The sequence below is a fragment of the Erpetoichthys calabaricus genome, chromosome 1 (assembly GCF_900747795.2).
Source record: "Erpetoichthys calabaricus chromosome 1, fErpCal1.3, whole genome shotgun sequence".
In the NCBI taxonomy this organism is placed as follows: Eukaryota; Metazoa; Chordata; class Cladistia; order Polypteriformes; family Polypteridae; genus Erpetoichthys; species Erpetoichthys calabaricus.
The window spans coordinates 319,369,243-319,513,421 of record NC_041394.2 but is presented as its reverse complement, the minus strand read 5'-3'; the positions used below and the strand labels follow the sequence as shown (position 1 = coordinate 319,513,421).

Below are 144,179 nucleotides of genomic sequence, written 5' to 3'. Positions count from 1 at the left end.
TTGTATATTGGAGTGGCTTATGTAGGTGTTTTGATACTGTTGAATGTTTAGTGAATGTTTACTTGTGGTTACTGCAAACTGGACATAAATGTTATTCATGTAAGTTATTTGTAGTGTATTTACACTTATCTATAGCATCTGACAATAAAACAACTGGTTTAATACATTTCAGAGGGTGCAGTTTTTAACAATACTTTGATAATACCAATAATCATGATAATTTGGGTCATTATAATCATGATGTGAAATTTTGATATTGTTTAATCCTTAACTAGAAGTTAGATGTCTGCACTGCATGTAAGCCCTCATCTGTTCATTTCATGCGTGCTCAACTACTAAAACATTACAAGATAATAAATAAAAATAGCAGCTTTCCAGTTTGTTTTTCTTTCCTTAAAATATTTGTGTATCAGGTATGAACTGCATTACTGGCCATTTTATTTTCATATTGACTGTATTTTTGTTTAGCAGTTGAATTGAGTTTCCTAATGACTGTGACAAAGTCTGTCCTGAATGGTTAAATTATAGTGTTGTGTTATCACATCTCCTGGAATCCCTGCATTGGGGCATTTTATAAATTAAGCCCTGAAGCTAACTTTAAATCACTTGATAACCAAAGAATAAACAACATAATTAGATCAAGTTAAAATCATATCCGCCACTAGGGGTACCTATATTAGTAATTTAATTCATATAAAAACAAAAAATATATCACCAGTACAAAAAGATCCTTGCAGTTAAAACACTGTCACTAAACATTTGCTCTCTTGGAAATAAAGCTGCTTTGTTAAATGGTATTATATTAAGTACAAAATCTGACTTGTGTCCTCTCAATGATACCTACAGATAACTCACTATAGTGAGATAAAACTATAACCTTTGCTGAAGGCAGCACCAAACATTTATACATTCCTTCATAAATCAAGAGATACTGGTCAAGGAGGTGGCCTTGGGATAATTATGTGTGATGAACTGCAAATGGCATGGCACAGCACTAATCCATGGTGTAAACAACATTATAATATCCTCTGATGAAGGGAATTGCACAGCAATTATGTTGTTAGATCTATGCGCAGCATTTTAAAACATTGAACATTCTATTTTATTATACATGCTGGAAAATGACAAGGTCACCGGCACTGTTTAGGCCTAGTTTTTTTTCTTATTTATCAAATCAATTCTCATACATACAGAAATGTGCTGACAGTATTCCATCATTATACTCAGTAGTTAAATATGGTGCCCAGTCGGGCTCAGTACTGGGGCTTTTACGGTTTTAACTGTACATGCTTCCAGTGGGAACTATCATTAGAAAACATACCATTAATTTTCACTCATATGCAAGGAAACCCAATATGTTTTGAGAACATACTGAGATATATTGAATATTTGTTCAAAATAATAACAATATCAATTTAAGTCTATATCACCTATTCTTACTTAGTATGCAATATTGAATAAAATATGAGCTATATTTAATACACTGTCCACATGCAAGTTTTTACATGGGTATTCACGCAGTTCTCCTATAAAATTCATTAACTTAAAGACGATGGATGGATGGATGGATAGATAGATACTTTATTAATCCCAAGGGGAAATTCAGATACTCCAGCAGTAGCATATTGATAAAAAACAATATTAAATAAAGAGTGATAAAAATGACAGGTATAACAGACAATAACTTTGTATAATGTTATAATGAAAATCCAATAGGAAGTGGAGCAATCTGCATAGAGGCAGTGAGAGTGAGTCGGTGAATATATGAACCAAGAATTCTGGAGCTATGAAGCAGATGCACCAAAGACTGTGTAACTATGCTGACTTTCAAAGAAAAAGCTTTTTAAAGTCCGAGTTCACATAAATTAAATACAGCATACAAAAATCAAAATCTTATTTGTGCCATCATTTATGAAGCTGGATGAATAAGTAGGAAGTTTGTTGCACAAAGATATTTCTCAGTTGTGGTGGGATACTGGCTTTTCTAATGCAAGGCGAGACAGGCTGGGGGTACTAAATTATTTCAGTTGTATAAAGTCAAGAACCCTGTTTATTTGTGCATTTAAAAACAAAATAATAAAGAGACTGAACTCAAAGACACAAAGAGACTGGTTATTTCTGGGACAGTTTAAACATTTTAAAGCAGAACACCTGACCTGAACCCAACAGACCCCAACACTAGATTGTTCAGACCTGGTTGGCATGAACATACATGTGCTACATAAAGGTGCTAGGAAAATAGAAGAAAAAAAAAAGACTGAGTATGGCAGCAAGGTGGTAATTGTGGGTAGCACAGCATCCTCACAGATCTAGCATTCTGGATTTGATTTGAACTCCACGATGGTCTTTGTCCGTGTGGATCTTTTCTATGTTCACCCCATGCCTGTAGGAGTTTTCTTTCCACATCCTCAAAAATGTTCTGGTTACTTTAACTGGCAATTCCCTACCAGTTCACTGTGAGTATGCTCGGGCATTGTGATGGCCTGGTTCCCTGTCCAAGGCTGTTTTTTGCCTTGACCCAGTATTATATGAGGATAGGCTCACGCTCCTTGAAAATCTGATTTGGATTAAGTGGGTTTTACAATATTTTGCTATGATTGTGGTGAAATAACTGTGACAAGACTGCCTCCATTATTCCAGTGTCAAGTGACAAACCAGTGCAAAAGTGTAACTTGAATTCAGCACTGAGAGAAATTCAATCAAAAAAGGACTTGGATAAGGGCACTTTATCTGGGATTAGTCCTTGCACTGGATACTGTTGGGTAAACTATTACTTTTAATTAACCTGTACTAAATTAAATGGTTTCACACAATGAAAGGATCAATGTTTTCTCAGCTCTGCACAGGATCGTTTCTTTGGATCCCCAGAATAAGTGCAATGCCTAGGGAAGACATTCGCACCCTTAGGAAAGCTTGACCTGAGACCATTCCCAGCTGAATCAGGAACAGAAACCAACCCTGGAGATTACATTACTCGTGAGAACACTTACTCATAATAATAAGGCATTTTACAGCTGTCAGTTGAAACTGAGAGAACTAACTGAATTAAACACAAACTAATATGTTACTTTTGTAGAAATTAAAAATATACACGACTGCATTTGTTCAGAGTTCTAAACGGAAAGTTTGTGTTTTAATAGTAGTGTTCCATTTGTATTGACACTGACAAAAGATAAATAATTGCTCTATAACGATTTCCTCCCCAAATTTCTAAATGTATGACATTAAATACAAACATCTTTTCTCCAATGCCATAGCTGAACACAAACTCGAGAAAACAAGCGTCAGCAGTAACGGTACGAGTCATAGCATAAAGCCCACAAACGAACACACGGCACCCGTGGGCAGTACCAGCTCCGCTTCATGCGATCGGTACGGACACTGACAGACAACACCAGGACTAACATAAGCGGCTTTTACAAATGCAAAGTAAAAATGAGGTGCAGTGACGGGGGGTCAGTAAGCAGCGTGGACACGCGGGCCCACGGAAGCATCAACTCGCAACCGCAGTCCATCCTGGACCACTGGACGAAAGGCCGATAAAGCATGTTCATCTGTCAGTCCTGCTTATGTTAAACGCAAGAAAATGCTCCCTATAAAAACAAATCCAGAAAACCTTTATTAAAATGCGAAAACCCTAATGTCTGTTTAATAAAGAGCTCTGATCGTAAACACTCACCTCTCCTTCTTTTCGGATTTCTGTTCTCTTTCAGTCGAGACACACAATTCCGACTTCAGCAGTAGCTGTCACCCAGCTTGAGTTAAACGTTCGTGTCCGAGGTGCCAGGTACACCACTTTTTCCGTTTTTGTTGCTCATAACATCGACATTTCGCTTTCTTCTCCAGTGCGTAAACGACAGATTAGGTGCTTTACCGCCATCTGCTGGATTGGGGTTTAAATAAATCTTTAAAAAGTGACAAAATTATTATGTGAACGTATTGTTTCTTTTACAACCGCTGTACTGTATTGAGAGATTACGTGCTGCACCATAGGTCCAAGTGCCCTTTTAGATTGCAGAAAAGTCAGCTCAATCACGAAATGTCTTCTCTTTGCCACTAAACGATTCCTTCTCCCTAAATATACTCAGCATCTCTCTTCTGCACATATCCAAACCAACGCAATCTCGCCTCTCTGACTTTGTCTCCCAACCGTCGAACCTGAGCTGACCCTCTAATGTACTCATTTCTAATCCTTATTTATGCACCTAAAATCTGGAATAGCCTGCCAGTAGGAATTCGCCAGGCTAATACAGTGGAGCACTTTAAAAAACTACTGAAAACACACTACTTTAACATGGCCTTCTCATAACTTCACTGTAATTTAATCCTGACACTCTGTATATCCAATTCATTATAATAACTATTCATTCAAAATTTGTACTAACCCCTACTCTCTCTTCTGTTTCCTTTTCCGGTGTCCTATTGGTGGTGGCTTGTGCCACCACCATCTACCCAAAGCACCATGATGTTCCAACAATGATGGATGGATTAAAAGCCAGAAGTCTGTATAACCATCAGCATCAAGTGACTCCGTGAGAACCCTAACTACAAAGAGGACTATTTCATTTATGTTAGGTAGAATGCCCAAAGGGGACTGGGCGGTCTCGTGGCCTGGAACCCCTACAGATTTTATTTTTTTCTCCAGCCTTCTGGAGTTTTTTTTTGTTTTTTCTGTCCACCCTGGCCATCGGACCTTACTCCTTTTTATGTTAACTAAGGTTGTCTTATTTTAATTTCTTATTTGTCTTTTATTCTTCTTTTCTTCATTATGTAAAGCACTTTGAGCTACTTTTTGTATGAAAATGTGCTATATAAATAAATGTTGTTGTTGTTGTTGTTGTTGTAATCCTATCCATCCTCGTAACACCCAGTGCAAATCTTAGCACCTTTAACTCTTCCACCTCCAGCTCTGTCTCCTGCTTTCTGGTCAGTGCCACCGTCTCCAACCCATAGCTGGTCTCACTACCATCCTGTAGACCTTCCCTTTCACTCCTGCTGATAAACGTCTGTCACAAATTACTCCTGACACTCTTCTCCACCCTGCCTGCACTCTCTTCTTCACCTTTCTTCCACAATCTCTGTTACTCTGTACGGTTTAACCTAAGTATTTAATCTCATCCACATTCACCAACTCTACTCCCTGCATCCTCATCATTCCACTTTCCTTCCTCTCATTTACACACATGTATTCCGTTTTGTTCCTACTGACCTTCATTCCTCTCCTCTCTAGAGCATATCTCCACCTCTCCAGGGTCTCCTCAACTTGTTCCCTACTCTCGCTACAGATCACAATATCATCAGCAAATATCCTCTCCAATCTCACCTGTCAATCTGTCCATCACCATTGAAAATAAGAAAGGGCTCAGAGCCAATCTGTAATGTAATCCCACCTTCACGTTGAATGCATCCGTCACTCCTACCACAGACCTTACCACTGTCACGCTTCCCTCGTACATATCCTGTACAACTCTTACGTACTTCTCTGCCACTCCCGACTTCCTCATACAATACCACAACTCCTCTCGAGGCACCCTGTCATATGCTTTCTCCAGGAAAACAAAGACGCAATGCAACTCCTTCTGGCCTTCTCTATACTTCTCCATCAACACCCTCGGAGCAAACATTGCATCTGTGGTGTTCTTTCTTGGCATGAAACCATACTGCTGCTCACTAATCATCACCTCCCTTCTTAACCTAGCTTCCACTACTCTTTCCCATAACTTCATGCTGTGGCTCATCAATTTTATTCCCCTGTAGTTACTGCAGTCCTGCACATCCCCCTTATTCTTAAACATCAGCACCAGTACACTTCTTCTCCACTCCTCAGGCATCCTCTCTGATTCCATTAAACAATCTGGTTAAAAACTCCACTGCCATCTCTCCTAAACACCTCTATGCTAATTTATTTGTTTTTTTTCTCTTCAGTTGTTAGCTACTCATAAAGAAGTGAAAGTACAGCATGTATGTGCACACAAATAATTTTTGTCTAAAAAGTGCAGTATTGAATTATTTAGGTGACACAATGCTGATAGCTATTGAGCAAAACTTCCAAATCTGTTTCCGTTTCACTTTTTTTGTGACCAAATTTGTGTATTTTGACTAGAAAAATTGAACAGTCAAAAAATAATACAAGTGTGACAAAATCTAATCCCATTCAATAACTACTGTACACGTAATTCCTGGGCCCGGACAACCACTTCCTCCTGTATTGGCGAGGTTTAAAAAAATGACAACAATGATCTTCAGTAATAAATTTATAATCCTAAAGCACTTTGAAAAGTAAGCCCCACTTTTATCCACCACTTTCCTAATTCCCTGCTACATTTTTCACAAATCGGAAACTTACTAAAGCATGAACACAAGAAATTTCACAATAACCTCCAGTGTTAGGCAATACTGTATCCATGTGTTTAAATAACGTCTGTTTAAAATATCTTGAATTTTATTTGAGTCAAACTGGTGTACATAGTCAATTTCCATTAAAAAAAATCTTCCTGTCAAGTAATTTGAATATTCCTCCACTTGATATTACATCTCTGCCCTGTGAATGGAATTCCGTACACCTCATTCATTTTCTAAGTCGCTGCATTCAATCTATGGAGGCGGAGCCAGCCCTGTCAATACCAGCGCCAAGACATAAAAACTGTCCTGGCTGGGACGCAAGTACCTGCGGGGTACTCTCTCAACCGGACCAAATTTATCATCTCCAATTATCCAGTCATTCATGTCTGTAGGAGGACAGGTGAAAGAGTGTCAAAGCCCGACTTCGAGCCCAGCCCCATATACCTGTGAGGCAGTTGCTTTATACACCATGGGTTACGCATCAGTACCCATCTCAGCAAACGCAAGTCCCTTCTATTTGATACTTATTTCATCCAGGAGGGTTTGCACAGACAGCTGGTCTAGAAGTACACTCCCAAAAGTAAATTAATTCCACCTTTATCACGACTTCTTTCTTGATTTCTTACTTGTTTATAATATGTTTATAATATCCGTCGGACTGTCATCAAACTCGTAAACATTTGCTGAACTGGAAAAAAGCTAAAACTTTACAACTTACCCAATAAATATCTTTCCTGCTCTCTTGATTCCTTGTAATATTCAATTACAACTTACCCAATAAATATCTTTCCTGCTCTCTTGATTCCTTGTAATATTCAATTAGCCACACTATCAGCCTTTTTGGGGGTGGGTCACTCAAGCCCTCAGAGACACCCGGAGAGCCGCTTTCTCCTTACATAAAGCCTGCTTTTGTTTTCGCGGCTTCAGCGCAAACCCGTCTACGGTGGCCTAACGCGTTCTAACTAGGCGAACGCAAAGACTTGAGAAAGCTTTCGGATGCCTTTTACGTTCAGTATTCACTCTTTTGTTCCTAATTTGTCACCTCATGGCTGGTTTACAACATTTTACTTTTAAAGGGTTTCACAGCTCGTAGTGTCACAACAAATTCAAAATCCTGTTTTAAAAATTTTGATCATCAAAAGAAGAAGAAAAAAAATCTGCTGCCAGAGTTCAAAGAAAAAGCAATCACAATGAATATCAAAGTATGTTATCACTCTGAATAAGTGCCTAGAATATTTGAGAAACATATTGCCAGTCAGAAGCCAATATCAAAACACAACTTTTGGACATAAAAATAATCTGAAGGAGTAGAAAGCTAATAGATAGTGTGTGCCCGGCTGGGATGCCTAAATACAGGAAAGAGTTGGGGAGAGAATCTGCACAGTGCAAGATGGCAGCACTCCCTGCACCATAGCCCCCCATTGCCCGGTTGCCTTAGCTCCCACCAGTTCCCACAGGGCTCCAAAGGATTTGGAGTTTGGTACAGCCCTTTTAGCCACTGGGGGTACTGCATGGACCGCCTCACCTGGAAGTATTTCTGTACCATGCTAATGGGCCACCGGAATAGCTCCCAGGTGTGGGATAAAAGGAGACAGCTGCCACTGTTCCTGGAGCCAGAGTCAGGAAGAAGAGGGATGAAGCTTGCTGGAAGAAGAGTGGAGGTGGAAGGAGAGAATGAAAGAAAAAGAAAGAATTGCTGTGTGATTTATTTCATTGTGCTTGTGTACTGTTTAGGTGGAAAACATTTCAGAAGGGTTTCCCACAGCTAAATAAAAGTCGTGTGGTCTGCTAAACTTGTGTTTGCGTATGTCTGTGTCAGGTATGGGGGATCTGAGAACGAGATAGATTTATTAATCCTGAAGGAAATTGCAGAATTATAACAGTAGACCAAAAAGACACAAATACACCTATAACAAGGGTAATAATAATCTTAAGTATGCTAACAAGGTACAAATACACATATATTAAGAATTCTTTATAAGTAAATTAACAAAGTGTGGGTATTTACTAAATGTAAAATGCATAGAATTGCACATACTTTTAAGTTACAATTTACAGTACTGGATTTAAGTTACAATTTCACAGTACAGGACATTAGTCATTTGCACAGTTCACTGGGTCCATTAAGAAGTATGCTAGACCAGCTCCGTATCATTCAGCAGGCAGAAAACAAGATCACCTTGGCTCAGGGGTGACTCATTATAGACCCTGAGGTCTGAGAGTAGAAACACATAGTGCTCTTTGGAGCAACACAGTTTGTTTAGTGGGATTTAAAAATTAATGCAGTATAATACATTTCAAGTTTGGGATAGCATGGTGGTGCAGTGGCCTCATTGATCCCGCATCATGCTTTTGAATTCCAGCTAGGCAGTCTTTCTGTGCAGAGTTTGTTTTAATTGGTCACTCTCCAGATGCTCCAGTTCTCCTTTAAATTCTATAGTTGTGCATGTCAGGTTAATTATAAATTGTTGCCACTCTGGAATGTAATTTAGAATCCCCTGCAATGAACTACTGTTCCATCCATTATTCCTGCTTTGTGCCTGATGAAACTAAATAGGACCAAGTGGGTTTGAGAAGTTTATGTTTCCTTTTATCTAAGTGGGCATTTATTAGTTTGTAAATTAAAGTACATTCTTGAGAAACAAATTTGATTTTGCATAAAGGTGCCTGATATGTAGGTCTGTTGTCTGGCTATGCTGAGCAGAAGGACATGAAAAAAATTGTATTTCTGTTTTCCTCCAGCCACATTCTGGAGCTCCCTTGCTCTACTGTTCTTGCTTAGCATGTTGCTGATTTGACCTTTACTTTGTTTTTTTCACTGATTTTTTGCCTAGTTTGCATTTGCTTTATGATTTTGGAGAATGCCTGCCTTTATCTTTGGCACTTCCATGTATGACATTCTGCTTGAACTCTGGACTTAGTTTTTTGGGTTACAGAAATAACAAAATGTGATTTTCTTCAGGTTTTCTGCTTCTTCAAGATCTCACCCAAATCTGTATTCTTATTTTGATGTGTATGGGTAGGTGCATACTAGAGAACCACATGCAATGTATGCTATCACCTGTGTGGTGTGAGAGGTGAGTCAAAGTGTGACACGGGGAGGAGGTATAACTTGGTAATGTAACAGTGACACCAAGAGCCATAGCAGAGTACCAAGATGAGACATAGAATAGAGGAAGGTGAGTAATATAAGAACGTCAGGCGGCTGACAACCACAAGAAGTCTATTCAGTTCTTTAAGCTCATCTGGTTAGCTAATAGCTGTTGTCCTGATGTTTTATCCAAATAGTTTTTAAAAGTTGTCAAGGTTTCTGCTTCAACTATTTGACTCTATATTATTTCTCTTTGTGTGAAGAAGTGCTTCGTAGCTTCAGCCTTAAATGCACTTCCTCTGATTTCCACCATTGTCTTCCAGTGCACAATTCTCTATTTGAATGGAAAAGACTTTTGCTGAATGAACTTAATGATGCCTTTCAGGCATTTGAAGACCTGCTTTAGGTTCCCTAATAGCCTTCTGTCCTGCAGACTAAACAGATTTAACTCCAAGAGCCTGCCAGAGTAGGACATGTTCTTAAGTCTTAGCATGCACTTGGCTGCTCTTCTCTGCATTGCTTCAAGTGCTGATGTATCTTTTTTGTAGAATGGTGACCCGAACTGCACATGCAGTAGAATCAGTCTCATTAGCACATTCTGTAATAACAGTTCAGGGGATGCTTTTGGGCCCTTGAGCTAAATGCTCAGACTCCTACAACAGTTTTATTTATCCTAGAAACCATTAGAACACCAGTCTCTTGAAACTGTAATGTCTAGTTAGGCATATATGCTTTAGTAATTTCTGCTAACTAGACAGGGCAGCAGTCATTTAAATTTTAATATGAAAGATGATGCATGTTGAAATTGGCCCTAAACTTAGCTGAAAGACACTGTAAAGATTTAAGAACTGGACCTATGCAGGAGTATTTCTTATTTCAAACTTGTGGCTACATTTTGAATTTACCGGAAGCTACAAACAGAACTATCTAAGGAGCCTGTTAATATTACACTGCACTAGTTATCTGTATTAAAATTGTATGTATGAGTTACATCATCTGTATCCTCTATTCTAAAAAGACTTACATTTCCTATTTTGTTTTTCTAAAAATAGTTGCTTTCAGATAGTACTACAATTTGTTTGGTAAAAGATGGCCCAGTATCAGCTTTGGGCCAATTCAGTAAAACTAGTGTTAAGACCTTCTGAGGATCTTGTCTCTGTCTGTATCATTCCTACCATTTATAACACTTCTTTTCTATACTTAGTAGTTATCACTCATTCAGTGTTTCAATTTACAAACACAATTAATTAGTGACAAAACAGGAGAAATAACACTTAGTCTAAAGGAAAAAAATATAACTGAGTATCCTCTGCATATAAGTGACTTAGTTCATCTGAATTCTAGGAAATTCTAGAGATTAAAAACTCCTTTAGATAACATTCTCCCAGGTGACTCCTGGAAGCGATGAAGAAGTCAAGAAGTGCTGCTGGTTGCAGAATCATACAGTAATTCACAACATCCTTTCACAAGCACTATGACTGTTGTCAATAAACAATATGGATAGCCTCACCAGGTAGCTCTGCAAATAATATCCAAGTTAATGGTTGGACAGATCATACCTAGTGGAGATATTAAAGCCTTCTTACTGTTTACACTTAAAGTTTCTAGTTGGCATGATAGAAAAACTGGGAAGGAGTGGTGATGTGGAGCCACAGTGTGCTTCTCATGTTTCCATGTTACTGGTCAAACTTCCACATGACCTATGTTTCAATTTCTGCCACTTCACCCATCCACACAAAGTGTCAGTCCCAACACTCATTGATTTGTCTGACTGGCTAGAATATGACATCCAAGTTCATGGAGATAGGATTTCAAGAAGCCTCAAAAGAAAAACTACAAGCAAGATCAGATAAAGATTCAAAGATAGGGAGCAAATCCACCACTATTCTTCTGGACACTGAGAAGGTGTTACTAAGAAATTCATCATAGATTTATACAGATAAGTCATCAGTTAAGACATACTGTCCCTACTGTGATCATGATGAACACTCTCTAAATAACTGCAACAACTTTAAACAGCTCACAAAGGAGCAGAGGCAGAGTTGGGTGCAAGTTAACAAACTCTGTTGGTTGCACAGAAGATATCATCAAGCCTCTGAGTGCAGTCTTAAGATGTGTTGTAAGATATGCATTTGCCACCACTTACTGGTCTTGCATGACATTAATGAAATTGTGAAAGACAAAATGACAGAGATGCCTGGTGAAGTAGCATCAGATAACTCCTGCCTTCTTAATACTACACAGGAAGTACTCTTCACTGACAAATCCCCAAAAAACAGAAAGTCCTGGTAAATGTGAGTAAGGTTAATCTAAGGAATGGAGACAAGTCCACAGAAGCATATGCCATCCCTGACGACAAGTGTGAGAGGGCCATTCTATTTCACAGTGCAGTCCAAAAGGCTGGAACTGGAGGAACAGCCTGAAGACCTTCCACTACATACGATCCGGCAGGAGTTACAGAGTGCTTCACAGGGCAGTAGTTTCATTCGCCATTTCACCAGTCTCCCACCCAGATAAGGAGTACCAAATTCAGAGGGCATGTACAGCCAAACAACCAGGCTTAGCGGAGTACATGCATCCAGTCAAAGCCTCCAAAATAAAAGTACCATCACCTTAGAGGCCTTCCCTCACTACACCTAGAGGCAGCTCATCCTGTCCTTCTAATTGGATCAGACTACCCTCATTTAATTACACCAGTGACTGGGCCCCGCCTTGGGTGGACATTGCAGGGTCCAGCACACAATCTTTTACAGGGATGTACTGACAAGCATTGTTTGTTCACCTCAATTTGTAACTCAGTATCTGACTTGTACAAACATATTGAAACGCCAATGTTGCATTGTATATTAAGGTCAATTTTATTGTATAAAGATCCATTACATGCGAAAGCTGCATGGGTGCTGATGCTATGATGGAGTGTCACAAAAACGAGACATACTCAGCAAAGTCGTTTTTTTAACAAATAAACAGCACTGATGTGGATACAACGGAGTCCAAAACAAGACTGAGGAATGAGGAAAAAGGGCAAGGTTTTAAAGGGGAAGACAGGAAATGAGGTCATAAGGATCAGGCCTATGTTCTTTAGCCATTGGTTCGAGCCCGGACGTGACGTCAGAGGGACCGGAGCCGGTAAGGTCTCCTTCCATTGACTCGGTCCCGGAAGTGACGTCAAGAGAGCCAGATGGAATCTCCCGGGAATGGTCTACAGGAAAGAGAGAAAAAGAGTCAGTACACTCCGCCAGCTCCCGGCATGCCTCAGTACTGCCGTCACTCAAGCCCTTTAGCTGCCTCCCATGCGCACGTGTGTGACAGGAGACATGCTGGTTACTGTTTAAAAGCAACTAGTTAATATTTTTTAATGTGTTCCATATTTCACCTCTGCTATTGTTATTGTTTCATTTGGACTTGAATTTCACCACATTTAGCTAAATTAATGTGGGGTCATTTGTTAAGTTCCAAATCCACATGTTAATATTTTAAAAATTGTACTTATATATTTAAATGTGCAACTTCTTCCAAGTAATAGTACAGTACACCAGTGATCTACTGCTGCCATTTACCTTATATGTAATGCTATTATTTTAGTACTATTTAATTTATGCGCATTATGATTTATAAAGATTCATTTCCTGTCTTTCAGAGAAAACCACACACATACTTAATGTAACATGCATGTAAAGGTGAAAGAGATTCCTTTGCTAGTTTCATATAGTGTGGACAAGGTGGAAAACAAAAGCGTTTTATCCTTTAAGACCTCTTGTGTCTGACTGGACATCTGCAGTGGGTCCAACTTCCTGATTCAGCAGTGTATGATTGTGAAACCTGCCACTGAGCAATACCTTCATTATACCTACTTAACACAAATTTGCCAAAGAGTTTGCTTAAGCCTAACAATTCAGTAACTTTATAGCATTTCCTTTGGCAATTGGTCAAATGTTACTGGCAACACACCCTTTTTAAAAGACAGAGCCTATCTGATCTTTGAAGGTAATGTAAAACTCACCGGTCAGTCCATCATTGCTGGGTAATGTGTTATCTTTCAGTCTTTAAAAATGTTCCTTATTTTTTTCTATAGGCAAACCTTTACATATTTCAAAATTAATCCTAGAAGAAGACCTGACTTAAATGTTTCAGAATGATAAAAGCATTTGAAAGTTTTTTTTTAATCTGTAATGCATCTAGCTGTTATTTTTTGGAATATTTGTAATTTACTTCTTGATAATGTATTAAATGTAACCATTTTGTAGTTTTCTTTTACATTCATTGATATTTACATATATTTTCTTCTTACAGCTACCTAATAGAGGTACCTTTGGCTTTGTTTTTACAAATGTCACGCTAGACAATATGTGATAAATGATGAAAAATGCAAAAATAAACAGATGTCAATTACAAACCCACTAATTGCAATTCACGGCGTCAGAGGGCCAGAGCCTATCCTGGCAGCACTAGGTTCAAGGCTGGACATGGTGTAAGTCGTTTTCAGGGTCAGTTGGCAATTGTCTGTTACTCTAACTTGCCTGTCTTTGGGGATGAGACAGTACATTCAGAGCATGTGAGAAGAAACCATGAAGACATAGGGAGAACATGCAAACTCCACACAGACAATGACCAGTTGGCTGAGCTGAACACAGGATGCTGGAGTCATTAACCAGCAGAGCCAACCACTGCAACAGTTCCACCATTAAAGTTTTAGTTATTTGATTTTGAGATTTAATTTTTCGCTCTCTTTTAAGTAAAATTATTTTTGCTGCTAGTTATTCTTACTTGTATTCTAATGTCACTGCTTATTCCTCTACTTAACTTTTGTTAATCTGCAACTGTACCCAAAATATAACATGGTCTTTTTTTCATTAAAAATTAATTAAGGTGACTGGATAAGTGGAATTGTATGTACATTTTGTGATAATATTCAAATAACTATGACATATCTTTATTGTTGATTAATCTGTGGAAAGCACATTGAGTTACATGTAAAATGTATGATAAGGTGCTATATAAATAAAGTTATTATTATTAAGGAACAATGCAGCTGTGTCAGCACACTGACAAAAGAGCTTCTTATGAGAAACTAGGAAATACATGATAAAAAAGAAAAGGGCTCAAAACCAGTTGATCAAGAGAATAGTAACAAACGTAGAGTGTTAGGCAAAATTGATTCATAGCAAATTCATAGCAAAACCAATAAGTCAGCATGCATAGCAAAAAAGATCAAAACAGTAAAAGACAAAAACGTGAGTCTTTTAACAAGAATTGGTAAAGGTTTTCAGTCTGTGATTGAATGAGGAAAAAACACCTTTAGCCAACTTTTTAATCCATTTCAGCAATCACCTACAGTTTACAACCTGACGTGGGATGCAGTCCTAAGAAAATGGCTGCAAAAATGATCCAAAAAATTACACAACTCCTAAGTGATTTGGAAAATCAAAAAATAAATACAAGAAATACATTTTCTAGTTCACCTGCCCCATTCCCCAAAAATGAATGTAAGATCATACGAAATGATTGCTAAAAATGACTAAAAAATTATTAACAAAGCCCATATCACAACAGTTATGGTCAAAACCAGGACATTCATTCCAACATGCCTCTTGGCCAAATTGCTAAACTAAATTAAATTAACTAAATTAGCAGAAAATGAAGGCATCGTTGGAATACCATTATTTCAAAACCACAGTCAAAATTAGAATAGAATAAATAAAAAATGACTCAGCCCAAAACAAATTGAAGAAACAAAAGCCAATGTAACAAATTTGTACAGATGTTTTAACTGTAGTGATATATGCAATTCTGTTCTGGTTTATCGGTTCCTGTTTGAAAACGTTTATTGGAATAATAATCAATCTTGTAAATAACATTATGACTATAATGAGATGCCAAGGGGAAAAAACATACCCTTTGTAAGAAGACATATAGGAACCGAGGAAGACCAAAATACTCACAGGCCCTTAAGGGTGAGCAAAACATGAGTAATGTTTTTTCTATGATGGTGATCACTTTTGGATTGTCAGGTGAATGTGGTGCAACCTCTGATTGAGAATCATTTTGAGATGACAGCCACCTTGTTTGAACAGAGAAGATGTCTTAGCGTCCTGCCATATAAGCAGGTTTCCACCATATTTAATGAATCCTCATGAAGTTGCATTGTTTTTAAATATCCTCAATTTCAAACAGCATGTGCACAAAGGGCATTTTCACTGTGCATGTAGAAAGCAATCAAAACAGCAGGAGTTGTCATACCTCATTTTTAGCAGTATACAAAATTTACATTGTATTACTTTGGAAACCCTGTGAAGTCTTAAATAGTATTTTGGTGAAGGCTCATGAGATTTGGTTAATGCAGTATTTTGGTATGTATAGGTCTGTAACATAAGTTTAATATGTCACTGTTCTCTGTACAAATATATTTTATAAATCTGTCTTTTTCTACTTACATGCACAGTTGACACAGAGCCAGATTTAGCACACAGGAGCTCACCATATAAGAACTGCTAGGCAAGCATTTTAAGAAAAGACAAGTTAGGGACAACTGCGAAATGGGCAGTCAGACTGATGACCACTGTATACTATTTCTGTGTGTCAAACTCAGCATGAAATTTTATCCTCTTTGTCTTGTTTGGAATGGCATGATTCATCTAAGTATATAAAGAAAGAGTGTAAAGCCTTAGAACATTGCTCAGCACACGTTTGAAGCCGACGGACGGATGGGAGATAATGTCATCCAATCCTGAAAATCCTTCCAATGCAGTGACAAAAATGGCAGACTCTGCACATTGGGGCCCTACTCCCAAACTGGGTTCTTGCCATGGCTTTCTTTATCTGTTATGCAGCATAAGCCGTCATTAAAGAAAGCTAAGTTAATTCTCCTATGTGATTTCTTACCACCGTATCACTAAAGGTGGGTTTTGCCTTTTAATATCATATCGATATAGATTCAGGTTATGTAACATGCCGCAATTACAAAAGAACTCATTCCAACAAGGGAGCTAACGCCCCAGGCTGGATACAAGGTCTCACCCTAAGTTTAGGTTTTATTATTATTTCTATGGTGCTTTTTAAAAATTTGTTCCTTTGAATTCCATTTCTGTTGTTTTTAAATGAAATTATGTTCCCTTTGGTTCTTTACATTAGGTTCTGCTAAGTTTATGGTTTGTTTTTATGTAATTAAATATTAGGTTCAAATGTGAAAGCCTTAATTAGGCAATAGTCCCTCAAGTGCTGCCATCATCCTTGGCTACTGTTTCTGTGGGCTGTTAAAACTACACACAACCACTGCATCAGTACAGTAGCATTAGCTCAACAGCAGCAGTCTTCTTCTAGGTTTGACAGTCTTTTAATCAATTTGTTTAATTTCCTGATTTTTAATAAATATCTTTGTTGTTTAGGATTCAGTATTTCTGGACTATTTATTTTTGCCTTTTCTTAATACAATAGACCCCGCGAAGTCGTGGTTCAGAGTTCAAGGCCTCAGTCATTCGCGGATTTTTCCTTAGAACCTAACTAATAATTGTTACCGGAAACCGGAACTATCCTCTGTAATTTTTATGGCTTTTTTCGTGGCAATACTGTACTGTAGAGAGAACAGAAAGCAGCTGCAGAGAAAACCGATGGAGGATGGTGAAAGTAGCCAATAGAATTTGAAACTGCAAGTCCCAGCAGTCGCTGCAGTGGCTCAGATTGGTCTTCTGCTGAGGGTGCTGGTCAAAGGATGTCAGTGCGGCTTTTAAAAAAGGGGCAGGTGACCAAAAACACAAAAAAAAAAGTTTTTGTAATTTGAGTTTCAACTTCCTGTCTGTCTGCCTTCTGTTGGGTTACCTGTATTTGTTCATTTTGTCCTGGATTGTTTTCTGTGTCTGGATTATCTGCCTGTGTAAATGAGGACACATGTGGATTCATGGCCATCCTGCAAAGAAGGTAGCACTACTGAACCCGTCTTCACCATTTCAGGAACTAGCGGTAGGACTATCTTTACATTCCCATTCAATGCGGAATCTATGGATTATCCATTTTCATCATTACATTTCAACAGTTGCAATTTTTTCATGATTTGACGTCATATCCTTAGATTATTACCATTATTGTATCTTAACCAGTATCGTCAGCGCAAGGGCAGAGAGCACCCGAAGGGTGCAACGATACTTGGTTTGCTACAATAATGATAATTAAATGAAACCAACTATCAAATATGTCTTGGATTGTTAGGGGTGGGTTGGTGGGAATACATATCTTGGAGAATAGAGATTATTTTATGTTGTAAGTAAAGTAACCAACCTTAAGGCAGTGTTTTAGGTTTCATTTAATAGGCAGCTTTATTTAAAATTGATAGTAACATACATTGTAACAGTAAGTAAGTAAAGTAAGTAAGTAAAATGGATACATTTTTTTTAGTATGTTGGTTATAATATTAAACTTGACCAAATTCAAACAACACATTCAGTCTCCTTAATGTCCGTTGACCTACTTAGTTCCGATTGGCTGGTTTTTGAACTGCCCGCCATTTTAAATCCCACCATTTTGTGACGTTGCATTGACATCATATCCTTAGATTATTATCATTATTGTAGCAAACCAAGTATCGTTGCACCCTTCGGGTGCTCGCTGCGCTCGTGTTGACGATACTTGGTTTGCTACAATAATGATAATGAAACCAACTATCCAATATGTCTTGGATTGTTATGGTTGGGTGGGAATACATATTTTGGAGAATAGAGATTATTTTTTTTTTGTAAGTAAAATCACCAACCTTAAGGCAGTGTTTAACGTTTCATTGAATAGACAGCTTTATTGAATATTGATAGTAACATAAATAGTAACAGCAAGTAAGTAAAGTAAGTAAGTAAAATGGATACATTTTTGTATGTTGGTAATAACATTAACCTTAATGACCATATTCAAACAGCATATTCAATCCCCTTAATGTCCGTTGACCTACTTAGCTCTGATTGGTTGGTTTTTGAACTGCCCGCCATTTTAAATCCCACCATTTTGTGACGTTGCATTGACATCATATCCTTAGATTATTATCATTATTGTAGCAAACCAAGTATCGTCAACACGAGCGCAGCGAGCACCCGAAGGGTGCAACGATACTTGGTTTGTAACAATAATGTTAATTAAATGTATCCATTTTACTTACTTACTTTACTTACTTACTGTTACTATGTATGTTACTATCAATATTCAATAAAGCTGTCTATTTAATGAAACCAACAATCCAATATTTGTTGGATTGTTAGGGGTTGGTGGGTGGGTGGGAGGGAATACATATTTTGGAGAATAGAGGTTATTTTTTTTTTGTAAGTAAAATCACCAACCTTAAGGGAGTGCTTAAGGTTTCATTGAGTAGACAGCTTTATTGAATATTGATAGTAACATACATAGTAACAGTAAGTAAGTAAGTAAAACGGATACATTTAATTATCATTATTGTAGCAAAACCAAGTATCGTTGCACCCTTCAAGTGCTCGCTGCGCTCGCGCGGACGATACTGGTTAAGGTACAATAATGATAATAATCTTAGGATATGACGTCAAAGCAGCATAACAAAAGGGTGGGATTTAAAATGGCGGGAAGTTTAAAAACCAGCCAATGAGAGCTAAGTAGGTCAACGGACATTAAGGGGATTGAATGTGCTGTTTGAATATGGTCATTAAGGTTAATGTTATTACCAACATACTAACAAAAATGTATCCATTTTACTTACTTACTTTAGTTACTGACTGTTACTATGTATGTTACTATTAATATTCAATAAAGCTGTCTATTGAATGAAACCTTAAACACTGCCTTAAGGTTGGTGACTTTACTTAAAACAAAAAATAATCTCTATTCTCCAAAATATGTATTCCCTCCCACCCACCCACCATCCCCTAACAATCCAACAAATATTGGATTGTTGGTTTCATTGAATAGACAGCTTTATTGAATATTGATAGTAACATACATAGTAACAGTAAGTAAGTAAAGTAAGTAAGTAAAATTGATACATTTAATTATCATTATTGTTACAAACCAAGTATCGTTGCACCCTTCGGGTGCTCGCTGCGTTCGTGTTGACGATACTTGGTTTGCTACAATAATGATAATAATCTAAGGATATGACGTCAATGCAACGTCAAAAAAGGGTGAGATTTAAAATGGCGGGCAGTTCAAAAACCAACCAATCAGAGCTAAGTAGGTCAACGGACATTAAGGAGACTGAATGTGCTGTTTGAATATGGTCATTAAGGTTAATGTTATTACCAACATACTAACAAAAATGTATCCATTTTACTTACTTACTTTACTTACTTACTGTTACTATGTATATTACTATCAATTTTCAATAAAGCTGCCTATTAAATGAAACCTAACACACTGCCTTAAGGTTGGTTACTTTACTTACAAAACAAATAATTTCTATTCTCTAAAATATGTATTCCCTCCCACCACCCAACCCTAAAAATCCAAGACATATTGGATAGTTTGTTTTATTATCATTATTGTTGCAAACCAAGTATCGTCAGTACGGGTTTAGCTAGCACCCGATCAATGCAACGATACTTGGTTTGCTACAATAATGATAATAATCTACGGATATGACGTCAATGCAACATCAGAAAACGGTGGGATTTAAAATGGTGGGCAGTTCAAAAACCAACCAATCAGAGGTAAGTAGGTCAACAGACATTAAGGAGATTGAATGTGCTGTTTGAATTTGGTCATTAAGGTTAATGTTATAACCAACATACTAACAATAATGTTTCCATTTAGTTACTTACTTTACTTACTTACTGTTACTATGTATGTTACTATCAATATTCAATAAAGCTGTCTACTCAATGAAACCTTAAGCACTCCCTTAAGGTTGGTGATTTTACTTACAAAAAAAAATAACCTCTATTCTCCAAAATATCTATTACCTCCCACCCACCCACCAGCCCCTAACAATCCAAGACATATTGGATTGTTGGTTTCATTAAATAGACAGCTTTATTGAATATTGATAGTAACATACATAGTAACAGTAAGTAAGTAAAATGGATACATTTAATTACCATTATTGTTACAAACCAAGTATCGTTGCACCCTTCGGGTGCTCGCTGCGCTCGTGTTGACGATACTTGGTTTGCTACAATAATGATAATAATCTAAGGATATGATGTCAATGCAACGTCACAAAATGGTGGGATTTAAAATGGCGGGCAGTTCAAAAACCAACCAATCAGAGCTAAGTAGGTCAACGGACATTAAGGGGATTGAATATGCTGTTTGAATATGGTCATTAAGGTTAATGTTATTACCAACATACAAAAATGTATCCATTTTACTTACTTACTTTACTTACTTGCTGTTACTATTAATGTTACTATCAATATTCAATAAAGCTGTCTATTCAATGAAACGTTAAACACTGCCTTAAGGTTGGTGATTTTACTTACAAAAAAAAAATAATCTCTATTCTCCAAAATATGTATTCCCACCCAACCATAACAATCCAAGACATATTGGATAGTTGGTTTCATTATCATTATTGTAGCAAACCAAGTATCGTTAGCGCGATTGCAGCGAGCACCCGAAGGGTGCAACGATACTTGGTTTGTAACAATAATGATAATTAAATGTATCAATTTTACTTACTTACTTTACTTACTTACTGTTACTATGTATGTTACTATCAATATTCAATAAAGCTGTCTATTCAATGAAACCAACAATCCAATATTTGTTGGATTGTTAGGGGTTGGTGGGTGGGTGGGAGGGAATAGATATTTTGGAGAATAGAGGTTATTTTTTTTTGTAAGTAAAATCACCAACCTTAAGGGAGTGCTTAAGGTTTCATTGAGTAGACAGCTTTATTGAATATTGATAGTAACATACGTAGTAACAGTAAGTAAGTAAAGTAAGTAACTAAATGGATACATTTTTGTTAGTATGTTGGTTATAACATTAACCTTAATGACCAAATTCAAACAGCACATTCAATCTCCTTAATGTTTGTTGACCTACTTACCTCTGATTGGTTGGTTTTTGAACTGCCCACCATTTTAAATCCCACCGTTTTGTGATGTTGCATTGACGTCATATCCGTAGATTATTATCATTATTGTAGCAAACCAAGTATCGTTGCATTGATCGGGTGCTAGCTAAACCCGTACTGATGATACTTGGTTTGCTACAATAATGATAATTAAATGAAACCAACTATCAAATATGTCTTGGATTGTTAGGGGTGGGTTGGTGGGAATACATATCTTGGAGAATAGAGATTATTTTATGTTGTAAGTAAAGTAACCAACCTTAAGGCAGTGTTTTAGGTTTCATTTAATAGGCAGCTTTATTTAAAATTGATAGTAACATACATTGTAACAGTAAGTAAGTAAAGTAAGTAAGTAAAATGGATACATTTTTTTTAGTATGTTGGTTATAATATTAAACTTGACCAAATTCAAACAACACATTCAGTCTCCTTAATGTCCGTTGACCTACTTAGTTCCGATTGGCTGGTTTTTGAACTGCCCACCATTTTAAATCCCACCCTTTTGTGACGTTCCACTGACGTCATATCCTTAGATTATTATCATTATTGTAGCAAACCAAGTATCGTTGCACCCTTCGGGTGCTCGCTGCAATCGCGCTAACGATACTTGGTTTGCTACAATAATGATAATGAAACCAACTATCCAATATGTCTTGGATTGTTATGGTTGGGTGGGAATACATATTTTGGAGATAGAGATTATTTTTTTTTTGTAAGTAAAATCACCAACCTTAAGGCAGTGTTTAACGTTTCATTGAATAGACAGCTTTATTGAATATTGATAGTAACATAAATAGTAACAGCAAGTAAGTAAAGTAAGTAAGTAAAATGGATACATTTTTGTATGTTGGTAATAACATTAACCTTAATGACCATATTCAAACAGCATATTCAATCCCCTTAATGTCCGTTGACCTACTTAGCTCTGATTGGTTGGTTTTTGAACTGCCCGCCATTTTAAATCCCACCATTTTGTGACGTTGCATTGACATCATATCCTTAGATTATTATCATTATTGTAGCAAACCAAGTATCGTCAACACGAACGCAGCGAGCACCCGAAGGGTGCAACGATACTTGGTTTGTAACAATAATGATAATTAAATGTATCCATTTTACTTACTTACTTTACTTACTTACTGTTACTATGTATGTTACTATCAATATTCAATAAAGCTGTCTATTCAATGAAACCAACAATCCAATATGTGTTTGATTGTTAGGGGTTGGTGGGTGGGTGGGAGGGAATAGATATTTTGGAGAATAGAGGTTATTTTTTTTTGTAAGTAAAATCACCAACCTTAAGGGAGTGCTTAAGGTTTCATTGAGTAGACAGCTTTATTGAATATTGATAGTAACATACATAGTAACAGTAAGTAAGTAAAGTAAGTAACTAAATGGATACATTTTTGTTAGTATGTTGGTTATAACATTAACCTTAATGACCAAATTCAAACAGCACATTCAATCTCCTTAATGTCTGTTGAAATACTTACCTCTGATTGGTTGGTTTTTGAACTGCCCACCATTTTAAATCCCACCGTTTTCTGATGTTGCATTGACGTCATATCCGTAGATTATTATCATTATTGTAGCAAACCAAGTATCGTTGCATTGATCGGGTGCTAGCTAAACCCGTACTGACGATACTTGGTTTGCAACAATAATGATAATAAAACAAACTATCCAATATATCTTGGACTTTTAGGGTTGGGTCTGGGGTGTGGGAGGGAATTCATATTTTGGAGAATAGAAATTATTTTTTTTTGTAAGTAAAATCACCAACCTTAAGGGAGAGCTTAAGGTTTCATTGAGTAGACAGCTTTATTGAATATTGACAGTAACATACATAGTAACAGTAAGTAAGTAAAGTAAGTAAGTAAAATGGATACATTTTTGTTAGTATGTTGGTAATAACATTAACCTTAATGACCATATTCAAACAGCACATTCAGTCTCCTTAATGTCCGTTGACCTACTTAGCTCTGATTGGTTGGTTTTTGAACTGCCCGCCATTTTAAATCTCACCCTTTTGTGACGTTGCATTGACGTCATACCCTTAGATTATTATCATTATTGTAGCAAACCAAGTATCGTCAACACGAACGCAGCGAGCACCCGAAGGGTGCAACGATACTTGGTTTGTAACAATAATGATAATTAAATGTATCCATTTTACTTACTTACTTTACTTACTTACTGTTACTATGTATGTTACTATCAATATTCAATAAAGCTGTCTATTCAATGAAACCAACAATCCAATATTTGTTGGATTGTTAGGGGTTGGTGGGTGGGTGGGAGGGAATACATATTTTGGAGAATAGAGGTTATTTTTTTTTTTGTAAGTAAAATCACCAACCTTAAGGGAGTGCTTAAGGTTTTATTGAGTAGACAGCTTTATTGAATATTGATAGTAACATACATAGTAACAGGAAGTAAGTAAAGTAAGTAAGTAAAATGGATACATTTTTGTTAGTATGTTGGTAATAACATTAACCTCAATGACCATATTCAAACAGCACATTCAATCCCCATAATCTCCGTTGACCTACTTAGCTGTGATTGGTTGGTTTTTGAACTTACCGCCATTTTAAATCCCACCCTTTTGTTACGCTACTTTGACGTCATATCCTAAGATTATTATCATTATTGTACCTTAACCAGTATCGTCAGCGTGAGCGCAGCGAGTACTTGAAGGGTGCAACGATACTTGGTTTGCTACAATAATGATAATTAAATGTATCCATTTTACTTACTTACTTTACTTACTTACTGTTACTATGTATGTTACTATCAATATTCAATAAAGCTGTCTATTGAATGAAACCTTAAGCACTCCCTTAAGGTTGGTGATTTTACTTACAAAAAAAAAATAACCTCTATTCTCCAAAATATCTATTCCCTCCCACCCACCCACCAACCCCTAACAATCCAACACATATTGGATTGTTGGTTTCATTCAATAGACAGCTTTATTGAATATTGATAGTAACATACATATTAACAGTAAGTAAGTAAAGTAAGTAAGTAAAATGGATACATTTAATTACCATTATTGTTACAAACCAAGTATCGTTGCACCCTTCGGGTGCTCGCTGCGCTCGTGTTGACGATACTTGGTTTGCTACAATAATGATAATAATCTAAGGATATGATGTCAATGCAACGTCACAAAATGGTGGGATTTAAAATGGCGGGCAGTTCAAAAACCAACCAATCAGAGCTAAGTAGGTCAACGGACATTAAGGGGATTGAATATGCTGTTTGAATATGGTCATTAAGGTTAATGTTATTACCAACATACAAAAATGTATCCATTTTACTTACTTACTTTACTTACTTGCTGTTACTATTTATGTTACTATCAATATTCAATAAAGCTGTCTATTCAATGAAACGTTAAACACTGCCTTAAGGTTGGTGATTTTACTTACAAAAAAAAAATAATCTCTATTCTCCAAAATATGTATTCCCACCCAACCATAACAATCCAAGACATATTGGATAGTTGGTTTCATTATCATTATTGTAGCAAACCAAGTATCGTTAGCGCGATTGCAGCGAGCACCCGAAGGGTGCAACGATACTTGGTTTGCTACAATAATGATAATAATCTAAGGATATGACGTCAGTGCAACGTCACAAAAGGGTGGGATTTAAAATGGTGGGCAGTTCAAAAACCAGCCAATCGGAACTAAGTAGGTCAACGGACATTAAGGAGACTGAATGTGTTGTTTGAATTTGGTCAAGTTTAATATTATAACCAACATACTAAAAAAAATGTATCCATTTTACTTACTTACTTTACTTACTTACTGTTACAATGTATGTTACTATCAATTTTAAATAAAGCTGCCTATTAAATGAAACCTAAAACACTGCCTTAAGGTTGGTTACTTTACTTACAACATAAAATAATCTCTATTCTCCAAGATATGTATTCCCACCAACCCACCCCTAACAATCCAAGACATATTTGATAGTTGGTTTCATTTAATTATCATTATTGTAGCAAACCAAGTATCGTCAGTACGGGTTTAGCTAGCACCCGATCAATGCAACGATACTTGGTTTGCTACAATAATGATAATAATCTACGGATATGACGTCAATGCAACATCACAAAACGGTGGGATTTAAAATGGCGGGCAGTTCAAAAACCAACCAATCAGAGCTAAGTAGGTCAACGGACATTAAGGAGACTGAATGTGCTGTTTGAATATGGTCATTAAGGTTAATGTTATAACCAACATACTAACAAAAATGTTTCCATTTAGTTACTTACTTTACTTACTTACTGTTACTATGTATGTTACTATCAATATTCAATAAAGCTGTCTACTCAATGAAACCTTAAGCACTCCCTTAAGGTTGGTGATTTTACTTACAAAAAAAAATAACCTCTATTCTCCAAAATATCTATTCCCTCCCACCCACCCACCAACCCCTAACAATCCAACACATATTGGATTGTTGGTTTCATTCAATAGACAGCTTTATTGAATATTGATAGTAACATACATAGTAACAGTAGGTAAGTAAAGTAAGTAAGTAAAATGGATACATTTAATTATCATTATTGTAGCAAACCAAGTATCGTTGCACCCTTCAAGTGCTCGCTGCGCTCACGCTGACGATACTGGTTAAGGTACAATAATGATAATAATCTTAGGATATGACGTCAAAGTAGCGTAACAAAAGGGTGGGATTTAAAATGGCGGTAAGTTCAAAAACCAACCAATCACAGCTAAGTAGGTCAACGGAGATTATGGGGATTGAATGTGCTGTTTGAATATGGTCATTGAGGTTAATGTTATTACCAACATACTAACAAAAATGTATCCATTTTACTTACTTACTTTAGTTACTGACTGTTACTATGTATGTTACTATTAATATTCAATAAAGCTGTCTATTGAATGAAACCTTAAACACTGCCTTAAGGTTGGTGACTTTACTTACAACAAAAAATAATCTCTATTCTCCAAAATATGTATTCACTCCCACCCACCCACCAACCCCTAACAATCCAACAAATATTGGATTGTTGGTTTCATTGAATAGACAGCTTTATTGAATATTGATAGTAACATACATAGTAACAGTAAGTAAGTAAAGTAAGTAAGTAAAATGGATACATTTAATTATCATTATTGTAGCAAACCAAGTATCGTTGCACCCATCGGGTGCTCGCTGCAATCGCGCTAACGATACTTGGTTTGCTACAATAATGATAATGAAACCAACTATCCAATATGTCTTGGATTGTTATGGTTGGGTGGGAATACATATTTTGGAGAATAGAGGTTATTTTTTTTTTTGTAAGTAAAATCACCAACCTTAAGGGAGTGCTTAAGGTTTTATTGAGTAGACAGCTTTATTGAATATTGATAGTAACATACATAGTAACAGGAAGTAAGTAAAGTAAGTAAGTAAAATGGATACATTTTTGTTAGTATGTTGGTAATAACATTAACCTCAATGACCATATTCAAACAGCACATTCAATCCCCATAATCTCCGTTGACCTACTTAGCTGTGATTGGTTGGTTTTTGAACTTACCGCCATTTTAAATCCCACCCTTTTGTTACGCTACTTTGACGTCATATCCTAAGATTATTATCATTATTGTACCTTAACCAGTATCATCAGCGTGAGCGCAGCGAGCACTTGAAGGGTGCAACGATACTTGGTTTGCTACAATAATGATAATTAAATGTATCCATTTTACTTACTTACTTTACTTACTTACTGTTACTATGTATGTTACTATCAATATTCAATAAAGCTGTCTATTGAATGAAACCAACAATCCAATATGTGTTGGATTGTTAGGGGTTGGTGGGTGGGTGGGAGGGAATAGATATTTTGGAGAATAGAGGTTATTTTTTTTTGTAAGTAAAATCACCAACCTTAAGGGAGTGCTTAAGGTTTCATTGAGTAGACAGCTTTATTGAATATTGATAGTAACATACAAAGTAACAGTAAGTAAGTAAAGTAAGTAAGTAAAATGGATACATTTTTGTTAGTATGTTGGTTATAACATTAACCTTAATGACCAAATTCAAACAGTACATTCAATCTCCTTAATGTCTGTTGACCTACTTACCTCTGATTGGTTGGTTTTTGAACTGCCCACATTTTAAATCCCACCGTTTTGTGATGTTGCATTGACGTCATATCCGTAGATTATTATCATTATTCTAGCAAACCAAGTATCGTTGCATTGATCGGGTGCTAGCTAAACCCGTACTGACGATACTTGGTTTGCAACAATAATGATAATAAAACAAACTATCCAATATGTCTTGGATTTTTAGGGTTGGGTCTGGGGTGTGGGAGGGAATACATATTTTGGAGAATAGAAATTATTTTTTTTTTGTAAGTAAAATCACCAACCTTAAGGGAGTGCTTAAGGTTTTATTGAGTAGACAGCTTTATTGAATATTGATAGTAACATACATAGTAACAGTAAGTAAGTAAAGTAAGTAAGTAAAATGGATACATTTTTGTTAGTATGTTGGTAATAACATTAACCTTAATGACCATATTCAAACAGCACATTCAATCCCCTTAATGTCCGTTGACCTACTTAGCTCTGATTGGTTGGTTTTTGAACTGCCCGCCATTTTAAATCCCACCGTTTTGTTATGCTGCTTTGACGTCATATCCTAAGATTATTATCATTATTGTACCTTAACCAGTATCGTCCGCGCGAGCGTAGCGAGCACTTGAAGGGTGCAACGATACTTGGTTTGCTACAATAATGATAATTAAATGTATCCATTTTACTTACTTTACTTACTTACTGTTACTATGTATGTTACTATCAATACTCAATAAAGCTGTCTATTCAATGAAACCAAATATCCAATATGTCTTGGATTGTTAGGGGTGGGTGGTGGGAGGGAATACATATTTTAGAGAATAGAAATTATTTTTTTTGTAAGTAAAGTAACCAACCTTAAGGCAGTGTGTTAGGTTTCATTTAATAGGTAGCTTTATTGAAAATTGATAGTAACATACATAGTAACAGTAAGTAAGTAAAGTAAGTAAGTAAAATGGATACATTTTTGTTGTATGTTGGTAATAACATTAACCTTAATGACCATATTCAAACAGCACATTCAGTCTCCTTAATGTCCGTTGACCTACTTAGCTCTGATTGGTTGGTTGTTGAACTGCCCGCCAGTTTAAATCCCACCCTTTTGTGACGTTGCATTGACGTCATATCCTTAGATTATTATCATTATTGTAGCAAACCAAGTATCGTCAACACGAACGCAGCGAGCACCCGAAGGGTGCAACGATACTTGGTTTGTAACAATAATGATAATTAAATGTAACCATTTTACTTACTTACTTTACTTACTTACTGTTACTACGTATGTTACTATCAATATTCAATAAAGCTGTCTATTCAATGAAACCAACAATCCAATATTTGTTGGATTGTTAGGGGTTGGTGGGTGGGTGGGAGGGAATACATATTTTGGAGAATAGAGATTATTTTTTTTTTGTAAGTAAAATCACCAACCTTAAGGGAGTGCTTAAGGTTTTATTGAGTAGACAGCTTTATTGAATATTGATAGTAACTAACATAGTAACAGTAAGTAAGTAAAGTAAGTAACTAAATGGATACATTTTTGTTAGTATGTTGGTTATAACATTAACCTTAATGACCAAATTCAAACAGCACATTCAATCTCCTTAATGTCTGTTGACCTACTTACCTCTGGTTGGTTGGTTTTTGAACTGCCCACCATTTTAAATCCCATCGTTTTCTGATGTTGCATTGACGTCATATCCGTAGATTATTATCATTATTGTAGCAAACCAAGTATCGTTGCATTGATCGGGTGCTAGCTAAACCCGTACTGATGATACTTGGTTTGCAACAATAATGATAATAAAACAAACTATCCAATATGTCTTGGATTTTTAGGGTTGGGTCTGGGGTGTGGGAGGGAATTCATATTTTGGAGAATAGAAATAATTTTTTTTTGTAAGTAAAATCACCAACCTTAAGGGAGTGCTTAAGGTTTTATTGAGTAGACAGCTTTATTGAATATTGATAGTAACATACATAGTAACAGTAAGTAAGTAAAGTAAGTAAGTAAAATGGATACATTTTTGTTAGTATGTTGGTAATAACATTAACCTTAATGACCATATTCAAACAGCACATTCAGTCTCCTTAATGTCCGTTGACCTACTTAGCTCTGATTGGTTGGTTTTTGAACTGCCCGCCATTTTAAATCCCACCGTTTTGTTATGCTGCTTTGACGTCATATCTTAAGATTATTATCATTATTGTACCTTAACCAGTATCGTCCGCGCGAGTGTAGCGAGCACTTGAAGGGTGAAACGATACTTGGTTTGCTACAATAATGATAATTAAATGTATCCATTTTACTTACTTACTGTTACTATGTATGTTACTATCAATACTCAATAAAGCTGTCTATTCAATGAAACCAAATATCCAATATGTCTTGGATTGTTAGGGGTGGGTGGTGGGAGGGAATACATATTTTAGAGAATAGAAATTATTTTTTTTGTAAGTAAAGTAACCAACCTTAAGGCAGTGTGTTAGGTTTCATTTAATAGGTAGCTTTATTGAAAATTGATAGTAACATACATAGTAACAGTAAGTAAGTAAAGTAAGTAAGTAAAATGGATATATTTTTGTTAGTATGTTGGTAATAACATTAACCTTAATGACCATATTCAAACAGCACATTCAATCACCTTAATGTCCGTTGACCTACTTAGCTGTGATTGGTTGGTTTTTGAACTTCCCGCCATTTTAAATCCCACCCTTTTGTTACGCTACTTTGACGTCATATCCTAAGATTATTATCATTATTGTACCTTAACCAGTATTGTCCGTGCGAGCGTAGCGAGCACTTGAAGGGTGCAACGATACTTGGTTTGCTACAATAATGATAATTAAATGTATCCGTTTTACTTACTTACTTTACTTACTTACTTTTACTATGTATGTTACTATCAATATTCAATAAAGCTGTCTATTGAATGAAACCAACAATCCAATATGTGTTGGATTGTTAGGGGTGGGTGGGAGGGAGGGAGGGAGGGAATAGATATTTTGGAGAATAGAGGTTATTTTTTTTTGTAAGTAAAATCACCAACCTTATGGGAGTGCTTAAGGTTTCATTGAGTTGACAGCTTTATTGAATATTGATACAGTGGAACCTCTAGATACGAGTTTAATTCATTCCAGCACTGAGCTTGTATAGCGAATTTCTCGTATCTAGAACAAACGTCCCCATTGAAAATAATGGAAATCCAGTTAATCCGTTCCGCATCCCAAATATATTAATATAAAAATCAATTTTCCTAACAAATAACACTGATAAATTATATATACTGTTGTCTACCTTTAATAAATAACACTGGTAAATAATATAACTGATTATTAAAAGAATCAAAACAGGTGTCCAAAGTGCAGTAGAGCATTCAATAAATCTTTAAATAAATAATCCTTAAAACAGTTGTGAAGTGGAGGTTTAAAGTACATAAGAATAACAATCCTTTAACACGAGGTTAAAACGTCAACAGGAAGCAGTCTTCAAAAAACAGATGACAATCCCCGGTGCTGCTTCTCTGTTAGCGTCTCACCTGCTTCTCCCATGCGGGCTCTGCAACAGGCGAGACACTTAATGCAGCTGACCTTCTCTACACCGTCCTGCTTCAGCTGTTTGGCTCGCCTGTTCAGCTACACGCGAGCCTGTACTCGCTCGCTCTCTCGCACCGACTTCCTACTGCTGCGGATTCCTGCCTCCTCCTGCAACCTCCGTTCTCTCTCCTCTCCTCTCTTTTCTTTTACTTCTTCTCCCCCTTAACCGGCTCGCGCTTCTCTATATATGTGGGGAAGACATGGCAGCTGCTAGGGTTACCACTTTTAATACAAAAAAATAAGGGACGCATACGTATTGATTCAAAACGGGATGCGCAATTTCATTCTCAAATACGGGACGATTCCGTATTTTAAAGGACGGGTGGCAACCCTGCCCAGCCCATCAGCCACAGGACAAATCATGGATGTGGGCAGTTTCCCACCTGTGCACTTAGGTGAGAAACGCAGACACCGCAGATCGCCCTGCGGCTCGCTACAGCTACCACGCCCCCTCGCTAAACCGCGAAGCTATACCCACAGCCTGGCTCGTGGCTCGTTACGTGAGCCAATGCTCGTATTTAGATCTGAATTTTTCGCTCATACTTTCCTCGTATTTTGAATTTCTCGTATACAGAGGTGATCGTATCTCGAGGTTCCACTGTAGTAACATACATAGTAACAGTAAGTAAGTAAAGTAAGTAAGTAAAATGGATACATTTTTGTTAGTATGTTGGTAATAACATTAACCTTAATGACCATATTCAAACGGCACATTCAGTCTCCTTAATGTCCGTTGACCTACTTAGCTCTGATTGGTTGGTTTTTGAACTGCCCGCCATTTTAAATCCCACCCTTTTGTGACGTTGCATTGACGTCATATCCTTAGATTATTATCATTATTGTAGCAAACCAAGTATCGTCAACACGAACGCAGCGAGCACCCGAAGGGTGCAACGATACTTGGTTTGTAACAATAATGATAATTAAATGTATCCATTTTACTTACTTACTTTACTTACTTACTGTTACTATGTATGTTACTATCAATATTCAATAGAGCTGTCTATTCAATGAAACCAACAATCCAATATTTGTTGGATTGTTAGGGGTTGGTGGGTGGGTGGGAGGGAATACATATTTTGGAGAATAGAGGCTATTTTTTTTTTGTAAGTAAAATCACCAACCTTAAGGGAGTGCTTAAGGTTTTATTGAGTAGACAGCTTTATTGAATATTGATAGTAACATACATAGTAACAGGAAGTAAGTAAAGTAAGTAAGATGGATACATTTTTGTTAGTATGTTGGTAATAACATTAACCTTAATGACCATATTCAAACAGCACAGTCTCCTTAATGTCCGTTGACCTACTTAGCTCTGATTGGTTGGTTTTTGAACTGCCCGCCATTTTAAATCCCACCGTTTTGTTATGCTGCTTTGACGTCATATCCTAAGATTATTATCATTATTGTACCTTAACCAGTATCGTCCGCGCGAGCGTAGCGAGCACTTGAAGGGTGCAACGATACTTGGTTTGCTACAATAATGATAATTAAATGTAACCGTTTTACTTACTTACTTTACTTACTTACTTTTACTATGTATGTTACAATCAATATTCAATAAAGCTGTCTATTGAATGAAACCAACAATCCAATATGTGTTGGATTGTTAGGGGTTGGTGGGTGGGTGGGAGGGAATAGATATTTTGGAGAATAGAGGTTATTTTTTTTTGTAAGTAAAATCACCAACCTTAAGGGAGTGCTTAAGGTTTCATTGAGTAGACAGCTTTATTGAATATTGATAGTAACATACATAGTAACAGTAAGTAAGTAAAGTAAGTAACTAAATGGATACATTTTTGTTAGTATGTTGGTTATAACATTAACCTTAATGACCAAATTCAAACAGCACATTCAATCTCCTTAATGTTTGTTGACCTACTTACCTCTGATTGGTTGGTTTTTGAACTGCCCACCATTTTAAATCCCACCGTTTTGTGATGTTGCATTGACGTCATATCCGTAGATTATTATCATTATTGTAGCAAACCAAGTATCGTTGCATTGATCGGGTGCTAGCTAAACCCGTACTGACGATACTTGGTTTGCAACAATAATGATAATAAAACAAACTATCCAATATGTCTTGGATTTTTAGGGTTGGGTCTGGGGTGTGGGAGGGAATTCATATTTTCGAGAATAGAAATTATTTTTTTTTGTAAGTAAAATCACCAACCTTAAGGGAGTGCTTAAGGTTTTATTGAGTAGACAGCTTTATTGAATATTGATAGTAACATACATAGTAACAGTAAGTAAGTAAAGTAAGTAAGTAAAATGGATACATTTTTGTTAGTATGTTGGTAATAACATTAACCTTAATGACCATATTCAAACAGCACATTCAGTCTCCTTAATGTCCGTTGACCTACTTAGCTCTGATTGGTTGGTTTTTGAACTGCCCGCCATTTTAAATCCCACCCTTTTGTTACGCTACTTTGACGTCATATCCTAAGATTATTATCATTATTGTACCTTAACCAGTATCGTCAGCGCGAGCGCAGCGAGCACTTGAAGGGTGCAACGATACTTGGTTTGCTACAATAATGATAATTAAATGTATCCATTTTACTTACTTACTTTACTTACTTACTGTTACTATGTATGTTACTATCAATACTCAATAAAGCTGTCTATTCAATGAAACCAAATATCCAATATGTCTTGGATTGTTATGGGTTGGTGGGTGGGTGGGAGGGAATAGATATTTTGGAGAATAGAGGTTATTTTTTTTTTGTAAGTAAAATCACCAACCTTATGGGAGTGCTTAAGGTTTCATTGAGTAGACAGCTTTATTGAATATTGATAGTAACATACATAGTAACAGTAAGTAAGTAAAGTAACTAAGTAAAATGGATACATTTTTGTTAGTATGTTGGTTATAACATTAACCTTAATGACCAAATTCAAACAGCACATTCAATCTCCTTAATGTCTGTTGACCTACTTAGATTGGTTGGTTTTTGAACTGCCCACCATTTTAAATCCCACCGTTTTGTGATGTTGCATTGACGTCATATCCGTAGATTATTATCATTATTGTAGCAAACCAAGTATCGTCAACACGAGCGCAGCGATCACCCGAAGGGTGCAACGATACTTGGTTTGTAACAATAATGGTAATTAAATGTATCCATTTTACTTACTTACTTTACTTACTTACTTTTACAATGCATGTTACTATCAATATTCAATAAAGCTGCCTATTCAATGAAACCAACAATCCAATATTTGTTGGATTGCTACGGGTTGGTGGGTGGGCGGGAGGGAATACATATTTTGGAGAATAGAAATTATTTTTTGTTGTAAGTAAAGTCACCAACCTTAAGGCAGTGTTTAAGGTTTCATTGAATAGACAGCTTTATTGAATATTGATAGTAACATACAGTACATAGTAACAGTAAGTAAGTAAAGTAAGTAAGTAAAATGGATAAATTTTTGTTAGTTTGTTGGTTATAACATTAACCTTAATAACCAAATTCAAACAGCTACTTAGCTCTCATTGGTTGGTTTTTGAACTTCCCGCCATTTTAAATCCCACCCTTTTGTTACGCTGCTTTGACGTGATATCCTAAGATTATTATCATTATTGTACCTTAACCAGTATCGTCAGCGCGAGTGCAGCGAGCACTTGAAGGGTGCAATGATACTTGGTTTGCTACAATAATGATAATTAAATGTATCCATTTTACTTACTTACTTACTGTTACTATGTATGTTACTATCAATATTCAATAAAGCTGTCTATTCAATGAAACCAACAATCCAATATGTGTTGGATTGTTAGGGGTTGGTGGGTGGGTTGGTGGGTGAGTGGGTGGGAGGGAGGGAGGGAATAGATATTTTGGAGAATAGAGGTTATTTTTTTTTTTGTAAGTAAAATCACCAACCTTAAGGGAGTACTTAAGGTTTCATTGAGTAGACAGCTTTATTGAATATTGATAGTAACATACATAGTAACAGTAAATGGTGCCCACCATTTTAAATCCCACCGTTTTCTGATGTTGCATTGACGTCATATCCGTAGATTATTATCATTATTGTAGCAAACCAAGTATCGTTGCATTGATCGGGTGCTAGCTAAACCCGTACTGATGATACTTGGTTTGCAACAATAATGATAATAAAACAAACTATCCAATATATCTTGGACTTTTAGGGTTGGGTCTGGGGTGTGGGAGGGAATTCATATTTTGGAGAATAGAAATTATTTTTTTTTTGTAAGTAAAATCACCAACCTTAAGGGAGTGCTTAAGGTTTTATTGAGTAGACAGCTTTATTGAATATTGATAGTAACATACATAGTAACAGTAAGTAAGTAAAGTAAGTAAGTAAAATGGATACATTTTTGTTAGTATGTTGGTTATAACATTAACCTTAATGACCAAATTCAAACAGCACATTCAGTCTCCTTAATGTCTGTTGACCTACTTACCTCTGATTGGTTGGTTTTTGAACTGCCCGCCATTTTAAATCCCACCCTTTTGTGACGTTGCTTTGACATCATATCCTTGCTGAAAGCAACTGAAATCATCACTTTTATCCTTGGAGCCACAGGACTAATTAAAAGGTCCTTCCTAGCTCTTGTAGATATCCTCTGCACTGATAAAAATATTTTGAGGTGGTAAAAATAATATATATATAAAAAATGAGTAAAATTTACTGTGAGAAATTTGCTTTTAATGTGAAATATGCAGTTTTGGGTAAAAGTCACACTGTTACTCATTTTTTAACAGTACAAAATGCAGTTCATACAATGTAGTAGAATCATTTAAGTAAAAATTTAATTCAAAAATTTACTCACAGTTACTCAAATACGTAATGCTCACTTGATCATGCACCTTAGTTGCTGTAGAACTTGGAGGATGCAGGAGAACATATTAATGAAACTTATAGAATACAGTGGATTTTTCTAAACGTAGTGCCATTCAGCAATTCGAATTAAAGATAAGATGTATTTGCTTACATAAAAGAATATAGGTTTCAGTTCATTCACAATTGCCAATGTATAACCGAGTAATTGTTGACTGTATTTGTCGGAGGCCAGTTTCTCCCGCCGATATGAGTTCATTTTGGTTAAAGTTAACAACACGGAGTGTATCAGTTGATTTAAGTGTGGAGTCGAAGCTTTGGTTTTATTGTAAAAAACCCCCGAGTCCACAAATCAATATTTATAAGCACATTATTAATGCTTGACGGGGGCTGTTGTAATGTTAGATATTTATTGTCAAATGTTTGTGAAAATGGAAATGTCGCCGGATTTTCTTTAAGCATTTCTGGTGTTTAAACAGATTTTAAGCCTGAGTTGTACGCTAGTCATGTGTTGTGTAAAACAGTGATGTGTGTGGTATAAAATACCACTGTCTCACAAAATGTACAAAGTTACGTAACATTATTTTGCAAAATTCAGTACATTACTTGGATAGAAAAATAAATGCTGTGTTTTTTTATATAAATGCTTCGACGATTTGGAGTTGTGTGTTAATGTATACCATGGCAGGGTGACGGTGATTCGTAACTAAACATACTCATGAAATCGCGGTTGATGATATTGATTTACTCAGATTATTGATAAGTAGGGCAATCGATTTGGAACATGTCAGTACTGTAAGGCAAAATGAAAAAAGGTGAATCATGTAATATTAAAGCAACGGTTTGCAAACTGTGTTAGTAAGGCTTCGGTTGACAAAAAACAGTGACTTTTTTTAGAGCAGTACGTTGCTCATATAGTACAGCCGTGGCCAGAAGTTTTGAGAGAGACACAAGTATTGGCTTTCACAAAGTTTGCTGCTTTTCATGATGCGGAAATGATTCTTCAAGAAGCAAATAAAACTTATCAAGTTGATGGTACACTGTTCCAAAATGCAAGTGTTAAATCAGATATTAAGTAAGCTCTTGCAGAAGCAATATTCTGCTACACAGCCTATCCCACAAATCTTCAAATAATGCATGTTGTAGAATCTTTTATCAACAAATTCCCATTTTTGAAGGAGCCCGGGTCCATTTCAGGAATGTATGGCTGGCAGCAAAGCCTGAAATATAAGATGCACAATTACCATGCAAAATTGAAAAATCAAAAAGTATCCTGTCTTGAGATTGAAGTCAACTCCTTAAAATGTGAATTTCCCCTTGGGATTAATAAAGTATCTATCTATCTATCTAAAAAGGAAGCATCCAAGTGAACAGACCCCTGCAAAGAATATCATCCATCCATCCATTATCCAACCCACTATATCCTAACTACAGGGTCACAGGGGTCTGCTGGAGCCAATCCCTGCCAACACCGCGCAAAGCAGGAAACAAACCCCAGGCAGGGCGTCAGCCCACCGCAGGCAAGGAATATGAAGAAACCAAAAAAAGGAAAGAGTTAAACTACCACCCTCCACATCCAGTAGGGGAAAATCAAGAAAGTCTAGAAAAGGAGAGACTTGACTTGCTTTGTGAAGCCAAGAAGAAAAACAATGAAAAGGTCATTGCAGAAAAAATGGCCAAGACCTTCTGAAGTCGTAGATTTGAATTGGTTGGTTCCAGCCCTGCTGTCCATGATTTTAAGGAGAGATGGCCTGCTTTATTCACAAGGCTCAGGTAAAAAATGTTCAATTCAGTCAATTTTCATTGTTTTTTAATAATCAATCAATCAATCAATCAATTTTTTTGTGACTTTGCACAGGTTACATATAAAATAAAAAGTCCTGCACTGATATTTATGAAATTTTGAAGGAGTGGTACAGCAAGGGCCAGGGTCACATTTGTCAAATGCATATTTGGGTCCAGGTGTGAGTATGGATTGATCCAGTATTGGACCACATATTGTACCTGCATAAAAACACTCTTACAAACACACACTGTAACTACAGAGATGGACTAGACTGCATCTGATCTAACTTTTATCTGAATCTGTGCTGGATATGATGAGTCATACTTGCACACCTATATTCTTTGTAACACACACACACACACACATGCACTACAAATACTGAGATAAAATATGCATCTGAATCCCCATACACATATTCACATCTGAATTATCAGCACTTTATCTCAAAGCAAAGAGTGGATAGTATATTAAGGCTCTTGGTGGATATATGGTTTCTTCTTAGTGCTCTCTAGTTCTGTATGATCTGTTTAGAATCTGTGACTGTACCATTCTGAATGTTCTCCTGTTCTTATGAAATTCCATTGCTTACTCACTAGGTCAAGGAGGAATTCAGAAGAGTTACAATTGTTCACCTGGAGCAGATGTTTATGAGCAGACTTGATACATATACACAACGTCTTCTTGAACTCATGAGAGCCAAGGGAGGAGTGGCTGGAACTAAAATAAGACTAATCCTGGATACTTTGAATGAGGTATATATTAATGTAATTAATTTGAAATGTTCTTTACTTGATGTAACAAGATGTGTAGTAGTATTCAAACCTGCAGCCAATTCCATCATTTTGCTGAATAACAAGAACTACAACAAATATTTGTAGATTTAACAAAATGTATATCTACTATGAGTTAACATGGCATACACTAAAAAAATGGTGGTGGAAGACTTATGCCATTTGCTTAATTTTGGAAAAAGGCACTGACTATTTTGTTCTAGCATAGAAGGTAATGGTTGCTATGGTGTCCCTGTCCGATTATGATGATTTTTTGAAGAATACACAGTCTGAGTATCTTTAAAAGCTGTGAAAGACAGATTTAAAACTAACCAATTGGTCAAAACCACTCCCAAACAGGGTGTAAAGCTGTTATTGCTACAAAGGGTGGCTCTACAAAAATACTGGAAGTGCATCAAGTCAATATTTATAAAAAATGCAGTGCATATTTATAAAAATTCTGTTTATGAGAATATACTCTGTACCAAAACATTGACACTTTAAATTATTTTGCATTTTAATGCTTGGAATTTAAAATATAACAGAAACAGAGTTTAGTATAAGAAGGGTAATCATCTTTAATTGTACAATAAACCAATTAAGCCATATGCACTATAAATATATTCTTGTCAGAACCTCAATATTGAAAGGAGAAGAGATGGAGTTATCCAGTGCTTAATATAGTACCTCGGAGAAAGAAATGAGGACCTTTTCCAAGACTGCCAGGTATGGCCTTTAATTTTGTCTACTGAAGGAACTTGCACGGTTGTACAGTAAAAGCTTAGGAGTATAATTATGTACTGCATATAGAATTTGACAAAAAAAAACTAACACCTCATTATATTTGTATTAAATCTGCCACTTTGCTTTTTTAACAAGGAGGATAATCAAGATGGAAACACTGAGCATCTCTTAAAGATCCTCGTCATCCATAGTGCCACTGCAGAGGACCCAGTGGATTTTGCCATTATTATTAAGGGCTGTAAAGTTCTGACTAACTGTGGAAGCAGAGCCAAGGCTTGCATCCTAAATTAATGGGGTTTATTTATGCTTTAAATTTAGTCTACCCAGAAAAGCTAAAGTATACGTTTGAGTTTTTCCAAAAGATTTTCCTTGAGATTGATGGGATAAAGCTGCTCAGAAAAGTTCAGACACTAAAAAACAAATTGCTGGCTTGAATGGAACTACTCAAGTTAATAATGGATACTAGGTTCTTGTTACACTTTGTTAAAACGTCATTGTGTCCTGAAATATTAAAACACTAGGTGAACTTTAGTTTTTAAAACAAAAGCCTACCTTACTTCTAATTTACAAATATGTATTTTGTTTTTTGTAACATTTGTCTGTTCTGAAAATCAAAGCTGCATTGCTGTTGTATGATAAGGGTAGTAGTTATTATGACAATTTGCTTTTTTGTGTATATTGATAATTTTTCATGTGCCACAGGTAAAGCTCTACACATTTACAGTTTTATGGTCAGTGGTTTCATACTAGAGTGATAGGAGTGTACAATGTGGTTTGAATATGACTTTTTTTTTTTTTTAAATTCTGCTTTATTTGAATTTTTGAATTAGTGTCAGGGCTGACAAGTACAGTAACAGAACTGTTAAATTAATATTCTGATGCGGATATTAAAATTTCAACAATGTAAAAAACAATTGTTTACTGTAAAATGTAATGATCTCAAAAAAGAAAATATTTTGTTCAGAACACTTGTTTCTCAATAAAAACAAAGAAGTGCATCATTCATTTTGTAGTCTGAGTGATTTTAATCTTAAAGCATAAAAGCAGAAAATTAGGTACAAAATACTAACAATTATTAGTCGGTTACCTACTTTTTAAAAGTAATTTTGAACTTACTAAGAAGGTAGATTATACTAGAAAATATTAGGTAGACTTCACTTGACTGAATTTATGTATATTATTTGCTACATTTAGGTAAACTTCACTACAAAAAATGGGCTAGATTTACTCAAGAAAAATGAGTGCAAATTGCTGCCTTTTTTTACAGTGTGCATTATCTATTATCCATCGCCCCTATGCCCTTCAAAAGTATTATTGGAGCAAACTGTGCCAAGATCTTGCAGCAAATGTAAAAGAATATGATAAAAAAAAATAAGGGAGGTCTACTCCTGTTATGAGAGAGCACAAAAAGAACCCAAAGAAAAAATATAGTCTGAAAGAATTCAAGTTCAAATTTATAGCAACACTAACAATGATGAAATTAAGTCATGGAAGGATTTCAGAAAAACACATGGACTTGACCTATAAATACTGCTTTATGCTGCATTACATCTGAAGCCTCACAGTTGTTAACAACAAAGTTAAAACCATATCTGAGACCTGGGCATTAAGGTAGTACAAGAAGAATATACAGTATTTAAAAATATAGAGACAATGCCTTTGAAATATATAGGATGTTTGAATTAGGAAACCTTAATGTCCAGCTGCAGTGGCAAAGTAAAACATATTGGGGATGAACATACAGTAAACAGATATTGTGGGTAGGTCAACTTGCTGGAAAACAGCGACAATGTACCATCCAAGGAAAAGTGTCCTAAAGTAACAGTGGAAGAAATTAACGTCAAGCTGAGAATGACTGCATCCTTGCCATATACCTGAATTGTGACTGAAACAAATAAAATTATTGAGTCAGGGTATTTCTATTCTAATCTGGCAATCATTAGCTTCTCTACTCCCTAAGTTAGTACCAGTGCTAAACACACTCTATAACAATTCATCATAAAACAATAATGTACTGTATGTGAACTGATGCAAACAGACACTGGAAGCACTTGGGAGTACAAACTGCAGGGTCATTGTGAAAATATGGAAAAATATTTTAAATATGGAAAAATAAGTTAGCTTTATTTACAAAATAAGCATTAAATCACTGATTAATGTTGCGTCTTAGTTTGCCTTCAGTTATTTTTATAATATTTTTAATAGTGGCTGGAAATCTTAAAGGAGTAGAAGACTGTTGAACACGTTTATGTGGTTTGAAAGTGCTTTACCCTGGGAGACTGAGTGGGAAACGTTTATTGAAGGGAGAGCATCTCACTGCCTGACATGTCACATGCATGATACCATGTAATTAATAATGCTTTTTGAGAACAACTGTAATGCTAACATTGTTCAAGAAAGGTCATAAATTAACTATAAACTTACCATTGAAATTCTGCCTAATATTTCTTTCTAATTCAATGTATTGTCGTTATACCTTAGATTACATTGAAGTGTATTTGTTGCTAGTAGCTGTGGCATAGAAAACATCAAAAATGCCACAGCAATACAGTCAATCAGTGTATTCCAAGTTCAGTCCTGGTGTAGCGAGTTCCCCTTATGTTAGATGAGGAGCCCTGCACCCACAAAAATCTCCTACTCTTAGGAAAAATAATTCTACTAGGAACGGAAACCGACAGAACCTTAACCCTAATTTGATGTCCTCAGATGGAATTGTCTTTTGTGAATTTCTTCCAATGCAATAATCACCCCAACAATTCTTTAACCAATCAAAATATATATATTATAAATCAAACAACAATAAAAACACCCTTTAAACAATCCTTATAAACTCTATAACTATACAAACCCTAAATAATATGCACCCCACCTAGGGTTGCCACCCGTCCTTTAAAATACGGAATCGTCCCGTATTTGAGAATGAAATTGCGCGTTCCGTTTTGAATCAATACGGGACGGATTTTGTCCCGTATTTTTTTTATCATTTTTTTTTAAAGCAGCGTCTCATGCAAATCATCCCACACGCATTTTATGAAGATGCCTCCTTTCCTACTTTTGATTGGGTAATACGGGATGTGGCCCCCGCTGCAGTATGCCTCCCTTATTTTTTTGTATTAAAAGTGGTAACCCTATCCCCACCCTTTTACACTCTAATATATTCCCCAGAATACGGCGCAACAGCCAAGAAAGCAAGAAAGAAATGAAAAAAAATATCCTATTTATAAACAACACACCTATATTCACATGTACTTTAAACCTATATTACATTTATATACAAATATCAATTAGATGCACACACACACAATCCCCACACGTCCCCCATTCCCTTTTGATATTAACTTTGTTTTAAAAGTCTATCTTCACACTGCCTGGGAAGACTGCAGTGAATCCAGCGACCAATCCTCAGGAGTGCAGATGACACGTTTATTAAACTTATAGGTAACAAGAAGCGATCTCAAAGGCCTGATGACAGTTCCTTTGATGAAGGATAAAGTCCGTCTCACCCGGGAGTCTCGGCGTTAGCGTCCGTCCATGGCCGACGCCCGCACCATAACCGCCAAGTAAAGCCTTCAGCTCCGAAGGTTAGGTTAGCGGGCACTCCTTCTCAGTGCACCCACCGTTCTTATTCCGGAGTCTTACTTGCTTTACTGCTTGCTTCTTTGTCCCATTCGCCTTCCCAGCTCCTTGTTTAAACAGACTTTTCTTCTCTCCTCTCCATTTTTTTTTTTATTTCTTCTTTTTAAAATAGGCGCCTCCTTGCCTTTTTAAAGTCAGTTCCCCTTACGTCACACCACGGTACGTTTTAGCAAGGACCCACAGGCTCCCCTTAAAGTGATATCCCACAGTTACTATGGCTTTGGTTTTCATGCCAAACAACTCCTACTTTTAATTGAGTCCACTCCTTAATTATGTAAGTTAGTATTTTACTTCAATTATTTTTATTTAATCAATGCAGAAATTACAAATCTGATTGTGTCACATTTAATTGGAATGTGCCTAGCATTTCTCTGTATTACATGCTTTGCTTTCTTCATTTTAATGGTTTTCTTCATCGTCATGATTTTGAGTGCGGTTGGATTACTGAATTCATTTATTTAGTAAGAAGCACATCAGTGTGCCTGACTTGGTTGTGCTGCTTGTTGTGAATTGTATTATAAAGATTGCTGTATTATTAGGATAAATTAAGACAGCAGAAAAGAAGACTTAAGAAATTATTTATAATAAGAAATTACAAAAAAATTAATAAGAATTGACAAAAGAGAATTGCAAATATTGCAAATATAAATATTTCTACTTTTCTAATAAAGGTAAATCACATACTACTGAGCGTTTCTGAATGCAAAATAAGAAGGACAATAAAAGTTCAGTAAATTAAATGAGATCAGATAGACATAAAATGACTCACTGATTGGCTAACAAAAAGCTACAGCCATGGCGACCCTTCAGGATTGAACTTGGAAGTTATTACAATAAATAAACCACAGGAATAGGAAGCAGCAGATATAAAGTTAATGTGGTGGGAAGGCAATAGAAGAAGTTCATTGTTAACAAATAAGATCGCTCTGGAGTGCTGCATGAAAGGTTGCAGTAGTACATAGCATGGCTGGATTTTCAGAAAGCTTTTAACTGAATCCAGCAATCATACATTCTCAAATATTTCCACATATTAAATAATCATCTGCACTTAAGAAATCTCTTGTAGGTCCGCTATGTAGATCAGGTAAATGAAACTGCCCTTACACCATATAATAATATCAAACATTATGTTATGTCCACACTATATTTTCATTTAAAAAAGCAGACCTTTGTCTTTGTTTTTGCCTTTTGTCCACACCATCGCTGTGTTTTAAACCCCTGAAAACTGACACTTTCGTTCTCCAGAGCTGTATACTTCTGAAAACACCGGCTCTGCTTTGCAGTGTGCATAGGTATGTAAAAACGGAGAGCTTTAAAAACACAGTCTCTAATTACGCTTGCGTATTACATAATTATTATTCGGCCCTTATCTGACTGGATCCTGCTCATTTGGTTGTGTTAGGCGTGTAAAGTTATGTTGTCACAAGTATTAAACTAGAGAAGTAAATGTTCATTAAAGTAGAATGAGAATAGGAATATACCTACATTTAGATCTGCAATGTTAATTTCTCTGTTACGTTGTAATGTGTTAGAAAGTAGTGTTTATAAAGTTAGGCATTCAAGATCTAGAAGGATATGTGAGAGGAAGTATGATTGTTATTGTTTTGTTTTTGGCCTGACCAGGGGGGTATTTTTCGTACGTTGATCACTCGTTTAGCCGGATGTAATTGTTGATGATTTGGCCTGATCCTGGATTTGTCGGTTTTTCTAAACTCTTGCTGGAAGTGTTGTCATAGCAACACATCCTAATCCGCAAACCTGCTCAGAGCAGGTTTGTTCGATGTAAACAAGGATTAGTTTACACACGTGATCAGTGACGGTGCGTGGAAGTCATCCAGTCATGGCTTCGCTGTTCATGAATGAGCGACCAATTGATATTGGTGTGCAAATTATACAAAGAGAATTTCATATAGAGAGGGTTTTGCGCGATCGGCAAGATCCTTTATTGCTCCCGGAAGAAATTCTGTACAAAAGATACCGCTTTAGCCGAGGGGGAATATTGTACCTCAAAGATTTATTAGCACCTTATATTCGAAGTCAAACTCGGCGAAGTCGGGCTCTCACAACCACACAGACAGTAGGCATTGCTTTGAGGTTTTTTACAAGCGGCACTTTTTTATATATTGTAGGCGATGCGGAAAATCTAACTAAAAGTGCAGTTTGCCAGGCAATTCGTAAAGTCTGTTTGGCTCTGAAACATTTCCTTCGGGTTTTCATAGTGTTTCCTGGACACCTGCGTGTCCAGACAATAAAAGAGGCATTTCATGCCATTGCAGGTAGGTAATACACAGGCTAAAACACCCACAGTTCCATGAAAAATGTCAATCAGCCTAACATTCTCATTACCCAGGATTTCCAAATGTGATTGGGGCACATGGGACTGATCAGAGTGGAGTTTGATCAAACATTATTTGGAAAATGTACCTCTCCTCCTGATGAATAATCAGACAAAGTGTCTTCATCAAATATTTGACCTTCGTCAATATCTCGTTGGTCAGACACAGGTTCTAGGGATATGGCATTCCCTGCAACTGGCCCAACAAAAAAGAGGGCTATATGGAACATACCTATGGCACACATGGAGGACAAATGTATGCAATGACCATCCTTTACCTGAAATGAAGTGACCACTGCATCCTGCCACTGGTTCTGAGAAGGAGCTTCCCCCTGGAATGTCCTCAGAAACAGGGCGATGGGCATGTTGCTGGAGAGCCAACTCTTCTGCAGGGGTTAGGTCTGGACCGCGTGGACCTCCACCTGTTTTTTGCTTGTCTGCCTTCTTATTAGCTTTAAAATTAATGTTTTTTATATTATATATGATTCTTTATGTCAACAATTCTTTAAATAGTTATATACCAATATTTACCAGTTTGAAGTATATTCTTGTACTTCACTTTAACCTGTTCCCATGTTCTCCTTGTGCTCACGTTTGATCTGGAATTATGACATATTAAATAATAATTAATCTGACATATAGGAAATGAAATGCTGCATTCAGTAAGTACAATGCACAGTACTTAGTGTTTAATTCGTCGGCCACTTTTTGCCAGCCGTCTTTTCTGGTCTGGGCTGCTTTTGCAGTGTTACCCCTTGTGTATATTAAATCTTGACATTCTTTATGTCCTTTGAATAAAAGGTCTTGCGCCGCGTGTGTGAAAAAAAATGCGGCCGTTCTTTCCTCATTTTGTTACAGCCTATCAAAGACTTGCTGATCATGTTTTCTAGACTCAATATATATGGGTTTTTCACTCAGCGCAGGCATGCGCATTCATCTCATATGATTAGATCCAGCTCGACTAATCTAATACACGGCTGCGTTTGAAAAACCGACCTATCCCGGATGAGTGTCACTGGCATTAACTTATCCAAGATGAGGCACCTGATCTCGAATGATTTAAGCGACGTACATGGATTACTCGTTTAGCCGGATGTAATTGTTGACGATTTGGCCGGATCCTGGATCTGTCAGTTTTTCGAAACTCTTGCTGGAAGTGTTGTCATAGCAGCACATCCAAATTCTCAAACCTGCTCGGAGCAGGTTTGTTCGATGTAAACAAGGATAAGGTCACACACTTAATCAGTGTCCGTGCGTGGAATTAATTCAGTCATGACTTCGCTGTTCATAAATGAGCGACCAATTGATATCGGTACGCAAATTATAAGAAGAGAATTTCATTTAGAGAGGGTTTTCGCGATCGGCAAAATCCTTTATTGCTCCCGGAGGAAATTCTTTTCGAAAGATACCGCTTTAGCTGAGGGGGAATATTGTACCTCAAAAATTTATTAGGACCTTATATTCGAAGTCAAACTTGGTGAAGTCAGGCTCTCACAACCACACAGACAGCATTGCTTTGAGGTTTTTTGCAATTGCCACTTTTTTTATATACTGTAGGCGATGCGGAAAATCTATCTAAAAGTGCAGTTTGCCAGGCAATTCGTTAAGTCTGTTTGGCTCTGAAATATTTCCTTCAGGTTTTCATAGTGTTTCCTGGACACCTGTGTGTACAGACAAAAGAGGCGTTTCATGCCATTGCAGGTAGGCAACACTTGCTGATCATGTTTTCTAGACTCAATATATATGGGAAAATACGGAAAATACCCCCAATGTGCTACCAGCTGCAGAGAATACAGCTTGTATTAACAACAGAAATCTGTCTCCATCCTGGGGGGTATTTTCCGTACGTCGCTTAAATCATCCGAGATCAGATGCCTCATCTTGGATGAGTTAATGCCGGTGAAACTCATCCGGGATAAATCGGTTTTTCAAACGCAGCCATGTATTAGATTAGTCTAGCTGGATCTAATCATCCGAGATGAATGCGTGCGACCACCCTGAGTGAAAAGCCCATATATATTGAGTCTAGAAAACATGATCAGCAAGTCTTTGATAGGCTGTAACAAAATGACGAAAGAACGGCCGCATTTTTTTTCACACACGCGGCGCAAGACCTTTTATTCAAAGGACATAAAGAATGTCAAGATTTAATATGCACAAGGGGTAACATTGCAAAAGCAGCCCAGACCAGAAAAAACGGCTGGCAAAAAGTGGCTGACGAATTAAACGCTAAGTACTGTGCATTGTACTTACTGAATACAGCGTTTCATTTCCTATATGTCAGATTAATTATTATTTAATATGTCATAATTCCAGATCAAACGTGAGCACAAGGAGAACATGGGAACAGGTTAAAGTGAAGTACAAGAAAATACTTCAAACTGGTAAATATCAAGACACTATATAAAAGCGGTCGGGATTGTCCTTCCGTCCCATGAGTGCAAAGCGTAGCGGTATTCCGCTTATCACAGACTTACTACTTGCGGCTTGCGGTATGAAGCGACGCGATGTGAGCAGAGTTCTGGTGCTCCCATCGTTCCCTTGCTTTTGTGCGCATTCTTGGAGATTAGGTAGGCAAGTTTTTAGATTTGTATACAAAGAAATTTTGTCCTGCCTTACTTCTTCTAACTTGGTCACTTTATTAACAGTCATTCATTGACTTTTGCGACACGACATTTTCAAGAGCAAAGCGCTCTGAGGACATAGTTGTCCATGTAGTGGACACTCCACAACAGGGAAAACTGATAAAAGGCACTAATAGAGTTTTCACACAGAATATAGTATTCAAGGAAGTTTTCAAAATTATATAGAACAAAAGTTTAAATTTCATCGCAAAAATAACAGAAACTACGAGTATTAAAGTAATGTGGCTCAGATTCAATGTAACCAAATTAATGAGTTGTGGTACATGAATTTTATTTTTCACTGTATAAAATATCAAATTAATCTACATATTAAATTGCCTTAAGAAGTTGTTGACTTAAAAGTCGGTCGCCTTAAAAGGCGGGTGAGCCTATAAATAATTATGTGGCGTATGCCTGCAGGAACACGTGCAGCGAGTGAGAGACACACACACATGCAGGCTCGCGTGCGAGAGAGAGAGCGCTTGACGCGTAAGAATAATAATACTTCATTACATTGATATACTGGTGTTTTCAGTATTCAAAGCACTATCCACACAGGGAGGAACCAGGAAGCGAACCCAAAAATCTTCCACAATCTCCTTACTGCAAAGCAGCAACACTACCACTGCGCTACAAGGTGCTGTTTACAGCAATCTGGTCGTAGCGTACATTATTGCAATATTACTTTTTTTGTTGGCTTATTACATTACGGATGTTTCACATGTTCATTTTTTTCCCTGTGCTTAAAAGACATTGAAAAAGTGGTTCTCAACTGTGACTCTGGAACACTTCAGTACGCAAGCTATATTAAGCGTCAACAACGAAGACTCGCTACACCTTAATGAACAAGCGCTGAAACTTATCCCTACCAACGAAGTAACTTTCACCAGCGTGGCCTCCATCGTCACAGACGATCCCGCTTTCAGTCACGGACAATTGTATGTTGCTCTCTCCAGAGGTCCATCTTTTCAATCACTCACAGTGGTATCCTCAAACCCACCCCATTTGGACAACTGTGTCTTTCAGGAAGTGTTCACCCATCAATACATAATTATGTGGCGTATGCTACGCCGCAGGTTGGCTAGTTGGTATATAACTATTGAAAGAACTGTTGACATAAAGAATCATATATAATATAAAAAACATGAATTCTAAAGCTAATAAGAAGGCAGACAAGCAAAAAACTGGTGGAGGTCCAGCGGTCCAGTCCTAACCCCTGCAGAAGAGTTGGCTCTCCAGCAAAATGCCCATCGCCCTGTTTCTGAGGGCATTCTAGGGCAAAGCTCCTCCTCAGAACCAGTGGCAGGATGCAGTGGTCACTTCATTTCAGGTAAAGGATGGTCATTACATATATTTGTCCTCAATGTGTGCCATATGTATGCTCCATATAGTCCTCTTTTTTTGTTGGATCAATTGCAGGGAATGTCATATCCCTAGAACCTGTGTCTGACCAACGAGATATTGACAAAGGTCAAATATTTGATGAAGCCACTGCCTGATTATTCATAAGGAGAATAGGTTCATTTTCCAAATCAAACTCCACTCTGATCAGTCCCACGTGCCCCAATCACATTTGGAAACCCTGGGTAATGAGAATGTTAGGCCGATTGTGAGATTCTTTATGGAACTGTGGGTGTTTTTGCCGGTGTATTACCTACCTGCAATGGCATGAAACGCCTCTTTTATTGTCTGCACACGCAGGTGTCCAGGAAACACAACGAAAACCCGAAGGAAATATTTCAGAGCCAGACAGACTTTATGAATTGTCTGGCAAACTGCACTTTTCGATAGATTTTCCGCATTGCCTACAGTATATACAAAAAACCTCAAAGCAATGCATATTGGGATTAATAAAGTATCTATCTATCTATCTATCTACTGTCTGTGTGGTTGTGAGAGCCCGACTTCGCCGAGTTTGACTTCGAATATAAGGGGCTAATACATTTTTGAGGTACAATATTCCCCCTCAGCTAAAGCGGTATCTTTCAAAAAGAATTTCCTCTGGGAGCAATAAAGGATCTTACCGATCGCGCAAAACCCTCTCTATATGAAATTCCTTCTTATAATTTGCATACCGATATCAATTGGTCGCTCATTCATGAACGGCAAAGTCATGACTGAATGAATTCCACGCACGGACACTGATTAAGTGTGTGACCTTATCCTTGTTTACATCGAACAAACCTGCTCCGAGCAGGTTTGAGAATTTGGATGTGCTGCTATGACAACACTTCCAGCAAGAGTTTCGAAAAACCGACAGATCCAGGATCATGCCAAATCGTCAACAATTACATCTGGCTAAACGAGTAATCCACGTACGAAAAATACCCCCAGTTTTTTTTTGTTCCCAAAAAGGATTCCATCCATTTCAGAAGAGAAAGCGTTGTTACAGGCGTATCAAGTTTTAAACTCTCAATTAATCCCAAGGTCTAGGTTCCAGACACAGTGGTTAGTGACTTTTTGCATGGCAGACGGAAAACATGGAGTATTTTATATCTATATTTTATAGAAGATATGTGAATGTGTTTTTTTATTCTTTGTAACAATTAAAAGAGTAAAAACAGCGCCAAACTGGACTAGTGGCAGCCAGTAGCATTACATCTTTAGGTATTTCGCAGTAGGTTGACGGCTGGGAATTCCTATTCCGGCTCTCTTTAGGATAAATAACGTAAGCAGTGAGTTTATTATACCAATGACGTGAATCAATGCCTCATTTTATTTGTCTACCTGTGGATAATCCGCATCTGTTAAAATCATTTTAGGCCGTAGAGTGTCTCCGTGTCACTTCTTAGAAATTTAATCCAGACCGACGAGGAGACTACCGCGACCGAGAATAACGGGGAAACGTTTTAGAATTGTTTCGACAAGTGACCAGGCCTTCGAGTTTACGACAAATAAGAAAACATTCTCTATAATCTGAGAAAACACTGGACAGAAATAGGGTTTAGACACTCTTCCTACCTTTGAACTGGCCGCACGTTTAAAAGATGAGTAACTGACCTCGTGGCGCAACGGTAGCGCGTCTGACTCCAGATCAGAAGGCTGCGTGTTCAAATCACGTCGGGGTCATACTATTACCATTATTTTTTTTTTCGGGCGACTTGCTACTTTCACTTCACTGTCCTTTCCTATGTGAGCAATAACGAAAAACGAGATGCGCTTACTTCAGAAGTGAAGCTTCAATTCAAAGTGTGGATTCGCTGGATAACACGGCTGAGAAAACGATCCGACAACAGCCATACGTAATAAGGCCGCGATTTGCCGATTAATCCCACCATCTCCGCCAACTACCTTTCAGTCTATGGTTTTATTAACTTCTAGTGTCATTATGTAGGTTTCGTGGCTTCGCCCTCAAAAAGCTGCAGTCACGATCAGGCAGTTATTTACTCAAGAGCCGCAGGTCTGCTATCTGACAGTAAGGCAGGCATTTGTTTTTGCCCAAACTTGTAAAGACAGCAAAGCGGACTAAGGAAACCTAATTTATATTGTTATACTTGGGTTTCACAATATTAAAAAGAGGAAGGGCTGGGTGGTCGTTTTCATATAATATACTTACAGTATATGCACGTATTTCACTTGGCTTCACAACGCCATGGGACTGCGAGTTTGAACCCTAGCTCATGTACTGCCCTTTTGAGGCTGTGTGTGGTACAAAGCGGGTGTTACGTCTACTTACTCTGAATTGACCCTATTGGTGAGACAGTGCGAGGGTGCTCTGAGATTAATTGGTTACCTGATAAAGGTTTGCTCCTGCCATGTGTCACCACAGGCTCTGGCTATCCGAAAACTGTAATAATCAGATTCAGCAAATAAAGTATAAAAATGGGAGAATTCAGAACAGAAATGCAGTAAGTAATTGGAGACTCTGCATTCTTGCTCGCTAGTATTACTTCTTGGCTCATTCTCCCATCAGCTCCTTTTTTGGGTTTTTGATACAGCTGGTCTGCCAATATGATTTTTACAATTAAAAACACTTGCAGTATCTACTTTGCCATTAAGTGTTTGGTGCTGCACTCATATAAATAAAGATGAGAGGGGTTCTTCAGGGCAGTGCCATATGGGTTCCCAAAAGACCCCTTCTTGTAAAGGTTCCAGAAAGAACCTATAGTTATTTAGATCTGTAACAGACTCCATTCACTAAATAACCATGAATAAATGGTAGCAGATTTGTGAACTACCAATAGGTTCCTGATTTTAAAAGGACTCTTGCTGCATACAATACCACAGGCTAAGTCCTGTCTTTTAATGTTAGTGTCCTGCTAGGTAGCCTACCATACATTAAAGAGTTATTTTTTTCAAAGCACAAAGAGTTAACTTTATATGTAAGGAACCCTTTTCAGAATGAAATGGTCATTTGTCAAACAAATGTTCAACAAGGAACCATACAATACAGAACAGAACAATAAAGTGCCATTAAAACATTATTTTTAAGAGTGTGGTTAGGTTAGGTGCCAGCACCCAATGAATCATTTTCTTTTGCTTTGCAGTCCCTTCTATATAAAGAATAATAAAAGCAAATGCATTAGACTTTGTGTTTTTTTTTTGTCCATCTTGCATGCTCTGTTGTTATGCCCACCATCTTCTATAATATTTCCCATGGGACTTAAGGGGATCTTGTTGGGCTCTAGGCTGTCACAACTATGTGACCTCTGATAAGATGCCACAATTAATTGTGAGCCCAACCAAGGATACTAGCCAACAGGTCCCAAGTAGTATGGAAAACAGCAAAATTATTTATAACCAGGTTGCAAAGAAAAGATGATAAAAATAAGAACACAATTTGTCACATAACCATAAATTGTCTGCTGCATGGTCTCCTCATGTGACATTCAAGGCTATTTGCTTTTATCTGTTTGATAACATCTTAATACCCTCTAGTGCTCTAACTTGCACTTTGAAATCCAGATTTTAACGATGACACTGGAAATGTTTGTTTCTCAGCACTACAGAAATTCCTCATTTCCCCAAATTATTATTTTTGCATATTTGGCTGACAAGGTTACATAATGAATCAGGACACCTAATGGGTGTTTATATACATTTTTTGTCAAAAACATAACGTGTCATAATGCGTCCTTCCCTGTTGAAATTGGGGCATATTGGGGCTTTTGAAAATGGGATTTGTTTGCGCGGCTAGTCATAGTCAATCCTCTAAAGCAGGGGTCCTCAGTCACAGTCCTGGAGGGCCACAGTGGCTGCAGGTTTTTGTTCTAACCTGATTGCTTAATTAGAAAGCAATTCTTGCCAATAATTTAATTTCATGGCTTGTTAGTGCTTTAACTCTGCTATGTCAGGTAATTCTTATATCCTGGATTTTCTTTCCCTTTCTAAGGATATCATCCAAATGATCTGAAGGCTAAAATGGATGAGTAATTCTCAGTCCTTTACTTTTTCCTCTTCAATTTCCTTCCAAGTATTTATTTTAACCCAATAGTGCATGATTACACACAGGTGTAAATTGTAACAAGCTAAATGGAGAAATGCTGGTCTCTTTTGTCATTTGCATGTTATTGCTAATTAGGAGCAATTCAAAACCAAGAATATGGCTGTTTAAGACTGAAATAAGCAATACGGGTTCAAAATCTTAATGGGCGAGACAACTAAAGTGAAACAGAAGTGTTACTTGAGCTTTAGTTGTCTCGCCCGTTAAGATTTTGAACCCTTATTGCTTATTTTAGTCTTAAACAGCCATATTATTGGTTTTGAATTGCTCCTAATTAGCAATAACATGCAAATGACAAAAGAGATTGGGTCAAAGCATAAACCTGCAGCCACTGCGGCCCTCCAGGGCTGTGATTGAGGACCCCTGCTCCAAAGGCATGCTCATACTGAATTTATAATTAATAGAATGTAGTCAAATGTTTCGCTCCATGAAGTGCCTCAGAGATATGCAAAAGGGTTCAGCAGTATGGTCGGTTCTCTTCTAACCATGTGGTCTTGGAGGATGAGCGGGTGCCTATGCGTGTCAGTCCTAATTTTACACTGAGGTCCCGTCCCGGGTAGGATCCCTAAACGATTGCATTGGGTTAAATGAATTGACAGGGGTTCCCAGAAAAAGAGAGTCCATGGGGGTATTCTATAAAAAACGTATTTAATTGCGTTAGACTAGCTCTGAATTTGATTATGCGGGATCGATATATAGTTGGGTGAATGTAGAGAAAAGCCAAGCAAAATGACACCTTTTATTGGCTAACTAGAAAGATTACAATATGCAAGCTTTCGAGGCAACTCAGGCCCCTTCTTCAGATTTGCCTGAAGAAGGGGCCTGAGTTGCCTCGAAAGCTTGCATATTGTAATCTTTCTAGTTAGCCAATAAAAGGTGTCATTTTGCTTGGCTTTTCTCTACATTCATAATGACTAACACGGTACAGCACCCTAGTACTATAGTTGGGTGAATTAAATTTCGATTAGTTTGGTGGATTATAATTGCTTTACTCAGAAATCGTTCACAGCCTTTTCTCTTTCTACTTCTTAAAATGTGCAATGGTGGTATTACAATACTTTTTTTTTTTTGAAAATATTTAGATGGTAAAAAAAATAAATCTTTGACTAATGGCATTTAAGTTCCAAATCGACTCTTATTTTGACACGGCGCATCAGCTTCAGGTACCGGAAGTCTTCTGTATTCTGTCATTACGATCAAGCGCTGCCTCGGATACCGCACGTGTCATTTTAAAGAGACCACGAAGGCATAGCTTTTGAACCGCTGCCTGTAAGTGCGAACTTTTATTACTAAATTATCTGAATGTGTTGTTGAAACTCTGCGGGCCAGCATGTTTCATCTGTCTCGAAGTTTTAAAGTGAATCGCAATCTGCTGTTTAACCTAATGCTTTGTACTATTCAGTATTTGACATTTTATTAGAATTAACGTTTCAAGTTTGAATCTTTATGTAACGTTACGAGTTAACGACTAGTTACTATTTTTTCGTGCTTAATGAGATACTATTGTATATTCACAATACATTGTAAATGTATTAAGATTAGCACAATCATCTTTGTTTTTATACTTCGCATAAAAATGTTATACATTTAGATTTCAGTGGTACATGAATGCTACGATTGTCAGTATTACGCTTTAGATATTGCATTTGTTTAATAATTTTACGGCTACATACTTTTATTGACTTGGTGTTCAAAAAGACGCTATATTAGGATGGCCATACCCACTATTTTTAATCTTCATATCTCGGGGTCCCGACGAACCGCTAGAAAATGGCCGACCAGTCTAGTTTTCCAGACGTTGTTTATTGCCTCATATCATTACACTGCTTTTGTTTTCATGGGGCAGATTGCGTAGCCTATCAAATTTAGCTGCCTTCACTACATTTTTTACGAAAGAAACTGCCTTACCAAATGAAACGACGTGCAGACATGTCCTTAGGTGTATTCTACGTATGAAGCTGATTGGCGACTTTAACCTGCCCCCTTTGACTAGGTGTGCCTTGTGGCGGACTGCCGTTCAGATCAGTATCGATGCATGCCTTGCGTCTCTTTGCCGGGGTACTGGATAATGCTAAAATTGAAAAATTAGATGGATGAGGTTTTTGTACATAACGGGGACGCATTATGGAAGTGTTTGCTTTGACAAATAGCATCACCACCTTTTTAATTTTAATGTCCAGAAATTTCCAAAGCATACAATCATCGACTTTGCATTGGCCCAGTAAGACCGTGTGTGTGTGTGTGTGATTGAAGGCGTCTTGTCCAAGGTTGTTTGTTTGCCTTGTGCCACAGTTACAACGTGAGTCCTAATTGGATAACTGAGTTAGGATGAGTGTAAAATGTTTTAAATCATGTTTGGTTGATAAATATTTGTAATTACTCAGTTGGACCTAAAGTGGAAAAATGGGAAGGCATGAAAATTACACTGTGACACCAGTATGCAAATCATATTTTTCTGCCATGGGTTTCATTAGTTGGCAGCACTGGATAACTATGACTGGAACGTCTGTGGAGGTTAAAAAGTAGTAAGACTGCTTCTAGGATTATCCAAGTACTCTTGTTTCAATGAGGCAGCCAGGCTAAAGAGTCTCATTACATTAAAAATAATTAATCACCAATACGAACAGAGACGAAATCATTGACCATAAAAATATAATGTACACATTTAGAGACTACTATAAATCCTTATTCTACTGAGTTCAAAGAAGACAATACACAATCTAATGCATTTCTGGATACATTACAGTTACCACAAATAAATACTTTTAATGCGGAGGAACTGGATAAACCTCTGGCGCTATCAGAATTACTAGATGCTATAAAGTCACAAGGCGGGAAAGTAGCAGTCCCTGATGGCTACCCTGCAGAATTTTATAAGAAATTCTCCACTCGGCTAGCTCCCCTCCTATTAGCAACATTTACAGAAGCTAGAGACAATCAAATTCTACCTCAAACTTTTCGGCAAGCATTAATCACCGTCTTCCCTAAACAAAATAAGGACTTATTACAATGTGCATCATACAGACCAGTTTTACTTCTGAATAATGATGTTAAGATACTCTCAAAAATCATAGCTAGAAGGATGGAGAAAGTGCTACCTTCTGTAATATCACAAGATCAAACTGGATTTATCAAGGGTCAACACTTATCCTCTAATCTTCGATGCCTGTTTAATGTAATATACTCACCAGCAAAGTCAAACACCCCAGAAATAATATTATAATTGGATGCAGAAAAAGCATTTGACATGATTGAATGGAAATACCTTTTCACTACATTAGAGAAATTTGGGTTTGGCCCGAACATTTGTGCATGGATCAAACTACTGTATACCAATCCAGAAACTTCAGTTTGTATTAACAATATTTGTTCAGACTACTTTAAATTAGAACGTGGTACCAGACAAGGATGCCCCTTGTCACCACTGCTATTTGCAATCGCCATTGAACCACTGGCGGTTCACAGTTGAAATGCAGATCAGATAAATGGAATTATCAGAGAAGGACTGGAACAGAAAATTTCTCTATATGCACATGATATGGTACTGTATATATCAGGCCCACAAAATTCTGTGCCTGCAGTCTTAACAGCACTTACAGAATTTCAAAGGATCTCTGGTCTCAGAATTAATTTGAATAAAAGTGTACTCTTTCCAGTGAATTCTCAAGCACACATTATTAGATCGGACACCTTCCCTTTTATTATTGCAGATCAGTTTAAATACTTAGGGGTAAACATCACAAGTAAACACAAAGCTCTTTATCAACAAAATTTCGCCGTCTGTATGGAAAAAGTTAAGCAAGACTTGCATAGATGGTCAACCCTTCATCTCACTCTAGCTGGAAGAATTAACATTGTTAAGATGAATATTCTTCCTAAGCTTCTTTTTATTTCAAAACATTTCAATATAGATCAATAAATCATTCTTTAAGCAATTAGATTCAACAATAACCTCATTTATTTGGAACTCAAAACATCCATGTATCAAAAGAGCGACCCTACAAAGACCTAAGGCAGAAGGTGGCATGACTCTACCTAACTTTCAGTTTTATTACTGAGCAGCAAACATACAAGCTATAAAAACCTGGACACAAATAGATGAACATACACAGGCATGGTCCGCAATAGAAGTAAAATCCTGCAGTACGTCTTTATATTCCCTGCTTTGTACCCCAACAAATGTAAGGTATCGGCAATATATACTAATAACCCAATTGTGCTTCATTAACTCAGAATATGGAACAAATGTAGAGAAAGCATTTTAAGATGGAGAAGCTGGCAGAGCAGAGCATTAAAAAGGAGGAAACCCAGCATCTGGTGATGTCCATGAGTTTAAGACTTCAGGCTGTCATTGCCAGCAAAGGGTTTTCAACCAAGTATTAGAAATGAACATTTTATTTCCAGTTATTTAATTTGTCCAATTACTTTTGAGCCCCTGAAATGAAGGGATTATGTTAAAAAAATGCTTTAGTTGCCTCACATTTTTATGCAATCGTTTTGTTCACCCCACTGAATTAAAGATGAAAGTCTGCACTTCAACTGCATCTGAGTTGTTTCATTTAAAATTCATTGTGGTAATGTACAGAACCAAAATTAGAAAAAAAGTTGTCTCTGTCCAAATATTTATGGACCTAATTGTATACTATGTGACCTCTACTGTGCTTTCAGGGTGATGATTGACCTCCAAGGTCAAAGGTCAACCTGTAGCCTGAAATTTGGTACACATATACTACGCTGAAACTCTACACTACAGCTTTATATTAAAAGTGAAGAGTTTTGGAATTATTACTGTTTTTATGTTATTGTAGAATCAATTCTTGGCAGCGGGCAGCAGGGCGGCTGTACAGGCGCCGTTCTCATCCCCACCACTTTCGCCGTTACTTCCCCTACTTCTTCATATCTTAAATCATTGTACACATATATGGTCAGTGAAGGTCAAGGGTCAACAGAGTAAGATCAAGTCAAGTGTATTCGCCGTTATTGTCAAGTATATATATATACAGTGCATCCAGAAAGTATTCACAGCACATCACTTTTTCCATATTTTGTTATGTTACAGCCTTATTCCAAAATGGATTTAATTCATTTTTTTTTCTCAGAATTCTACACACAATTCTGTGTGTAGAATTCATAATGACAACATGAAAAAAGTTTACTTGAGATTTTTGCAAATTTATTAAAAATAAAAAAATTGAGAAAGCACATGTACATAAGTATTCACAGCCTTTGCCATGAAGCTCAAAATTGAGCTCAGGTGCATCCTGTTTCCCCTGATCATCCTTGAGATGTTTCTGCAGCTTAATTGGAGTCCACCTGTGGTAATTTGAGTTGACTGGACATGATTTGGAAAGGCACACATCTGTCTATATAAGGTCCCACAGTTGACAGTTCATGTCAGAGCACAAACCAAGCATGAAATCAAAAGAATTGTCTGTAGACCTCCGAGACAGGATTGTCTCGAGGCACAAATCTGGGGAAGGTTACAGAAAAATTTCTGCTGCTTTGAAGGTCCCAATGAGCACAGTGGCCTCCATCATCTGTAAGTGGAAGAGGTTCAAAACCACCATGACTCTTCCTAGAGCTGGCCGGTCATCTAAACTGAGCAATCGGGGGAGAAGGGCCTTAGTCAGGGAGGTGACCAAGAACCCGATGGTCACTCTGTCAGAGCTCCAGAGATCCTCTGTGGAGAGTGGAGAACCTTCCAGAAGGACAACTATCTCTGCAGCAATCCACCAATCAGGCCTGTATGGTAGAGTGGCCAGACGGAAGCCACTCCTTAGTAAAAGGCACATGGCAGCCCACCTGGAGTTTGCCAAAAGGCACCTGAAGGACTCTCAGACCATGAGAAAGAAAATTCTCTGGTCTGATGAGACAAAGATTGAACTCTTTGGTGTGAATGCCAGCCGTCACTTTTGGAGGAAACCAGGCACCGCTCATCACCAGGCCAATACCATCCCTACAGTGAAGCATGGTGGTGGCAGCATCATGCTGTGGGGATGTTTTTCAGCGGCAGGGACTGGTAGACTAGTCAGGATAAAGGGAAAGATGACTGCAGCAATGTACAGAGACATCCTGGATGAAAACTATGAGGGGCCAAACAGGCCAAAATTCATATATTTTTGTACGAAAACTATTGGTTTATGCGTGAACATTATTGGTTTATGGATAATTACTATCGGTTTGCGTGCATACTTAACTGGTTTGCGTGTGAACAATACTGGTTTCATTCATATGAACTATATTGGTTCGTGTCCGTATATTATCGGTTTGTGCGTGAACTATATCCGTTTGTATATGCATAGCACTGGTTTGCATATACACTATATTGATTCGCGTGATATCAGTGGTTCCAGTACGTTTGTTATTGGTTTGTGAGTGAACTGCATTGGTTTACGCTCGCATATTATCGGTTTGCGTATGAACTATGTTGGTTTGCGTTCTGTGTTGGTCTAACGATGGATTTGTGTATGCACTATATTGGTTTCATGCACGTGTTATACTGGTTTCATGTGGGTAACATATCGGTTTTGCGCTTGAGCAACATTGGTTGTATGTGTGTACCATGTTGGTTTCTTATATGAAACATACTGGTTATGCGTGTGCACCCTATCGCAACTTTGTGTATCAACTACTGTATATCGGTTCTGCGTGCAAACTATATCGGTTGTTCACGTGATCTTCAGCGGAAATGGGAGGGGCAAAAAAACAGGAACTCAGTGGCCGGTAGAGTCATGGAGCGTGTAGAGAAGCTGACAGGAGATGGATCTGGGTTTACTTTAAACAGCCCAGTATTTTTTTTCCGTACAATAGGTTTGAGAAAGGACTTGGTGGTAATTATTACTATTTAATAGAATCTGCCATTGAGTGTGTAATGAACACAAAGCTGAAGTTAAGTACACATTTGGTAGTCTTTTTATGCGCTTCCAGCTACATGGTCGCTTGCAACCCGCGACTGTACTTTTCCACACAGCTTTTGCAAACTAGTTGCTTATTCTAAAGGCAAAATATTCTACATTTACGACTGATGCCTTTATCCAGTATAACATTTAGTTACTACTGGTTACATTTCTACTTTTGTCGGTTCAAGTCCTGATAGTGACACTGTGTGACCATGAGTATGTCACTTCACCTGTCTAGGCGGCACGGTGCGGGATCGCTGGGCATAAGAAATGTAACCAGTGGTAACTAAATGTTATACTGGATAAAGGCGTCAGTCGTAAATGTAGAATATTTTGTCTTTAGAATAAGTAACTAGTTTGCAAAAGCTGTGTGAAAAACTACAGTTGCGGGTTGCAAGCGAGCATGTAGCTGGAAGCGAATAAAAAGACTACCAAATGTGTACTTAACTTCAGCTTTGTGTTCATTACACACTCAATGGCAGATTCTATTAAATAGGATTTGGTGGTAATTATTACTTTCTCAAACCTATTGTACGGAAAAAAATACTGGGCTGTTTAAAGTAAACCCAGATCCGTCTCCTGTCAGCTTCTCTACACGCTCCATGACTTTACTGGCCCCTGAGTTCATGTTTCTTGCCCCGCCTATTTCCGTTGAAGATCACGTGAACAACCGATTTAGTTCATACACAAAGTTGCGATAGGGTGCGCACGCATAACCAGTATGTTTCATGCGAGAAACCGACATGGAACACACATACAACCAATAGAGTTCAAGCGCAAAACCGATATGTTACCCATATGAAACCAGTATAAGATGTGCATGAAACCAATATAGTGCATACACAACCGGCACAGAACGCAAACCAATATAGTTCATACGCAAACCGATAACATGCGAGCGTAAACCAATGCAATTCACTCACAAACCAATAATAAACGTACTGGAACCACTGATATACACACGCAAATCAATATAGTTCATATGCAAACCAGTGCTATGCATATACAAACGGATGTAGTTCACGCACAAACCGATAATATACGGACACGAACCAATATAGTTCATATGAATGAAACCAATATTGTACGCACGCAAACCAATTAAGTATGCACAAAAACCAATAGTAATTATCCATAAACCAATAATGTTCATGCGTAAACCAATAGTTTTCGTACAAAAATATATGATTTTTGGCCCGTTTGGCCCCTCATAGAAAACCTGCTCCAGAGCACTCTTGACCTCAGACTGGGGCGACGGTTCATCTTTCAACAGGACAATGACTCTAAGCACACAGCCAAGATATCAAAGGAGTGGCTTCAGGACAACTCTGTGAATGTCCTTGAGTGGCCCAGCCAGAGCCCAGACTTGAATCCAATTGAACATCTCTGGAGAGATCTTAAAATGGCTGTGCACCGATGCTTCCCATCCAACCTGATGGAGCTTGAGAGGTGCTGCAAAGATGAATGGGCGAAACTGGCCAAGGATAGGTGCGCCAAGCTTGTGGCATCATATTCAACAAGACTTGAGGCTGTAATTGCTGCCAAAGGTGCATCGACAAAGTATTGAGCAAAGGCTCTGAATACTTATGTACATGTGATTTCTCTTTTTTTTTTATTTTTAATAAATTTGCAAAAACCTCAAGTAAACTTTTTTCACGTTGTCATTATGGGGTGTTGTGTGTAAAATTCTGAGGATAAAAATGAATTTAATCCATTTTGGAATAAGGCTGTAACATAAAATGTGGAAAAAGTGATGCGCTGTGAATACTTTCTGGATGCACTGTATATATACACTGTGTATACAGTATATATACGAGAAAGAGAGAGAGTGTCAGTGAGGGACTGTTTAGGTGTGCATCTGCAATTTGAAAAAAACAGACAGGGCAGTTCTTTTTTATTTTTTTCAAAATACAAATAACCATTACCATTTTCTCATATACATATATATAGAGCTACAGTGGGGCAAAAAAGTATTTAGTCAGCCACCAATTGTGCAAGTTCTCCCACTTAAAAAGATGAGAGAGGCCTGTAATTTTCATCATAGGTATACCTCAACTATGAGAGACAAAATGAGAAAAAAAATCCAGAAAATCACATTGTCTGATTTTTAAAGAATTTATTTGCAAATTATGGTGGAAAATAAGTATTTGGTCACCCACAAATAAGCAAGATTTCTGGCTCTCACAGACCTGTAACTTCTTCTGTAAGAGGCTCCTCTGTCCTCCACTCGTTACCTGTATTAATGGCACCTGTTTGAACTTGTTACCAATATAAAAGACACCTGTCCACAACCTCAAACAGTCACACTCCAAACTCCACTATGGCCAAGACCAAAGAGTTGTCAAAGGACACCAGAAACAAAATTGTAGACCTGCACCAGGCTGGGAAGAATGAATCTGCAATAGGTAAGCAGCTTGGTGTGAAGAAATCAACTGTGGGAGCAATTATTAGAAAATGGAAGACATACAAGACCACTGATAATCTCCCTCGATCTGGGGCTCCACGCAAGATCTCACCCCGTGGGGTCAAAATGATCACAAGTACGGTGAGCAAAAATCCCAGAACCACACGGGGGGACCTAGTGAATGACCTGCAGAGAGCTGGGACCAAAGTAACAAAGGCTACCATCAATAACACACTACGCCGCCAGGGACTCAAATCACGTAGTGCCAGACGTGTCCCCCTACTTAAGCCAGTACATGTGCAGGCCCGTCTGAAGTTTGCTAGAGAGCATTTGGATGATCCAGAAGAGGATTGGGAGAATGTCATATGGTCAGATGAAACCAAAATAGAACGTTGTGTTTGGAGGAGAAAGAATGCTGAGTTGCATCCAAAGAACACCATACCTACTGTAAAGCATTGGGGTGGAAACATCATGCTTTAGGGCTGTTTTTCTGCAAAGAGACCAGGACGATTGATCCGTGTAAAGGAAAGAATGAATGGGGCCATGTATCGTCAGATTTTGAGTGAAAACCTCCTTCCATCAGCAAGGGCATTGAAGATGAAACGTGGCTGGGTCTTTCAGCATGACAATGATCCCAAACACACCGCCCGGTTAACGAAGGAGTGGCTTCGTAAGAAGCATTTCAAGGTCTTGGAGTGGCCTAGCCAGTCTCCAGATCTCAACCCCATAGAAAATCTTTGGAGGGAGTTGAAAGTCCGTGTTGCCCAGCGACAGTCCCAAAACATCACTGCTCTAGAGGAGATCTGCATGGAGGAATGGGCCAAAATACCAGCAACAGTGTGTGAAAACCTTGTGAAGACTTACAGAAAACGTTTGACCTCTGTCATTGCCAACAAAGGGTATATAACAAAGTATTGAGATGAACTTTTGTTATTGACCAAATACTTTTTTTCCACCATAATTTGCAAATAAATTCTTCAAAAATCAGACAATGTGATTTTTCTGGATTTTTTTTTTCTTATTTTGTCTCTCATAGTTGAGGTATACCTACGATGAAAATTACAGGCCTCTCTCATCTTTTTAAGTGGGACAACTTGCACAATTGGTGGCTGACTAAATACTTTTTTGCCCCACTGTATATATTAATACTAGCTGAGTTACTTGGAGTTGCCTGGAAGAGAAAGTGGTAGGTAATTACAAATTATATATCATCAAACTTTATTACCATAAAAACTTTTGTATTTAGTACACGACTATTATTAGAATTGCAAAGCATCATTGTATACTTCATTCTTGGGTTTCTCTCTTGAGCAAAGATACGTAAGTATCCTTTTAAAAATATGATGATTCCAGGTTCAAACTAGCCACCTTCAGTGATTGTCCATGTGCTTTGCTGATCGATATGGCAAAACTAAATATGTGAAGTAAGTGTAGGAGCATAAAACTAAATTAAAGATCTTATTAAATGATTGCAATGTTTGGCAGAAGAACATCTTCTGTCTTGAGTGTTTCACAGAGCCATAACTCCAGATTGCAATAAGCAGCCCCAGAGACAATGTGGTCTGAACTGTGGTGTCTTGGGGCCATCACAAAAATGGTAAAGGTCATGTTTTATTAAAGAAGAAGTAAAGGGAGGGAATTAAACCAAGATTTCTTGGTTCAAAAGCAGACATACCAAACATCACAACCTGCTGTTTCTGTTTATAGATCTATAGTATTCCTTGCCATTCGCTCTAATGCCAAGTTGACAGAACTGCACCAAAAGTGACACGTCAAAAACCTGGCTTATGGTGACAAGTACCTTTGTGGCAAATTTCAAGTCTGTGGCTTAAGAAACAAAGCTGAGCATAAAGTACATAAACAAGTAGTAATTCAGCTTTACTGATCTAGAGATATATGTATAAATATGTATAAGCATGATAAATTAAATTCTGCCAGTGGCATTATTCAAAAAATGTTGCTTTTGGTCCATTCATTCTAAAAGCTGATAATAATGGTATTTTAGTTATTTTCAAACTTATTAAAATACAGGGGAAGAGAAAGTGAGAGAGGCCAAAGTAAATGAGGCTGGATAAAGTTAAAGAAGATCTGAAGGTAAAGGGTTTGACTGAGGAGGAGGTACAGGACAGAGCTGTATGGAGAAGGTTGATTATGCACATTGATTCCACATAGAAGAGGGAAAAGAGGAAGAAGTTATTTTCTAACGTAGAAGAAATAACCAACAGTCAAACAAAACAAACAAAGTGTGTAAGCCATAAAATGATAGAGAAATTAGAAGCAGCCAGAATCTCAAACATATCTGAGTCAGTGATTGTGGGTGTTAGTGTTTGGTGGCACCCTGTGATGGACTGTTGAAGGTTGGTTCCTGCTTGGCTTCCAGTGTTGCGTGGATAGGCTCAGACCCCAGTGATCCTGGACTAAATTAAGGTGGTTTCGAAATGGAAGGATGGATGGACCTTTACCCATCATATTCTTTTATCACCCAGGGATCAAACTCATAACATATATCGATACTTAGGTAAATGTTCACAATTTTTTAGTCATTGTGTACTGAACAGAAATATGTAATTTAAACACTTTTTGAGATTTCCCTGAAAAATACACAACTGACATTTTTAAGAAGTTAGTATGCATAAAGACTTTTGTGATTGTGGTATGAGAATTGTAAAGTGTGTGTGTGTGTGTTTGTGTATATATATATATATATATATATATATATATATATATATATATATATATATATATATATATATATATATATATATAGACAATGTGTATACATGGGTGTTATATTGGGTCAAGTTAGGTGCTAACTCATTAGTAAGGCTTGATGAACCAAGTGATTGCCTGCGATGTGTCAAACTGATGTTCTTTATATCAGACTTATTGATATTGTAATGAAATGCTGTGCATGTGCTCTGGTGAGGCTTCTATAAAATATCTGATTAGTTGATTATTTTATAGTAGGGAGTGAAAGGTGGGGCAGAAAATGCATTTAGGATGTCTTGGTGTAGCCTTGAAAGTATTACTCAATTTTCTTTTTTAGAGAAGAAGAGAGAACTACCAACTCCAGAGAGGAGAGATCCCTGTCAAGGAGCCCAAATTTGTGTTGGCATATAATGGTGAAGAAGTATGATGCAACAAGCAGGAAGAAGACATGGATCTGCTAAACAGAGTCTTCATTGAAAGCTGAACTATGAAGGAAACATCTGTGCACATTAAACAAGAGAACTGTGAATGGGAATCTGGCCAGCCTAAACAGGAGTGTCTCTGCATTAATGAGGAAGGCTTTGAACTGGAGGCCATTACTTTCAAAAACAGCTCTAAGAAGTGTTCTATTGGCGTGAATAAGCAGAAACAGGAATTTGTAAATCTTGTTAAAGAAGAGGACATTATAGTGGAGTCTATCTCTGAATGTATGTGTCCTGGTGGGAAAGAAGAAACTGACCAGGCATCCACTCAGAGCACACACTGCTTTATTCTACAGGAGCATCATGCAATTGTGAAGTCTGAACCATCTATGACTGAGGAAGTGTCCAAGAGAAAACAGAATTTTCTTTCGTCTTCAAGTCATCTGGGAAAAAGTAAGTTAAAATGCTCTTTTTTTGGCAGTTGCAAATTAAAACTTTAGTTTTTGTGCAAAACCAAACATCCAACTCAATGAAGAATGGAAAAAAAATGATGTGCTAGAAGGTTAGCGCAAGCAACAAGAGGTTGAGGGATCTTTCCATTTCTCCCCTCTGTCGCTACCTTACATAATTTGCTGTCCTGCTTTGGCTCAAGACCATACTTCTCCAGGTGGTTGGAGTCGAAGGTTTTCCCCTTGACATCCTTCTCAATCTGCTGGAAGACAACTTCATTGAAGAGTCTCTTGGATGTCACCGGCACCTTGGTTCCTGGGGTTGCGCAGTACGACATGTAGGGCTTTAGTCAGAACCCTCCAGAGAGGGCACCATTTCCTGGTAGGTCATGAACTTGCTGTTTGAAACCAGCACTCAACTACGCTGGGCCACAGTTGCTGATGAAGGAGCGATGCCCGCATAGAACATCATTTTAAATGAATCTCGATTTAATGAAGTGTAAATCTCAGTATAACAAATGTTTTTTCAACCAAACATGGCCACCAAAGATAATAATGCGATGCAAAAAATACTTAATGCCGTCCATACACTTTCCGCACGTGGTCTCGGGAACCTTGCAACAGTTTGTCATTGTCCAACCCGCTATATCCTAATACAGGGTCATGGGGTCTGCTGGAGCCAATCCCAGCCAGCACAGGGCGCAAGGCAGGAACAAATCCCGGGCAGGGCGCCAATCTACTGTGAAGAGAGAGTCAGTCTGTTGTGAAATTTCTGGTCTCACGCAGTCTCAGTGAATTTGTATGCACGACATTATACACATAGCTGAATTCTGAGTGTTGTTTCCTGATACTGTACTGTTCAAGTGTCCTAGCATTTCACAAAGCTTTCTTTGAGATGAACAAAAAAAGTGAGAAACAGTGTCAGTTTACTGTATGCTTGAGTGGTGTCCATGAATTCAAACAAGACACAGGAGAACCAAAATAAACAAAAATATTACTGTATTTATTAATAACAGAAGGAACAGCAACATCAAGAGGATGTAGGAATGCTACACAAAAGGATAAAGCAACAAAACCTAAGCTTCAGGGCCTTATCCAATAAAGTCCCAAATCACTCTATAGGGTGGCTGATACACTCAACCATTACAAACTTTAATTCCTTGCTCATCTTCCAACACCAGTCATTCTCCTTCTCAAACTCTAGAATTTAATACTTCCACTAATGGAGCTCTTGTCAACTAAACCCCCAACTCCAAGATCACCAACCCACTGATTTGGGGGGGCTTTTTCACTCAGTTTCACTGCTGGGTCACTTGGTGAGCACTTAAATTCCTGGTACTGTATGGGCTGAGCTTTCCTCGGTGTCACTTATGTTCCTGTCACTGTAGAATTAGACTGGAGAGTAGCAAACTAGCTGTTCTCTCTGTTGCTCTTATGAGGTTACCGCGTAATATTCTCTTGTGGCTTGTGAAACATCAATACAATTTATTAGTAACACTTTAGTTTAGGTACTGCAAAAATTAATCTATTACTCATTTACTATTATTTAACAAGATCTTAGCAAACACTTCTTTGGGTCTTCATAACACTCACAAAGCGTCAGTAAAATGTTTAAAGTAACCTACTAACAAAACTTGACTTTGGAGTAGTCTGAGGTGGCTTAACGCAGACGCAATTCTCTTGATATTACATATTTAGTATAAGACCTGTGAATCCTTCATATTAACAGTTCATTTTACCATCATGTCAATATGCCGCACTGCACAGAGATAAATAACCAATATACTCATGTTTTATAAGTGTTATGAAGACCAAAAGAAGCCTTTGTTAAGGTCTTGTTACACAAGAGTAAATGAGTAATAGATGCATTTCTGCAGTACCTAAACTAAAGTGTTACCAATTAACTGAAGTATATTTTATTCCTGGGTCTTGCCTGACCTAGATGTCTAGTGATAGTGCCCCTACTGTTTATTGTTTCTTTTAGAACATTATAAGTTGTGAGGTGAACAGGCTATTCAGCCCACCAAATGTATCCATTCTATTCATTTAGATTGTCCAAAATAACATCAAATAAAGATATGAACATCCATAAAGTCCTTGTAAATTTTTGGAACAAGGGCTTCTCAAACTCAGTCCTGTGGACCCCCAGTGGCTGCAAGCTGAACTAACTTCTGAAGTATGTTGGCCATCACTGTTGATATTATTTGGTCATAGACTTTTTTGCTCTTTTTCGAAAGTAGAGATTTATAACTTGGATCCAGACAGGTCAGCAGTTTCATTGGAGATGGATGTAGAGTGCTGTATTATAGTGGTATTTCCCTCTACTTTCTCTTTACCTAGGGGTAAGTGTACTCATCAGGTTCGTTACCAAGTTGATCTACTGTCGGACCTTAAGATTATCACACGCATACATAAATATACTCATACACACAGACTCTAACCACAACAGTGTCCAATGAATGACACACACACAGCTGGTTAACCTCTAGCACTTTAAACCACACAAGTGTCTTAGGAATAACACACCCTGTCACTTGCTCAGCACTTCAAGAGACTTACATGTTATCGGCACAAACAACATATGATGTTTTAAATATATTCAAACATAGAAAGGCTCAGCATCCTTTACTATAGGCCATTTATCAACCAAGAGTGGCTTACTTTACGTACTGTTTCCTACTATTGGGTGGAGCTCACACCCGCAGCCTTAATAAACCTTGCAGCACAGAGGTAATGGCAAACCTTCGGCTGCACCAGGTGCTCAAAGAAATCTACCTTATTACTTCAATCACTCTAGACATGAAGACAAAGCATAGAAAGTTAAAAGTAGTGTGGTATTTATTACATGAATAGTAATACCAAATAGAACAAAGAAAAACATAAAATAAGATTGATAGTAAAGTCTGGATATATATAGTCTTTAGAAAAAAGTAAAGATTACAAGGATGAATATCGCAGGAGGCTTGTAATCTAGCACTCGTTGTTGTTCATGAGATGCTTCGTTGACGATCAGATGGAACCGGCTGCACGTTGCCGGCGCCCTCTTCTGACATTGCTCTGTTCTCTTCTGATGTCATTCTGTTCTTCTCTTCTTCTCCTCTGATGTCGCTCTTCAGATGAGGCATATTTATTATAAAATTCTACCCTGGGGTTTCGCAAGATGTGATTATTAGATATTCTGATTGGCTGGCTGTCAGTATGATGAATGAATTCACTAGTCCATTTTCCCAAACAATAAAACTTTTTGATGTTGCTTAGTACCTACTAGCATGTCTTCCTTTCCCAGGCTGTAAACCCATTTAGCAACTTGTTGTCCCAGGTGCCCATCCTTTCTTAGGTTATAAAGTAATTGGTAGCCTGAGGCATCGTCATGTTTTCCTCTTTTTGTCTGAACAGCTGTTTAAAATTGAGATACAATTGGGAAGGGGATATGCTTTGATGTGTCCTGTGTTCAAGTTTATATAGTGTTGTCTTGAGCAAAATATAATGAAAATATAGACCAATGTTTACAGATTTTGTACCCCACAACAAGTGCCTTCGTTTCTGTCACCGTAACTCCTTGCATCATGGCCTGTGTTTGCATTCTCCATGTCCATCACTTCTCATAGTAAGAGGTTATTGTTTTTGGTTTCAGGAGATCTGTATGTAGTTGATGTTTAGGAGCAATATTGTAGGAGACATGTAGAAAAACCCGCCAACAATATTAAAAATGCAGGATACCTTAAATAAATGAGGAATAATGAAAGACATTGGTGCCAAGGGAGAGGCTATTTCAAGTATCCACACACCATTAAAGTTTTAAAGTGGACTTTATTGATTTTCAATAAACCTCATTTATTTCTATTAAATATGAGATTATTTTCTGAAAGTTGAAAAGGGAGAAAGAGTAGAGATGATCCAATGCAATTTAGGAGCCAATGCCCACACAATAATTATTGTTTTTATTTGTGTAATTACTTTTGTCTTTGTTTTGAAACAGATTTCCAGGAGAAGAGGAGCTGTCTAGTATTTCCATTTAACCAAGGGTCACTTCAGGGTAAAGCTCAAACTAAGAAGCACCAGTGTGATGTGGTGAAATCTGCCTCAAGTTCAATTACTTCAAAACTGGTTGATTTCCAGCATTTTGCTCTTCCTGCAGTGAAGCTTACAAGGATTGATGACATCAAAAGTTATAAATGGATTAGAAATGCAAATCTGGTGACTTTATATGTATGTCGGTCTTGTGGGAAATTCTATAAATGTAAATCTCATTTGGAAGAACATCAAAATCTGCACATTGGAGTGAAGCCACACTGTTGTACTGATTGTGGTAAGAGATTCCTGCACAAAAGTAATCTTCAGGTACACAAAAGAATCCATACTGGAGAAAAGCCATATTGCTGTAATGAATGTGGCAAGCGGTTCACGGTAATTGGTCAGCTTCAGGCACACATGAGAGTTCACACTGGAGAAAAGCCATATTGTTGTACTGACTGTGACAAACGATTAAGAAACTTGGGCTCTCTTCAAAGACACAAGAGCATCCACACTGGCAAGAGGCCATATGCCTGCACTGACTGTGGTAAGCGATTCACAGCAGTTGACAGGCTTCAAACACACAGACGAATTCATACTGGAGAGAAGCCATATAGCTGTACTGAATGCGGAAAGCACTTCACACAAGTAAGTACTCTTCAAGCGCATAAGAGAATTCACACAGGAGAAAAGCCATATTCATGTAACAAATGTGGTAAACGGTTCAGAAAACTGTGTGCCCTTCAAACTCATGTTAGAATTCATACAGGAGAAAAACCATATTCCTGTACAGAATGTGGTAAGCAGTTCACACAAATTGGTTATTTGCATATACACAAGCGAATTCATACAGGAGAGAAGCCATATAGCTGCCCCGAGTGTGGTAAACAGTTTGCAAAATTAGGTTCTCTTCAAAGACATAAGACTATTCATACTGGCGAGAAGCCATATTTCTGTACAGAATGTGGCAAGCGATTCACAGTAGTAGACCGGCTTCAAAAGCACAAACGTATTCATACTGGAGAGAAGCCATATTGTTGTACTGATTGTGGAAAGCAGTTCACACAAATAAGCACTCTTCAAGCACACAAGAGAATTCACACAGGGGAGAAGCCATACTCATGCTCTGAATGTGGAAAGCAGTTCACACAAGTAGGTACTCTTCAGACACACAAGAGGATACACACAGGAGAGAAGCCATATTCGTGTATTGATTGTGGGAGGCAGTTCTCAGTGATCAGTAGTCTTAAACGACACAAACGAATTCACACTGGAGAGAAGGGAGATTGAGAGCTGACCTTGGCCGCAGGAGACTGTGGCCTATACACAAAGTGATTAACAGTATAGATAAAAAAGGATAAAACAGGGAAGTACAGATCCTGCTGAACACAGCCAGAAACCATCAGTAACCTCTTTGCAGAACAGAACACAAAGCTTCTGGTAGCCAAAAACAAAACAGTTTTTTTTGTTCACCTTTACTTTCCTCTAATACCAGAGAAACATTAGGAACACATGGCAGAAAATGTAATTAAGAGCTATGATGATTGATACCAGTTTTTACAGATAGAAACATCCATGCCAGGAAAAAAAGCATTCATTTATAGCATGGAAGAGTTAAGTATCTGCACCAAGTGACTGTTCTGTGCTAGAAAGAGTGAGGCAGAAAAGAAGATAAATAGTTTGGTGTGGAAATTAATTTGTGTCACTTTCTTGGATCATTAGGTTTTCTTAAAAAAAAAAAAAAAAAAAATGTGCCAGGGTCATATAGGTGCTGTATACATTACTATTGGTATTATTCAGTACTCAATCCAAGTTCCAGAAAGAGACATTATGTAGAATATAACCCACTTGGAGCACAACCATGGCGGTGTGCAGATGTAAAGCTTAATGGAGATGTGGAATTTCAGGACTGCCGGCAAAGATTAACGCATACAATGATGAGATAAGGTCAAAGAAGGATCTGAGGAAAGTACAACTGGTAAAATTGCATCACTGTATATCACTCAAGACCGTGAAATGCAATTGCAAAACAACCCAATTAGGCCATGTCCACTACACTAAATTGTTTGTATAAAATGCAGACATTTCTGTTTGTTTTCATCCACACTAGACTGGCATTTTCAGCTGATGGAAACAAATATTTGTGAAATGTTTCCCATAGCTGAAGATTTCAGAAAAAGACAGCATTGTGTTTCCATTTGATTTCTGATAATGCTGACCTTCTTGCGCTCTGGTCAGTTCATGTTTATTACATGGCCCTTCTCTGATTGGATTCTGCTCATCACAACATCTCATTCCCTGGTTAGTAACCCTTCATGGAAGAAAAACATACTCTGACATAGCGAGCATAAAAGAGTTGCTTTCCATGGCGCTTGTTGTTTTGCTTACCTGCATGTGTCTAAATTGCGTTTTGTACAGTGTGATAGCCGCCTACATGAGCAAAAAGCAAATAAATTACTGGTCACTACAGTTTTGTGATATATCCTGTTGCTGGCGACCTTACTGTTGTAGTGAACACTTCAGAGCCCTGTGAGAATTAGATTGTAAATAACACAATTGACAGCATTTTATCAATGTTTACTTAAAATTGATCCATTCAATAAGGAGGGGGATGTCCACAGCAAAATTAATAACAATATGCTTAACAAAGTGGACAGGTGTAGAATGCAGCCAAAATCACTAAAATACAGCAAAGAGACAGGAAAGCATGGATATAATAGACACACGTGGATATGAATTTGTTTATTTTCTCTATTGAGTTAGTTTTAAAAATTTTCCCTGGTATAAGATGTACTCCAATCAATGTGGACTGCTTATAATCAGTCCTCTTGTGAATAAACATAGAGCTCTTTTTTTTTTGTAAGTTTAACATTTGTGGTAATTTTATTTAATAACAAGACTACCGTCTACAGTCCTGCAGACTGTTACTATGATCAGCACGTTAATGTTACGTGGTATCAATTTCTTTATGTTAATATGCTGTGAATGTGCTATAAGAGTCCTGTCTGCTATTACTTTTAAAAGCGCATAAAGTGCAAGTGAAGCTGATTTTCACAGGGATTGTACATGTCCAGTGTAGGTGAAGTTCTGTGGCATACGTGTTTTTAGGTGTTTCAGTGTCGACAGTGATACTTTTGTAAACAATCTCAAAACTTCTGGGTGGATGGAGATCCTTTTCGTTTGAAAAAGTCTTAGACTGCTACCTGTTCCACAGAAATATAAAAGATACAAAAAAAAAATCAAAGAGGAAGTAACAGTGGTCAACAACTTTGAATCTGAATAATGTGGTTTAGGATAACAAATCATTGACATTTATAATAAGAATTTTTTTTTATCCGAACTGTAAAAAGATAATTTGCACATTAAGTAAAACATATGAAAGAATGATTGTAAAATGCAGTATAAATGGTTGCTTCTTTTAAGCAATTCACTAACAGTGAGAATGAAATTTTAATTCCGTAGACTGTACATAATGCTATTTAAACTTCAATTCCGTAGACTGTACATAATGCTATTTAAACTTCAATTCCGTAGACTGTACATAATGCTATTTAAAGTCAAACTTGTTCCTGGCTTGTGGCTAGAGCTGGAAAGCCTTCTTAGTATAATAAAGAAGGCACAAGTAAACTGGAAGAGGTTTGAGGCACCATGGGAACCCATTTAACACGTAGAATGGTACAATAAAAATAGATTTGTTCCTGACGTCAGTATAAATTTAGGGTCTTATTTTAACATACTAATTAAAGGCATTTTGTTATTGAGCATAACTCACAATAAAAAAAGTATTTCAGTTACCTTGTAGTTGGCACATGAAACAGAAAATTCTTTGTGCATGGCAGCTGCACAGCAACTCCACTGAATCACACAAGTTATATCTTGCACAATTTGATGTAATCGAATGCTGCATATTCCATTTGGACTTCGTAGTGGTGATACACTAATCTTTAAGAGATACTTAGATGGTGAAAAATGAAAATATTGCCTAGAATTATCTAAATATGGCTAATAATAAACAACAAACTCAAAGTGAAATATTCTGTTTTGTGACCCCATACTGATTTTTTCATGCTTGTTTCAGAGTCTTGCTATCTTTTGTTTACATCTGTTACCTATGAATATACTCGTATTTAGTGCTATACCCCCAAAGGAGGTTCACAAGATAACTCATAGGTAGTGTCCGTCTATACATCACCTACTAAGACTTAACTCGTATTTAACAGTCAATGTGTTAATATCCAAGGGTGTTGCACCAGGGTGAAAGGATCTCAGATGAGTATTTTAAGCTTCAGGTCTTGGAGCTCTTTCCTATCTTGAAGCTGGTTCCACAATGAATGCTGACATCCAGTGTAGAGCTGGTTTATATACTTGCAGGACCAGAAGAATCGAGGTTATTGACATTGAGGCAGAAATGAGGTTGGGCTTCTTCTTGGGACTTCTCCTACATTCTAAGGACAGAAGTGCTTACCTTTAGGATAGCCTATGAGATACTCACCATGTATGCCTGCATTACAGTATGGAATATTCACATGCATTGTCCCACTTTGAGAGCCAGGTGGACAGAGCGCTGAGCATGTCCAGTCTCGTTTTTCTTTCTCTTTCCCTTTAGTTTCCCTTCCACTCACTTTGTCCTGTGTCTGATTCTCTTGAAAGCTCTATGTATATGTAGCACAACATACATCTTCCTAAGCCATTTGTGGACAGGGATATCTCGGTGAGCTAGATGAGACATGCACACAGAACAGAAACATTAATTTGACACTGAAGTTAAAATTCAAATGGAAACACAAAATTGAAACAGACATACAAAGTGTCATTGATGTTAAAAAGTTATTTGTTTTCCTTTATAACACCATCCTGGTAAATTCATATAAAGCCACTGAAAATGAACACAAAGCTGGCTTACCCTCCTTCACATATGATACACACTGTTGATTCATCGCACCACTTTGTACAACATAGAAGTTCTCACTGGTGCATACAATAAATATTTTAAGTAAATAAGACTGTAGGGAAACAAAATCTTTTTGTTTTGGGGTAGAAGTGCTATTTAATTTGGAGAAAATTAATTGGGAACCTCCGCCACCCAAATCACTTACCCTCAGAATTCAGTATCCCAAGGGTTTCTTTAGTTCCCCGACAAATATCAAGGCAAGAGATTCAGGTGGCTTGATGGAGAAATGCTTTAAAACTGAATAAAGAGTGAGAAGAGGTGTTGAAGAAGTCAGTAACCAGAGCATGGGGCCTTAATGTTTATAGTACCGTAAGTGTATTGCTAATGTTGAAGTGCAGGGCTACTCAGCTACATCCTGGAGGTCTGCAGTGCATGCAGGTTTTCACTTTAACCATTTTTTACTCTATTTATTTACTAATAAAGGAATATTTTGATGCTTAGTTTTAGTTTGTTTGCTACAATTCAGAGCCTTTAATTTCCTATTTTACTCTTGAATGGGCTGCATTAAATTTTTAGTTATTGCCTGTTTTCTTAACTGGCTTTCAGTTGATAATGAAGTGCAGATAACAAAGGAAACCCCAGCTCTCCAGCCAACATGCTTCCATTTAATCCTGTGTCCATGTATCACAAAGTATCTGCGTTAAAAAAATATTTTGAAATAAATGAGAGAGAAGGGAAGGACCATAAAATATATGTTTAAAATCCATCCATCCATCCTCTTCCGCTTATCCGAGGTCGGGTCGCGGGGGCAGCAGCTTGAGCAGAGATGCCCAGACTTCCCTCTCCCCGGCCACTTCTTCTAGCTCTTCCGGGAGGATCCCAAGGCGTTCCCAGGCCAGCCGAGAGACATAGTCCCTCCAGCATGTCCTGGGTCTTCCCCGGGGCCTCCTCCCGGTTGGACGTGCCCAGAACACCTCACCAGGGAGGCATCCAGGAGGCATCCTGATCAGATGCCCAAGCCACCTCATCTGACTCCTCTCGATGCAGAGGAGCAGCGGCTCTACTCTGAGCCCCTCCCGGATGACTGAGCTTCTCACCCTATGTTTAAAATTGTCAGGAAAAAAAAAATCTACTTTGTTGTCTTGGAAGAATGGAAACACCAACAAGCCATAATAATGAATTAAACACCAAGCTTCATTATCTGCTAGATCTGGCTTCTAATTGTAAAACTGGTTGGAATGAAAACCTGCAGCCACTGCGGCCATCCAGGACCATAACTGAGAACCCCAGTTGTAATGTATTGTTTAGTATAATTTATACTATACTGCCTTGAGTTTGATGTCATTGACATACACATTTTTAAAAATGTGTGGTTAAACTGAGCACTTGCATCTCCTTGATATACAAATGTGAATCAGAAACTGATATAAAGTGGAACCATAAACAAAAGATGTATGTCTATGCAATATAAAATGCATTTATAATCATTGATGACATTTGAGTTCCAATCAAGAAGTTGCTGAGGTGTTTGTTTCAATTTGAAACACATGTTTGCCAATTGTGTTTAACGCATTATTAGGCAGGCAGTGTGATACAGAAGTTAAGGCTTTGGATTTCAAACCCTGAGGTTGTGGGTTCAAATCCCGCTACAGACACTGCTCCAAACCAAAAGAAATGTAACCAGTTTTATCATAAATGTCATAAGTTGTCTTAGATGAAGGTGTCAGCCAAGTAAGGAAATATAAATTAGCATTCTGTGCCAAACGTTCACATTAGTCATCAAGTAAATATTTTAATCTTGTTTGTTGGTTCGTACATTTTGAAACTACACTGAGGGCAATGTGCATCCACCAGAAATGACTGCTTCATTTACTAAAGGTAGAAACAAGGCTTAAAAATAATAGGTAATTAATTTGACAGCTACCCCGATAGCTTAATGTATTCAACTTGGCAAGAAAGGGCTGTGTTCATAGTAAGATAATGTTACAATCAAATAGCATTTAGTGAGACAGATAAACAGCTTAAGCTTTACCAGCACTTTGACAAATGAGGTGCTATGGCCACACAAATTGATAAACAGGAGTGCTATTGCCACGGTTTACAGGCAGCTGGTGTCGAGGAGTCTCTGGGTGTTCAGGCTTATATCTCTGTGGTAAACACTGCGTCTAATCACAATGAAGTAGGTGCAACATCCCTGCACCAGAATATGGCCTAGTCTTAAAATATGATGAGCGTAGTGGCTAACTACAGGAAAATCAGAAATGCTGCTCATAACAGATCTAAGAAAAAAATGATGCTGCATAATATGCATCTTTACTTTATACAATCTGTTCTCAGAAATTGATGCAGGCCAAATGACCACTATAACTGTCAGGATCACAGCAATAAGATGGTAACAGAGGTCAACAGTGGAACTAAAACAATGTTACAATACAAAGTAAAGTCATCATAAAGCTCCAGAGATATAGACCTAAATGTACCTAGAATATAAAAAAAGCTTTCATAAATTCTGAAATGCCTCGAAGTATAACTTAGGAAAAGTGGCAGGTAAACCATAGTAGGGGTCCAGAGAGAACTGTGACAAGTCAATTAAGATGTCTTTATCCTGTAAAGAATTTGTAAGACCACGACTATCATAAGTTACAGTACACTTTTAAATACACCCAGAGATTAATACAATAATAACACAGCAAAACAGAAACATGCAGCATTGAGAGGCTGGAAGTGTTTATGGTGAGTTTTACATAGCAAGCATCAAAATCATACCTGAAAATTAAAACGCAGCTACAAAACAAAACTACTAAAAAGTGGACAGCATTAGACAAAGCAAAAGTACATTTGAACTCTGCATTGAGTCTTCAATGCCTTCCAGTGTTATGGTAACAGGACAGTCACTACAAAGCAGGCGAGTCTTCATCCTGAGCCATGAAACAGCCAGAGCTGCCTAAGTGGACCAAGGATGAGAGTCCAAGGGAGAAGGAAGCACAAAGCTGAACAAGTCTAATGTGTGCAGCAGTAAAAAGGGAGAGCTGGGACTAACAGACAACGTCTGGCATTTGGACCAGATGCCTGTGAAACTCGGTCATTTTTAGGAATACACAGAAAAGTGATATTAGCTGAAAATGGAAAAAGTACTCCTTGTGTTGGGTTTGGTGATTTCTAATACGCATTAAACAGACACTGAACCCTGTCGACATTGCTGCATGGTTGTTGGCGGTACAATCAATTTTTACATTGAATGGAAAAGACAGCACAATAGCAATATGCTACATTTGTTCAGCAGATACGTTTGTTCAAATACAAAAAATATTATACAAAATGTAATTTGTCATCTAAAAGAAGCTGCATGTGGGCAAGCATGCGGCCTTCAGCCTAAAACTAAAGGGGGAAACCTGCACTGCAACTTGCTGCTCCTTTTAGAGTTGCTATTTTGAAATTTAAGACATTCAGTTAAAGCAGTCTGAAAGCAGACCCCATCACTCTGATGATCATGACTAGGGTGTTCCATATTAGAATTTCAAACATTTAAGATTTCACATAGAAATTCTACTTTATGCTACTTTAATTTGATTTGTTACTGAAAGCAGTTTAATATGCTAAGGTCAAAATAACAAATAGTTTAATCTTATTCTAAGTTAAAGGCAGAAAACAGCCCTGGGTATGACACCAGTCCATCAGACTACCCAGGAAAAAAAATGGTAGAGAGAGAGAGGGGCAGCTAAAACAAAACTGGCTTAATTTAATTCAGGGTCACAGTAACGGGACTGGAGGGGAAGGTGTCTGGAGGGATCGCAGCAGCACAAGATGTAAAGCAGGAAACAGCTGAAGGCATGGCACAAGTCCATGAAAATACCCAGAAGAAAATACATGCAGACAGATTGGGAACGACATACAGTCAACACCTGGGCATGGCATTAAAACACAGAGCGCTGGCCCCACTGTGCCACAGTGATGCCCAAAGGTTTAAGATAGATAGATAGATAGATACTTTATTAATCCCAAGGGGAAATTCACACACAACATAAGATGTTTAAGAAAAAAAATTGTTTACCTCCTTTGTACCCTGCTCATAGGGTTATGTATAATCTTTTTGCAAAATGTAAAAGAAATAATAGGAAATAGATCAGATGGCAGCAGGACCTTTTATTAATATCAACCCAGAATTTGTGTGTCAGTGCATCCTTAATTAAAACGGGACCAATGTGTATTGTAAATGCATATTTCTGTGTACACATTGTAGGTTTATTCCCTTTTTGTTGAATATTTTTATAAACACTGTTCAGTTGATTCTGATCATCAGGTATTGTCATTAAAGTCTAAAACAATTATTTTCTAATTGGATGTTTCTTCATTTCCCTTGTTGATCGTGACTGAGTTTATAGAGTGTTTGAAATTATGTTATTCTAAAGCATTTATGCACAGAAATAAAGTCGCATTCTGGACTTTCATTTTTGGAACATCATCTTCTTCTTTTGGCTGCTCCTGTTAGGGGTCACCACAGCGGATCATCTACTTCCATATCTTTCTGTCCTCTGCATCTTGTTCTGTTACACACATCACCTGCATGTCCTCTCTCACCACATCCATAAACATAAACTTGTACATTTATCTCATTTTCATTCTAAATCTTAATTGTTTGTTTGTACATATGAATGCTTCATAAATGTGAACTTTGATTTGTACCTTTTATGATTATCTTTATCCTAAATCTAAATTGTGATTCTGAACATGTGAACATGAGAAAAACAAATGTTTTAACTTCACAGCCCCAACACTTAAGGAGTGCGTTGTGTATGCACTACAGGTGGGAAACACAAAACTGCAGTGACTGCCTGTCTCACCTGTCTATCTGAAACAGTCAGCGCGCTTTGAAGTACATTGTGATCAAAGAATTAGCATTGTTCTCAGTCTTGTGAAAGCCATCATCTGGATGTTACAATGCCCTGATGGTTAGCTGGCTGTGAAAAAGGGTGAGCCATTATTTAGAACTCAGATCATCTGCTTTCTGGTGGTCCTGAAACAATCAATATCAGACATCAAAAAAACAGTGCCCTTAAACGCAGGTAGAGTCCCCATTTGAATTAAAAAAAGAACCTTCCATTTCTCTTTAATGAAAACACCAGCAAACTTCTTGAAGTCTGTATGTAAAAAGTCTCTTATTAGTTACATTTCTAAAGTAACCAGGTTTATTAATGTGTTATTTAATAATGTGAAATACAGTGTTTGTTATATAGTGACTATAAAAAGTATAAAGACCCTTGTGGTTGAAGGTAAATGACTGTCCTGAAACAAAAGAAACCCAATGATATCAGAACCATGTTGGGGCTCATGGCAAACCGTATCGATAACCAACAAGCATTTTCACTGTTTGGGTTAAAGTTGCTTATACTGTTGTCACACACGTGCGAGTAGGAGGCAGCTAAAGGGCTTGATTGTAATTGTACACCAGACCAGGGGCAGGGGGGTGCACTGACTCTCTCTCTCAGTTCCTTGCAGACCATTCTCTGGAAATCCCGCCGGGTTCCGCCGCCTCTGAAAACGTCACTTCCAGCTCTGGTGCCCCGAAGACGTCACTTCCTCCATCGCCAACTTACAATCACATGTTCAGTTCTGTTTTGGACTCGAGTCTTGTACCCAACTCTCTTCAATTTCAACCTTTTGCAGCCAGGGCATATTATACGGGTGGCTGTCCCAAACCTTTGTGACGTCTGTTGGTTATTTTTCTGACAACTGTATATACAGTGACATTCATCTTAAATAATGTGTTTGACATTGGATGTTAATTAGATTTGTGTGTATTAATCATGGTACCACAATCTTTAGTTTTTGAGATATTTGATTTGTAAAAGTACCAATCCAACCCACCATGCCTCTGTAGGGAATGGCCTTGCTGAGGTTAATGAGCCTGACATAGTCATGTCAACCCTCTATAGGTGACACTTGTTTTTAACAAATGTAGATTACAGTGCACCATATAGTTTCCCTGTGTTATTTATAAAATGCATGTCTCCTTGTAGTAAACATGCATTTTTAGGTTATTATTTTTGACACAGCAGCATTAATCTTATACATTGTATTGAATCTTTTTAACAAAAATTACAATGAAGCCCAGTTTTTTAATTTCTTGCTGCCCAATGCATAGTTTTCAGACATTTTATGTGTAAAGTGCAGGTTTACTTATTCACAAACGTCTCAGTGACAGATTGAGGGGCGTATTGTCTTTAAAGCAACATCAAACATTCACATTTGGGTCTTGTTGCATAAAGTACACTGTCCCTGGATTACACTGGAATTCCCTCCATATAGCCCACTTGATTAGTTCAGGGCCATGGGGTCCACAGTCTATCCCAGTGGTACTGAGTACAAGGCAGAAAAAACATGGGATTAGATGTCAGTACATAGCCGGGCCTACACAGCTACATTAGTGCACATTTAGCAGAGAAGTTTTCTATGCTCTGTCAGCTTTCATCCATTTTTTCTTTAAAGCACATATGTCATCAGTGAGCCAAGGAGTAACAGTAACTTTTCACCTAGCTCTAAACTGTACTGGGGCAACAGAATCCAGAGTGGACTGACATCTCTCTATTATAAAAAAAAAAACTTGCGGCGAGACAAGACTTTTTCCCAGGGACAAGACGTGATCTTTTGAAGAGAGACAGAGAGACATTTTCACTTCCCGCAAGAAGGACAAGTCACGTCATACTTTCAACCTTCAGATGCAAGTCCCGTGATACACATGCTGAGCATGTTAGAGATAATGGAAGTAGGAAAATTTGAAAAAAGGCAAAAAATGAGAGTAAAGATCGCATTAGCTCAAACAAATGGAAATATTACTTGGTGAAATAATGGAACAGCGAAAAGAGATTGAATATTCAGGTGCTGTACAGGCTTTTAAATGTTTGAAGCTCCACAGGAAATTCAGATCACGCGGCAAGGCAACAGCAGCATGCCAACAGCTTCTCGAGCAAAGAGGAGGTGAAAGAAAACAACAGTTACTTGTTTCCCGATGTATCACCGTTTAAGAGGGGTTTCAGAGGAGAGTCCGCGTCTCCTTGGGGTGCGCTCAGCCCCTCTTCTTCACACCAGTGCCTACCGCTTACGGTGGGCGAGTGAATTGCAGAACACGCATGAGGGCAGCAGCAACACACCAGCAGCTGCTCGAGCAAAGTGGAGTTAAAAAATCGTATCGCCGTTTAAGAGGGGTTTCAGAGAGGCGGCCCCTGGCAGAGGGGGGAAGGGGTTGGCGAGCGAAGCAAGCAGGGGGCAAAGCCCCCTAGTATATTATTAAAATCATCCAGAAGAGCATTTGGATTATTTACATTAAATAGATTTGAAGCATGATCTTGAAACATTTAGGAGAATTTCAGAGAAGTCTCATTATTAAACAAAACGGACCAGATAGCCCTGTTTACCTAAGATAGTATATTGTACACAAACATTAAAATTTATACATTTATGATCAGACATCACAAAGTCCATTAATGTAACGTTAAAAGGAGTTACACCAAGTGTAAAACCCAAATCTAGTGTATGACCCTGAATGTGGGGCCAGTTACATGCTGCACTAAGGTGAAAGACTGAGCAATGTTTAAAAATTCTACCACTAAAGGATCAGTGGTTACATCTATGTGGAAGTTAAAATCCATGCAATGATAATTCCAGGAGCGGACTGGGTCTCAAATCCGGCCCGGGCATCCTTCAACAAGTGAGGTGACGAGGTCGACCCACTCAGCCCATTATTCATAGTCATTTTCTTAAAATTTGTGAGGGGCCCAGTACTTGCTATGAGCCTATGAACTCTAACTGTTGCCATACTTAATCTGTACACTGTTGTTTAGACATAACTTAAAATTTGACGACATGCTTAAAAATAAAATTAAAATTAACACGGTTTACACGTTATTAGAGTACATGTCAAATGTCAATGTCATGTCCAAGTGCCAGTACCCTAGTACACTAGTAGTTACTCATTTACAATGGAATACATTATAACCGGGGTTATAATGAAAACCTCAAATGATTGAAATGTTCCATTATGTCCAATGTTCCAACACCTGAAAACCACTAATTATCACTCACGCCGACGACTAGAGAACAATAAAATGCATAATACATAATCTAAACTAATTATTGGTACCGAAGAATTTATATATGAGATACAATAAATTGCAATAATGTATATGCTAACCGAAAAGTAGCAGTATCGAAACAGAAATCGGCAAAGGCAGTTTTGACCAAAGTTTTCGCTGCAACGTTGTGTACTGACAACTAAAACAACTTGATGACGTAATACGGTATATTATGTAAGGCTATAGAAATCGCAGTACCGGACAGATAAATGTTTAGTTTAGAAAATTAATTTTAATGTCAAACAGTTACCAGTACATAAAATTTATTTCATGAAACGGCCGTCCCATGACCAGACCAGAGTCCACGGCCCACCAGGCATTGCCCAAATGCCCTAATGGCCAGTCCGCCCCTGGATAATTCTGTTACTGTATATCTTAAAACAAAATCTGATAGCAGATCCGAAAATTAAGAAAAAAAAGATGATGGCTTACAGGTATGTGGACGATAGATTAAACAACACAGTGAAGGTTCTTTACACGAGATTTGAAATAATAAGTGCCTCAAAAGAACTGACATCTTTAACCTTGATAAGATCACAGATGAATGAATTTTTAAATACTACTGCAACCCCTCCACCCCGTCCAGAGGCTCTAGGGATATTAAAATACAGATAGCAAGGGGGCAAATTTCTGTATGAAGTATAGAAAATCAAGCCCATGTGACAGAATAAAATCGTTTAAAGTAATCACACTGACCTTACGTGCATTAGAGACATCTTAACATCAATATTACTTAGAAAAGAGGTAGGATTAAGAACAATGAGGTTAGAATAATCGACATATAGGTTTTGCTCCCCTACATATTATATTATTAAAAACACGAGGAATTAATGTGTAATTTGCATTGATTGCTGCACAGGGAGCATAACAGACTTTAGTACAATCATTTACATTAATGACCTTGCTCGCTAGTCAAGAGTCATTTAAAACACGATTACGATTTTTGCATAGCATGAACCAGCATGGGGCGGCACGGTGGCGCAGTGGGTAGCGCTGCTGCCTCGCAGTTAGGAGACCCGGTCTCCTGCGTGGAGTTTGCATGTTCTCCCCGTGTCTGCGTGGGTTTCCTCCGGGTGCACCGGTTTCCTCCCACAGTCCAAAGACATGCAGGTTATGTGCATTGGTGATCCTAAATTGTCCCTAATGTGTGCTTGGTGTGTGGGTGTGTGTGTGTACCCTGCGGTGGGCTGGCGCCCTGCCCAGGGTTTGTTTACTGCCTTGCGCCCTGTGTTGGCTGGGATTGGCTCCAGCAGAACCCCGTGACCCTGTAGTTAGGATATTGGGGGTTGGATAATGGATGGATGGATGAACCAGCATTGTATGTATTGTGCATCACATTTAATTATTATTTCGTGAGTTTATCCGATGTAAATACTGTGCTATATATACACCAAAGTTAGAGCACGGCTCTTTTTTTCGAATTTGCTTACTGGGCTCTTGGAAACCGAAAACTTTTAGAAATGTATTCACAGTTTTTGTTAAGTTGTGAAGTTGCCAACTTCAGCTTCTTCTTATAAACCGAAACAGTATTGTAAATCTGATCGCCGTTATCTTCAGGACCGATAAATTATTTTGGGCTGACATCCGGAGTTTTAAAAAGCAAATTCATTATAATTCTCAATATGTAATTTTAAAGATATCTTTTACTTTTTTTTCCTTATGCTGCATTTTCTTGTTTCACTTCTTGCTCTGAATACATGGAAGAAAATAAGTACTGCGTGCCAATTGTAACGGCACACTTGCAGTGAGAAAAGGATGATGGCTGTGGTCCTCAACTTTTGCCAAAATGACCCTCGGTCAGAAGCCTCTTGAGAAGAGTGGTAAGTTCCGGCTCGAGGGGGTCATTTAAAGCCTCATATATCGTGTCAAACCCACCACCCCCCAACCTGTCGGTCTTAAAAGGTGAGAGGAGTGAGGCAATCTCTTCATGCAGCAGATCGAAGCGCGGCATTGTCATGCAACGTTTTCCATTTTAAAATTTAACGACATTCTTTTTTTAACATTACAAGAGAATTAAACAAAAGAGTCAAGTGTGGACCGTAAGAAATACATACACATCCAATATCTTACAACCTTTTAAAAAGTGTGCGAAATACTGGAGCGATGCAGAAAAGTCACGATGGCAAAAACGCGAATTATGACAAAGTATTAATGTATGCCCATTTAAGAGATGCTGTACTCGTAATAATATTAGCAATGTATTCAAAGCAGGGATGGGGCTTTTTTTTTGGAAAAAAGCTTGTATTGTTTTTAAATGAGCTTATTTTGTTCATTTTCAATATATGCGGAAGGGTTGCTTGTGAAAAGGTTAAAATAAGTACAGATTGACTTGTTGAAATAATGACACATATTATTCAGAGCATAGCTTTGTCTCTCATTCTAATTCTTAAAACAGTATAGACATTGTTAACTTCAAAGCAAAACGCAGCCAATGTTTTTATTTATAAGTGAACTACATAAATCTCGTAAAATAATTGTAAAACATCATAATATAATACTTAACACCAATTTATCATGAAATGCTATATCAGCGTTTTATTCAATTTTTCGTGTGACTTTTACAGATTTTATTTAAAACTTATTTTTATGGCTGTTTATATTTCATAGCTGGATTTTTTCAGATGGCACATTTCAAAATACCTTAGTTATTTAAAAAGGGGATTTTTTAAAGATAGTTTCATCGCCTATAAATCAATCTTTTTTGATTCGGCGTTTCAAAATGTAATATTTTATATATAGTGCATTATTGCTATTTTTCATGCGATAATAAATTTCATAATTACGTTTTTGGTTAATCTAAGTTTTGGCACACATTGCGTCCCATACGCTCCTGCCAATCGAGATTATCAGACCAATTTAACATACCTGACGCTGGTATTCCGATATGCTTCCTGAACGCAAGCAAATTTTATTTTTAACTGACAAAGTCACAACAGTAGCGAGATCAATATAGCAAATTATTAGCAGATTTTAGACAATGCTTTCCTTGACACTTTGCAACCCAACTGAGCTGGCTAATTAGATAATATTTTAGCTACAGTAATGATGATGTATTGTAAAACACGACGAAAACTTAAGCCGAAAGCCTTAGCTGGTATTTTTGAATTTCGGAATAACTGTTATATTCACTTGTTTTTTGTTTTTTTTTTAAATTTATTAATATTATTATTTTTAATCTCGTTCCTTTGGAAAAATTTCCGATTTATCCAAAGGCACCATCACGGGTAAAGCAGCCGATCATGCAGTCCTATTGTCTCGTCGATCATAAAAGTGAGCTTTTGTGTCAGTCTCGTTTTTTAATAGAGAGACCTCGTATATCTATAGGGAATGTTCTGTTTCGCGAACCCTGTACAGCAATACATATTGTATGTGAATTAATTGCATTGTCTCATTCCTAGTAAGGATATAAAGGGGTTGAAGCGAATGGGAAGCTAAAAATATACTTTACCTCAGGTAGCATTATGAAAAGTACTGTGATCGAGGCGCTAAGCATTGGAAACAATCCTTTTCTGTTGCTAACTGTTGCTCTCGAGTATACTGTTACATGCTGCATTTTTAGGACTTTATCACACTATGCAGTCCTAGCATTTCAAATGGCCCCTTACCATTTTGGTCTCCGATAGATGGCACTAGTGTATTTACAGATGTGAAATCGCTCTTAAGACCGTTATGGTTACCGCAAAGACTTCTGGAAGTTGTAGTCTTTTCGTTTTGCATAGAGACTACGCATGTGCAGAGTCCCGGTCATAACTGGTATGTTAATGCCAAATAAGAACATGTAAACTGTGAGTGGTTTTTAGTTTCTTCTCTCGCTGTAGTAGCGTAAGTTGGGCGAAGTGAGGTGAAAATCTGAGAAGATGAGGTGAGAAATTGTAGGCAACCACGGTGTCATTTACTGCCTGAGACCTACGAGTCAGTGGCCGATTTGGGCAGTAGTGCAGTGCGGACCAGGGAGTTCTCATCACCGGGTATCTGAAGCAGTCAAGGTACTACAGTGCGATACTGAGGAAAAAGGAGTTACCTCGGGGGTCTGCAGCGGTGTTCAGAACAAGCCAAAGGTGTGCATCATCAATACCGAGAGTTTTAAAAGGGAAGTTCGTTGGCCTTAACATTGTGTGGGGCATATGAGGTAAGAGAGCGTCTTTTGAAGAGGCCTGCATGACAGCTCTCAGATTAATAACTTTAGACTTACTTAAGGATGGCAGTGCTTATTTAAAGCGTCAAACTGTTTGTGGAGGCGATGACAGTTTTGTCCCGATTTTAATATGTAAGGTTATTATGCAATGTTTGATTTCATGGTCGTAGAGTCGGACATGTCCTGATCCCCATTTGGATATCGTGGCTTGATGATTACGTTTACTCCTATGGGTATCGAATATGTATATGTAATACTGGGTGAGGATTTGAAATGGGAAATCGTACAGTAAAATTTATAACCAACGTATCATGCTTTTAGAAAGCCTACAATATTACCTATTTATCTCTATCATTGTGAGAAGTTGGAAAATTCTGCATGTTAAGTGCAATAAGGAATTGTGAGGCTTCTGTGAACCCATTTATTCTGCTTTATCAGTGCATATAAGGAATTAAAGGTGAAATTGAAGTAACTCTGTTTTGGAGTAGTGATAATGTGGTTTCACTCAATTTTTTGCAGATCAAAAAAAGGAACTGTGCCTTTGCAGTGAGAGGATGAACATGATAATGCAGTCATGTCGAAATCTCCAGGGAATTCCAAAACAGGACTCTAGTTGTGAAGGAGAATTGTCAGAAGATAGGGACGATGACAGTGAAGAGGAGGATCACACAAAAAGTGGGGGAGACCTACAGGGAGACGATGAACAAATAGCTTGTGTCCACATTAAGGAAGAAGACTGTGGGTGGGAATCTTCCTATTTTAAGCAAAATGAAGTTGGCATCAAGGAAAAAGAAGAAATGGAGGATTATGAATGGGAAGCTGTTGTTATCAAAGAAGAGGACTGGGAGGAGTCCATTAACATTAAAACAGAAGATCAGGGGCCAGAAGATGACATTAGACTGGAAATGGCTTTTGAAGTATTAGAACCCACTCAAAGACAAAATTGTCCCGCCAGCCAGCTGCCTTTACATATTAAAGCATCCAGGTTAACAAAAGTTCCTTTTAGCCAATCTAGAAAAGGTGAGTGCCAAAAGAAACATAAAGCAATAAGAAATAGGAGGCAGTGCCCTGTAATGGACTGGTGATGTCCAGTGTTGGTTTCTGCTTGGTCTCCAGTGCTGCTAAGATAGGCTTCAGCACCCTGCAAACTTGAATTGAATTAAATGGGTCAGGACATGCACACATGCATTTATGGATTTATTATGGCAGGATGGAGGTTCTTAAGAAACTGCTAGCAGGTTTACAGAATAGTGCAAGGGCATACACTGAGTCGAGAGGGGACACTTTGTGGCTCCTTAGCCAATATTCCACATTTTGAATAATTACAGTTTATGTAAATAATTTTTTGGCAGAAATGAAAGCTGCCTTTTTGTATACTCTGGGTATGTCTCAGATGCTTGTCACTATTTAATATTGCCATACAGCGTGTCTGGTAGGGGGTACAGGTGACAAACTTTTTATTGTTAGTTGGTTGGTGACAGCAAAGAAAGACTATTGGTTATCTGGTTATGTAAATTACATAAAGAATAAGAGGGTGTGTTCTGAGAATGTAAAGTGTATTTATTAATGCTACCATTTTTTTGTGATGCTTGTGTTAATTCCATCATATTCAATAGAGTACCTCTCTGGTGCACTGGCTGGCCATAGTTTCATTTTAAGTAGACATTTCTAGTTTGTGTTGTGTGTGTCCATACTTATATTATGTTATATTTTTCTATTTTGAGACAGACTTGCCGGGGAATGGCCACATCTCCAGTCTATCTCGGGTTATGCACCAAGAGATGGAGCCCATTAAAACTCTCCAGAAGAATGCATCCTCACTGGCTCAATATGTCTGTAACTTGTGTGGAAAAAGGTTTCACCGCAGATCACATTGTGAAGAGCATCAGCGAATTCACTCTGGCGAGAAGCCATATGGTTGTCCTGAATGCAATAAACGATTCACTGGTAAAAAGCAACTTCACAGACACAGCATCATTCATAGTGGAGAGAAGCCATATCGTTGCAGTGATTGTGGCAAAGCATTCAGAAAGAGCAGTAATCTTTATGTGCACAAGAGAATACACTCAGGCGAAATGCCATATGGTTGTTCTGAATGTGGAAAGAGATTCATAGAAAAAAGTAACTTACGGAGACACGAGAAAATTCACACTGGAGTAAAACCGTATTCCTGTACCGAATGTGGTAAGAGTTTCACACAAGTGTATTCTCTTCAGACGCACCAAAGAATTCACACGGGAACCAAACCATACTGTTGTACAGAATGTGATAAACGTTTCACACAACTAGTTTCACTTCAGGGACACCTGAAGATTCACACTGGAGACAAGCCATATTGCTGTACTGAATGTGATAAGCGATTTACTGAAAGGAGGAAATTGGAGAGACACAAGATAACTCACACTGGAGAAAAACCATTTTGCTGTGATGAATGTGGCAAAAGGTTCACACAGATTAGCAGTCTTCAGTCACACAAGAGCATCCACACTGGCAAAAAGCCATATTCCTGTACTGAATGTGGCAAAGCATTCAGGCAGGCAACTTTTCTTCGTGTACACCAGAGGATTCACAGTGGAGAGAAACCTCACTGTTGTACTGAATGTGGAAAGAAGTTCACTGAGAAAAGTAATCTTAAGAAACACAAGCGAATTCACAGTGGAGAAAAGCCACATTGCTGTCCTGAATGTGGCAAGCAGTTCACACAGAGGGGTTCTCTATCCAAACACCAGAGAACTCACATGGCACACAAACAGAGCGGTGAACATAAGCCACAAGAACAACCCCATGAACCAGGGGAACTCGAAAACATGACCCCCTGTAGCAATGTCCTGAGGACAGACAAATCTTTTCAGAATGGTTCTGTTAAATAGAACTAATTTCCAAAAATGAGATGTTGAAAACAGCAGAGTTTTGTATATTAAAAAATCATGGGGAGAAAAACAGCACACTTAAGAAAATTGGATTCTGCTAGAAACAGGCAATTTGTTGCAGTTGATGAATTGTTATGGGGTTCCAGTACTTGACAACACAAATACAACTACAAAAATATTAAATAACTCCAATCAGTGTTAGATATGATTTATAAAGTTATATGTGACTAAAAATAAGCCATGTGAGAAAAGAATAAATAGGATATGAATTTAAAACATCACTAACTATACTACCATTGTTTTAACTGTTAAACCCAAGTGACAGGTAAAATCCTACAGAAAGCAGTCTGTCATTAGTGAAAACCATTTTTCTGTTTGTTTGCATTTTTAGGTTTTTGGAATTAGCCAACAGTCATTTATTGCTTCTATTCCAAGATTCATACAGTGCCCTAAAGATGGAATATGGTGCAGTACTCCTGGGTGTCATGATATTAAGCTAACTGAAATACTGCATCTGCATGGAGATGCTAACCCCAAAAATACACAGTTTCTGTGAAAAGTAGTCTCTCTTTTGGAAGTTTTCATGTTTTATTTTTTGTATATTTGTTGTATATTGTATTATACAACATTGAATCACGGTAGGTTTAATTTGGCTTTTTTGACATTTATTTTAGGAAAATAAATTTTAAAGTGGAATGTAGTAGTAGTAGTAGAGTGTTGTGCCATGTTAGCCATTATGGATGCAATGAGAAGACAAGCAGAATGCCACCTTTTATTGGCTAACTGAAAAGATTACAGATCTTACCTGAGAGGGAGCCTGAGCTTCCTTGAAAGCTTGCATAAAGTAGATTGAATACAGATCTCTGCAAAGTGATCTAAAGGAATTAAAAATATAAAACACAAAATAATTGATAGCATAAGTATTCACCTGTTTCAAGTCAGTATTTAGTAGATATACCTTTGGCAGCCATGACATCCTTGAGTCAGTGTAGATGGGTCTCTCTCAGTTTCAGCTTTGTACATCTGAACACTGCAATTTTTTCAAAATTATTCTTGGCAAAACTGCTCAAACTCTGTCAGATAACATGGAGATCATGAGTGAACAGCCTTTTTCAAATCATGTCTTATGATTTTCTTGCCAGCTTAATCCAGACCAGTATCATGGGTGGATGGCTGAAGCCTGTCCCACCTAGCATAGGGTGCAAGACAGCAACACAATATGGACAGAGCACCAGTCCGTTGCAGGGCAAACACAAAAATGCACATGCAATGGCCAATTTAGAATTGTCAATTCACCTAACATGCATGTCTTTGGACAGTGGAAGGAAACTGGAGCACCCAGAGGAAACCCACACAGACATGCAGTCTCTATACAGGGAGTATCCAGAGATACTGCCCATATTTTCAAATCCAGCCACAAGTTCTCAGTTGGGTTGAGTTCTGAACACTGGCTTGGCCACTTCAGGAACTTAACATTGTTTTTAAACCATTACTGTGTAGCTTTGGCTTTATGCTTGAGGTCATCGTCTTCCTAGAAAACATACCTTCTCCCAAGGCACGGTTTTCCTGTATTTTGCTGCTTTCATTTTCCCCTCTACCCTAACAAGCCTTAAAGGGCATGCTGCAAAGAAGCCTTCTCACGTCATGATGCTGCCACCACCAAGCTTCATAGGATGGTATGTTTTTAGTAATGTGCTGTGTTGGGCTTATGCTGTTTAGTCTGATGCCCAGAAAGCTCCATTTTGGTCTCATCAGGCCTTTGATCCATTTTCTAGCTGACTCAATGTTTGTGGACGGCCTGTTGTAGGCGGATTTGCAACTGTGCCGTACTCTTTCCATTTCTTAATGACAGATTTAAGTAGATATTCCATGACCTGGATATTTTCTTCTTTCCATTGCAAGATTTTCAATCCCCTTTTCACTGAGTTGCTCTAAGTGTTCTTTTGTCTTCATTGTGTAGTTAGGCCACCATACTGACTCACTGCATTTTGGTATTTCCACATACAATCACTTGAAACCCCAGACAGGTTATCTCCACTTACCTAATGATATATAAACCAACTGGCTACACTATTGATGATTTTGGTACAGTATGTCAAATTGAAGGTGGTGAATACTTTTTGTCATCAATTCTTTTGTGTTTTGTATTTGTAATTAATTTAGACCATTTTGTAGAGTGTTGTTTACACTTTGAAAGCTAACATATAAAGAGTCATTTTCTGTTGGTCAGTGTCAAAACACCCAAATTAAATCCACAGAAATTCAGTGTTGTATAATAATTAAATCTGAAAACTTCCAAAGAGGCTAATACTTTTTATGGGCACTGTGTGCATTTTGTTTTAAGAACATAGTTTACATATTGCACACTATACCAGTATGTGTGGGTGGTGCAATGGTAGCGCTGCTGCCTCACAGTAAGGAGACCCGGGTTCGCTTCCCGGGTCCTCCCTGCGTGGAGTTTGCATGTTGTCCCTGTGTCTGTGTAGGTTTCCTCCCACAGTCCAAAGACATGCAGGTTAGGTGCATTGGCGATCCTACATTGTCCCTAGTGTGTGGTTTGTGTGTGTGCCCTGCGGTGGGCTGGTGCCCTGCCAGGGATTTGTTCCTGCCTTGTGCCCTGTGCTGGCTGGGATTGGCTCCAGCAGATCCCCGTGATCCTGTGTTAGGATATAGTGGGTTTGACAATGACTGACTGACCTGTATGTGAACATGTGTACTTGTATTTTGTGAAATGAATTGCTGTGAAATAGCCCATTGAAAGTGCTGAGGAGGATGACATCATTTTCTTCTGTTCAAAAGTGAACCCCTTAACAGAGGGCACGGTATGATTTATGCTTTATAAATCATAAGAAATTCAGGTTGACACACTCCAGATGCTGCAATCCCTGAATTGGGTAAAGCAGGTTTGAAAATGTAAGTTTTAGTAGGGACAAAAAATATAATTTTAATGTGCTATTTTGATTATTTTAAGAATCTGGTGAAGCAGGTTATGAAAGAACATGCATGCAGTTATGTTTGCACTGCTTATTAAAAAAAAAAAAACTTTCTGTCCTTAAACATTCTTAATCCAGATCAGAGTTGTGGTGGACCGAGCCTGTCAAGGCAGCAGCAGGTGAAAGATGGAAAACAATGCTGGACAGAATTCTAAGCCATAGTAAAGAAGAAAAGGAAACATCCATTTCATGGTTTTTAGCATGCAGATGAGATAAAAGATACTCATTCTTTATGAATGTGCTGCAATATAAGGGAGGCAATATGTGAATGCTTGTGAAGAATTGCAGGATGTTTAGCTTCATCTGGCATAGCAGCTTTGTTGAGTCTGCCTCCAGCACTCGGTATTCCATCTTGTATGGCTGGGTCAAATTTAAAGATTTGACTGTTCTTTTTACACAAGCATTTTTCTTTAATGCCTTCAGTTTTTCTAGAAATTCTTGTATTTGACTGAGGTAGATAAGCTCTGTTTCTGTTTTAGCGAAGTCTTCTGGAGAAATTGGCTTGTTTTTAAAGTCAGTTCATACTTTTTCATGTGCTTTGTGATGATTGTTTTTTTGTTCTTCTGGGTTAGCTTTAGATTGGCTGACTTCTTGTTGAAATGCTTACAGTAGCATGTCTTTAATTGTAAGCAGCCAAGCCACTGCTTTCTTCAAGCATAGCCATTTTGAAAAATAGGTGATTAGTTTATTGATGGGCTCGGTCACCTCCTCTATTTTTGTCATGTTAGCTGCACAGATTTTAATCTGTGGACCAAAAGTTCAGTGTAGCAGCAGTAGTTTTATGGATGTTGTACAAGTCCGTGGAGGTGAAGCCAGAGCTAACTCATCTGATAAAATGTTCATCCATCCATCCATTTTCCAACCCGCTGAATCCGAACACAGGGTCACGGGGGTCTGCTTGAGCCAATCCCAGCCAACACAGGGCACAAGGCAGGGAACCAATCCTGGGCAGGGTGCCAACCCACCGCAGGACACACACAAACACACCCACACTCCAAGCACACACTAGGGCCAATTTAGAATCACCAATCCACCTAACCTGCATGTCTTTGGACTGTGGAAGGAAACCGGAGTGCCCGGACGAAACCCACGCAGACAACATGCAAACTCCACGCAGGGAGGACCCAGGAGGCGAACCGGGGTCTTCTAACTGCGAGGCTGCAGCTCTACCACTGCGCCACCGTGCCGCCCAACATGTTATATTGTTATCTTCTTCCATTAGATTTTGGGTAGTTACAGGAAGAATGAGACTGAGGGTATAAGTAGGTGAAATGGTGTTCATGAAAAATGCTGCTGTGCTTACTGTCTGTGATAAGGAGATCAATATGTGTTGTTTCTTTGGATCGAGAGGCTCCACTTGAAGTCATTTGGAAAGGTAGTTAGGCTAACCCTGGTGGACTTTGTGAAGTGTACAAGGCATGATCCATTGTGAAAAGACCTGGGACTAGACCTGGGACATGCTAAAAGCATCATAGGTCTTAGATGGCCTAGGAGAGTGTAGGATTTTCCCAAGTGGTTTTAAAAAAGGTTGCCAAGGATAGGTGTTTCACTGTGAAACCTTTTAATGAAGTTTTTCCTAGTCCAGACATTTGGCCTGTGACAGCAGAAAGAAATCTACAATTTATGGATTAGTTCTCAGAAGCAGCTCCTTTTACGCTGTGAGCAATAGGAGATTTGAAGACCTGTGTGATCCAGACATTGTAGGTTCATGTCTGACCACCGGCAGTTACCACAGTGCAAATGTCCGAACAGGGATGAATCATGTTATTATTTCTAACAACACAATTGGCGTAGTTAGCAATATTTGCCCTGTGGACAGATGGAATGTAGTGAAAGTGCTGCGCAAAGGTGGGGACTATTTAAGAGAACTGCAGTCCCTGTGCAACCAAAGATAAGAGTTCTCTTATTGCTCGTACCATAGAAGCAACAGCTTCTGAGGGCCTTTTAATACAGATGTTATGGGTTGATAGCGCCACAAATGTTTGGACTAAGCCTTATCATTTTGTGATTCAAAGAAAAACAATAGGGCAGCCTGGTCAGGCAGATCAGTGAGTTGCTACTATAGTAAACGCAGTTAAAGTGATGATGTGAATAAATGTAGGCCTAATTAACAACAATGCTGAGACAGCTTACAAAGAAGAGATTTTGCTTTTGATATAATAGTGCCAGGACAACACTCTTAATGTCATGAAAAAACAAGGAATTGTTAAAAGCTTCACTTCCATCTTCATCACAAGTAATGGTGTAGAGAGGTTCATCATCTTTATATTTCTTAAGAGTTACCATCTCTGGTTACTTCACCACTGGTTACCTCACACATTTGAACTAATGTCACTAGGTTAGGATTGCCTTGACTTCATCAGATAAGAAATGTTTGGATATCTTTCTGTATCTTCAACTTCTAAAAACACTTACTAGGGTCCATTCTCCCTGACAATAATATATTCTGGTCCAGCCCCTGCTTAGCTCAAGACTACAAACCTTCACTTGGTTTGAAGTCGACACAGGGTATCACTGGCACACATGGCCCTTTTTAGTCTATCTGACTCAATGTTTGACACACACTGTCTAGACTGATAAACAGTATTATTAAAGACATGTTCTCTTCTCTGTACTACTAGACAGTACAGGGTCATTAGCCCTTGCTTCAAAAAAACTGGCATTAATAGGAAAGGCTGTCGGCACTGTGGACAACTGTAGGCTTCTGTCTGATTAAACTGGTGCCAGTACTCCAGTTGTGTCCATATGGGAGGTATGCTGGATCCTGCAGGATTGCCAGTCACACTCGGCAGCTTGGCTGATCATTTCTTAATAAGCTGCCCTCCATTTCTTGTGCTACAGAGAGAAAGAAAGAGAAATTTAGATTCATAGCAATTCAAAACAGCTATTATTGTTAAATATGAACTGTCCCCTAATAATATCCTTTATGATAAACAGCAGCTAAAAAAATTATGACCATGGTTATAATTGAGTGTGTCTTTCCAACTTAACTAACTGATGCTAACATTTCCCTCCTGAGCAACTTATTACTCCAGAATTCATATTTTATTACCCACTGTATATTAGTCCTTTATGTTGAAAAACCATTCTTATCTTAATACAAAAAAACATGCAATTAATATTTCAATGCCCGAACAAGTATAAACTTTGTTTTGGTGTGTGATGCTTTTTAAAGCATTTCAGTTGTATTTGTTTTGAAACCAAAATGGCTCAATTGAAGATCACATTTGTTAGTGTTGGGGTCAAATAGATTTTTAAAATATTTTATATTTCTGCATTGAAAGAACATTTTATATCCTTAATAAACATTAATTAAGTATTCCACATCACTAATAATAGTGAAGCAATATATGCACGATCAGAAATATATCGATTGAGAACATGAGATTTTGATGGACATTTGACAATTGATGAATTTGGTGTTTATCTGCTGTCATCAGTATGTCACAGAGTGAGGATTTCTACCTTCATAAAATCAAAAATTGCATAATTCTGTGACAAAAAGTGTGCACTAAGGATGTGGAACTTCTGCTTGCCCTGCTGTATTCTTTCTACTGGCTGAGATCCATCCATCCATCCATGTTCCGACCTGCTATATCCTAACACAGGGTCACGGGGGTCTGCTGGAGCCAATCCCAGCCAACACAGGGTGCAAGGCAGGAAACAAACCCCAGGCAGGGCACCAGCCCACCGCAAGGGCACACACACACACACACACACACCCCCACTAGGGACAATTTAGGAAATTTGAGAAATTCCAGTCTGGTTTTCGCACTGGTCATAGTACAGAAACGGCACTAACACGGGTTGTAAACGACATTCTGATATCCTCCGATGAAGGAAACTCCACTATAATTATGTTGTTGGACTTAAGTGCAGCATTTGACACCATCGACCATTCTATTTTACTACACAGACTAGAAAATGATGTTGGGCTTACAGGCACCGTGCTCGCTTGGTTTAGTTCTTATTTATCAAATCGATTCCAATATGTACAGAAAAGTGCTGACAGTACTCCATCATTATACACAGAAGTTCAATATGGTGTCCCGCATGGCTCAGTACTCAGACCTTTACTGTGTTCACTTTACATGCTTCCACTGGGATCTATAATTAGGAAACATAATGTTAATTTTCACTCGTATGCAGATGACACCCAGTTATACCTTTCATTTAAATCAGATGAAGTTTCTCCGATGTTGTCTTTAATTAGTTGTTTTAGCGAATTAAAGGAGTGGATGAATGAGAACTATTTGTCTTTAAATACAGGTAAAACAGAGATGTTAATTGTTGGAGGGAATGATGCTGATCATAACAATATTTTGTCATCATTTAACTCAGTTGGAATCCCAATTAATTTTACTGAATCAGCCCGCAATCTAGGAGTTATCTTTGACTCTAGCATGTCATTTAAAGCGCATATTACAAAGTTGTCCAAATCATGTTTCTTCCATCTTAAAAATGTTAGGAAATTAAGGCGCTTTCTAAATAAACAGGATTCTGAGAAATTAATTCATGCATTTATCTCTAGTAGGATTGGCTACTGCAATGCAGTGTTCACTGGATGTTCAAACTGTTCTTTATACAGCCTCCAGTTAATACAAAATGTGGCTGCAAGAATTATTACAAGAACAAGAAAATACGAACACATAACTCCAGTTCTTAAATCCTTACACTGGCTCCCGGTTAAGTTTAGGGCAGATTTCAAAATCTTTCTTTTAACATATAAAGCATTAAATGGCCAAGGTCCAGCTTACTTTTCTGAACTTATCATGACTTACAAACCTGAGCGCACATTTAAGATCTCAAGATGCTGGTCTGCTTATGGTTCCAAGGATTAATAAAATAACAATGAGAGGTTGAGCTTTTAGTTACAGGCCCTCTAAACTGTGGAATGGTCTGCCTGCTACTATAAGAGATGCCCCTTCGGTCTCAGCTTTTAAATCCCGGCTGAAGACTCACTACTTCAGTTTAGCATATCATGACTAGAGCTGCTGATTAACTGTACAGACTGAATCTCTGTTGTTAGTCATTTGCACTAAAACATAAGTAACATGACAGTTAGAATTGGATACTAACCCTCACCTATTCTGTTTCTCTTCTCGGTACTCAAATGTGGCACTTGGTGCCACGGCCCACCTGCCAAGTTGTTTTGCCTGCCTAAGGTAAAGTCATCCCTGATGGAGGATCGCAGGAATCGTGAGAAAGAGGGGTCCTTTCATCGGATTGGCTGGCCCAACACTGTCTCAGCTGTGGAATGGCCAAATGGGGGAGGCAGCTTGAAGGATGAGGTCTCCAGGAGTCTAAAATTATCCAAATCTTATTATGTGATATCATCTAAATTCTGCTCCGTACTTCTAAAAATCTTTTAATTTTTTATTGAGGATTTGTTCTGTGTATTGTATTGTATTGTATTGACCCACTTTTTTTGACACCCACTGCACACCCAACCTACCTGGAAAGGGGTCTCTCTTTGAACTGCCTTTCCCAAGGTTTCTTCCATTTTTTCCCTACTAGGTTTTTTTAGGAGTTTTTCCTTGTCTTCTTAGAGAGTCAAGGATGGGGGGGCTGTCAAGAGGCAGGGCCTGTTAAAGCCCATTGCGGCACTTCCTGTGTGATTTTGGGCTATACAAAAATAAATTGTATTGTATTGTATTGTAGGATCACCAATGCACCTAACCTGCATGTCTTTGGACTGTGGGAGGAAACCCATGCAGACACAGGGAGAACATGCAAACTCCATGCAGGGAGGAACCAGGAAGTGAACTGCTGGGTCTCCTAACTGCGAGGCAGCAGCGCCACCGTGCCGCCCGCTGGCTGAGAGAGTTTTGATAAATCTTTTTGACAATCGTTGATATATTCATTCAAATGTGGCAGTGAGTGAAGGAGTAGTAATGCATGGACTTAAATCACTTTCTCCTGACTCTCCAGATTTTATATTGTGTAACAGTAATGAACATCCACTAATCAAAAATGGGAGCATTTAAGGTTCTTATGGGCCTAGATCCAAATATCTGCTGGGCATATCAGATCATAATTGTGTCCATGGACGTAGGGCTGTGATTGTAGGAAAGGACTGAAAATTTTTATTAGCAATTGTCAAAAAAAACATTACATGTTATATAAACAAATTTTAAATAACTGCAGAGCTTGGAGTCAAAATGAGCCCGAGCAATGTCTTTGTGTAAAGTCCCCATACAGCATTTAAAGAAATATGATGATTGTGTCTGTTTTAAATATTTCTTTTCTAACAAATTAGGAAAAAGTCACAAAGAAAGAATAAAATAGGCTAAATGAGTTTTGACAATTTGTGGAGTCAAATTAATCCCAATTACAATTGCAGTGTTAAACAAATGCACAAGTAAGACAGCTCCTCTGAGTAACATTGTCATTTTTAAACAGCAAATGTACTGCACGGATTAGCAAAAGAAGAAAGTAGATATCATGGCCTATGTCCTGCACTGTGTATTTATGCTGTGCGTATTTTTATATAGCCATCAATGAAAAGAGTTACAAAGAGCCTCCTTTAGTAATATAATACACTATTTAAAAATTCACATTCACAAATCCACACACAGTCAACTTCAATTCACCAATTAAACTAAATATTCTTTGGATATTGGGAAAGAGAACTGGAGTAGCAAGATTCATGCAAATTAGACTAAAAGTTGGATCTGAATGGAGGACACTTGATCTATGAGATGGCAATACTAGCTGCTGCACCACTGTACTGCCTAAGTACCTTATTTATACATTTTATTGCAGTGTATGATAACAATGACATAAAAATAAACTGTAATTTTTGAATTGGGGCGTAAGGAGACTTTGTGATTCTACCATGGACTGAAGGTCACATTGCCCAGGTCTGTTAAGTTAGCCACTGACACCTTGTCATCTTGCACTGGATTAAGAAATGGTGGACATATGGATGAATTGGAGATATTAATGTTTTACTGTATCAATTACTTGATAATGCTATAAAGGTTTCCCCACTAGGTGGTGCTGCTGTATTATACAGTACAAAGGACTTTTAAAAACTTGCCTATAGTGTCACGCTTCCTGTAACAGCCTCAAGGAAAGAAGCCGTCAAAAGAGCTTGGCCACAGTTATTGAGCAAAGCCAATTGGGGGTCATATTGACCTCAAGGAAATTCACAGATATCAATGAAATCACTTGAGAATTGACTACAATGAAATCCGTAGTCAAGAATACAAACAGACGCTTCTAGGAGTATTTGAAGTTGAAGTTGAGTTTTGAGGCTGATTTGTTGAAGATGATCAAGTCCAGTATATGTGATGCTGATTGTTGCAGGACATTTGTGCATTTTTTTTGATTAATCTTGTTCTGCTTTATTGTCTTCCATTAACTTTTCAATCTAAGGTAGAATTTAGGCTCACACAATAATTGTAGGGCCAGCAGGGCGTGAATCCACAGTAAAAGTACTTGCTTTGTGGGACACAAATGTGTGCTGTTGAAAACATATTTTTAAAACGTTTTGAAAAATATCAACAAATGCTACCATCGGCAGTTGAAACTGTATTTCAGCAATGTTTCAAGCACTGAGTATGATGTGTAGCCTCAGGACTTTCCAAAGTCCAAGTCAATTTGTTTTCAAACATTAGTAAAATTTGAAAGAAAACAAATACAAAATTGAGCACATTTTCATAGCACAAAGACAAGCTTCTTCTGTATGATGTTGTGGTTCCAGGCTTCTATAGATATGTTATCATTAAGCTTATTGTTTGTATTACACTTACATAATTTACATTACATTACTTACAGTTAGGAACCTGCATGGCCATTTAACTTTCCACTCTCAAACACTCTTAAAATAAAAGGTGAACTGACCTCATTTTGTAAAGGAAGGTGGCAGGCTAGATCAATCCATTTACATAAAACCTCAGAGGTGAGGATAGAAGGTTGCATTTTTGCATTAGTTTGGAAATTATCTATATCCAAGCTATCAATAATAACAGTTTGTTCATAGATTCATAGCATAAATGTGGTTACATGTACAGAATACAGTGAAATTCCTACTTACGCATGTTAATTAACATTTAACACATCAGCACTCTCCAGCACTGTGATTAGTTAGTATTACTACCATACCTTGAAACTTATGTCTACCGGGATAACTTACGTGTTACTTTTATTTAATTCCAGTAACGGCGCACTGCACGATAACGTGCAGTGAATACACTTGACTTCAGCATTCATAGCATTCATCCTCTTTCTCTGTACATTTAGCATTCGTTTGCTCAGAGGTTGATGCACTTGCTGCTTCCTGAGCAGCTCTTCTTTACTCCACCCTAGCAGCCCGCTGCTTCTCTTCTTTCGTTGGCATCTTTTTGCGTTAAAACTGATTAAGTTAGTTTTTGTGTTGCAATTACTTAGTACGTTTTCTTTAATCTTTCACTTAATCTGGCACTTAAGTCTTCAATCTGCCTCAAGAATGATTAGTGAAGGTGGTAGGGAATGAGAACGGCGCCCGTACGCATGCGCTGCACGGCCGCCCTGCTGCACGTTGCCAAGAGTTGATTTTACAAAAAAATAAAAAGAGTAATAAAATCATCACCCCGAAAGCAGATAGTAGACGTCACGTTGTATATGTGTACCAAATTTCAAGTCAATAGGTGAAATGGTTTGCGAGCTACAGGTGATTTAAAATCCTGGACAGACAAACGAACAGCCACGGTAACGTATTATAGAAGAAGATTAGTTATGTAAGCTCCCCTCAAACAGAATATAGCAAAATTTTTGGAAAATGTTACAAAAATAGAAAATGTTAAAGTTACCAATTAAGATAATTTAACCTAATTTATAATAAATTCACAATTAAAGCTAGGTTATAGCTCCAGAGTCCTGTTTAAATTTACTGTATGTCCTGCCACAAATGAGGCAAAATAATATATTAGCCACACTTACACCAATATTCCAACAAAAGATGTATTACTGGAATGAATGTGATATTGTGGAATTTAACAGTTTCACAATGATCAAAGTTTGGAAGAAGAAGCAATGCAGGTTTTGTGGACCAGGAAGTTCAGCTCTTCCAGTCATGGGTCCTCTAATTAAGTCAAGTCAAGCCATTGCGTTTTCCTCAAGCGGGACAGGAACATCACTCAATAGTCACTTTGGGAGGTTCGTGTACAACTTATTAGCCATAGTGTTGTCAAAAGTTAACTAAGATTTTCCTTTTAATTTCAGTTAAATAATGTTAAGAGGAATTTGCAGTTGAAAATGTGTCCCTCATACAGATATAACTTATCGACGTGTGTAAATTTGATCAGGTTGTAATAAAAAATACCCTTTTTTTTACTCCACTTTGGTTAAACTAGCCAGCACCCAGTGCCACATATCAATTCGATGCGCTTAGAGTATCTACTTAATCATATATTCAAAAGGCAAACATTTCTACCAAAATTAAGCCTCTAATTGTAATATGTAGAGAGCAGACACAATTAGCAAATATTACTCAACTTATTGCTTAAACACCAAAATATTGTCCATTATCTGTAATTCAATTCAATACATATAACAAATCTTCTGTTGAATTTCCAGTCTGAACTATTTTACCATTTTACCGTTTCTTGTAGCAGACAAAGTCAGGTCTGTGCAGTATGCTGGTTTTGGTCTGTCAATGTACTTGTCTTACTACACCCTCAAGAAGAGTTTTAATTAATTGATCCATAATTCGATAATTGTTTTGATAGCAGCTTTGTTTGCTATCAAACCAACATTTCCTGGCTTGTTTTCTTAGTTGAAAATGTTTTTGTTATTCTTGAAGTATCACCAGATATGAAGTTCTCCTTATTGATACATACATTACTTGTCACCAGCATCTCCATGCAAACTAACTCCTTTTGGAAAAAACTGCTGGAGGAATGCCGAGTTGCATCCTGACATAGCAGCAAATCATTGCATAATCAGTGCATTCAGTTTGTTGGGGTTATCTGATATCTTTCCGGCTAACCAAATACACTTCGGCCACATCCGATAAGATTTCTCATTGCCAGATCCTAATTAGTCAGCCTGGATATGGCTGTAGGACTCAGTCGAAATCCATCTTGAAAGACCACATGGCTTTGTCTTGGGTCAGATGGACCAGATACGGAAGCGATAGACTCAACAAAGCTGTCCTTTACTATTACATACTGTATATTAAGTAATAATCATGCCATTTCCCCATTCTACAATAAAATTTCATTTAATAAAACTCCATACTAGCAAAGTGATCTGCAATTTTTTTTGTGAGATGAATGCCTAAAACAAGCATAAACAATACTTAAAATTTTGAAAAGTAAAAACTTTCAAAATTACTGTAAGAAGAGGTTAATAATATTAGTCACATATTTCAGTTCAACATCATTGACCTTTATTTTGTTAGAACATTAGAACACTCTAGATGAGAACAGGCCATTCAGCCCAACAAAGCTCATCACTCCTATCTACTTACTTTTTCGAAAAAAACATGGTCAAGTTTTGAAAATCCCTAAAGTCTTACTGTCTACCACACTACTTGGTAGCTTATTCCAAGTGTCTATCGTTCTTTGTGTACAGAAAAACTTCCTAATGTTTGTGCAAAATTTACCCTTGAGTTTCCAACTGTGTTCACGTGTTCTTGATGAACTCATCAGGCCCGGCCTTAGGCATAGGCGAAGTAGGTGACCGCCTAGGGCCCCGGATCGACGGCAGCCAGGCCCCCGGCCCTCCCCTCCCCTCGCAATGCATTCCAAAAGTTTCAAATATCCCAAAAAATAAAAAAGGACAAAAAAACTAAAAAAAGAAAAAATACAAAAAAACTAAGCTGGGTTTAGCTACATACCGCCACGTGGTGCCCAGTGGAAACAGTTCAAACTGGCTAAATTGTAGCAGCTAACTACTCCGGGCGAAAAAGGGATGCAGGGTGATGACCTCGTAACGTTACAAGAAAACGTCTCCTTGGTCTAATTTTCACGCATTTCGCAGAGCTTCCAGGGGGGCTCCGCCACCCTCAGGGAGCCCCTGGACCCCCCTTTTGCCTAGGGCCCCATAATACCTAAGACCGGGCCTGAACTCATTTTAAAATAACAGTCTCGATCCACTGTACTAATTCCCTTCATAATTTTAAACACTTCAGTCATGTCACCCCTTAATCTTCTTTTGCTTAAAGTGTAAAAGGCTCAGCTCTTTTAATCTTTATTCATAATTCAACCTCTGTAGCCCTGGAATCACCCTAGTTGCTCTTCTCTGGACCTTTTCTAGCGCTGCTATGTCCTTTTTGTAGCCTGGAGACCAAAACTGCACACCATACTTGACATGAGGCCTCACCAGTGTGTTATAAAGGTTGAGCATAACCTCCTTGGACTTGTACTCCACACATCGTGCTATATAACCTAACATTCTGTTAGCCTTCTTAATGGCTTCTGAACACTGTTGGGAAGTCGATAGCTTAGAGTCCACTATGACTACTAAATCCTTCTCATAAGATGTAATCTCGATTTTCCGACCGCCCATTGTGTATTCAAACCTAACATTTTTACTTCCTATGTGTAATACTTTACATTTACTGACTTAAATTTCATCTGCCACAAATCTGCCCAAGCCTGTATGCTATCCAAGTCCTTCTGTAATTAAATAATGGATTCCAAATTATCTGCTAATCCACCTATCTTGGTATCATCTGCAAACTTAACCAGCTTGTTACTTATATTCCTATCTAATTCATTTATATATATTAAAAACAGCAGCGGTCCTAGCACTGACCACTGTCACCCTGAACTCCCACTTCTTTTAGTTTGATGCCCAACCTCTCATGTGGCACCTTATCAAATGCTTTCTGAAAGTCAAGATAAATAATTTCATAAGCTCCACTTTGATCGTATCCTTTTGTTGCTTCCTCATAGAATTCCAGCATGTTAGTAAAACACGACCTCCCTCTTCTGAACCCATGCTGACTGTTCAGAAAAACTTCTGTCCTTGCCAAGTGTTGCTCAATCTTATCCTTAATAATTCCTTCCATTAATTTTCCTTAACATGTGGACATATTAACATTTTAATTAACGTGGAAAAAATGAAGGAAAACAGAAACACTTAAAAGAAAGGAATTTTTAAAATTAAAAGTTTAAAGCCAATGATATTTAATTTATCAATGAGCATTAACACTTTTATGGCACGAATGTTAATAGTACTGCATTATTTTAAATACCACGTATAACTACTCTCTCTCAGCAGTCACCTTCTTTGTCAGTTGAAGTCTTTGTCAGGGCATTCAACCTCAAACAATACTTAGAACAGCATCCATCAGAGACAAAAGCTTGAATGCCTGTTTCAGACTGATTTCACTCCAGTTCACCTCCTTTGTTACTGGAGTTATAAGAAGCTTCCCCATGATTCACCACACATTGTCTTTGGTATGCAATATAACAGTTTTACATGAGAAACATAAGAAAATATAACAAATTTGACAAACGAGAGATCAGTTAGTCCATCAAGCCCATTTGTTTAGCTAATAGCTAAGCTGTCCCAATGATTGTCCCAATGTTTTCATATTAAAACAGTGGCAAAACAAAACTGACAAAAGAAAACATGTAACATGAGGTGACACTCTGTACACAAATGGGAAAAAACACAAAACTATGCAAATCAAAGTGTAACTGTGTACTGTGAAATATAAATTCCTGCACAGTGACTACTCTCTGCAGTGACTGTCCCACATGGAAAAAGCACCTCAACAGTTGTGCTGCTGGGAAGACAATTTTGCATGCATTCTGGTAAACATGAACCTGGCTGAAATGGCAGCATGATATTTGAATGTGACTGTTGTACCACCAAAATGAGTCAATTAAAATAAGCTTATTTTCACACAGTTATTTGACAAGAAAAAGCAACCTTTCAGTTTTGTTAATAAATATGTCAAATCAGTAGTTAACTTAATACTTCTGACTAAAATGTTTAAAATTTTACATGCAAAACACAACAAAGAACATACCGGTGCATAAAGTAGAAAATGTCTGAAGAAGGGGCCTGAGTTGCCTCGAAAGCTTGCATATTGTCATCTTTATAGTTAGCCAATAAAAGGTGTCATTTTGCTTGACTTCTCACTACTGTATCAAATAAAACATATACTGAGACAACAAATGTGCTGACAGGATTTGTCCTTTACATTTCCATTATATATTTGGTGGGTGAAAGCTTTTATGCAATGTAAACCTACCCACCATCTCACTATCAAACAAATTTACATTCTCACTCACGACTAAGTCAGAGACTGGAAAGCATTTTAATAGATAGATAGATAGAATGCCAGGTGTAAATGCAATCCAGAGAAACTATAAACAGATACAATCAATATATGAATTGCATTTTAAAGGTGGTATATGAGAAAACTAACAGTTATAATTGGTCTTATGTCACATGTTTTAAATATCGATGAGGCGGGCCACTTGAAAAAGATGCCAGGGCTGGGTCCACCCTGCAGGCCTTAAGTTTGGTAACCCTGCAGTAGTTCGGCTTTAGTGATTTAAGTATTTTGCTGCTAATTTATAATTATTTTCAGTCACCTTGTGGATTCCTCGGAACTTACTGAGGCACTCTAGTAGGCTTCAGACCCTTTGCTGAGAAAAAACAACAACAATTATTTATTTCTTGTATAGCCCAAAATCACACAAAGGGGTGCCTCATTGGACTTTAACAGGCCCCCAAGCCTTGACTCTCTAAGAAGACAAGAATAAACTCCCCAAAAAATGATTGTAGAAAAAAAATCAATGGAAGAAATCTTGGGAAAGGCAATTCAAAGAGAGAATCCCTTCCAAGTAGATTGAGTGTGCAATGGGTGTCAAAATTAAGGAAAAATATAACACACAAAACAGAACAAAAGTAACCCTCTTTACAAAGCTAGATGGCCAATCAATCATTGCCACCTTAGAAATACAATACAACGGTACACACTACAAGGCCAAATGCAAGAATGAGTTAGCTTACACCACTCAGTAAATACAGAACTATCACATATGAGGATGCAGATTTGTTTGATTTTAAGAGTAAGTAACTAAGAAAGTAAGTGTGGCAGATGTGGCAACACGCTATCAGCACCTGCTCCCAACCTCTCTCTCTCTTAATCCTTCCGAAATATTGTATTATCTTTTTCTGTGCATTACAATTAAAGATTCTTTATCACTTTTTACAATGAAGAAATTGTCTTTCCAATTTGACTGTGGAAATAGAGTAGTCATAATGTGCCTTAAATAATAATAAGAAAGACACAAACACTAATAACTGTGCAGATGATGCCATCATCCACATTTTTTCTTCACCAGTGCATATCACATCATAAGCTTTTGATTAAGACCAAGATGAAGGTTCTAGCTCCAGTAGTTAGCAAGTACCAGCAGGTCATGCACAGCGGAGACTGGGGCTGCCTTTCTTCTTCATTCTGTCATGAAAATTGCATCTGCATTGTGCTTCATGCTCAGCAGATGTCACTGTTCTTCTTTTTCTCTTTGCCATGTCACCATCTTGATCAGATTGTCACTGACGTTTGCTGCAAGAGAGACGCAAACCTTGATAACTTTTGAAGCACATGGTTGTGCTTCACCAGAGAATATCACATCATATGTTTTTAATTAAGACACAACCTTTAGCATTTTATATATATATATTATATATATATATATATATATATATATATATATATATATATATATATATATATATATATATATACAGTATATATAGTGGGAAACCTGCCTCGATGCGCACAGGTACACAGACTCACAAGCTCCACAACACACGTTTTAATTTCTTCTTCTCACAGTACAGTGCACCAATCACCACAATACTCAGCTCAGTCATTTGCTTTGTTTCTTCTCCCTTGTTATTCTTTTGCCGCCTCCACTCCTCTCTTCGCAAGCTCCGTCCCCTGCCGCCCGACTCTGGCTTCCTGAATGGAGTGAGGCAGCCCCTTTTATAATGCACCCAGATGTGCTCCAGGTGCTCCCTGATGATCTTCCTGCAGCACTTCTTGGTGTGGTGGAAGTGCTGCATGGACACCCGGAAGCACTTCGTGTGTACCTGCTTCCTGGTTCAGCAGCAATTCCTGTTGTGGCGGAAGTGCTGCAGTCCATGTCTCCTGGAACATCTGGGCGCCCCCTGGCAGTGACCACAGACCCAACAGGGTTGAGCTTCTAAGCCCTGATCCCGTGGCCCCCATGCAAACCAGGGCAGCTGTCTTCTTGTGTCCCAGAGGGAGGTATTGTCCTTCTCCTGGTTCCTCCACCTTCCAGGCATCCCAGCTGCGCAGGCTCCCCAGCTGCCTGCCACTATATATATATATATATATAATAAATGTAATAAAAATCCACATCTTGGCAGCCTTCAACCACTTCATATAGGTTAATAGCAAGGTTAGGAAAACAATAAACAATTTGATATAGAGCAACCAATGAACTATATACCTTATTTATTTACCAAATGTTTAAAAAGTCACAAGCACATGGAATGATTCTGTATAATTTTAATTTCAAACTTAAATTAGCGTTGCTTCGTAAATAAATCTAATAGTATAGAGGGGCATAAATGCTGTGGGTTGGGCATTACAGACTGTGACAGGTGGGAATTAAAGAGGCTGTAATCTCTAATAAAAGTGAAACAAATGAGCCAAAATGTATTTTTTAATGTCTATGTCAGTAGTACATGTCTAAAGTAAACAAGCATTTTTGGCACTGTGTCTTTCTAAGGAAAACGCTATCTGAAGGTGCTTAATTAATATAAATACATAACATATTTTCAGATTTTTTTTTTACAAATGGGGCATCAGCAGATTCCATTAGTTGAGCCACACTGCCTAGTGCCTGTTAAAAGAGAAAGAAGCTTTTGTCAACCAAAATAAACCAAAAGAAATCACAGCTGGGCTAGTATTGGAATTTATGTTTGCTCATTATTAATAATCTTTCTCTGTTTGGCATTCACAAGGGATTTCCCACCCTGAGAATTCCTTTGTTGGCATCTGTAGAAGAAAAACCTGAAATAAATTAATGGAAAAAAAACATGTCAGCACAATGTGAATGTGGGAGAATAAACCACTAATAATTCACAACAGATCAGATTATACTGAGATAAAATATTAGTTTGTTGGGACTTGCTCCTGAGGAACAAATGGCTAGCCTTACTTATCATTTTTTTCAGTTTGACTGAGATATAATCTATTTTAATATATAACATTTTTCTATTGTGCGTTAATCTCTTTACAGATGAATATTTAGCCAGTGTGCTTCAGTATGGAATTAGAAAGTACTCAAATCCTTTCACTTTCTGCACACTTTCTGTAGTAGATTTAATTTCAAATTGATAGATTTGCCACTTGTGCCCTTCAATACACACTTAATAACCCATGATCACAAAGGAAAACATGTTTTCCGAGAGGTTTGCAAATTTATTAAAAATCAAAAAAAAAAATCTGGCGCCCTGCCCGGGGTTTGTTTCCTGCCTTGCGCCCTGTGTTGGCTGGGATTGGCTCCAGCAGACCCCCGTGACCCTGTAGTTAGGATATAGCGGGTTGGATAATGGATGGATAGATGGACCCTTTGCTGTGGCACTTAAAATTGTGGTCAAGTTCTTCTTGTTTGCTTTAATTATTCTTGAGTCTAGAATTTGACTGGGGGCCAAAATTAAAAACTGGGTCTAAGTCAAGGGCCAAACTGGGTCAATATTTTTCAATGTATTATATCAAATTATTCATACAGAAATATGAACTTAATTTTTCCCAAGATATCCTTCATAGAATTCAGAACAAACCTAGCTTATTGATTCAATAAAAAATTATGAGACTGAAGTTAAAATAAAAGACACATCAGTGGCGACCATTCTTACACCCTTCTCTCTATCAGCAGTTTTTCACTGAATCATTTCAAATAAAAACATTTTATTGTAAAACAGCCAAATAATTTCCTCAATAAAAATCCAAACATATAGTTACTAACATTCTACCTTGCAATTACAGGAGAAAATAGCAAAAAGAAATCATATACTGTACATACAGGCATACTATCCATTACTCTAATGCACATTAGCCCAAGCCAGATGCCTGGCATTTTTTCCCGGCTGCAAGTTCATCAATGTTTGGGGTCAGGCTCTGAGATGTGGAAATTCTCAAGACTGAATGAAGGTGTGCATCAGTGAGATAATTCCTGTGTGATGTTTTGTTCATCTTCATCACAGAGAAAAGTTGCTCATGCAGTTATGTATTGCCAATCATAGAAAGCATTTGAGTTGCTTGTATGCAAAGCTGGGGAATCATGTCGGGGATGAAACATGGAAACTGTGCCTCGTCCACAGAATTATACTTTGCCTTCACAGTGTCACTACTTTGGAGTTCGATCAGCTTCATTTGGACATTCATAGGTGCTCTTCCCACATCAACTGCAAACAGATAACTGAGAAGTTCCAGTTTAATTTTCTGGGCTTCAAAGTCGGCAAATCACTGTGTGAACTCGGCACTAAGTATAAAAGTTTTTCAGCGAAATGTGCACTTGGAAATACAGTGGTAGAGACCTGGGGCCACATGTACTGTATAATGCCATGTGTAGAATTCATACTAAAACATGGTGTACAGACTAAAGTAGAAATGTGCACACACAAAAAAAAATTCAGATGCACAAAACTGCATAAGCAAACTTCTACACACTTTCTCTTTATAAATCCCAATCAACATGAATTTTAACACACATGATTACAGCTCCATCCCAACTCCTCCCAGAATTATACCTATTTGAATATGCAAATCAATATAAATAGCCCTTTCTGTGTTTAGTTAAAAGACAATGAAAAAAGTATGTGGAAAACAAAAAAAAGAATCTCAGTGAATGTGAAATGGAAGTCCTGCTCAATGAAGTGTAGGCATGGAAAAACATACTATTTGGTGGCTTAAGCAGTGGTTTAAACAGCAAAAAGAATTTGATGGAGTGGTACAGAGTGGCAAAGGCATTCAAAAGTTCAAATTGATAAAGTCACACAGTGCCCAAAATTAAAACGAACCCATGGACCACATCAGGACTGTCTAATGGGACTGCAATTGCAAAGGTGAAGACATTGAAAGATACCCATAAAAAGCACTCCAATGTCCACCTTATCTGTGTTCTATCTGTGGGGGACTGCTATGCTGATCCGAGCAAACATTTAAGATGGTTTAAGCTATCGTCTCTCCTGCTTGTGTTGTACACAGGGCTTAGAGTGGGCTGTTACACAGTACTGGCAGCAATTCCCTGTTTCTTCTGTGTGAACCAGAGTGTAGTAGCGCATCACATTCTGAATTCTAGGGGAGACACCCCAATTGTCTGCAAAATTGCACGCATTTCACCACCAAGGGCCCCCCCATCTCCCTCTGTGTTCTTCAAAATATATGCATATAAGCATGCTCAACAATTCAAGGAAGACCAACATGACCTAACCCCATTGAATTTGTATGTATTTTATACCTCACTGTGAGAAGTAAGAAGAAGAAGCCGACAGAATAGGGAGTACTGAGTGTACCCAATAATGCAACTCGCTGAGCATATCTTTTTAAATCTTCATCAAACTTTCATCCATTCACTTCACTTCTGGTTGCAGCCTTCATTTGCATAAAGCAGCAGCTCCATTTCTCTGTGCAGTTCCTTCTTGGCACTAAGCAGAAAAACGAACACAGCACCAAAGTATACCCCACTCACTACAACATTATTATTGATAAATATGGACAAATAAAAAACATAATTAGGCTAATTTTCCTTTTTCTATAACATCAGCAAACTTCAGTGTTTTGAGTTTTTTTTTTATTATGATGAGAGTGGGGGATTTACTGTTAAATATTGATATATCAAAATATTGTTTCTTGATGGACATCTAGTGCCCTGAATGTACTATTCTGCCAAACGTCTGTTTTTTAATCAAATGGGAATTTTTGATTTGTTAATGAGTGAGTGAGTCAGTTAGTCAACTTTACATTTTATATATGTATTTACATTCTCAGTTGCCTCCATGTGATTTTTTTTTTGGTATATATAATTGTTCTCTCTATTGTGCTTTAGGAGCAAATCCTGACAAATTACTAATTGCAATTACAGTAAAGAAGACCTGATCTGGAGTGACTCATCAATGGTTTGTGAACTACTTTCAGTTTCCTCTGACACATTTATTTTTTCACATTAATTTCTTTCGGTGTTTTCCTTTACAGCTGCCAACAAAGGAATTCCCAGGTGGGGGTAGCTCATATAAATCTGAAGTGTTCAAAAGACATCCTTCTTTGTGTGTACTAGGAAGAAAGATATTTAATCGAGGTCAGTCTTTAATCTTTACATAAAAATATTGACAGTAAGACAAATAAACAGAAAAAAAAGTTTAGAAACAAAATTATATCAAATATATCAATTTTTAAATACTATCCACAAGATCTGCATACATAATAGACTTTAATGTCCTCCTGAAAGTAGTACATTCTTTAAGATTTATTTACCACTGAAGTTCTACAGGAACTTGTGTATTTAAATGCACTTCATGTCCTATATAGAACGTTCTGCGCATAGACCTTTAATCTTTTCTGTTACAAAAAAAAAGCAAGATATTTCTTGCAACTCTTTCTTTGATAAGATTAATGAAATTTTTCCATTCACGATCTTGAAGTGGTGGGCTTCATTAACATAAACTATGCGACTCAGTTGATTAGAAGAACATCTCAGTATTCAGTAACAAGTTTCGTTATCTCCAAGTCATTATTTTGACATGTCAAACTCAATTTAATTTTTAGGTAAACAATTTTCATATCTTAAGTTGTACAGGTGATAGCATTATTTTTATTAGTCTTTATTGATTTTACTATTATTATGAAATTACTGTCTCACCTATTGTACATTTAAAATTTTGCTTTTCACATTTTTAGTTTTTCTTTTGGCCCTTGGCCAGTGTCACAAAGTTAAAAAACACAGTTTTCTACTCTTTGATCAATTAAATCCATTAATTATACAGCACACCAAAGTGGAATGAAAACAGTTCATGGTCACTAACTGCTCAGGTATGCTACATAAAGAAACCTAGAACAGTTGCTGGAGGTTTTTAAACACTTTATAAATAGTAGTCCTGCATGGCATAAATGTTCCTACTCTCCCAGTATCAGTTCTCAAAACATCATGTCTGCCATGCTGCGGCAATGCCTTTGCTTTTATTCAGGTACCCCTAATCTCCAGTGACACATGCTTTGTTCCCAGTTCTACTGTAGCATCCCTTTGAAAATGTCAGGTCACATTCTTGTTTAAGTGTGGACAGTTAGACAGCGACTGTAAGTAATCTGAGACAGACTAATCAAATACGAGAGCAAAACAAGCCAAGTGGGCAATTTCCGAAGTAAAGAAGCAAAAAACAACACTATGACACGAGACATCCATGCTACAGATTATTTCCCATTATTGTTTTGGTTTTTGTGTTGCTGATTTTTGTTGTGTTTTAAATATATATTATTTTCATTTTGATGTGGGCTGCATGTAAAGATGTTTGACTTTACGTGCAATATTATACACCTTATAATCTCTGCTACACAAAATGTGTGAATATTTCTGTTACTTTTATGAATTACCTGCTCTGCAACTGTGGACAATTTGTGAATTTTTCCCTCAGGGAGAACAACTGCTTAATTGCACAACACACCTATTTAACCCTTTTTTTTAACATTTTCTGAAATTAAAGTTGAATCTATTATGTTACATGCACATTTATGGGAGTCAGAGAGTCATGCCTCATTCCATCTGATAACTATTAATCTGGAAAGCTTTACGTAATTGTACCAGAGTCTTTGTTTTCAGTGAGTGCTCCAAAACTTTTACATTAAATTCCCATGGGCTGCACAACAGAATATAAGAAATGTAAGGAATTTGGAACCCACAGACAATTTGTAAGATTATCTATCTATCTATTGAATTGAAATTGCTCATGTCTAGCACAGATATAGAAAGAGTTTTTTCTGTGTGGCACCATCTGGCTGAGGTGAGATACTTCATGTTTGTGTTTAACTTCAAGTTGCTTATTATTGCAGATCATAAATACTATGAAAAACTTGTGATATCTGTTCATTCTGATATGCAGGTAAAGTGAAAGTGTAATGTAGCTATTTCTAGTTTTTCAAATGATAAGAACTTGGATTGTGTCGTTCACCACAATAATAAGAAGTAGGTTGGAAAGAAATTAAAGATAGAAAAATGAATAATCTCAAAATGAGTCCATAACCACAGCCCATTTAATCTATCCAAATGAAACAAAAATACAAATATGTAGCACTCCTGTCCTCGCACATCAAGTAGCACATCAGATGAAGAATGAAAGCTCCTTCCATGATAGTTCATAGTAATTTCGCTTTAGAAACACTACACACAAAGTAGCACAGCAGAGAAATCACTGCACTTTATTTCATGATTACACTTTTCATTTGAATACTAGGTTCCTATAGTTAAAAATGGATAATAACCTTTAAAACAGAAAACCAAGTAGATATTATTAATAATCATAATTATCAAACTGTAGTCAAAATGATAGCAATAAAATACATAGTGATGAAAGTAAAACAAATTTCAAAAATCTCGATTAGTGTTCTAAGGCAAATGCAATATCTACAGTATATACGGTATCAGTAAAGCTTTCATTTCATGTGTCTTTTTTATTTCTTAGGATTCAATAAATGACTAATCTTCACCCGGTGTATCAGGAGGATGATTCATAACCTGTATTTCTTCATTTCCTGGGAAATTGGTCATCTTGTGCTTGACATTCTTCTTGCTGCCTTTATTCTGGCCACTTGTTATTTTTAGAAGGTCTTCTGAAGCTTTTTTAAATATTTCTATGACCGATTTCATAGCAATGACAGGCTTCAGTTGTTTGTTTATTATTTTCTTTGGCTCTTCATTGGGATCTTCATTATGTATTTTATTTTGGCATTGACCAACTTCTTTTTGACTCAAGTCCTTCATGCACTTATGAAGCATATCATTGTAGCCATCATTCAGGTTTTCAGTGTATATCTCACGTAAAATGCTTTCCTCATCCTGCTTCATTATGCAGTGCAGATATATAAGGGCAAACAGTGATGACACTAAGAGAAGGCTGAATCCAAGTAGCTGTTTGAAACAGTAGAAAAATAAAACAGCAACAATAACAAAAAAAATAAACATGTTTCAGTTAACTGGTTAATTAGTGGATGAATACGTACTCACCTTTGCAATGATAAGTAAAAGTTTTTAATTTGGTATGTGACCCTTTTGTATACTTCATTTAAATTTTTTTGAAATTTTATTTATTTATTTTTTTGTAAATTGCATTAATTTACTTTTCAGCATCTGAGACTGAAAAACTTCAATTGAAAACAAAATTCTAATGTGATGAGTTTATTTGTCTGTTCATACTTTAAACTTTAATAAGATTTTAGGTCAAAGGCAAAAAATAGTTTAGTAAGTAAATATGGGATTAAAAACCAGGCATGGGCCAAAAACTAGTCAATCAAGAAGCTGTAATATCAAAAGATATACATACAAGCAAACTTAAAAGTAATTTTTGTTTAAAAATGAATCGTTGGATTAAATTGTGAACTCCCCTTATCTTATTTATTTCAAAAGCCTTGCCTCCAAAAAACAAAATTGTTACTTTAGATAAGGTGCCATTCTCTTGCTTACATGATCACCGTGCCATCACACACCAGTGTGCAGACAGCAAAATAATATTGGAGCAACAACACGGAGTCAAAAGGACAGTTCACATACTCGTACACATGCCACAACACCAAAAATCCCAACATCTATTCATAGCCTGATAGAGGATTAGAAATAATAAGCTGACTATGAAAAAGAAGGGTGATGGGAATGCAAGCACACAGAGGACTGACAAAGGACAGCTGCAAAAGGCTTCATAAAGGCGGTACAGCTGGCCGTCAAGCAGGTAAGTGCCATGCATGACACCCATATCTGTAATAAAGGTCAGAGCAATGAGGTGTCCCTCTTGTGAAATAAAAAATTAAACAGTTTCACAAGTGCACTCTCAACTATAGGAGACACATATTAGCAGAGTAGTTGATGCTGCTATATCATTAATGCAACATTCTGCTTTGGAACCCACGGTCACTGTCATTATAGAGTTTATATGATCTCCCCATATCTACATATTTCTGATTTTCCTCACACATCCCCAAAGCCATGTGTGTCAGGGTGACTGGCAATTATAAATTTGGCCCCCTGTGAATTCTGTGAATCTGTAGGGGAAACGTCCATGACTGATTCGTGCGTTACACCTGATGTTTCCAGGATTAGGTTCTGTTCACTCACAAACCTGAGAATGTGAAATTATGCACTTTTATGTTACATTCAACCATATAATTCTGTCTTCAACTTTACAAATTCATAATTCAAATGGCAGCTTTATGGTGATGCAGGGTTTTATTTTTGATCACTTTGTGATTTTCTGAACCGATTTTACTTTGGAAAGTATACATAATATTTAACTTTGTTTACGTTAAGTGTATTTTGGGCACAATTAGGGGTGATTAAATGATGATATTGATTTCAAACATGTTCATGATTTAGAAAATGTTGTACAAGTTAATCATTCCAGGGCTACAGGGGATGAATTATGAGGAAAGATTAAAAGAGCTGCAGTTTAAGCAAAAGAAGATTAAAAGGAGCCATGACTGAAGTGTTTAAAATAATGAAGGGTATTAATACAGTGGACTGAGACTGTGATTTTAAAATGAGTTCATCAAGAACTCGGGGACACTGTTTGAAACTTGTTAAGGGTAAATTTCACACAAACATTAGGAAATCTTTCTTCTCACCATAGACAATTGGAATATTCTACCAAGTAGTGGGGTAGACAGTAGGACTTTAGGGACTTTCAAAACACAACTTGATGTAATTTTAGAAGAATTAATTGGACAGAACTGGCAAGCTTTGTTCAGCTAAATGGCCTGTTGTTATCTAGATTGTTCTAATGTTCTAATTAATATAAGTGAACTCATACCATTACATAGTTTGATTTTAGACTGCTGCAGCAGGTCTGCTGTGTTTCTTTTTAGTAGTGCAGTCATTGATTTAGTTGGTCATTAATAAATACTCACATTTACAATGCAAGTTTTAAGGGCAGCAGGCTGGAAACATTTCAGTTGTTTTGACACATCATTTTTATATAAGTGCTCTTAGAAAAAAAGAAAATCCACTGTTTAAGATATGTCTGCTGTGGCAGAATGAGTGAACCGACAGGTGATGGAATTAAATAACGGGCTTAATTAACAAGAATTGGCATCTAATTAAGAAACTGCTTGGAGTGAAATTGGTTGGAGTTTGAGGTCCTGACTTAACTGGTCATATGTTGGATCATTTCACATCTCCTGTTTGTAAGAAAAATAGATTCAATTCAGAAGATTGAGTATTAAGCAACACAGCATTGAAAATGAAGGGAAAATAAGTCAATCAAAGGCAGAAATTGAGTACTGATTAAGTAAATAGCAGCAAGATAAAAACCTTAAGCCACTGAGGCCTTCCAGGATTGGAGTAGGGCAACCCTGTCCTAGATGATGGGATCATTGCATAAATTATATTTATAAATATTGTTCCTTTTATTTTCTTCTAACATTTTAACTCTCTCTACATTAAATGTCATTTTCCACTGGGGTCTGCACATTCTTGCAGTGTTCACGAGGATTGTCTCCACTTCAGTGTCCTTGCACATCCCTGAGGTACTGGCATCTTTAAATTAGCATGGTATACATGTGTGCAATGTGATGGACTAGCCACCCATTCAACCTGCCTTGTGTCTGATAAAGCTGGGATAAGCTCTAACTCCCATTGACCTTGTGTTGGAAAAAGAAGCTCAGGAGATTAACGGTGGGATTTATGGTATATTGATCATGATGAGGGCTACAAATGCATTCAATCCACAACACTTCATTTGGTAGTTGGTAAACCACAACAGATATGACTGCATATATTTGATCTCATATACAGGTTTTGATTTCACAGAAAAGGATAATTGCAAAGTGGGGTTGCATGCAGGCTTAGCTAACGGCTACAGAATTGGGTTTGATCCACAATGATGTCAGTTTAGTCTCTAAATCTGAACGAGCCACATGACCTTCTAGGCTTCACAGGAAGGAAATATAGAAATTATTGCAGTATGTATGTGTAATATGAGTAATACTATGCATGAAAGGTCTGAGAAATAAATACATGCAATAATGTAATACTGATTATGTATTTCACTTACTGATAAGGTATAATGCAATGTGATAAAAAATGATGTAATAGATGCTTTAAATGCTGTTAATTATTATTGAAATTCCCTTTTCTTTGGTCTTTCTCGCAAATCTTTTTTTAAGCTTCAACTGGTCGAGAATTCAGCTGCCTGCATCATTACTAGAACTCCTGCTATTCATCATATCACTCCCGTTTTGCAGCAGCTTCACTGGCTTCCAGTTAAGTTCCGCATTCAATTCAAAATTCTTCTGTTAACTTTTAAGGCTATCCACAACCTTGCCCCTCCATATCTATCTGACCTCCTCCATGTTGCCATTCCCTCCCGTACCCTTAGATCTTCTTCCTCTATCCACTTGACTGTCCCCTTCGTCCGTCTTACCACTATGGGGAGCAAAGCATTCAGTTGCTCTGCTCCCCAGCTCTGGAACTCACTACCATCTGAGCTTAGAAATATTGAATCATTCTCACTGTTCAAATCTAAAGTTAAAACTCACTTGTTTGCTGCTTTTTCTCTTTGAGTACAATTGTTCTGTCTGATTTTAAATTTTGTATTTTAGTTTTGTTTAGAATGTGTGTTTTATCTATTGTTCTGTGTCCTTGATTGTTTAGAAAAGCGCTTACAAATAAATAAAATATATTATTATTATTAATATTATTATTATTAATAATTTTAAAGTTGAAGTAAAAAAAAAGTTTTAGTAAAATAAAAATACTATTATGATATACTATTCTGTTAATAGTCTTTCAAAATTAATGAAAATGTTAAATAAAATCAGTGGAAAATGTTTCACATAAAATGTAATTTCACTTCTTAAAACTAAGTAAAGTCTTCAGAAAAGATAAAACCTTGGGTTTGTCAAATTTCAAATCTACCAGAAAAATCAACCTTACCTGAAATAGTCCTACCTGAGTATGCCAGTTGTTTCAAGGTTTTCATTTGTCCCAGTTTTTCTAGCTCTTCCAATTTTTCTAGTGTAATTGTTTCATTTAATTGGCAATACAGACATTTCAGATGCTTCCCATCTTGTAGCAAAATATACCACCAAAATAAAAAAGGAGTGGCAAAATGTAATGCAAGTTTACAGTTTGAATTATACCTGGTAAAAAGCATTCTTCTTGTCATAACAGCTTCAACAATGGAAGCGACAACTAATGGTGGAGTCAGAAAGCATAAAACAATATATGCAATTCTGAGATTCATTTCCCTTATACATAGAAAAAGTTTGTTATCTAAAATGGTTTCAATTAATATAAAGAAAAAAAGTAAAATTATCTTATGAAAACTTCTTTCCCATAAGTCTCATACTTATCAAGGATATCTTTGAGAAGTTGGCCTGCAGGCATGTTAAGCAGAAGCATGTTTCAAGTAATGTCAGTATTTTAAACAAGTTTCAGCATATAAAGAATTTCGAAAAGACCCTGCCCACTTTCTGTCTTAATTAAATTTATATACATTGGGTATCAAAACAATACAACGGACCCATAAATATACGACTCTAAAGATGAATTATTTCATTAATGAAACATATGGTGTCAATGAGACAACTGTGTTTATTTATGTGTTATTTGGCAGATTAGGATAATTTAGTTTATTTAAATTTATTTTTGTAATGTATAATGCTCCCACAGTCCAAAGACATGCAGGTGAGGTGGATTGGCGATTCTACATTGTCCCTAGTGTGTGCTTGGTGTGTGGGTGTGTTTGTGTGTGTCCTGTGGTGGGTTGGCACCCTGCCCGGGATTGGTTCCTGCCTTGTGCCCTGTGTTGGCTGGGATTGGCTCCAGCAGACCCCCGTGACCCTGTGTTCGGATTCAGCGGGTTGGAAAATGGATGGATGGATGGATGGATGGATGTATAATGCTTATTTCTATGTAAATGAAAATTGTGAAAATAAACTATAAACTTGAGCTAAAATTAAACCCAAATAATACCAACAGAGATATGGCCAGGAGGAGAGTAAAACAAAAATTGTAGTTAATAGGATGCCTAGAAAAATAAATCTCTGCAGTTTGCTGTCATACACAATATACTGAAAAACATACCAATAGATTGATAGACAGTACTTTATCTATTCCCAGCTTTTTACAGAAGCTCATTAAATAATAATAAATAAATATGTATACACATATAAAATACAGTCTGAACACACACTGTAATGACTAAAAAGAAAGAAAGTGAAAAAAAAGTGAACTTCTGGCTTGGCATTCTCAGTTACAGTGGGGCATTATGCAGGCGTACTGCTGTTGGTATAAAGGACCCCCCTAATAGCATTTCTTGACACACTTCTGCTGAATGATTCATTGGCTGAAAGTCGTCAGTTTTAGTGTGTCAGAGAGATGATGTGTAGCATTGTTCATAATGACACTGGGTTTTGTTTTAATTCTCGCGGGGATCCAGAGTGTGTCCTATAAATCAGCCTGCTTTTTTAATTAGCTTGTTGAGTCAGTGGGCCTTTCTTGAAGTGATGTTACCAGCCCAGCACAACCACAGCGTAGAAAATCACACTGGCCATCACAGAGTTGTAGAAGATGTGAAGGATGTCACTTCTCACATTAAAGGAATTTAATCTCCTACAAAAAAGGCATGCACTGCTTCTTTTTCTGGTCCCACAGTTTTTCTTTTATGTAACTTGCTTAGTTGTCTCCTCACTTGGTCATCAGGTGTGGACAGCCCATATTGATGGTCAGAAGTGGACTCATCACTGGTTATACCAGTTGACGTGGTAGGAGTTGTTGACATAGTAGGGATGGTGTGGGGGGACTGGTCGTTCAAAGAAGGTGGCAATAGAATGAAAATTTATTTAAAAATATTTTCTAGATTTAGTAGTGAAGCATGTGGAAGTAATTTGAATTAACTGCAATTAAAAAAAAAAAACTTTGAAAATAAGCACTGCAGTAGTCAACTGAATATAGAATAACTACATGAAATACCATTTCTGTATCTTGAATAATTAGAACACACCTTAAAACCTACATATTTGAAGCTTGGAAAACAGATTTCAGATATAGTCATTCTAAAGAATGTTGTGCTAATTTCATAAAAAATCATGCTCTGACAATATTAGTTAAAAGTGAACAATTTTGTATGCTGAATTTTCTGTTTTTGACTGTTGGGATCACAACAACATTCAGAAATCTAAAAACAAGGTTCACATAATTAGGAGCTATGAGGTTCCTATGGAAAAGGACATTCATGGACTGTCAGCATTAAATGTTTTTATTCTTTCTACACTGAACACTGAATATGTTCATAATTTTATCTCATTAGAACAATTTTGACAAGAACAGGCTATATAGCCCATAAAACTAACCAACTTTATCCAGTTAATTTCTAATTAATACTAATACTAATACTCTCTATCATACTATCGTGGTAATTTATCCTGTGTCTAGGCTTCTCTGTAGAAAGAAATACTTATCAATATTTGTGTGAAATTTACCCTTAACAAAATTTACTTTCCATCTGTGTGTTCTTATTTTAAAGTAACAGTCAGAATCCACTGTTCTAATTCCTTTGTTAATTTTAAAAAGCTGCAATCATATTTCTTCTTAGTCTCCTTCAATCTTTCCTCATAACTCATACCTCTCAGTCCTGTAATCAGCCTAGTTGCTCTTCTCTGGACTTTCTGTAGCATTGGTATGTCTTTTTTATAGGCTGGAAGGTAAAACTGTACACAGCACTCCAGATGAAGCTTCACTAGTATTTTATAAAACTTATTTATTTATTCAAAGAGCTCTTTTATACTTAACATTTTTAAATTACTACACACATGTTAGATCATAAAAGATACATAGACACCATATTGTAATGAAGATATGGGATAGGGTTCTTGAACATGTTACAATAGGACTGACTACTGCAATCTGGTGTTCACTAGCTGATCAAATCATTCTTTATGCAGCTTTCAGTTAATTCAAAATGCTGTTGAAAGAAGTTCTTACAAGAACCAGAAAGTACGAACACATAACTCCAGTTCTTAAGACATTACACTGGGTCCCGGTTATATTTAGGGCAGATTTCAAAATCCTCCTTTAAAACATATGAAGCCTTAAATTGCCAAGACCCTGTTTACTTATCTGAACTTATCATTACTTACAAACCCAAGTGCACATTAAAATCTTGAGATTCTGGCCTGCTTATAATTCCAAAGATTAACAAAATCACAGTGGGAGGTCAAGCTTTTAGTTGCAGGGTCACAAAGCTATGGAATGGTCTGCCTGCTACTACAAGAGGTGCCCCTCTAGTCGTAGCTTTAAATCCTATCTGAAGGCTCACTACTTCAGTTTAGCATACCCAGGCTAGAGCTGCTGATTAGCTGTGCATAGTACATCTCTGTTGTTAGTCATTAGTACCAAAATATAAGTAATATGATATTTATAAACTGTTACTAAATATCTCCTATTCTGTTTCTTGATATTTTCATGTGGCATTTGGAGCCACTGCTCTACTGCCAAGTTATTTGCCTGCCATTGGAAAAGTCATCTCAGATAAAGAGGCTCCGGAATCATTGGGTAGAAGGGTCCTTTAATCAGATTGGCCAGTCCAACACTGACTCAACTGCCGAATGGCCAATAGTGGGGAGGCAGTTGGTTGGCTGACACGTTGACTCTTTTTCTATAGACTGGCAGTGGTCCTACATTTATCCGATAGACAGATATTGTTGTTTTTCATTTATGTTAATTTATTTCTACTTTGTTTTATGATAGTTTTGTATTTAGTAAGTGGTATAATCTGTTCTTGCATTTTGCTTTGAGAATTATGGAACTGTATGTCTGCACTCATTGAGGAGCACTGGGCAAGAAAAAGTAGTTTGTACTTTTGTGTTGTATTTCTGAGAGGGTAACGTTCGAATGGCCATCTAACTCTGTAAAGCGGGATACTTGTGTTCTGTTTTGTGGGTTGTATTTACCTTATTTTTTGACACCCATTGCACTCTCAATCTACCTGTAAGGGATTCTCCCTTTGTACTTTGTATCTTCCATTCTTTTTTCCTACAATTTTTTTTTTGGAATTTCTTCTTGTCTTCTTAGAGAGTGAAGGCAGGGGGGACTGTCAAAAACAGGACCTGCAAAAGCACATTTAGGCATTCCTTGCTTGATTTTAGCCTATACAAGAAATAATGTTTGTTGTTACATTAATGAAAAAAGCTTGCGAAAGTCTCATTGACTTTTTCATAAACTCCTTGCACAAACTTCCTTGCCTGTTCTTGTGTGAAACTTATATATCTTCTCACAACCTCAATAACGTCTTTACAGTTCTGACTAATAACATGCTATTAGCAGAAAATAATTTAAACACCTGTTAACAGAAAAAACAGAGCTACAGTATATTAAAATGTAATAACTAATCAAAAAGTAAGCAAAATATGCCTTTGGGTGAAATTTGGATAAAATGGTAACATTATGCAATATGTAAGTGTAGTAAAAAATGCATTGTTTATTGACGGAGTTCAAGTGTGCTCCACCCTGAGTCAGTTATTGCCTTAAACCAACTTCTTCCTTGGCTTCCTTCAACTCCCGAAAATTGTTTCTCACTTCCCACACCCCCAGAGACTTTTAACTATTCTAATTTCTTTGACAAAATAAAGCATTGCGTAACTTTACACATGTTGTGTAAATTAAAGAAAAGCATATACAATGTGACAAAACTCAAGAAAAGAAATTCATATTATAATAAACCTTTCTCAAACCTGCTTAATCTAATTCAGAGTTATTTGTGGTCAGACCGTATCACAACAAAGCTTGGGTGCAAGACAGAAAACAGCCCTGGACTAGACATTGCTTCATCACAGGGTATACACACACATGCACACACAAACACTCATACTGTACTCACACTGGGAAACTTTAGAATTGTCAATTGTCCTAACTTGAATATCCTAGGGATATGGGTGGAGAACCAGACTACTTGGAGGCAAACCCACCCACACACAGGAGTAGACAAAAACTCCACATGGACCACAAATGCCATTTAAAATGTACATATAAAAACTGAATATTTTTATATCTATTTACTTGATAATTAATTATTTATTACAGAACTTTCCTATAGAGAAACAGCATCATAAGGCACTGAAACTTTTACAAGAGGAGCACAGGCAGGTTAAGTGACAGGCTTTAAGTCATACAGTGAGCTATAGGGTTGAACTAGAGGGCTTCTATATAATTACATTAATATTGTAAAATCACCTGTACATTTAATGCAGAGAACCTTTCATGTAAATGTATTGAGGCTTCAAGAGGCTGGGCGTATGAATGGGTATCAGTTGCAGCCCAATGGTTTAATTTAAGTGTTTGGTTTGTGAGCTGGTGGTTTCAGACACAAAATGTAATGAATGTTCTTCTGGTTCAGATTGTTCTATTTCAACCGTACTCTCTCTTTTCAAATGTATCAATTGCCAGTGCCCGTCCTTTCTTTTTCACTTTTCTGAATATAACCAAATGCAATGCAGAAACTATCTCTGTGAAAGTAAAGCTAACTTCAACCTTAGAACACAGATTCTTCAAAACTTTTTAAGATCATAGAAATTTTAATTTATAAATGTATAATTATTAATAGTTTAAATTATTTAAATGAAAATAACAATTTAAATATAAATGGTTTTTTGCACTTCATAATGAAAATGTTATAATCTCAATATACATTTTAGTATTCCAAATGTTCAATTGGTACAATCAACCCTCATTCATGACTTGGGTCCCCATCACTAATCCTTCAGCATCCATAGGGGTCCATGCTGAGCCTCACACACATCTTCCCCCACCAGTCCTATGGTTTCTGCAGGAGACAATGCATAACGGGCTACTCTTGTCCCCAGTTTACGGAAAACTCACCCCTCACATTTCGCCAACAACAATTCGCCTGCCATACTTAGCCCCTCACATTTCACCCCCACCACATTTTGCCCTGACCACATTTCACCTTCCAAAGCTTTCCCCTGTAAATAATGCACCTAATTTTTTTATATCTTCTAATTTACTTTGGTTTAATAAATGCACATGTTAAAATTGCCAAAAATTGTACCAAATATGTGAAATACAATTAAACTTTAAAATATACCTGGAATTTTAAGGTTAACAGAAAGCATACGAAATATATTAAAGTAGTGGTCATTATGACTATTATTATGTCATATAATGTTTTGAAGTTTTTATTAGAGTTTCAATAAAAATTACAGTCCCATTTTTGATTTAGTCTCCAGGCCAATTGCAGCAGCTATACGTTAAACATACTGTTATCCCCGTAGTCAAAACAAATGAATTTAACATGTAAAATAAAATGAAATCTACCGTTCTCTTTCAAAACATGTAAATGTGGTTGCCATCATCTACCAATTTTCTTTTGCCTCTTCTTAACAGAACTCTTTTTGCCATTATAAATTTTTATTAAATGATATGGCGCGTTGCGAGGCGGCGTATATATTGATATAGCACTGTCTGCGACACACTGCTTGTTCTTCAGCACCACAATGCACTGCTGATATTCAGGTGGCAAAAACAGCAAACGTGTGCCATGTAACCGCCAAAGTGTGTTCAGACACATTAAATTGAGTAACAGTGCTGACAAAAAAAATGCACGAAATCCAGTAACTCTAGTTCTATGGAATGCTATTTTGATATTTAAAATAAAATCAAAATAAAAAAAACAATAAAATACAGGTACTAATTTTTTTAAAAGTTTGAATGATCCGGGTAGGTGATTGGAAAAATATCTGGGGAGAAATGTGAGGAATGAACTGTGGGGGGTAACTTTTCCAGATCTCCGTTTCCACATGTCACTCAATAGGAGCTCCCTTTTCAGCCCCCTCTAAGAATCAGCCACATGCTCCTCTCTCTGGGGCTTCACCCCAACCACATGCCTCCATTCTATGCAAAATGGGTGCTCACATTCCTGGAGCCTGCACGCTTAGAATTATTTATTTAAATTAAAACCACCTAGCGCCATGGACTTCACCCATCAGAGATATAATATAATATAATATAATATAATATAATATAATATAATATAATATAATATAATATAATATAATATAATAATATCAGGTCAGGTTGGGGAGCACGCACTGGTAGAGTGCATTTCCGCATCCACCATATGACAAAACAACTCAGGATCCTGGTTGGGAACCCCCCAGGCAGACACAAGGTCCAGTTCCACCCTCCAGAAATGACCCTTTACCTGCTGCAGCCAGGTGTTACGTGGGCATCCCCTTGGCTTGGTCCAGCCACTTGAGTCCTCAGCAATGAGGATTCTGCAGGGAATTGCACCACATGGCTGTAGTGCCATAACTTATGTTCCCTAACAATGCAAGTTATGTGCCTCATTCAGGACTCCATGACTAACAGCTCATTCGACACAAAGTCAAACCAACATTACCCAAGGATTCTCTGAAGAGACTCAGTGCCAAAGGAGTCCAATCTTCATCTCAGGTCATTGGATAGCGTCCATATCTTGCAACCATATAGCAAGACAGGAAGCACCAGGACTCTAAAGACTTGGATCTTTGTCCTTTTGTATAGGTATCGGGAGCACCACACACCCCTTTCCATTATTATAATATAATATAATATAATATAATATAATATAATATAATATAATATAATATAATATAATATAATATAATATAATATAATAATCCATCCATCCATCCATTTTCCAACCCGCTGAATCCGAACACAGGGTCACGGGGGTCTGCTGGAGCCAATCCCAGCCAACACAGGGCACAAGGCAGGAACCAATCCTGGGCAGGGTGCCAACCCACCGCAGTAATATAATAATATAGAAGTAAAAACACCATGTAACTTCTGAAGGAATGTGGAAATTTTTAATACATAATGGAATTTATTTAGTTAATTTAATGAGTGTGGAAAAATACAAAGAATTATAATTTACTCTCTTTAAAAGAGTAAAATAGGTTATGATGTGCAGACTTACTCTCCTCATTGTGTCATCAATCTTTTGTTTCTTTTGCTATTGAAAATGCAACAATACTGTGCTGTCATCTAAAAGAATAAATGGCTCTTCATTAGAAAACTGTATTTCAATGGTGTGCGTGCGTGTCATTTATGTGTTCATCTTAGAAAGAGTATGTGTCCAATTTTATGCATATTTATACTCTTTGTTGTATTCAATTATTAAATTATCATGTCATGTTTACTTTATATTACTTTTCATAAGTTTATTTTATTCCACTGAAGGACCAACAAGAAAATCAATAAAGATATTATTGTACAACGATTGCTTTTCAATTAACTTCTGAAGCTCTTTTGTAGGAGACTTCCTTTGCCAGGTTTAACTTGTTGTACTTTATATTCACTCGTAAAGTTTCCGCTTAGGAAGAATTTTGAGAAACACAAAAAAAGTAGCTTGCAGTTTACTTATGGCATTTTAAAAATGCCCATTATTATCTAAGATTCATCACTTTCAGAAAACATAGTCGTGATATTTTAAAATGATCAGATTTTAGATATCTGTAACTCATTTCTAAATATCTTGAAATAACATTCTCTATATTTTAAAATATCCGCAATACATTTTATTATATCTCACATTAACCTTCTGTTTTTCAGATCTAAAATGGATTTTAAGATATTTTGGAATCACTAACTTTAAAATTTATATTTTTTAAAAGCTATTACTGTCTATTTTAAGATATCCTAAAAGGATGAAGACTCTTTTTTGACATTCATTGCCCTCCACTATTATTGGCACCCCTTGTAAAAATTAGTAAGAAGGGTTAGAAAAAAAAAAATTTAAAATATTTGATTAGGCCTTTGGTTTTCTTTGAATTAACTTGTTTCAATTAAAAGTCAGATGTTTCCCATTTTTTCACTGCAAGATGACGGTTCTTCTGCAAACTTAATTTTTTTCTAATACTTCTTACTAGTTTTTACAAGTGGTGCCAATAATAGTGGAGAGCACTGTATATGGAAATGCAGGCATCTCTAAATGATCATATATCTAGAAATATCTTTGTTGTTAAAAATTTCTTAAAATGTATTTTAAAAACAATGTTAGATATCTCACACCGACAAAAGCACACCAATAAGCCAGTGGTGACAGAAAGTTAATGTGTTGCTTTTCCATCTCAGTCAGTCACTGTTGAGAAATGTGCAGAAATTTAATATACTAGATGCTTACAAAAATGGCAAAAAAGGTCCCCTACATATTGCAATGTTATCAACTTTAAGATTTGTGCCCTGTGATGACATGCCCTCTGCTTTTGAGAAGCTTGTGGCTACTTTCCCTCCAGAACTAGTAGTGTCCAAATCAAAAGAGAGTGTCATTTTAAGAATCTTTTGGAGGGATTACACATAATGTAGTTTTATAAATGGTGCAGTATGATTACTCTATGAAGTGCATGTTTTGTACTTTATTTCCACTTATGTGTTTTTCATCAACTTAAATGTTTTGTTTACCAGCTTACTATGTAGTCTATAAATGACACAATAATAACACATTTATTTGTATGATTTTGTGTTTTCGTGCCATTTGGTGTTTCTCCTCATGATATATGTTTGTTTTGCCACATTTTTCTTATTTCTTTTATGTTAATTTAAAAAATATTTTCTAGTAAAAAAAAAATCTTTTACTTTTGGTGAAATCACTATTCAAGTGAGTCTTATATATTATACTGTAATTAAAATTTTACTTATACGGCATATGCATTGCGTATGTAATAGAGATATTATTACCATGGGGATATAGCAATGGCACAAGCATTGAATATCCGTACTTTTCTCCAGAGTGACTGTCAAAGATGGAAAGAGCAGCCCACCAGGTGCACAAATTTGTCACTGCATGCATTCATCAAGGCAAATTTGTCAGTGCACTTTTTCCCCAAAATCTTTTGTCATGCCATTCCTCCTCAAATGGAGGAAAAAAAACCTTCAAAATATCAGGAAATATATTTTTAGGTATTTCAACTCATGATATATATTTGAAATGGACCAAAAGATATCCTGATTACATTTCGAGACATCTTGAAATACTATCCAAACCATATAGAGATATCTTAAATATATTTCCAAATGTCTTAAAATAAATGTCTCCACATTTCTAGTTATATAAATGAATTTTAAGATATCAACTCAAAACAGAAAGAAAATTGTTTTAAAACATCTTTAAGAAACAATTAGATAGATAGATAGATAGATAGATAGATAGATAGATAGATAGATAGATAGATAGATAGATAGATAGATAGATAGATAGATAGATAGATAGATAGATAGATAGATAGATAGATAGATAGATACTTTATTAATCCCAAGGAGAAATTCACATACTCCAGCAGCAGCATACTGATAAGAAACAATATTAAATTAAAGAGTGATAACAATGCAGGTATAACAGACAAAAACTTTGTATAGTGCTGACGTTTAACCCCCCGGGTGGAATTAAAGAGTTGCATAGTGTGGTGGAGGAACGATCTCCTCAGTGTGTCAGTGGAGCAGGACAGTGACAGCAGTCTGTCGCTGAAGCTGCTCCTCTGTCTGGAGATGACACTGTTCAGTGGATGTAATGGATTCTCTATGATTGACAGAAGCCTGCTCAGTGTCTGTCGCTCTGGCCACGGATGTCAAACTGTCCAGCTCCGTGCCTACAATAGAGCCTGCCTTCCTCATCAGTTTGTCCAGGCGTGAGGTGTCCCTCTTCTTTATGCTGCCTCCCCAGCACACCACCGCATAGAAGAGGGCGCTCTCCACAACTGTCTGATAGAACATTTGCAGCATCTTATTAATTAAGATATTGTTGAAGTTTAAATTAAGGATCAATATGCCTTTTATTGGTTTTTGACTATTAAAAACAAATGCTTAACATCTTTTTTAAGTGGCTTAGACAGGTACTATTATTTCACAGGCTGCTGCTTTTGTTTTTAATGTGGCCTGCTTGTTTTTCACTTCCCTTGTTTTCTATAAACCAAGTTGTGATGTTTTTTTTGAGCGAACTGCTTAAAGAAGATTTTGTTTTGGGACATGCCACTTTACTGGGCTTTCTGGCTGACTAAAGACTAAAAAAGATTCCAAAAAGTCTTCAAGGCTCTTAATTTTAAAGAAACCTAAGCATGCTCACACTCTAGAGCATAAGCATTTTTAACGTATAAACATTTTTAAATTGCATTTAAATTTATATATTAAGGCTTATGAATATTCTAGATGATCAACTTAAAAGCAAGCTGCATTGTGTTAGCTATTTTGAGCTATTCAGGAGTTTAAGAGTTGATTATTAAAATGGCCATCTGCACTCATCTCCAGCAACTTATCTGGCAAGTTAGAAACTATGTGGCTGCACGCTGCTGCCTAACGATGCAGCTGCCTGTGCTCACAGGCTATCACATTGGCATGCACTGTATATATATATGTTATAGATAGCATTTAAGTCTATATGTCCATGGTTCCTCATGAAAGAATATCTTAATTAAGTTAAAGCAAAACATGTTATATCAGCTGGCCTTGAGCAATATAAGAATTTAAGGGTTAATTAGTAAAGGCTTGTATTTTTTCTTTTTTCAAGCTGTCAAGAAGATCTGTTCGTCCCTGCTCAAGGCACCTGCCTGCTTCCAGCTCCAGCAGCTTAGCCCTTATCAGTGAAGTTGCGTGCTGCGCTTACGATTTTAGCCTTACAGGATGCTGGTGCAACAAGCAATTATCTATTGAACAGTTCAGTAGGTCATCCTGGTTCCAATTTAATAATGAGGATTGATTAATTAAAAGGCCACCAATTTTTGTTAGCTCAAGATTAAGAATATGAGAATGTGAGAAATGTAAAAGATGATTAGGTGATGGCCATCTTAGGGCCAGGCAGCAAACTACGACCTTCGAGTCCTGATGATTATTATTAAAAGATTGATGATTATTAGAGGAAAGACATTTACAAGGTGAGGTAATTGTTATGAAAACAGGTACAGCATAAGGTCATTATTATGAAAATAACATGTAAAGTGGATGGCAAGAAAAATATATGAAGCAAAGATGTTTTTGTGACTAGAACTGAAATAAATACGAGCTGTGTTCAAGCCACTAGGCTCATTTCATGAACTGGGATGGCTTTATGTGCACTACAATGGTTTCCTGTGCTCTGCAATAAAGTCTAAATTCTGACTGCCTGCCTGAAGACTCTGCTTATTTTTTCTGAAGAAGTTTTCTCTATGACAATATCTTAAAATGCATTTCAGATATGTCTAAGAGACCATAATCTCATTTTAAGATATAATTAAATGTATTTGAAATGTCAAGGAAGCTACAATCTAGCCTATTGGGGGAAAACAAATGTATTAGTGCACTTCTCCCCAGTCCTTCCATTGCACTGGCTTCCTGGCCAAGTAAGGCCCCTTCTTCAATCCTGGCCGTAATGCCAGTCTCTGCATGCTGTTCATTACAATATATATATATATATACAAGGGGTTACCCCAAAATTACCGGAATTGAAAAAAAAATTGTTATAATGATTTTTGCTTACTGAAACTTTAGTCTCCTTCAAAGTATTCTCCATGTAAATGAATGCACTTGTCCCAATGGTTTTCCCATGGTGGAAACATTTTTGGAATCGCTGAAGAGGAAAGTTGTCCAAGGCCTGCAGTGATTTTTCTTTGACTTCCTCCACTATACAAAAACACTTTCCTTTGAGTTCTTTTTTCACATATAGGAACAAGAAAAAGTTGCATGGAGCAAGATTAGGTGAGTATGAAAGGTGAAGAACAACAGTCATCTTGTTTTTCGACAAAAACTGTTGGACAAGGATGGCGTTGTCATGGTGCAGAAACCAGGCACCACTCTTCCATATTGCAGGGCGTTTTCTTCTCATATTTTCATGCAATCTTCTCAACACGTCCAGGTAGAAATGCTGATTCACCGTCTGTTCAGGTAGAACAAATTCTCTGTGAACAATCCTGTTCACATCAAAAAAGTAAATCAACATTGTCTTCACATTTGATTGAACTTGCCATGCTTTTTTTGGCCTCAGTGAACTTGGTGATTTCCACTGGCTTGATTGTTGTTTCATTTCCGGCTCATAACCATAGCACCAGCTCTCATCACCTGTCACAACTTTAGAAAGAAAGTGCGGATCATTTCAAAGTTAGTCCTTCCAATCACGCTCGTGTTAACATGACTGGTTTTCTGATCTTCTGTGAGCAATCGAGGCACAAATTTTGCAGCAACGCATTTCATGTTGAAATTCTCTGTTAAAATTCATTGGCAAGAACTCCAAGACACACAAGTCAATTCAGAAATCTCTTCAATAGTCCAATGATGATCTTCGTAAATTGCAATGCAAACTTTTTTAAGATTATTGTGGAAGGTTGTCCAGATCTTGGTTGGTCTTGAAATGACATTTCAACCTCGTTTGAAATGCAAAAACCACTCGTAGACCTGTGTTTTACTTGCAGCTTCCTCTTTAAAAGTGATTTCAAGCATCACTACAGTTTCAGCAGCTGTTTTCACTAAAAGAAAACAAAATTTAATGCAGACTCACTGTTCTTTATGATCACCCATCACAAAAATCACGGAACATGTTTAATAAGCACCAAGAAAACTGACACAGAATGCTGTACGAACAATACAGAGCAACGCTACTTGGCAGACTGCCACAGAATACTATAAGTATGCTACACCTAGCAGTGAAATTCGCAACTAAGTCTAGATTGCGTGCCATGTACACTGAAAAAAGTATAACCTCCATTCAACTTAAAATAATTAAGGTAATGATTCACACTTAATATTTTCAATCTGAACCAAAATAATTCTTCTTAGCTTGTTGATCCCACAATTTTTAAGTTGAGGCAAATCATTTACAGTGATTGGGTACAATTCACTTGTTTTATACTGAAGTAAATCTATTTTTTAAGTTGAGGCAAATCATTTAGAGTGATTGGACATAATTCACTTGTTTAATACTGAAGTAAATCTATTTTTTAAGTTGTTACAATTTAAAATGGTTTATTAGTCATAACCTGTTTTTATGCTATTAGAAATATTATGAACATAACACATTCGAATGCTATACTTCTGACATTTATTTAAAAATCTAGTGCAAATACACAAGAATTTTGCAGTGTAAATCTTAAATATACAACAAAAAATTATTAAATGTTTCTACAGCTTTCTTGAAAGTATGTTTTATTACGAGTTCTTATACTTAAAATTAACAGTTGAGAAACAGGGTTTCTTACCACAAATCCTCTGTTATAAAAGTCTGCTGCTGAAAATGACCAGACCTGTATATCCACGTCCACTCCACTCGGGAAAGTGATCTTCTTTTTTGGCAGTTGGAAAGCCATCATGCTGGAAAGTTCGACCGGAAGAATATACAAATGGCCCCTCCCACACGGCACACGAACAACTGAAATAGGATTTTTATATTTATTCCCTCCACCATAACTTATGTTGGTACAAACAAATTGTTTTACTTTGAATGAGATTTGAAACCAAATATTTCAAGCTTGTCTAATCTTAAGTTGCTTGAAAGAGAAAATTTACGTTGAATGAACAACATCAATGTTATGCTTTTTTCAGTGTACAGATTCTGGTTATTTTTGGGTACCCCCTCATATATAATGCAATGTGGCTTGACTGACTCATTCATTCACTCACACAATCATCAACAAAAACACTATTTCCCGTTTATTTCAAAAGCTGAAATTTGGCAGGATGGTATATCTAGACTATAATAAAGTACATTTAAAAATATCAATATTTAGGGGTAACCCCCCAACAATAGATTTTAACCTTGCTTTTAAAGAATTATTTATTAGATGTCTTGGTTTAAACCGCCACCATTTCTTGCTTTTACTGGATTATTTATTTATTGAGTATTTTTGATGCACTGCACTATTTATTTATATTTATTTATTTAAAATAGTTACTTACATAGCATATTTCTGATACACCTGATTAATAAATAGCTCTTGAAATGGATGGCACACTTGGCCTGGCATCCTGACTGGGATTGATCAAGGCCATGAGGCCAGTACAATGGAAGGACTGGGGGAGATGAGCACTGCTAAATATGTTCTCCCCCAATATGTTAAGTGGTGGCCTCCTTGGGTTAGGATCACCATATGGATGCTCGCAGGGCATGTTGGAACCTGTAGTCCCATGAGGTACCCCTATTGGGTTCTGTGGGGGCCGTCAGGGGGTGCTGAAGAGATTAACAATCCCTACTTTGTTGGACTTCCGATTTACCGTGGAGTACTTTCATCGGGCTATGTCCTAGCACTGGAAATACTTCCTGGTCCAAGACAAAAGGGACCACTCAACCTCATCCAGATGAGTTGGAGTCAGGTGAAAGGAGAACAAAGCTCACCTGGGAGGTGTGAAAGAAAGGAAAGAGAGAGAAGATTTGTGTGGTGCTGTATTTATTATACTTATGAAGCTTTTATGCAAGGTATTCTGTACTAATGAACCTTTTATTATACCAGGAATTGTGTCTGTGAGGTTGTGTCTTGGGTTTGGGGTGATGCAATGTCCCCTGGTGGTCAGACACTATAACTATCAACCATTGTCTTATGAAATTTCTCAGGTGAATCTGGGTAACACAACTAGTTCTTCTATAAAAAGAAAAGTGCTCTTACAAAAGGTAATACCAATGACACATGTGCTGCACATAGGGATTTAAAACTTTGTATAGAAAAGGCAAGCTTATTTATAAGGATACTTTTGAACACAAATTGTTCAAACAAAATTTGAGCTCAGGGTGGTCAGGCATTAAAACCTTACTTGGCTATCATTGGTCCAAAAGTAATAACCATGTAAGGGTGTTTGGTTTTAACTCCATCTCTGGTTTAGCTAATGGGTTTAATGAATACAAGTTAGAGATTTGAGCAGTTTGATATTACTGAGCTAGCATAATGCTTGAAGCAGATGGTTTTGGTAAAGGGAGAGATAGTTTTGGTTCAAAAGTATGTAGAGATCATTTTAAGAAAATTAAAAATAAATAAAAGTCTTGGCCCAAATCATCTTAGTGGAAGGCTCTTGAACCCATATGTAGAGCCACTCTGCTCAATTTTTCATTTTATGTTTAAGTTGTCTTTAGACCAACAGAAGGTTCCAAAGCCATGTAAACAGGTGACAGTAATTCCTGTAGATAAAAAAAACCCCTAAAGCCTTAAATGACTTCAGACCAGGGCCTTCATATATAATGCCTTGCATAGAATTAAACACTAAAACAAGGCATATGGACAAAACAGGAAATGTGCATATGAACAAAAAAATTCAGGTGCACAACACCATGCATAAGCTAACTTCTATGCACTTCAGCTCCAGAGTGAAAAGTAACGTACATGCATGCGCCTGGCGCCCCACCTCAACTCCTCTTAGAATTACGCCCCTTTGAATATGCAAATCAATATAAATAGCCCATTATGTACAGCATTTTGTGTAAAGACAATGGCAAAAGCAGAAAAAAAAAACTTCAGCAAATGCAAAGTGGAGGCAAGGAAAAATGTGCTATTTGTTGGCTTAAGCAGTGTTATAAGCAACGAAAGGAAAGTGATGGAGTGATATAACGTAGTGGAGACACTTGAAGGTTTCAGTTCAGAAAGTCACACAGTCCCCGAAATGAAAAAGAAGTGATCAGATATCAAAGTTGAGGTGAAAAGGCAAGTTGTAGCCCACCGTCAGGGTGTCATACAGAAAATCAAAAGCTTCTATGCAAACTTGCCACAGGTGATTCTGTTTTTCATGTTTATCATGTGTCATGGTCAGGATGGGTCCTGGTCCATTACCTGGCTGGGAGGCCAGGAGAAAGGAAAGGCAGGAGGCTTCTTGTCTTTGCCATGAAATTGTCAGGAGAAGCCAAAAATGTATGGAGTGTGTCAGGATCCTGTAAGGAGCATATAAAGGACCCTTACACAGCCAGGAGGACAACATAATGAAGCCCTATACCCTATATGAGACCATGCCTGGGCCTTGCTACCCAAATGGACACCCACAGGGTATGCTGGAGATTGCACCGCTGTGGAGCAGCCCTGTTGGGTTTCATGGGTGCTGCCTGGAGCTGTTCCGGGGAATCATGTTCCCTAACTTCAGGGAGTTCTGCTTCCAGTGGGACACGCCCCAGCACCAGAAGTAATCCTGGGTCTTGGATAAAAGGAGTCACTCTGCCTCACCCAAGCAAGTTGGAGTTGGGTGGAAGATGACAAAGCTCACTTGGAAGGAGTGGAGGAGGAAGGAAGAAGAGGCAAAGGATTGTCATTGTGACTGTGCTTGTCATATGGTTATTATACTAAAAAGAAGCTTTTGTTAAGGTACTTTATTATAATAAACCTTTGATTTGAACTGGTACCTGTGTTTGTGCAGTTGTGTCTGGGGTTTGGGGTGCTGCAACACTCCCTAGTGGTCACACATAATTCTGCTCAATAAAAATGTTGATCACTAACATTAAAAATGTCTGAATATAGAAGTTACAACTCCAGTTACACCCTTAAGGATTAAACTGTTTTGAAATTTCACAAGTTATTTGTATGAAGCATAATGCTTTAACTAAATTAAACACATTTTTCCAAAGCTGTCTCATTTTTTCTGGTAAATGGCTATCTCTCTCCACCTAAGAAAGCCTGCCTTGTGCTCTCACTTAGAAATCAATCTTCCCTACCAGGGAGCAGGACACTTAAACCTCAGCCCACACTGTTCTGTTGGGACAGCTCATAACAGACTTTTTGATTCAAAGGATGTCCTACAAGGTCCCAGTATTAAGGTATCCAGGTTTCACTGAAAACTAAAGTGCTGGTTTCCACTTTAAAGGCAATGCACCCTGATCTCTCTGCCTAATACTGAAGGTATGATTAAGACTAGCAGAACTGGCATCCATGCTGCCATCTAGAGAGTTTGGAGATATACAGTATATTGCATTAGTGTGCCAGTTATTCCACTATAATGTATTTTTTGTAAGGAATATCCCATGCTAGCTCTTTTCTCTTTTAGTTCCCCCACTCCCCACAAAAGGATGAAGAAAGGCTATGGACCCCTCAGAATTACCAATGTTTTTGATTTGTTGAGGTTGTAAATCTCATTTGAGTCAAATACCTTTGACATGAAGCAAAGAGCCATTGATAAAAGTTTAAATGCAAAAACAAAAAAAAAGCTATACCTTTTTACAAACTGATGTCAATAGAGTTGTAATGAACATGAAAGATGCAAAGAAAAATGGGACACAATTAACTTTTTAGTTGTTTGCCAAGGAACATGTCCACAGTGCTGTATAATCTCACTAAGCTGAACATACTGTAAAACAAGAAACTTATTATACTTAAACTGGTTAAAAAGACAGCAGGCGGTACTAATGTTCCTTACCTCTCTCTCTCTCTCTTTTACATACTATTGGTTTACTGGAAGTAGATAGATAGATAGATTTCCCAACGGGAAATTCACATACTCCAGCAGCAGCATACTGATAGATAGATAGATAGATAGATAGATAGATAGATAGATAGATAGATAGATAGATAGATAGATAGATAGATAGATAGATAGATAGATAGATAGATAGATTAAAACAATATTAATTAAAGAGTGATAAAAACACAGTGCAAGTTAAAAAATGCAAGGTGGAGAGTGCGAGGCAGGTATAACAGTTAATAACATTGTATAATGTTACCATTTACCCCACCTCACGATGAAATTGAAGAGTCGCATAGTTTGGGGGAGGAACGATCTCCTCAGTCTGTCAGTGGAGCAGGACATTGACAGCAGTCTGTCACTGAAGCTGCTCCTCTGTCTGGAGATGATACTGTTTAGTGGATGCAGTGGATTCTCCATGATTGACAGGAGCCTGCTCAGCATCCGTCGCTCTACCACAGATGTCAAACTTTCCAGCTCCATGCCTACAATAGAGCCTGCCTTCCTCACCAGTTTGTCCAGGCGTGAGGCGTCCCTCTTCTTTTATGCTGCCTCCCCAGCACACCACCGCGTAGAAGAGGACGATCGCCACAACCGTCTGATAGAATATCTGCAGCATCTTATTGCAGATATTGAAGGACGCCAGCCTTCTAAGGAAGTATAGTCAGCTCTGTCCTCTCTTGCACAGAGAATCAGTATTGGCAGTCCAGTCCAATTTATCATCCAGCTGCACTCCCAGGTATTTATAGGTCTGCACCCTCTGCACACAGTCACCTCTGATGATCACAGGGTCTGTGAGGGGACTGGGCCTCCTAAAATCCACCACCAGCTCCTTGGTTTTGCTGGTGTTCAGGTGTAGGTGGTTTGAGTCGCACCATTTAACAAAGTCCTTGATTAGGTTCCTATACTCCTCCTCCTGCCCACTCCTGATGCAGCCCTGGATAGCAGTGTTGTCAGTGAACTTTTGCACGTGGCAGGACTAATACAAATTAACACACATATGTAAATAATAAAAAGCTGACAGATGATCTCTTCTTGTAAAGCACATGCTTTCCAACAAATGAAACCTGTTACAGAACTGGGGAATTATCAGTAATCTGTTCATGGACTTAGCTGAAAAATAAAACAGTCATACAAAAAATTGTATATAAAATATGGTATGGTAATTACTTCACTCACTTCATATTTTATCTTCTAATGTATACCAATGTCAAGATATACATACTGAAGAGTAACAAATTAAACACATTCCATAAAAATGTTACTTTACATGCCTTTATTGAACGTATGGTGGTAAGTTAAACAGTATTCATAATTTACTTATTAAAGTGAATGCTACAGCGCTACTGAACTCTCTCATGCAACTGAATTTTTGATTCACTGTTGCACAGGTTTCTGCATACGTTTTTGGCCACATGGCACACAGACAGAAGGAAAAAAATTAATTACATTTACCAGCCTCCAAATACTCCCATAATCAGCTGGTAGCACTGTGATCTTAAGCACCTGTGAAGCTTCATTTCATGCTACCACAGATTCACACATTCATCCGAAGACACTGAGGACGAAGAGCCAGAGTGAGAATAAAAGCAAGGCATAAGTGATTCAGAACTGCTGTACTATTTATTGTAATGGGTAATGTTTGATTGTTCTTAATTAAAATCGATGAACTGTCCTAGGAAAATTGAAAATTAAGGTCAAAGCTGTCTTATTTTCAGTTTAGACTTAAAAATGACAATAAAAGTTCAGAAGCAATGTCTCAAAGACTGGACAGTTAACTTTGTGAGCTGGAATGTTAAAGGCCTGAATCACAAATTAAAGAGAAAGAAAGTATTCTCTCACCTAACAGGTCTAAATGCTAAAACAGCATTTTTACAGGAGGCCCACTTATTTAGCAAGGATCAGTTTTGGCTACACAAAGACTGGGCTGGACAAATATTCCATTCCAGCTTTACAATGAAAAAAAAAGGTGTGGGAATTCTTCTCTAGTATCAGATGTAGTATCTGATCCTGAGGGGAGATATGTGATTGTCATATGTAATTTATTTAACTGTAAATTGACTTTAATAAATATTTATGCACCCAATATCGATGATAGGGAATTCATGCAAAATGTATTTGCATCCATTCCCAATGTGAACACTCATAAAATTATAATGGCTGGGGACTTTAATTGTGTTTTAAATCCAGACCTAGATAGATCTCCTGCCACAGGGGCGATGACATCTAACACTGCAAAGACAATTACACAGTTTGTAACTGACCACAACTTATCAGACCACTGGAGATTTCTAAACTCAAATTCAAGAGCATATTCCTTCTACTCACCAGTGCATCATTGCTACTCAGGAACTGATTATTTCTTTGTAGATAACAACTTCTTGCCTACGATTAAATCTTGAAAGTATGACCCTATTTCCGACCATGCCCCTTGATTTTGGAGCTAAAATCACTATGCCTCACATATTCATCTCGCAGATGGCGTCTTAATCCACTTTTATTAGCAGATGAGAACTGTACAGAATTTATATCCAAGCAAATCAATATTTTTAGAGACAAATACACCCTCAGAGGTTTCTGCAGGAACACCTTGGGAAACCCTGAAGGCCTTCTTAAGAGGACAGATTATCTCATATCTTTCCAACAAAAATAAATTGGAAACCAAGAAGGTATCAGAGCTAATCAACGAAATTACTAGAATAGATCAAGAACATGCCAGGTGTCTAAGTGAGACGCTTCATAGGAAAAGGCAGGCTCTGCATTCAGAGCTCAACCTCTTAACAACTAAAGAAACGGAACAACTCATTTTTAAATCAAGACATCATTATTATGGAAAGAAAGCTAATAAGCTCTTAGCTCAAGAAATTCACAAGCAAGAAGTTTACAATACAATCCCAGCAATCACCCACACAAATGGAGACAAAATCATTGACCATAAAAATATAACACACACATTTAGAGACTACTATAAATCCTTATACTCTACTGAGATGAAAGAAAACAAGACACAATCTAAGGCATTTCTGGACACATTGCAGATACCACAAATAGATACTCTTAGGGAAGAGGAATTGGATAAACCTCTGGCACTATCAGAATTACTGGAAGCTATAAACTCACTGCATAGTGGGAAAGCAGCTAGCTCCCCTTCTATTAGCAACATTCACAGAAGCTGCTGCCTTCAGTAATATCACAAGACCAAACTGGATTTATTAAAGGCAGACACGTAGATTCCAATCTTTGATTCCTGTTTAATGAAATATATTCACCAACAAAGTCAAACACCCCGGAGATATTATTATCATTGGATGCAGAAAAAGCATTTGACATGGTTGAATAGAACTACCTTTTCACTACATTGGAGAAATTTGGATTTGGCCCGAACATTTGTACATGGATTCAATTACTGTATGCCAGTCCAGAAGCTTCAGTTTGTATTAACAACGTCAATTCAGGCTACTTTAAACTACAGCGTGGTACCAGACAAGGATGCCCCTTGTCACCACTGCTTTTTGCAATCGCCATTGAGCCATTGGCAGTTCACTGTCGAAATGCTATTGAGATAAAGGGGATTATCAGAGCAGGACTGAACAGAACGTTTCTGTATATGCAGATGATGTTGTACAGTATGTATCAGACCCACAAAACACTGTGCCTGCAGTCCTAACCACACTAACAGAATTTCAAAAGATTTCTGGTATCAGAATTAATTTGAATAAAAGTGTGCTCTTCTCAATTGAATTCTCAAGCATACAATATTAGATTGGACACCTTCCCTTTTATCTTTGCAGATCAGTTTAAATACCTAGGGGTAAACATCACAAGTAAATATAAAGCTCTTTATCAACAAAATTTTGCCGTCTGTATGGAAAAAATTAAGCAAGACTTGCAGATGGTCAACTCTTCATCTCACTTTAGCTGGAAGAATTAATGTTGTTAAGATGAATATCTTTCCTAAGCTTCTCTTTTTATTTCAGAACATTCCAATATACATCAATAGATAATTTTTTAAGAAATTAGACTCAACCATAACCTCATTTATTTGGAATTCAAAACATCTACATATCCAAAGGGCGACCCTAAAAAGACCTAAGGCAGAAGGTGGCATGGCTCTACCTAACTTTCAATTTTATTACTGGGCAGCAAACATACAAATTATAAAAACCTGGACATGGACAGAAATAGACGAACATACACAGCCTGGTCCGCAATAGAAATAAAATCCTGCAATACTTCTTTATATTCCTTGCTTTGTACCCCAATAAATACAAGTTATCGCCAATATACTAACACCCAATTGTGCTTCACTCACTCAGAATATGGAACCAATGCAGGAAGTATTTTAAGATAGAGTAGCTTTTATATGTGTCACCTCTGCACAAAAACCACCTTTACCCACCCTCTCAAATGTATGCAGTTTTTAATACCTGGAAAACATCTGGGATTAAATCACTTAGAGATCTGTACATAGACAATGTTTTTGCATCCTACGAACAATTACATTCTAAATGTAACTTACCAGTAACACATTTCTTTTACTACCTTTAAATTCGAAACTTTGTTAAACAGAACCTGTCCAATTTTCCTTCCCTCCCACCTGTCTCTATACCGGAAAAAATATTGCTCAGTCTCGAGAACTCAGACAACATCTCTGTAATATATAAAAACATTTTACAGTCCCTCCCTTTCAAAGATCCAAGAGAACAGTGGGAAAAGGATCTCTTAATAATAATAATACATTAAATTTATATAGCACTTTTCTTAGTACTCAAAGCTCTATCCACACAGGGAGGAACCAGGAAGCGAACCCACAATCTTCCACAGTCTCCTTACTGCAAAGCAGCAGCACTACCACTGTGCCACCTGTGAGGACTCTTACTCAATATTTCAGAAAAGGAGTGGAAAGTAGCAATGCACAGAATTCACTCGAGCTCCATATGTGCAAAGCATAGAATTATTCAACTTAAAATGATATATCGAGCGCATCTCTCTTGTTTAAAATTCCAGGGCAAGATCCAACCTGCGAACACTGCAATCAAGCTCCGGCCTCACTGGGTCACATGTTTTGGGCCTGCACCAAAATAACATCAATTTGGACCAAAATCTTTAAATGCCTTTCAGACAGCCTTGGGGTAACACTCCCTCCTAATCCACTAACAGCTGTGTTTGGTATACTTCCAGATGGGCTTAAAGTGGAGAAGGACAAACAAACTGTGATTTCCTTTACTACACTATTGGCACGCAGACTTATCTTGGTCAACTGGAAGAATCCTAACTTACCTATTCTAAGTCAGTGGGTAACTGATGTTATATGCTGTTTGAAACTGGAAAAAATCAAATTCGCACTTAGAGGATCTGTACAAAAATGTTTCAAAACCGGACAGGATCTAATCAATAACATTTTAGAATAAGCATTTAAATTGATTAAATTAAACAGTTCTCTCCCCTCTTTCACTTCACTTATCTTTATTCAATTATTTTTTTATCTATTCATTTGTCTTTACTAGCATAATGTTTTACAATGCTGGCCTAGCTCTCTTTATCAGGGGTGGGGATTGATTTGTTTCAAACCTTTTTCTTTTTTTTCTTTTTATAAAACTCGAGTTATGTGTGATTATGTGTTATTTGATTTTTAAAAATTCAATAAAATAAAAAAAAACATCAATGAACTCAGTAAATCAGTCTCATGGAGCATACATGTACAATAGCATATTGTGTTTTATGGACAGCTGGCTTCAACCTGATATACCTGGTACTGTTTTAATTCTGGATGGATTTTATCTTATTTGAGCAGACAAAGACCCGGTATGGTATGGAAAAAAATAAGGAGCGGAACTGGTTATTAGAACAATCTAATAACCCAACAAAGCTCACCAGTCCCATCCACTTATTTCTTCTAAAAATACATCAAGTCGAGTTTAGAAAGTCCCTAAAGTCTTACTGTCTACCACACTACTTGGTAGCTTATTCCAAGTGTCTATTGTTCTTTGTGTAAACAAAAACTTCCTAATGTTTGTTCAAAATTTACCCTTAACAAGTTTCCAACTGTGTCCTCGTGTTCTTGATGAACTCATTTTAAAATAACAGTCTTGATCGACTGTTCTAATTCCCTTCATAATTTTAAACACTTCAATCATGTCACCACTTAATTTACTTTTGCTTAAACTGTAAAGGCTCAGCACTTTTAATCTTTCCTCATAATTCAACCCCTGTAGCCTTAGAATCAGCCTAGTCACTCTTCTCTGGACCTTTTTTAGTGCTGCTATGTCCTTTTTGTAGCCTGGAGACCAAAACTGCACACAATACTCCAGATGAGGAATCACCAGTGTGTTGTAAAGCTTGAGCAGAACCTCCTTGGACTTGTACTCCACACGTTGTGCTATATAACCAAACA

The 144,179-nt window shown here is 37.4% G+C and overlaps 2 protein-coding genes and 1 non-coding gene across 5 annotated transcripts in view; 2 read left to right on the top strand and 1 right to left on the bottom strand.

Moving 5' to 3' along the window:
• Positions 1 to 3,860, bottom strand: part of LOC114664132 (gastrula zinc finger protein XlCGF57.1-like) — a 13,481-nt gene extending 9,621 nt beyond the window's left edge. For both annotated transcript variants that reach the window (XM_028818104.2, XM_028818122.2), the window contains exon 1: positions 3,680 to 3,860. The gene's annotated coding sequence lies outside the window, so the exon portion shown is untranslated. The remainder of the gene's footprint in view (positions 1 to 3,679) is intronic.
• Positions 3,861 to 50,860: 47,000 nt separating this feature from the next.
• Positions 50,861 to 50,932, top strand: trnaw-cca (transfer RNA tryptophan (anticodon CCA)). The gene has a single exon. It is a non-coding gene; the product is annotated as a tRNA-Trp (tRNA).
• Positions 50,933 to 54,465: 3,533 nt separating this feature from the next.
• On the top strand, positions 54,466 to 90,846 carry LOC114664119 (zinc finger protein OZF-like). 2 transcript variants are annotated; one of them, XM_051929051.1, is made up of 4 exons: positions 54,466 to 54,575; positions 65,656 to 66,193; positions 70,169 to 71,429; positions 89,550 to 90,846. In XM_051929051.1, the coding sequence occupies exons 2-4, from the start codon at positions 65,806 to 65,808 to the stop codon at positions 90,226 to 90,228; spliced, it is 2,328 nt and encodes a 775-aa protein (XP_051785011.1). In that variant the 5' UTR covers positions 54,466 to 54,575; positions 65,656 to 65,805; the 3' UTR covers positions 90,229 to 90,846. The 2 variants fall into 2 exon arrangements, with proteins under 2 accessions (XP_051785011.1, XP_051785000.1); XM_051929040.1 differs by lacking the exons at positions 54,466 to 54,575; positions 65,656 to 66,193; positions 70,169 to 71,429 and adding an exon at positions 87,884 to 88,378 and having other exon boundaries at positions 89,087 to 90,846.
• Positions 90,847 to 144,179: the final 53,333 nt, after the last annotated feature.

What these genes read in the sequence shown, in the direction of transcription:
- LOC114664119 (XM_051929051.1), top strand. Translation starts at nt 65,806, where the DNA reads ATGAAGGAAACATCTGTGCACATTAAACAAGAGAACTGTGAATGGGAA. An exon ending in TTCAAGTCATCTGGGAAAAA is followed by an intron (nt 66,194 to 70,168) that starts GTAAGTTAAAAT and finishes GTTTTGAAACAG; the next exon opens with ATTTCCAGGAGAAGAGGAGC. An exon ending in TGTATTGATTGTGGGAGGCA is followed by an intron (nt 71,430 to 89,549) that starts GTTCTCAGTGAT and finishes ATGTGGTAAGAG; the next exon opens with TTTCACACAAGTGTATTCTC.